This window comes from Anopheles gambiae, chromosome 2, assembly GCF_943734735.2.
Source record: "Anopheles gambiae chromosome 2, idAnoGambNW_F1_1, whole genome shotgun sequence".
In the NCBI taxonomy this organism is placed as follows: Eukaryota; Metazoa; Arthropoda; class Insecta; order Diptera; family Culicidae; genus Anopheles; species Anopheles gambiae.
In genome coordinates this window covers 77,267,123-77,401,727 of record NC_064601.1, presented here as the reverse complement: position 1 = coordinate 77,401,727, position 134,605 = coordinate 77,267,123, and the positions used below count along the sequence as shown (strand labels likewise).

Sequence of the window (134,605 nt, the reverse complement as noted above, 5' to 3'; positions counted from 1 at the left end):
GAGCGGCCGCGAGGGACCCCGTCAATGTAGGGGCCCCGTGTATGGTAATTCCAGCATATAGAACAATGTGTACAGTAGTCTCAGCAAGAGCTTCTGTGCTAGTTAGGGGCCCCATGTATGAAGGGACTCATAAACTATAGGGGCCCAGTAGAGGGATTCTGAGCACCAACCCCCCCTCCCCCCCCCCCCCCCAGCAAACCATGGAAGTGTATTTGATTCAAATCCTAATGCAACAATTTGCACCCCCCCCCCTCCCGTTCGACACCAACCTGGGGGCCTCCACTCCTTTTAACGCTTAGGGCCCCCAACACCCTAAATCCGCCACTGTCTACTGGAAAATGAAATGATTCTTTTCCTAACATTTGGCAGGACATGTATTTGGCAGAAGATGCCTGTCGCCGACAGAAATGAACAAGGTCTAAAAATAGAAATGAACTAATTAGGATTAAGACTAGAACTAGGATGAATTCGGAAGTAGGATGAACTATAGCATAGGATTAGATAGGAAGGCCACGCCCACTTTATAGATTAGGACAGCTAGTGCGATTAGTAGTTTAAGTAGTGTTAGTAATTAGGATGCGCGCGTAAAGTGCGTGGGCATAGAAGCCACATTAAAATAAGGGTGGGGGTATTCATGATAAGGACATAGGGCATAAGGAAACTAGGATTAGGAAAATTAGGATTAGGCATCGCTAGAGTAAGATAGCGGCGTAGAACGGCTACGCTGATATGAATGAATAAAGTCAGTTCCGTTCTTCCCTAAGAACAGTGTAGCGTTTACTTACTCCGCTTGCATACGGGGTTGCGATTCCGTCACTGCAGACCTTCTATTGGGATTATTGCCCGGTTAAGGATATGGTGGCTCCAGAGAGGAAGTAAACCTACACAGGAACTCAGAGTAGAGGATCCAGGAAGGACGATTCACTCGAAAACCCGGTCGGGGTACAGCCAGGAAGGACGATTCCCCCGAAAGCCCAAGCCAGGGCAGGCCAGGACGGACGGACTGTCCCCTCGAAAGCCCAAGCCAGGGCAGGCCAGGAAGGACGATTCCCTCGAAAACCCGGACGGGGTACAGCCAGGAAGGACGATTCCCCCGAAAGCCCAAGCCAGGGCAGGCCAGGACGGACGGACTGTCCCCGCGAAAGCCGAAAGCTGACGGAGAGTGATTAAAAAAAACTGAAGCCGCAGTGTAGCAGTGAAGCAGTGAAGCAGTGCAGCAGCTCGGACCGAGCTAGGACGATAAAAGAAGCAGCAGCAGAAGTGTGTAAAAGTGAAGTGAATAAAGAAAACGCTTTGTATCGAAGATACGGAAAGTGCTAGTGGCGTGCGAGCAGAGGAGGAAAATTGGTGAAAAGTTTGACGGAGCAGTGTGTGTCCATCGATTTGGACAGAACCAGGAACCAGTGTAGCAGTGAAGCAGTGACGGAGAGTGATTAAAAAAAAAAAAAAAAAAAAAAAAAAAAAACGCAGTGTAGCAGTGAAGCAGTGCAGCAGTGCAGCAGTGAGCAGTGTAGCAGTGTAGCAGCGAAGCAGTGACGGAGAGTGATTAAAAAAAAAAAAAAAAAAAAAAAAAAAAAAAAAAAAAAAAACTGAAGCCGCAGTGTAGCAGTGAAGCAGTGAAGCAGTGAAGCAGTGCAGCAGTAAGCAGTGTAGCAGTGTAGCAGCGAAGCAGTGACGGAGAGTGATTAAAAAAAAAAAAAAAAAAAAAAAAAAAAAAAAAAAAAAAAAAAAAAAAAAAAAAAAAAAAAAAAAAGTGAAGCAGTGAACAGCAAGGCGAGACAGCATGCCTCAACAGCAGTCGCAGCCGCAGCCGCAGCCCCAGCCGCCGCTGCCCCCGCAGCTGCCACAACAGCAACAGCAGAGCGACGAGATGCAAACCAGCAAAACGGCGAAAAAGGTTGTGAGTACTACAAACGTTTTAACTAGATCTAAGTCTACTAAGGGGTCCGACGTAGACCCGTCAGAATTATATAATGTTATTGCGGAACTTAAAAGGGAGAACGAAGAATTAGTGCGGGTTAAAAGGGAGAAAGAAGAACTAGAGAAAAAACGGGCGTACGAAAGGGAAGAAGTTGAACGGTTAAAAAAAGAAAACGCGGAATTATTGCGTCAAGCCCAAGAGATGGAAGATTTCAGCTTAGGTGAAGAGGAGGAGGAAAATGTCACAACAAATCCTATCGCAAATATACCGAAAGCCGAACCGAGCCCGGATTTAATGGAGTTTATCAGGAGCATGGTGCAAGTTTTAAAGGAACGAACCGCAAGTCCTCCTAGGCCCCAGACAATGGACTTGCCAGAATTTGATGGCAACTTCAGAACCTGGACGCGATTTAAAACTGTGTTTGATAAATTTAAACGCGAGGAAGATTTTTCAGCCTTAGAAATTCTAAGAGCCTTACAGAAAAGTTTGAAAGGGGAGGCAGCTGAAAGTGTCAGCGGAATGCTTTTCGATGAAGCTAACATAGAAGCCATCATGGAGCGCCTTGAAAATGAATATGGCAACCCAAATATAATTTACCAAACGCTCGTTAAAGACCTCATGAGCATAGATAACCCAAACATGGATAACCCTAAAACTTTTCTTACCTTTATGCATGCAATCGACAATATGATAGGAAGTATGACCACGTTGGGTCGAGCAGATTATTTGCAAGACACTATGCTCATAGAAAACTTAGTGGGAAAACTACCGGTCGAACTAATGCGAAAATGGTATCAATACACTTTAAGTGAAAAAAGGGTTAGAACTTTAGGCGACCTTGCGGCATGGCTCAGACCCCAGGAGCAATTGGCAATCTTATTAAAGGCGAAGGGAGCAAAGGAAGCAGACCAACCGTCTTGCTCATATGCACAGCCCCAACAACGCGTAATTCAAGAGCCTGTCCAAAGGCAAAGAGCAAAATGTTTCATTTGTGGCCTTGGTCATAAATTAATTGATTGTCGTAGATTTCAATACATGCATGTTAATGAGCGTTGGAATGTCATAAAGCAAGGTAGAATATGTGCAAATTGCTGTAACCAAACAAATCATGAATCGCGAACTTGCTACCTTCCACCACAGTGCAGAGAAAATAATTGCCACAAAAAACATCATACTCTTCTTCATAATTTTCGGCCAAATACGCATACCGTTGAAAGATTAAATGTCCATAATCACAAACAATGTCTATTTCAAATATTGCCCATAACACTTAAACATAACGCGAAACAATTGAATACATTTGCATTCATCGATACGGGTTCATCGGCTAGCTTGATTCTCAAGCAAACGAAGGAAGCGTTAAAGGCCACGGGTCCTAAGCTACCTTTATCATTGTCGTGGACAAACGGGGTACGTCAAGAGGAGCCCGAAAGTGAAGTGATAAGTGTTAAAATTAAAAATGTCGAAGGAAAATTCCTAGATCTAAACGGGTTACGAACAGTGCAAGAAATGCGTCTGCCAGCTCAATCAGTCAACGCAGAACAAATTAAAACACGATACAAACATCTCGAAGATATAACGTTAGCGAGTTTTGAAAATGGTAGGCCAACAGTATTACTTGGGCTACCTCACGCACATTTGATATATGCACGACAAAGTCGCGCAGGCAAACCAGGAGAACCGATAGCTAATGAGACAAATTTGGGGTGGGTGCTATTTGGTGAAAACAATGAAATTCAAACACAATACACAGAAAAAAACATGGCTGAAAAACATGAGCTCTTTACCGTCATAGACAACAACGAGCAAAAAATGTCCTTGCATAAACTTATGAGAGACTATTTCTCAACAGAAGAATTTGGGGTCAAACCGGGATCGGATAAATTGATCTCAAAATCAGAAGAAAGAGCTAATACGCTTATGAAAAGTACAATGAAAAAGGTAAATCTTGGTTACGAAATAGGTTTGCTTTGGAAGGATGATAAAGTTGTTTTACCAGAAAGCTATGAACAAGCCTTGAGACGCTTACAAGGTCTTGAACGAAAATTAGAAAAGGATAGTGCGCTGAAGGAATGGTATCATGCAGAAATTGCATCATATTGTGAAAAGGGTTATGCTGAAGTTGTGAAGGATAATCATCATCAATTGCTCGGTAACAAAATAAATTATATTCCCCATTTCGCAGTGATAAATTATAATAAGCCCAAACCAAAACCAAGATTAGTTTTCGATGCTGCCGCGAAAAACGCAGGAATTTCATTAAATTCGCAGTTACTAACAGGTCCCGATGCAGTTGCATCTCTTTTCGGAATTCTTGTTCGTTTTCGCGAAGGAAGTGTAGGGGTTTCAGGGGACATAAAAGAAATGTTCCACCAGGTTAAAATAAGACAGCAAGATCAATCCGCACAGCTTTTCTTGTATAGAGAAAGTCCTACTAGTATTCCAAAAACATTAAAAATGAATGTAATGATATTTGGAGCTACCTGCTCACCAGCGTGCGCTCAATACGTAAAAAATGAAAATGCTAAGCAATTTATAAATATTCACCCCGAAGCTGTCACAGCAATTATTCAAAATCACTACGTCGATGATTACCTTGACAGTTTTGATACAGAAGAAGCAGCTCTAGAAAGAGTAAGCGAAGTAATTACCATTCACGACGAAGCAAACTTTTTTATTAGAAATTTTATATCAAATTCAAAGGGCTTATTAAATAACTTGGCAGCAGAGCGTGTAAGTGAAAGCAGTTTATTAAAAATCACTGAAAAGGATCAAACTTACCCAAAAATATTAGGCCAATGGTGGGATACAGAAGGCGATTGTTTCAAATATATACTTAAATTTCTTAATATGGCCAACGAATTTACAACAAAGCGTGAAGTTTTGTCAGTAATAATGAAAATATACGATCCATTAGGATTATTAGCAAACCACCTTATAGAAGCCAAATTAATAATGCAGGAAATGTGGAGATTAGGGCATAATTGGGATGACAAGCTTCCAATTGTTATAATTAATCAATGGAACGCTTGGGTTAAGAGCATGAAAATAGTTGAAAAAATCAATATTAAAAGATGTTATTCCCAAACAAATCACAGCATAACTCGGCGGGAAATTCACGTTTTTGTCGATGCGTCCGACAAAGCTTTTGCAGCCATCGTTTATATGAGAACAATTAGTTCAAATGGCATTGAAGTCTCTCCTATAGCAGCGAAATCTCGCGTTGCGCCGATAAAGCCTTTATCAATTCCCTGTTTGGAGCTGCAAGGTGCAGTTCTCGGAGTAAGATTAGCCGATACAATTTTAAAAGAGCTCAGGGTACACATTAACGACACGTTCTACTGGACTGATTCTAAAACAGTAATGGCATGGATAGCTGCTGCAGAACCAAAAAGGTACACACAATTCGTAGCTGCAAGAGTAGGAGAAATATTAAGTAAAACTTCAGCCGCACAATGGAACTGGGTTTGTTCAAAAGATAATCCGGCCGATGAAGCCACCAAACAATCATCGCGGCAATCCATTTGGCTAACAGGACCGAAGTTTTTGCAAGATCAGGAAATTCCAAAACTCGATCTCGAGTCAGAAACTGTAGAAGAAATGCAATCGATTTACCTTAACGCAATTAGCACAACGGAAAAAATAGACTGGGAAGTCATAAATGTCAATTGGTGCTCCAGCTGGAAAAGATTGATGAAAGCATTGGCAATAGGGCTAACATATTTAAAACGACTTAAATCAAAAAATAAAGAAAGTCCAAAAATAATAGATAAGCCCATTTTAGACATGGCTGAAAATCTATTAATTAGGAAAGCACAATGGGAAGGATTTGAAGAGGAGGTAACAGCCCTTAGCATGAAATTGCCAATATCGAAAAATAGCAACATAAAAAATCTCTGCCCTATCATAGATGAAAACAACATTATGAGAGCAAATGGAAGGCTAGATAAAGTCGAAATTTTAAGTTCAGATACAAAATATCCAATTTTATTACCTAAATCTCACTATATAACCATGCTCATCGTACGATTTTACCATGAAAAATATCAACATAAAAAAACCGAAACAGTAATTGCCGCCATACGCCAGAGATTCTGGGTAGTCGATCTTAGAGCCGTATTGAAAAGGGTATCAGCTATCTGCCAAAAATGTAAAAATGATAAGGCCAAGCCACAAGCGCCTCAAATGGCAGCGTTGCCACTTTGTAGAACAGCCGCATATTTTAAACCATTCACGCATACAGGAGTGGATTATTTTGGGCCACTTACTGTTACGATTGGTCGACGATCTGAAAAAAGATGGGGAGCATTGTTTACATGCCTAACAACCCGAGCTGTACATTTAGAGCTTGCCAACGATCTTAGTTCTAACACATTTATAATGATTCTAAAAAATATGCAGCATCGAAGGGGAAAAATTGCCCATATATATTGCGACAATGGTACTAATTTTGTTGGTGCTTGTAGAGAAATGGCACAAATTCAGCAAAGGTGTGCAACGGAAGGAATTTACTGGCATTTTAATCCACCGGCAGCACCACATTTTGGAGGGGCTTGGGAAAGAATGGTGCAAGAGGTAAAAAGTCTTTTCCCGTTAACAAAAGATTCCTTGCCCGAAGTAGCGTTGAGATCTTTGTTGATAGAGATAGAATTTATCATTAACAATAGACCGCTAACGCACATCCCTATTGAACACGAGGATGATGAACCTCTAACACCAAGCCACTTCCTAATTGGTTATTCCGGAGAGGCCGCACCTTCTCTTTTAGACATTGTTGAAGCCGAGGCATCGAGGTCTATTTGGAAAAAATCCAGACTAGCGGCTCAAAATTATTGGTTGAGATGGGTGAAGGAATACCTACCTCAATTGATATCGCGCGGGAAATGGTTAAATAAAGCAGAACCACTAAAAATAGGAGATATTGTGACATTTCCGAACGAACAGGTTAGCGGTAGGTGGATAAAGGGAAGAGTAGTAGACGTTGATACGGCAAAGGATGGGCAAGTGAGAGCGGTAGTAATGCGTGTAGGAACCACGATGGTAAAAAGACCTGCCGCAAAAGTTGCTAAGCTAGACGTACGTAACGAAAAAGAAGAAAAGTAAGTTCAGTCGGCTCCTTTTTGTTGTAACCCTCTACGAGCGCTTACGGGGGGGAGGATGTCGCCGACAGAAATGAACAAGGTCTAAAAATAGAAATGAACTAATTAGGATTAAGACTAGAACTAGGATGAATTCGGAAGTAGGATGAACTATAGCATAGGATTAGATAGGAAGGCCACGCCCACTTTATAGATTAGGACAGCTAGTGCGATTAGTAGTTTAAGTAGTGTTAGTAATTAGGATGCGCGCGTAAAGTGCGTGGGCATAGAAGCCACATTAAAATAAGGGTGGGGGTATTCATGATAAGGACATAGGGCATAAGGAAACTAGGATTAGGAAAATTAGGATTAGGCATCGCTAGAGTAAGATAGCGGCGTAGAACGGCTACGCTGATATGAATGAATAAAGTCAGTTCCGTTCTTCCCTAAGAACAGTGTAGCGTTTACTTACTCCGCTTGCATACGGGGTTGCGATTCCGTCACTGCAGACCTTCTATTGGGATTATTGCCCGGTTAAGGATAATGCCATTAGGTTGAAGCTGTGGCTAATTGAGAAAGTGACTTGTACGAAATAATGGAATTTATCATTTTCAACAAATTATAGACTTTAACATAAAAACCTAAAACTATAGAACATTATACCATTTTGCAAGAAAGTGTTCAATAATCATGCCAACGAAACAGTGAACTTTAGAACTTTTGGGGTATTTGAACCAATTATTACACTTTTCATACAATCTACAATATTTACATAAAACGCTTACCGTAACTATATGGACAGTCAGGTTATAGTTACATGCCATAACTATGTCTGTAACAATTATTTTGGTTCTGTTAAAACATCGTTGTTGAGATTTTTGTTTCGGTTTTGTCTGTGCGAATCAGTTTTGAACTGTTATTCACTTAATGGGTTATGGCAATTTAAGCATTTTTTATAAATCGTTTTAACTTATTAAGGTTTATATTTTCAGCACAATCTGAACTTTTTTTTTAATGAAAACAAATATTTATAAAATGAAAGTACAGGTCGAAAATAATTATAAAAACTTACGTTGGGTTAAAAATCTTTTCGAAATGTATTTCTGAACAACCCTCCTACGATATGTTTATGTAAATGTATTTAAAATTTTTCATTCAATCAGATGTAACAAAAGTACTTCTTACATTTAACTAGCTTAATCTAACCTAACGTGAACATTTCAGCCAAACCAATTGAAAGCGAACACGAATGTTAATACGGTTGGAGAACGGAATAAAAAATCATAGAAGGAAAATATTTCCAGTGTACTGGAATTGCGGAGGAGGTTGCAAAACTGTACAGCTGAATTATTATAGTCAACCCTAGCGGTCGGCAAAGTCCGGCCCGCGGGTCAAACTTGGCCCGCCGCAACATTAAATTCGTCTCGCGAAAACATTTGCCTTCGTATAGAAACTCGCATTACTGACCATCTTTGAAGATGTTATTTCATAACGTCGAGCATTTCCAAATTGGATTATAGTAACATGAAATGACTAACATTGTAACACTAATATTGATTCTACATGTCAATGCCTATCACCATTTCAAAACAGGAAATAATATTCAAACAAAATCCCCTGATTGTTGTTTTACCGAGTACGGTGATTACACACTGTTGCTTTTGAAGAGTAGTATTGCCAAGGAGCTTTTCTAAAATAAGGAATCAGTTATCAATTTGGCATTATATTGGCATTATTTGCAGCATGAGAGGTTCATCAAGAATCGATATTGGTGTTGCTTTGTTGTTTTGCCTTTTTGCACTTTTGCGCACTATATTTCCGATCCTTAACTGAAGAATCTCTACAATTAACTTTAATTATTGTTAATTATTGAATAATAGAAATTTGAACCTTGCTTGGATGATTATATAATCGCAGAAAATCTGCAATTGCACCAGAAAACCGCATTGCACCATATCATTAACAATTATCTCTGTTCAAGCCACAAGTTATTACAAATTTTATACGATTTTAAATTTGTTATCAAATCTAAAAAAATCGTAGTGTCTTTGTAGTTATTTAAAAAATATAAAGGTGTGAAATAGCATTTCACACAAATTATATATCTTCAGGAGCTAGAGATCAGAAATCTGTTGAGTGACAAACAGCGCGCTTACAGAATCGGCCGTGGTACAGAGGCTTATTTTGCTTGTTTAGAAAACGTTCTCACTGAGGCCAAAAATAAAAATTATCACACTGATAGTGCAGTAGTTGACCTATAAATGGCCTTCGATCGTACCTGGCGTCCGACAATCCTTGAGCAATTGAAGAATTCGGGATTTGGAGGAAGTCTAACGCGCTTTGTAAAAAGATTCCTAACAGACCGGACCTATAAAGTACTGATTGGATCATATACCTCTAACATCAAGGTTTTAGAGAACGATGTCCCTCATGGTGCTATATTATCACATACGCTTTTTCTAATAAGCATAGAGTCTTTATTACGAACGATACCTACTAATATAGACACATTCATTTATGCTGATGACACAATACTAATTGCTTCAGACAAATCAGAAACAAAAAATAGAACCAAACTACAAAAAGCACTCAATAAACTTCACCATTGGTGTTGCTTGACAGGTCATGATCTATCAACAACAAAAAGTAAAATTCTACATGTATGCAATAACTCACAAAAAATGACACTTAAACCTATAAAAATTAAATCAGATATAATTCCAAACGCAAGAGCAGTCAACATTTTAGGAGTTATCATTGGCTCAAGGTTAAAATTTCGACAACACTTTCTCTACGTTAAAAAAATGATCAAAAGCAGTTAAATATTCTTCCTATGTTAGGTTGTGGAAATAAGAGATCGGCAAGACACACAATTCTCACTATTTTTAACAGTTTACATTACCATGGGCTATGCCAACTTTGGCTGCAAGCTAGCCCCAATGTACCACTCTGCTCTGAAAAAAAATATAGGAGCTTTTATCACTAGCCCAATCACCGCAGTACTTTGTGAAAGTGGACAATTACCTCTCGATCATGTTGTAGTCCTTAAATTAGAAAACCTAGCTGGCAGACTCATTGAAAAAGGAATCGAAGCAAATTATTTTGTAGATAGAGCCAACAAGGTGTTAAGACAACTAACAGGTCACAGCATGCCCAACATAGCTAAACTCACAAGCTGTTCGACTAGACCTTGGTACGACAAAATCCCCACAATCTACTGAACATTGCAAAAACTAAGCAAACACGAACAACAAATAGTACAAAACTATCAAATGCGTATCGCCAACAAATATAAATATATAATAAAATTTATAGCGATGGCTCGGTCTACAATAGTTCTGCTGGCTGTGGCATAACATCGCCAAATGCTCGCTGTAGTATTAAGCTTTCGGAGAACACATCAATATTCTCAGCAGAGGCTATTGCTATTATGATAGCAACTGAAGAAGCGACCGTAAATGACAGACCTAACGTTATTTTCACAGATAGCGCTAGTGTAGAGCACTAGAGAAAGGGCCCATACGAAACCCTTACACAGAAACTATTGAATCATTATTAAAGGTTAATCGAATTCTGTTGGATACCAGGGCATAAAGGAATCGCAGGAAACGAAGTAGCTGACCGTCTTGCGAATGAAAGTAGGATGATCAAAGATCATGTAGATGGAACTATCTCTAGAAGTGATGCATCCTTGTGGTGGAAAGTATTGATAAATCAAAGCTGGCAAAACATTTGGAACAAATCGCCCATTACCAACTTAAAAAAAAAAAATAAAACAAACTACGGCACCTTGGAACGATCCACTAGATCACAGCGATCAAAGAGTATTAACAAGGTTGAGAATTAGACACACCCGACTTACGCACACGTAAAAAATTTAAAAAGGAATCACCGTTAATCTGCCCATTTTGTGGATGTGATACAACGGTGGAACACATTTTAAGGAATTGTTTTGGATATTCCGCAGAAAGGAAGAGACACAGACTTTGAGAGCACTTGGATATTGTACTTTCCAACAATTACAATGAAATTGAAAAACTTTTGAATTTTCTAAAGGACACTAATCTCTACAAACAAGTGTAGGAAGAAATATAAAGATAAATATAAAGATAAAAATATAAAAAAAAAACATAATTTAAATGAAAAAAGCGTTAGAATTAACAAACATTTTCACCTTTCACCATTACCAAAAGAACTCTTGTAATTTTTTTCTTGTTTAACTTTAAATTCATTTTTTTAAATCTCAAATAGTATTAGTAGTTTCTGAATTGTAAATTACGAGAGGCGAATGCTAAAAAGCCTCGTAAAAAAATAAAACAACCACAACAACAAATTATATGTCAACTGTTTTTAAATATTTCTCCCGTGTTTTCCGAAAATCGCGAAAAACGACTGTTTACGTACATTTACGGTAGGCGCTATTTGTACAAAAATCTTTTTACATACAGTATAGCTTCAAATTGGGGATTCTTAAGGCATTTTTGGCATTTCATATTTTCTTACTAATTCAACTTTAATCGGTCAAACCGCTGTATGTCTAACCGCATTTATTTAAGTGAGTCTGTCAAATTCACTTTACTAAAGCAAAATTTCTACATTAAAGGAAAAAAATAATTATTTTCAATAATTTTATTATAAACATTGCAAAAATATTTCGCAACGATTGTTTTGAGTTCATGTTTCAAATTACCGTCGATTTGATTCGTATTCCGGAAAGTCTTAAAATTTCGTCTATAATCTTCACATTCACTCTCACACTGAATGCAGGAGTTCTCCTAGACTAGGGCTCTCTAAACTACGGCCCGCGGCCCCTCATGCGGCCCGCGATGACATTGTAAAGATTAAAATAAAGAGCTTATTTTTTTACTCATTGATCAAAATTTAATTTTTTACTTTTGAAAGACGGGAATAAAAATTTAATAAAAGAAAGATGTAGGAATTAGATAAATTCAATTTATATTTTATAGTTAAAACGATGTTTCATATTTTACCTATGGTGATGGTAGCGTAAAAATTGCCCTTTACAACGTTAATTGTGAAACAATGCGGCCCGCGAACTGAAAAGTTTGGAGTTTTTTTCAATTCAACGAATGAATCACTATAAAGAATTAAACTCGTTGTACGATTATTCAATTCACTGTACACTTATATATCTCAATCCTTGTCAATTGAGTTCTGTCTCAACCAGAAATAGGCCATAAATTGACGATAGTCCAAATTAAAAAATAGTACAAAACAAACAAAAAAATATATAAATTTCAAAACTAAGACCATTTGTAAATTAAAACCAACATCGCGGGTATTTTTTTAAAGTATATATTTTTATTTCATAGATTTAGTTAAATAATTGTTTTAATAAGTATATAATCCATTCCGTACAGATTTGCCACCAAAGAATTATTATTAATTTAAAATCATACAGTGCACGATTAATTAATGGTGAGACGGTATCAATAATTCGATTGAAGAATTGACACACCTCCTAACAGAGAGTCTATGTTCATGAGTTCGTTTATACAGATGCAATAATGTAGCTACGTTACTTTTTCAGACTTTAAATAGAGTGACAACTATGCTTTAAATCTCCCAACTGCAAATACGCATCAATCGTTGACACTCTCAACCCCCGAAATCGTGTTACGTGGAATGCTCGGTATCCAGGACGTTTAGGATGAAATCAGTTGTATCTTGCGCCAGCTCATCGACATTGTTCAGGGTCGGTGTTACATTTGGCTCTACAACGGTGTTAGTTACAGTGTTCAAAGTTTGCTCAGACTGCTTTTGCCCTTCGGCTGGTGTGGTGGTACGGACCGGTTGTTCAATATCCGCCCGTTCAAAGGAATGCACCTCTCCGGTGGCCAGTGTTGGCGGAGCGACACGTTTGGGAAGCGGAGCATCGGTCGGCACGGTAACGCTCGCTGCACTGGGCTGGCTTACCAACAGCTGAGGATTGGTCGCTTCGGGAACGTACTGAAAGCTTTCCACCTCTGTACGCATGGCGAATGGGTTCGAGTCCTGAAGTTGTGGCACAACTGATGGGTAATGGACGGCGTAAGGGAACGGCAATGCCGATGCATATTTCAACTCGGTGGGAGAAGAGTGCCGGGGCAATGTACGCACCGGTATCAAGTAATGCGCAACGGGGACAGGTGCAGCGGATCCGCGCACATCGCGTACCTCGAAGCCAGGATACTCGTTCGGTGTAAAGGGTGCCTCGCTGAGAACTTCAGGCGTAACGTCTTCTACCGGCGCCTCTGCTGGCGTTTCATTGTTACTATCAAAGTAGCCAAATGTAAGCAACGATTTCAGTCGGCGCAGTTGAGCTAAAAACCCGCTTCCCAGTGACGAGCCCACGCCGTCAGTTGGCTTGGCAGAATCCGATGCTTCTGGTGCGACCTCGTTTCCCTCGTACGGTTCCTTGCCGAGGCTGATGCGTTTGGCTGGCTGGTAGCTCATCACATAGTCCTTGATAAGTTCCAGCCCGTCCGGCGTGGAGGCGTACTCTTTGATTGCTTTGATGGTTTCGGCTGACGTGGATGTGCCAAGGAGCGCTTTGACATCTTCGAACGGTGGCAGATGCTCGAAATCGGTCACTCCGAGCAACTTGGCTAATCGCTTCAATTCGCGCTCGTCCGCCGGTGATAGGTTCAATTTCATCAGATAGGCTGACTTGGCCAAACTTTGATCGACTGGTGTGGTTTGCTGCTGCTTTGGATCCTCTGTTACTGGGGCAGCGATAATCGGAGCTTCCGTGGAAGGTGCCAGTGGTGGAAATGCTGTCGGTTCGGGCCAACCAACGAGCGTTGCAAGATGATTAGTGTCTCCGGTTACAGGTTGCAGTGGGGCAGAAGCAACACCACCGTAGGCCAGCATAGGAAGGTACGGGTTATGCTCACCGACGGCCGCTGGAGGCCCTGGCAGGAACATCACCGGATAAGGTGGGTAAGCAGGTCCACCATGCAGCCCCGTTGAATGTCCGTACAGCATATGGAGCGGAGGCTTTGCTGGATCGCCATAGATGGGCAGCACTTCCGCTGGCTGTACCGTGGTCTGATCCGTTCCAGCGCCAAAGAGTGCGGATAGCAGACCACGCTTGTTTCTCAGCAATTGCTCCGATTGAACGGCAGGCTGGGACTGAAGCTTATTAGTTTCGTTTGCCAGCGTGACGCCCAGCAGGACACCGCCAGCGAGAAGGAGACTGAATAGCTGCAATAATGAGACGGTAACATATTAGAACAATTCATATCTTCACATCGATAACAATGCCGAGCCCTATCCAGCTGAGTGTGCCTGCTGTTTGGGAGGCATAATTTTGCTCATAATTACACCGCGCAGGGCACGGATTTTTGTGACATGGAAAACCAGCTTTCCCCGTAACGAATGTCAACCTAATTTGCTCTTTTGCCTGGCTTGGTAACATTATTGGTAACTGCTTAGTGACATTGAGCTAATGGAAATCGACGCGTTATTGTTAATGTTTGTCTGACATGTTTATCGTTATTGTGTTATGGCATCGTTAATTGGCATTGGTGGTGTGTTGGCATAACCATATTGTTTGTTGAAAGGTTGAAAGGTGTGAAAGAAACATAAAAGTCATAATTGGAGGAAATGGCTCAACCAATTACTAACAATTTGGCTTTTTGTAGCTCTATAAATACTAAAATCTATTCTCTGATAAAATGTTTGAGTAAAATGCGTAAAATGCGTTATAGAGTCTCCTAAAGGAGATTTTGAATTTTGTAATCAACACAGATGTTGAATGAAATTGAATTCCTAGTTTTTGTTCGTATAACTCAACAATAAAACACACCGTTGTGTCTTTAATGGAACGAAAACCATTAAATAATAAATCTGGTCCAATATTCTGTTGTTTTGTATAGCAAAATGCATTTTCAACCTTTATCGGGTGAATGTAATGCAATTCAGTTCCCGAGTGGAATAACCCCGTATCCGTTACGTTAAAGTCCCGTCGGAATTCAAGTTGTAGCAATGCAATTCGCCAAAACATTCGCTCTACAACATCCTAGCAAGCTGCGTCGAAATCGTTCACCGATGGGGTTGGGTTTGGAAAAGTTCTCCCCCTGCGTGCACCTACCCGTGTTAGCCCTACTAGAAAGTGCACAAAAAGGAAATCCCAGCTCGCTGCCAACTCTCAACACTCGGAAGCTTCAAAAAGATTGCCCCGATCGCGCCCCGTTCGAGCTGCTGAGAGGGTGCTCTTTCCGCGGTCGGCCATTGCTTCACGTGCATTCATTGTCCGTGGCATCCAAGGTGGCGCTGGAAAATAGGTCGCATTCCTTCGGTCTCCTGATGAAGCAGCTTTTCGCACGTGCTGCACCGATCTGCAGCACCGTAGAAGTGTTTATCCCGCGCTACCACTCCTTGCTGGTGCCCGGTCCCGGATGCACTCCTGTCACTCGGTGGTGGCTCAAACTGGCAAAAATATTTTTCTGATCCCTCCACCCGATGGCCTCGACCACCGGCAGCCTGTTGCCGTTCCCATGTTTTATGGTTTGCAAAGCTCAGACCGGTCTTTTCCTTCGGGAGAAGGCGGAGAGACCGAGACAAAAAAGCAGATTACCCACGGATATGCGCCCTCCATTCGTCCATTTGCAAGACGATCCCGACGATTTGCCCGCGTACGAAACTTTTGCAAAAGTTTATTTTTTACTCCTGAGCGGCGCGCCCACATTCGTTCGGTTTGAACTCATCACAAACAAATGAATAATAAAGTGGGAGAAAGGGGGCCGGCTGCGGATTCTTGCAAACAGAAATGAATGCAGCGAGAGAAAGGCATCTTTAGCGGTGTGCAAGAAAAAAAGTGCTCTAAAAGCACACCTACAGGCTAGATGAAGCGCGCACACATACGGGCACAGATACACACGTGTCGACACACACACAGATCCAAACACGTAGCGAACAGCGCAGTGGGAAGGGAAATTGATTAATTCATGCTCTAAGAAGCCTGATAAACTTTGCTTGATGAAAACACTTGAAAGGGTGAAGAAAAGCTAAAGCCATACCCGACCGACGGCGAGATGAAGATATCTAACCACGCACTAACACACGAACACACAGGGTAACCTCAGACTCAGACACAGTTGTACGTATTATGGGAGAAAATAAGTTCTAATAAAGAAAGAAAAAAGCACTCACTTTTACCATTGTGTTTCTCATTGTTTGGGGGTCCTTGTTTTTTCCTCGCGTCCAGCGTCCCGACGAACTCCCTGGAGAGTGATTTTCACTGTGTGTCTTCCTTCCTTCCACTCCGGACACACTACTTGAGCAGAGTGTGTACTTAACCGCAGGCAGACAACTTCACACGGCGAACAGTCACAGATTAATTCGCACTGCCAACACCGTCTGGCACGTACATTATGCACATCCACAGCCCGGCAAGATTAAGCCAAACTAACCGAACTGAACCTAATCAAATGAATCGTGTTCGGCTATTGGTGGTGGTGGTGATGTTTTTCGATGTTCGAAGTACAGGGTTTTTTGTTTTGTTTTTGGGTTGTTCTTCGATCCGTGTGCACTTGTAATAGAAAAACTTTGCTCCAACCGGCCAATGTCAATAAATTTTGCAGCTGCTCTCGACTGACTGCCAACCTCCTGCCACGGTGACTCTGGACGAACTAATAACCCCGAATGTCTGAGCCAAGGGCCAACTGGTCACCCGGAAACACTTGCCAGCAGGCGGACACTGTAGGACACGGCTTCAAACAGAGCTCGTTTGCTTAAGTGCTGCCAACCATATTGCAATCGTCTCTTTGTGTGTTGGTGTCATGGCAACCTGCTGCTGCTGCTTCTGCTGCACAGGTTGTTTCGCATTACTGCACTGCTTGTTGCGTCCTTGTTTTCCTCCCCCTAACAATAGTGCGGTAAGAGCCGGACAGAAAGCCAAATACCGTACCCACAGTTGATGGGTGCTATAAATTTCTCTCGCAAAGGCAAGGCCAGGTAAGAACGTCACAACACACACATACACACTCACACAACCTGCAAGGGTGCTTCCTTTCTTTCCGCTCCTCCGCTTCCTGTGCAAGGCGTGAAAAAAGGGAAAGGGAATCCCATTATGCAGGCAGGGTCGCAGCACCGAGCTGCGAGTGCACATTTCGAACGGAACGGCAAAGTGCACGCCGCACGGTAGGGGCAAAACAAGGGGAAAGAAAGAAAGCGTAGACAAATGCTGATAATTTCGGGTCCGGACACGGAGATAGAGAAAGAGAGAGCTGTGTGCTTAATTGCCGGGAAATATTTGAATTTAATTTAAATCCCTTAGTTCTCGGGTTTCCGGGCACATGGACACACACAGACACATTAAGGTGCATACCGAGCGCTTACCTATCAGCCATTCAGTCTGTATGCGTATGTATGTGCAAGTGTATGTCTATGAATGGATAGGAAAGGAACAAAAAATAGCATGAATTGGTTCGACTGTGCGCTGTGCACATAATTTCAGGTTTCCCTGTAATACCTGCAACGTTATTACTTCCCACTGCTGACACAGTGGAAATTCCGGTACAAGAAATGCTCTTTCCCCTCTTGCGTTCTATGACCCTCTCTCTCTCTCTCTCTTCGCCCTATCATTCGCCCGATCGGTAGCATTCTTTCTGTACAGCTTAATTTGTCGTTTAAAGTGGAATTAAAAGAAAGCAAGCGGAGCGCAGAGTGGCAGCGGGGAATGAGCGGAAGCGTACGGGCAACGGGGCAAATGCTGACCAAGTCCCATGAAAGGAATTTGCAGCAATGAAAGCGGTCGCTCAGGAAGTCGGTCGCCAAACGTCCTACGATGGTGGTGCTGCGGTATCGACTTCGAGTAGCCCTTAATTACGGCCATTTGTACGTTTAAAGGCGTTTTCAAAATTAGACGCTTTATGGTTTCTTTCATTAGGCGGTAGACAGGCGAATTGCGAAGACAGAAAGACGGTAGTTTCGCATTCGATGCATTTTAGCGGTTTTAGTTTTGCCCCCTCTCCAAACTACGTGCTGCTATATAACCTGCTATGCACATAATCAAATGATAATTGCGAATGTTTTTTTCTGTATGAAAAGTTCCACCCAATGAAGCTGCCGGAATAGATTTATAAAACAGCTTAACAGAACGTTGCTGTTTCAATATGTTGTCCAACATTGCTTCCAATTACTTTTGAGCCTTTCTCTCGGCACTTGCATCCATCCTGAATGTTCAACAGAACGTTTACTAAGCAGAGGTGATCTCGAGCGATTGCCAAACTGATGTACATCAGTACCTCTACCTCTGTTCATGCGCTCAGTTCGTGCGCTACAGCTTCCCCGAAAAAAAAGCTTTACCAAAGCCATTGGTTGCGAAAATCAACAGCAAAAATAAACAAAACACCTTTTCGTTCGCGTTTACCAACCAGCCACTCGTCCCGTACGTGCGTCAAAAAGGCAACCACCATCCTTGCGAAAGGATAAAACCCAATGGCCCCAGACTCGACGATCCCATACGGTTCCGTAGAGTACCGCTGGTTTTTGCAATTTCCTTCCAACGGCGTCCATCTGGTAGCCGAGCTATCTCATTCTCACCGTCATTACCGCCGGACTGGAGAGATTCTTCTGCCAGTTTTTCCCCCTTCTATATTCTATTCACTCACCTCTTTTCCTGCCTCGCACACACACAGAAAAAAAGCTTGGACCCATGGCTTACCCGAACCGTTCGGATCGCCAGTGTACCGAGCGAAACGAGTGCGCCACAGGATGTTTAGCTTTTCTTGCTTTTGCCGCTTACTTTTTCCACTTCATTTCCTTCTGATAAAATCTGCAAATAAGAAAAACAGACCAATACATGGTCTGCAACAGCAGCCGTCGGACAGATCGAATTGACCTGATAACGTTCAGACGAAGAAAAGCGTCGAGTGACTGGGCTGGGTGAAAGAAGGGTGGTTTGATTGCTGGGATCTTTAGCTTTTGCTGCAATTTCTTTTTTGCACTCTGTCTCTCTCTCCTGCCCACTCACTTTCCACAAAGCGAGGAAAATGTTTACTAGCTTTTTTTGCACTCATTCATTCATTTTGCCTTCCACTCTAGCCTTCCATGTTCAAGGGTTCCGTGCAGAGTTTAAATAGTACTTGCTCGGTCTGTGAAGCACTACTTCATTCAAAACAAAACATTCGTTGTCGATGAGAAAAGGAAAACGAGAAGAGAGTTTGGGGGAAAAAAAGCTCAACTAAGACCCTCAAACGAGCCAACTGAATGGCTTCGTAGGGGTTTGAATTAAATTTGTACCGGAAATGCTTTCAGCGTGATGAGTGCCGCACATTCAACATTCAGTTCATTACCAACCAGAACCGTTTAAATAAAGCAGTGCACGAGAAGGGTATTAAAAAACAAAAAAGCATGGCGCCCTGTGCCCAGTATTCAAAAAGGGCCCACCAGCGTGATGTATAGAATAGAGCTTGTGGTATTTTCATGTGAGTTGTAAATGTACACTTATTATGAAGAATCGTCGTTTTGCTTTTCAAGCTTTGATGTAACAAACTGAGACTGAGCATGAAAATAGTTAAAAAATTTGCAAAACTATTCATTTTTGCAGGTTTTTTTTTCACTTTTCTCTAATAATGAAAGAACCAACAAAAAACAATTTTTGTGTGTTAAGAATAAAAATATTAATGGTTGTATAAGTGCCAAAAACACATCTTTCACTCATATCGCTATCTCTAAGTTAAGATATGTCAAACTAATTTAGCTGAATATCGTTTCGCAAGACGCAATATCGAATCTCAATACGACATCTGAACCCTTTCAGACAATTCTAAGTTGATGATGAACTTATCTATTTTAGACATAAAAAACTATTACACAATTGATTAATAAATCAAAAATTCTTGATGTACAAACCCTCGTAAGCATCCTCATATTTGAATGAAATATCAGTTATTTTAGTCTCAAGAACAAGCTAAAAGTTAGTTGTTGAGACGTTATCAGCATGACTATTTCCTTCCCCGAAATAAATTATTCAACAATAAAACAAGCCTTTTTAAGCGTCGTTGTTGATTGCAGCGAAGCTAAAAAAACCCGTAGCCTGTCTCGGGCTTAGGAGAAAGAGTGGTGTATTGTCATTCCCTTCGTTGCGATCGGGACAGTTGGACAATTCTCGGCACGATCAATGTTAACCGCTCTCTCCTCCGCTCTCCTCTGTTGACTTTAATAGAATACCAGGTGTATGATCGAATCGACTTGGTATACAACGAACTCCAAGATACGAAACTTCGTAACAGTCGAGTGGATATTAAAAAGAAGATAGAAATAATCTGTTCATCGAAAACAATGCAGATAATGGTCGATTGGCAGGACCGGCGATCGGAAAGCGTTCATTAGATAAGAAACGAAACAACTAAGAACAGGAGGAAGAAAAAAACAAGATCTATGATTGCTGCAATAATGCAAAATGCTGCATAAAAGTTCGTATTAACTTGCGTGAAAGTGTATGTTACGGGTACTGAAGGAGTATTTATTTTATTTTAGAATTGCAAACTATCATAAACCTAATACACGTATTTTGATGGATATTTGTAATACATTCTCTCCTATTGGAAAGACTGAATCTTTTGCTGCGTGGTACGTACAATATTATTCGTTGACTACACAGCTTACAGGAAGATTATTTAATTTTATGGAACAAAACCCACACGTTTCCATTGTTCATGACATGATCCAGCATTGATTCCAGATCCAGAGATCCAGTACCAATAAAAAAAAAATCGCAATCAATATGCTATTGTTATATATCTTACCGATTTATTACACTTCATCGGAATCCTGCATTACATCCAATTGCAGGTATGATGTTTCTTCCTTGAAATTCACCAACATGTATTATCATTACATCTGCCGGCCGATTCCGCGTCACGTAATCATAAATAATGAGTGCAAACTATGGCCCTCGAAGCCGTCACACCTTTCTTCCGTTCCGATGCGCCACAAATGAAATACTTGCAGCCACTAAAGTGACAGGCAGGCCGGTAGATTTTACGTGCATTTCGTTCGCCGTTCAGGGCTTCGAACAGGAAAACTCTCCTCCATGAGCGAAGAACAGGCGATGATAGGCGAATGCAATGCCCTGGATCGGTTATTTATTCACCGTTCAGCATAGCTCTGGCAGGTCGGCTAACATATTTCCAGATGCATGTTAAATTAATTAAATAATCCTTTGTTCGCTTTTCGGTTTGCGTACACTTGGGCGATACGCGAGCGAGGTTGCAACCCATCGCCTCGTACGCACCATCGCACCCGACGAGGCACCGTTTATGTTGATATTGGTTGCGTTCTTGAAAATGAATTATTAAGCAAAACCACCCTGCACTTCACAGCGTACAACGCTGCGCAACGTATGCCATTGGTTTGTTAATTGGTTATTTTTGAATCATCACTGCATTTGGCTAGCAGCAAAACCAACATGCAACTGTAGCCGAATTTCCAAAAGTCCAGTACGGCCGAAGTTGTCACGGTTAACCGTACTGGGAGGATATGACGATTGATATTTGCAAATGCCACCATCAGACAATTTTGGCACAAGTACTAAGGAACAGCAAACTTTGGACACCAACCGATATGCCTCGCTGATGCTGTGAATAGTATCACAAGACTGACAGACAACGGACAACGTACTGCAATTACTTCATGTTTAACGTTTGATTTTGTTGTTATGCGTCAAATTATGAAGCAATTTAATGAGCACAGCGGATGTACCTGTTGTATAAAGCGGAAATTTTGATAGGTAATGGATTTATAATGAGTTACAATCGGTACGGAATGTACTCTGGTTGAGTGAAATAATCATACTTGAATGTTTGACAAATTGTTGGAATTAATGCGTATCAAATGTATGCGTGTCGAATATGATTATCCCCAGAAATATAAAATTCTCCTGGAGCGAACAGAGTCAACAACTGCGCAGTGAACGTTTCCAAACAGGCTTCCTCTAACCGTATCTAACGTCGCGAGATGCCGGTTAGGGGATGACCGCTTATGCACAAGACAGAAAAGTAAAAGAGGAAGTAAAAAAACTAGAACGATCACAATAAAAAAAACATCAGTAACTGGCTATGGGATGAATGAGTACTGAGTGAAGATCATTCAGCCACTTTCTTCAAACTCGATCGAAGAGTAACGATAGTTGCATTTGCCTAGATACAACGGTTGCTTCGGTGAGTATTCAGCTTCTTCTTCTTTGGCACAACAACCGCTGTCGGTTAAGGCCTGCCTGTACCCACTTAGTGAAGTGAGCTTGGCTTTCAGAGACTTATTGTTACCATAGCAGGATAGTCAGTCCTACACGTATGGGGGCACGGTCTATTCGGGACTTGAACCCATAACGGACATGTTGTTACGTCGTACGAGTTGACCTGTACCACCAGTCAGGCCCTCCAGTATACAGCTTACTGTAAGATTATTTATTTCATAGCACAAAAACCCACACGTTTCCATTGTTCATGATATGATCCAGCATTGATTCCAGATCCAGAGATTCAGTACCATCGTTGGTAACAACGATGATGCAATTAATTTACATTAACTTCAATATCAATTGGACTGTTATCATGTATTTAAATGTAAAATAGTTCAACGCTAATCCAAATTTATATTAATAAACAAAAAACCATCAAATTCACAAGGTTCACGAATTCATCGTATTGTTTAAGTAGATAAGATTGGCCGTTTACAAGGACAGAGGAGGCGTGGTAGGCCCAAATTGAGGTGACAAGATGGCGTGGAGGCGTCCGCCATTAAGGCCGGGATAACGGACTGGCAGACGAAGGCGCGAGACCGTGAGCGGTTTCGGACACTCCTGAGGCAGGCCAAGACCGCAAAGCGGTTGTAGCGCCGGATAAGTAAGTAAGTAAGTAGATAAGAATTTTAACTGTCAAACAGATGTTATTTTACAATACATGAAACTGTGCACTAAACCTATCAATTTTTAGTTTATTCGTAACAAGTATGCATTTTTAGGCTAAGGCCAACTTGTGAAATACTTTAACAGTTACACCTAGTCTTGAATTATTTGTGTGTTTCCCTACGCCTCCCTCCAGTACATTGTATTACCAGGCTTTACCTTGGTATGATGTTAAACAAATTAATTGTGTTTTATAAAATAAACTATTACACGTGTTCAATGAAATGCTAATAAATTTTTGGGTTTAAGAAATTTGCTGAATTAAGTTTAATTGATCAGCATCAGAAATTTAAATTTTGAGAACAAGTTTAAATAACATTAGAATGCATTCTCTGGGAACTAGTGTCTAGTATAGTAATTTTTATCATAGATGGTCTTGGAGTATGTTCGTTTTTGGATACTGTCGCCATGTAATGTGATGGTCGTACATACGTCACAACTGGACGTTGAATACCATCGCGGTAGGTCAGTTTCAAATGACATGAGCCGAGGTGGAACGATTCTTAGCGTTCTTAGCGGACTGATTGAACCCGGCAGTTAATCGTCCAGGCGATCATGGAAACCCGGAAGGGGGCTCCCTTACTGGAAACGTTGGAGTTTAGAATTCTTATCTTGGGTAGGGGTACATAATTAAACTCTTAATTAAGTTGGATGGTGAAGTTTTAGGAAGCGTTACGTCCTATCTTGGCAGTCCGAACGAATCTGACTATGTATTCAATTCGATTACAGATTGCTTGAAAAAGATTAAGAAAATGATTTTTTTCCATGAAAGGAAGAGAAATATCATGTCATATGTGAAGCATTAGTTGATTATTTCTTAACAAAACAAAATATCCCTAAATGCAACAAAATTCAAATATAAGTATTTTATCAAGTATGTTGCAAAAATCTGGTTGTCCATGATTAAATACTACTTCCAACTCTGCCATAAACATCTCGTGCGTGAAATGGATTCAACGAACTTATGTTGTGAGAAACAATTTCTGCATGAATTACTCCATTGCAATGTAAATAACAATATGCAAATAAGTGCATTCAAGTGCACCAACAAATAAATGTTTGTAAGTTTGAAAATAATGTGAAACACGTACAAGGTACGTTTTCATCGATAAGACTAGCAGATTGTGCGCTCCAAACTCGAGCTGATGGCACAAACTATTCCACCTAAAGTTTGGCAACAATCTGCAGATAAACTTGAATAATGATACAACAGTGAAGCCAGCAGTGTAGAACTCTGTGTGCTCGTAGTCGGTGCATATTGTTCCAACCGGCACACCAATCAGGTCAAGTTCAACGAAAAGCACAATTAAAATGCACACCCTAAAATACACCACGTAATCATAATTCCGGCTACCCTTCTACCTCCCGGTTCACAGTGCGAGTTCACATACCAATTTATATTTCCTGCCATGTTTTGCAACGGCTACGATCTACGGAAAACCTCAACTCTACTTATCATGAGCAACTGCAAGTTGCTGTGCACCGAAAAAAAGGGAAAAAATAAGTAAAAAAGTGAAGGCCGCAAAAGTTGGCCACAGTTTTAATAAGAACATCGTTCAAATTATGTTCGCTTCTATCGCCCACTGCGCTCGTGGTTAGAAGCTCGAAAGCATATAGCGCCAGTTCGGTTGCTATGCGGTAGCGAAACACACACTCACAATAGAAGGACACTAAGGATTTCCGTCTTGCCTGGTACGTACTTCACACAGTTCCGGTTTTCCGGCCCATCCATGTCGTCAGTCATACCGTATTCAATCAATCATAGAGCCGCAACTAAATCAAAAGCATTTCATTTTTTCATGTTCCCACCGGCTGACACACACTCTCACAGACATTCCTACACGCCCATACGAACTGTGTTGTCTTCACATGTGCCTGAACTGTGTGCCCTAAATGAGATTTGGGTCTAGTTAGTTGGTTTATCCTTTTCCACGTCATTCTATGGAGCTACTCGGTTGTGATGGCGAGACACACACACGCACACTTTCTGACACCAAAAGGCCAGGGAATCCGGAGATCCTTAAGGTTACGATAGGTAAACCAGAGCCAAGCAAAACATACCCCCAGTGGGAGGAAGGTTTCACCCTAATGACGAAAGGTGCTGAAGGTGTTGCAAGGAAATGATGATAACGAAAGGAAAAAAAGGAAAAGAAACCCAAAACGTCACATTCGATTCCCGTGACTCCAAGATGGCTCGTCGCTTCGGCAAGACGAAAAGATATGAAGTCTACCTTTTTCTTCGTTTCATTCTTTTATTTTTGGTTCCGGAACCGGTCACAACCGTTGGATGAATGAATCAAGTACCAGAAGCCGTCCCACAGGATCTCTACTTCGCACCATCACATCGGGCAGCAGCAGCAGCAGTAGCGCCATACAAAAAAACGGAGCCTGCACAATGTAGAAGCAAAAACAGTTAGGAACCAAAGACGATGCACACAATGAGAAAAGGCGATGACGATTCACAAAGTGTAAAACGTGCAAATAAATTAAAAAAAACCGAACCGTACCAGCAAAACAGGATAGTTCTAGGAAAGCTTTAAGAGAGGGCGAGTTCCCACGATTTCACGAGCGCAAATGCAAAGCCGCGCACAGCGAGGGAGCTTCAGTGTGCGAGATGTGAGGTAATGAAAATGGTACAGCCTCCCCCTCTCTTCTACCCACATCTCACCCCTCCGTAACCACCATTACCGGAATGGGTTGCAATGAAGAAGCACACTTACCAGGGTGAGAAAAGCAACAAAGCATGAATCGCACTCGTGCTCGTGAATCTTCATTCTACCCATAAACTGAAAGCTCCTCCAAGATCCGGGGCAGTAGTAGTACGCGCTCCTTAGCGATTCGCTTCGGTCGACCTGCTTTCTTCCAGGAACACTCACACCCTAGCTCCCCCCCAACGCTAGTGTATAGAACGGTAGCGCGCACGTCAAAGGTGCGAAAGGCTTGAGGATGTGCGATTCAAGAGTCATTACTTTTCGTTCTCGGCAATCACGTAAGAAAGCTTTCTACGGTATCTGCACCATTTAAAGGCCGCAAGGATGTCGCTGGGTCGCGTTCTGTTGATGTGTCGGGTGTCCTCGTTTTTAACGCGGGCAGTTTTTTTACTTCTCTCACCTGAAATATCACCGTTACACCGTTTGTTTTTGTTTCACCGTGCAGCTCCGTATGAATCGCATCCCCCCCCAGCGGGACTGTTGACAATTTTCTTTAAAGGTTCTTTCCTCCCTTGCCCTTTGACTCTGCTTCTCGTGATGCTGTGCTGTGTGGGAATAAAGTTCAAAGGCAGAGTTGACACTAGAGAGTACTATTATTTTTACCGGGTGGTAGCACTGGTGGAGTAGAAGATGCATCATTAAATTGTGTTTTTTTTTTCTCCTATTTTTCCTTACTTTATTTTTTCCTTTTGCTTCGCAATTAATAACGCAAGCAAATTGCGCCGATTGATGTTCGTGTGAAGTTTTGTTTTCCGACGAAAACGTTAATCACGCGAAATGTTTACGTTTGATGTGCGCCGTTACTTTGGAGATGGAATTTTAAATCAATTTGTTTTAAATCATTGCACCAAAACTACACGCGGGTACACAACCACTTGTAGTCATGAATCATATCCAAGTTTTTTTTAAACTTAGGTCGAAATTTAACTGGTTTTTCGAAACCGAATAATCGGAATTTCGTTGAACTTGCTGGGCTTGTGCTTTGGACACGAGAGAAAATTAATTGAAAATAATTTTGTACTTTATTAAGATATTTAAATTTATTTACAGTTTACCTGAACGCCAAATCAAATTTAGTCTAATAGTCGGCCTTAGCATAATTTTTTTTAACGATTTGGCTGTCATGTTGGTGTCATTTGACGCTCATTTTGCTGCTAATGTGTTCATTTTACTAGGTTTTTTTAACTGGTATACCATGACACTCACGAGCAAACTGAACTATCGTACAAAAATTCGATCGTTTGCCAACACTTAATACTGATCTCAATGGGAATCGACTTCGTGTAGAGATATGAATGAAATGGTTGTACTGTTAGTTGAACGTGAGCGCCTATCGATTTTTTTTAGATAAAAAAATGATGCTGAGGCCGAGTATCTAAGTGATTCAACTATGGTCTAATAGTTAGTACCGTGGTTATATTCTCATGCGGATCACACTCCTGGGTCTGGAAATGTCCTTCCGGCCCAATTAAGTGTAGTATCCTTGGAAAGGGTCGCCATGGCTTCGTGTTTAGATCGAATGCGTACGCTATCGAAGAAGAAGAATAAGTACTCCCCTTCGTTGAATTGCATCCTAATATCCTAAAGTTGCCGGTCTAGAGATCTACCTTTACCACTAATGGGCTATGGCTTTTTGATTACCCGTAGTAGGATAGTAAGTTCATTGCTACGATGGTTCAAACGAGGCTTGAGTACACGACGGGCATATTATTAAGTCCCGCGAGTTGACGACTGTACCACGGAACCGCTCGTACTGAGTATTCTTAGATTAATTATCGTAACAACATGGCTAGTTAATCCATTCTAAACGACGATTTTAAAATGTTCCATATTTTGTCCAAAGTTTGAATGTTGTATCTATCTAGCTTGGTAATACAGTGAAATCCTTCATAACGAGTACCACGTACTCCCCGAATACTTCATTTAACGAACAAAACCTCGCATAACGAGCAACATCATTCGTGTTTAGGATACATTTTTAGGGATCAGATCGGAAATCTAATAGGGGAAGGTAGATAAAGACGAACACTGCGTGTAAGATGGACACTTCTGCATGCATGAAAATGCATGCATAAATGCATGAAAAAGGAAATTTTCGAATATTCGTCAATGCGTCATCCAAACTTAAAGTAAAACTACACATTTGAGAACATTTTTGGCATAATATATGCTAAATTGGTTAAATCTACGAACATACCAAATTTTCTTTCGTGCGCACCCTGGTGGATCTAATTTGACTACTGTGGATCTTAAGCTCTGTAACTTGTATTGTTTATATTTTCGGATGTTTTATTACATGAGTGAATTGTTATGATCATAAAGCAAAAAAAAAAAGGCAAAAGTACGAGGATGAAAGCAATTTTTTTTTTCGGGTGGTTTAAACCTGACATCAAAGCGGGAAAGACGAGCAATCTGTCGTAGGGAAAGATGGACACCGAATTTGTTGATTTATTTTAATTCTTACCAATTCAATCAATTGGTGATGAATCAAACACCTTAAATAGGGGTATTTCGAAGCTATAAACCAATCAGCAACTAGAGAAAGTATTGAAATAAGCGAGAAATGAAACATCGGCCGAAATAGTAGCCATTTGATATGTTATTACTCGCTCGACGCTGATGAGTCGCTTCACGAAATCCGATATCTTGCCACGACTTGGACAACTTAGAGTAATAAAAAGGAGAGCCATTGATACGATATCCTTCAGGAATACATGAGAGATTCTATGCGATTACAAATATCAAAAAGTTGAATTTTGACATGGTGGAAAAATGGCTATAACTATTAACAAGTCCATCCAAAATGCTGGTGCCGTGGACTTTCCGCGGTGTAATTTCCAAAAGGGAAGTTCTAGACTGTTGTTCTGTAAGCTGGTGCAGCTCAGCAAGCTCGTGGTTCATCCTTCTCCTCCACGCTCCATGCTCGAACACACCGCCAAAGATGCTCCGGAGGATGCATCGTTCTTTCCCATATCTCTGCTAAATAAGAAGTGCTGAATAATTGTCCACAAATCTGTGTTATATTGACGAGTGTTATTTGCGAAAAACAAAGATTTGATGAACGAATGATCTACCAATTGCTAGTACATTGAGATGTTTTTTAGTTTTTTAACTGTTCCCTTTCTAGTAGCACATTTTTGGTTCTAGCACTAATTATTACGCATTTCATTCCCACATAACCCATTTTTTGCATAACGAGTGAGTCACTGGAAAGAATTAAATTTGTTATGCGGGGTTCCATTATATTTCACAGGTGGTTTTAAACGGTTTATTAATATGTACATCAAGTTATGGCTCGTTGTTTCTGGTGTTAGTCTTGAATCGCTAAAAGGCATCATTTTTCTTGCTCCTAACACATTTCATCTACACATACCTTTACGATAATTATACCCTTAAATTGTCAGACTGGTGTTAAATAAAATAGATAAATAGTTAAATAAAAATTGATAAAGCGTGAAATTGCGATAAATATTTTTATCAGTACATGCAAAACTGATAACACGACACAAAAACGTATTTTTCAAGCCTTTGAAACATTGAATTAACAGTTGACCCAACAACTAGTCGAGTTTGACACCTCCCACATTAAAGTTCGTTAAGTTTTTATATAGTTTTTATATGGATGAGCAGGGCTATCGTTAATTTAGCGTGAATGACTGCAAAAGAGCATGTTACTCATATAGGAAAAAAATCCCTTTCTACGGAGTACAATGTTATCGGAAATTGATTAAATTTAGCTTTGAATGACCGATTCTGACCAATTATCACATCAAAAAGGAAAAAAAAGTCAAACAATATTCATCAATAAGTCGATTGTAATTATTTTCATAGTCAGTGTGCGCCTATAGGTGTGTATGGGGCAAAGAAGTAAAATGGTTATCTGCAATATTAGCATAATTAAATGTTCAACCAATTGGCAATGCTTGGATTGTGTTAAATGCAATGTTTTGTGAGCTTTAGCCTAAAATTAATGAACAAATCAAAAAATAAAATAATTGCTCAACATAACGTGAAAAAAAATGATTCCCGAAAACGTATCAAGTTTGAGTAAAAAGGGATGCCCCACCACATCTCAAGTGTTCAATATTCATATATAAGAAATGTGAAGCTTAATCTGTATTCAACTAATATTTAAACTTGCTAAAACTAATATTTTGCCGTCCATACTATACAAATATAGCCGAACAGATTATTGCGCCATGATTATACCGTGTCCATTTTGCTCCCTGCTCCCGGTCTGTGTAATGCAGTCCGATGCAATCTCGATTAAAAGCAATCATCCAAATTAGCACATCCGATGACAATCTCTACAAAGTGACGCTTGTTTTATTCACCGTTGTTGCCATCCTTATTGTACATTTTTTCCCTCATCCTCAACACACACATGTCACATCTCCAACGAGCGACTCTCAAAAGGCCAATTAACTTGCAGTATTAATCAAACGAAACGAACCGGCTCTCACATGCACGCGTGAAGACCGTTTTTGGTATCATGCAGGAAGGGCAGGCGGTAGAGGATGGAGAAGAAATAATCAGCCTGATAATTAGCGAATCCAAAAGAGTACAACCCGAAAACCCGACTGCACTTGCCAAACACGACCGGTCACGTTTGGCGGTGGCGAACATTGCCCCTTCCGGAGACGAGCTGCTTAATTTGATTTTAAGTGCTCTCAATCACTCGAACTGTCGCCGGCAACAACGCCGGCTCCAAGATATACCCACCACCGCCGCCGGGCGGGATGAGCGATGGCGAAAGTTAATAATTAAGTTGGTCGAGTCGGTTCGATTCAATTAAGGGGGAAATTTTCGGCATAATATAATCGCTTTATTTCCATTTCGCAGCGCATTTCCCGGCGCATTTAGGGCCGTGGCACCAAACCGGTGTGATTTTCATGGCTCGCTCCCGTACACGGCGGGAGGCGTCGGTGTGGCGAAAGGGCACCAAAACCGAACCCAAACCCACAAAACCAGGAACTATTGCCGAGCGTAAACTAACCAACAACACCGACAACTCCACAACAGCAGCTTACTTCTCCCCGGGGGGAATAACGTCCGCAGTCGGAACGGAACGGCACCCGGAATTGCCCGTTTCGTCCGGATGTCAAAATCGTTGCCTACATTTAGGAAATGAATTATTCACTGCCTCATGCCCCGCTCCGTATGGTTTCCTGTCGCATGGGCGCATGGTTAGACGACAGCTGGACGTAACTTTCACTTCCACTGACTGATTGGCTAAACTGGCCTGAAAATGGTAAGAACCAGTTGTATTCCAACCAACTGCACAACAGCAACCTCTGTCGGTACAACTCTGCCTTCATCACCACCAACTTGTGACCAGACACGATGAGTGGTCTCTTACCAAGGGTGGCTTCTGCCTCCTCCCTTACCCCTCAGAATGTAACCACATTCTTTGCGGAAACGGTGACAGTGGTGTAGAGTGGCAGCGTAATGTCCACCAACCGGAATGGCCACTTTCCACCACAGACCACGTGTCTGATGACAAGAAACTGAAGTGGATGATTAAACAAAATTCTTCCCCCGCAACTGTGTGGCTCGTCGGTGGAGGTGAGAAGCACTCTACACCATTCAGGGTAGGGGGAAGGAGGGGTATGTTTGTCTAGGGTGGGTAGCAGTTAATTTACATCCCGGTAATTCGATCGCAAATGAACGCCACAGCGCCACGGCGCGCACGCAAACATCGCACGTACAAATTGGAGGAAAGCTCCGGAAATGGCACCATATTGGATCGGTAATTCGTTCGGTAAGCGACACTGTTTGCACTTTCCGATTGAGCAGACCAATAAAAGAGGGCGGGGTAGGGGAGGGGAGTGGTGATGTGGTTAGAGCAGCAAGTAGGCAGCAATGATTGTTGACCCAGTAGAATCGACTCTCGCAACCCCGTGCCAGGGATTCCCATCCCGTTGAGTCATTTGCGTCGCGGTACGCCAACTGTCATTCGCATCCGCAGTGCCACGGGACGGCCTGGCATGCGGTCGACCGGAGTGTACAGCGACTGTTGGGCGCATAATAGTGCTCAATAAATAAAATTCTTTATCATTCTCGCACTTTATCGACGCTTCATATGATTGCCAATGCCAATTGGTACCCGTTTGCCCGCACGAACCACGTCACATTCGCATGCTTGTGCCAGTCTGCGCTACGGTACTCCACCAGCTAGAGTGGGCCATGGAAACCCACGCACCTATTATGATTGGACAGACTGAATTTGAAAAGCCCTTTCAGTTTTGCTGAGCAGTGTGATGATCGATCCAGCACCGCATTTGTCAAGCTTGTGCAATCAACCTTCCAAAGAGACCCCATTTAAAGTTTACTCTAGCGGGCTGATTGATCTGACAAAACTTGTATTAATTTTTCCATTTCTATACGACAAACTGAGGTTAAGCTATATGATAGCATCGTACTTTTTGCAGGGCGTGTTGAGGCTAGCGTAAATCTGGCATGAACGAAATTGCTTTAACATCCGCAATATCTTGCCGCATGCCCAGCACCATTCAGGCTGGCTGGCCTTAATTGAGCTGCATGCAAAGTAAGACATCCGCATCAATGACACCGCATACTTCCTGGCACTGCAGGAATAGCAACATCTGGACTATATCCATTGTATCAAGCGGACTCTGTACAGAACTACCCCGAAAAGTGTAGTGTCGGTATAGAGGTTGGGGAAATATTTTCCAATATTGCAACAACAAACAAGCAGAAGAGCTCATCTGCTGCCACGACGGATCGGGCGTGCTCCCAACACGCCATATGGAAACGGAAAGGGTTTGTGGCAATGAAGATCGATGGAACACCCTCTCCATGCCTCCATTCTTGTCCATTTCACTGGAGTCCAGTCTGCTCGTCTAGCAGCTTTCTTTGGCCAACAGTCAATATTTCCTTTACAGCTAACTTTCCTACGCACCCGGTCCCGGTATCACAAAACCCTTGCTGAATTTGCTTGTTCGTATTTTTGAAGGCAACCTGCTCTCACATCAACGTGATTGTAATTTCAAACATCAGTCTGATGGAATAAATTGACAAACGAATATGCCGTACATATGTTACTGCTGTGCCTTGCCGGAGCCCTGTAGGGATTGCCGGAGACGACGAATCGGTACAAGTGTACAAGTGTTCAACACAACATACGCAAACAATGGTACGGATCAATCTCCATCAAATGATAGAGTGGGAAAAGTAGCAAAGGATATCGGGCGACTCGGATATCGTCGGTTTTCCCATGCAAGAAGAGGCAAGGGAGACACACGCGGCTATCATATGGAAAACGTATTAACTGCTTAGCAGAAATCACATAAACCGTTTCCCATCCGGCTTCGGTCTCAACGCCATCCATTGTAGGCTATTGCTCCCTCCGCAGGGATTTGGGATTTCTACTGTAGCGATTTCAAAGGCAAGCAAATGGAGACGTCGTAAATCTATCCATTGTCCATGGGGGGAAACTTATCACAATTTCATGTGCCATTTTGAAGTGACATTCAATTAGTTATTATCATAGATCGCTGTTTGCTGATGCAGTGAACCATGAGGACAAGAAATGAACAGCGTAATATTACATTAAGAGCAAAGTTTCTGAGTAACATTATACATACCTTGCATTTTTTTTTGTATACAGAATGAACGGTCCAGATAGGCCGTATATCTTAAACCCCTTTCAATATTAAACTTTTGTGTATTAAAATCAAAAACTGTTTCAAATTTCACTTTAAAAGTATTATAGTAATTTGTTCTTTAGATTTTTATACAAGCTGTGGTTTTTGCGATCATTTTTACTCTCTCCCTCTATTGACGGGAAACCTCGGCAGTTACCCCTCGGTAATCGTCTGTAAAATGGATCTTTTGCATTTCTTTCTCAAATTAAATTATAGCATGAAATACCTCAATTTACCAACCACAATATTCCCTAAATCTCAATTAAAATTGTAAATATTCTATGCACTTAACATTTTCACTTAACAGTTATTTTGCACTTTCTTCAAACCACAGTTACAGCTGAAGAGCAAAAACATAAATACACATAAAAAGTAGTGTAACCCGAAATTAGACTTCTATTTAGTTTTGTGATAGCAGTGTACCATATATTTCAACGGCGAATAATTATGCCATTTGATTATTTTCAAATGTAAACTAATGTTCAATCCTTTTCCTAAATGATTTGGGTTTAAACTGTTAATGAACTGTTAATGAACAAATATATATTAATAAAGTATATATTTGTTGACTCATTTTTCTTCGTTCAGTTTCTCATCTGTTTATCTCAATCTGTTTAGCTCATTACTACACTTGCTTCTCTGATTAAGCGTGTTTCGCTATGCATGCGTTCATGAATTTTTCGAAAGGTTCAATAAAATCAATTTCATTTTGATAGATTTTGTAGTTTCTCCAATCAAAATTTCATACGAAAGGGAGGCTTCGGTTTTCTCCACATATTTAGTACTTCGAAGATTAGCTGTTAAGGCAGGTCTACGCCGAGTATGATTGTTGCACCAAATACGAAGAGAAAACGATGATCTTGTACAAAAATTTGACTACAGCTTTCAATTATTATTATGACATATTTCTGGAAAATGCTGGCCCACAGGCCCCACGTTGCTCATGCCTGACTTAGAAGATAAAACTTGTGCGCGTTGTGCAATATATCTTTATGATGAACATAATGTTTGCAGTTAATTAAAATTCTTTTTAGAATTACTGAATCTACATCATCGACACATCTTGATTATGACATTCCACCTGTGATGGAAGTAAAATGAGAGTGCGCCAGGGGCTCTATCGGTCAGAACACTGGTATTTTTGAAGTTGGTTGAAAGATTCATTCCAGGTAGACAAAGATCCATTTCTTTGTTCGTGAGAAACTTTACTTGCTTTACTGCTTTTTTAAAACATTTTGTGTTTTAGGGTTATGAATGAGCAGAACCAAAAACATAATAAAATCAGAATATTGCTTTATGGAAAAAAATATATCCAAAATTGGACAAAATCACTCTAACAAAATGAAGTGTCCACTTGCATTAGAGATTTTTTTTCACAATCACCAATGCAACAATTCATTTTCATCTCTCAGACGTTCCAAACTTGATAGAGGATTTTTGCATATTTTTTTAGGTTCATCTAGTTCTGCATCCAGTTTTTCATCTAGTTCTTCTGAGGCATTATCCAGGCCTTTTAAAAATTTTAATTTATTTGATACGTCCGTTGTATCAATTCTTGCATCGAGAGTCGTTCTCAAAATCACGATTAAACTCGATTTACTGTAATAAGCTATTCCATACCAAATTAAATTCCTTGGCGGACCACGTCTGTTACCACCACGGACCACCAATGGAAAAATGTTTCCGTTGAAAATAGAGAATTAAAACATACAAACCTAGCATTTTAATCCAAAAGCACAAGCAATCAGCTTGATTGTTCTATAGTCGACAATGATTCACCGTAATAAGGCTTTGCGCTATCAATCAAATCGAAAACCTTGCTATTCATTAGTTCTATTGTACGATGGATTAAACCGGCTTTAAGCTTCAGCATGACTTTTAGGGCCTTCAAGAAAGCGATAAGTTTAAAAATAACCACACTAATCCAGATGATAACGATCAAAACCTGAAGCGAACTGATTAGCTGATGATTCATTCGCTATTGACTTTTAGCCACCGTATCTGAGATTCTTTTTTTTATTAACGATCCATTTGTTTTGATCATATGAAACTAGCTTGTTACCATTACCATCGTTTACCGTTATCGCGATTTGTTTGTATGAGTTTTTGAAGTAAGATTCCACGCCAACGCCCACCATCATCTTCCGGGAACGTTCAGCTCGTTACATCAAACGCTTTTGAGTGAAAAACGAATCCGCCGAATGTAAATCCCTTACCGATTTGAAATAAGAACTGCTCAGGCATACAAACTAACGACGTGTAACGGACCACACACCCGACCCATCCAATGCGTCGCTACTCAATCCACTTTCGGTTACCGTTTAATGAACCACAACAACAGCTTCTCGATGCTTAACGTTTGGGGCTTTCACGCACACAGCCATAGTGTCTTAATTTCATTGTCAATTTTAGGAAATTTTCAAAAGCCCCACACCACAGCCTCCTTAAAATTAATTCCTTTTGCCGAAGCGATCACACATAGCGTCTTGTCATTTCAGCATTTTGGTGTTGGTGGAGCAAGGGCAGGAAGCATGGTACGGTTTGGGGCGCACTTTAGTATCCTCTCGCACGGCGCCCGGTATGTGTGCTAACCTGAAAGGAACAACTAGTTTGTGCCGCACCCACCAGCAGTCAGCATTCGGGAAGAGTGAAGGAGTTGTTAATAATTTACGACAAGCCTGACAATCATAATGAACGATAATAAACATTTGCATACATAACTGAGCATCCACTTTGCTCCACCCGGGCCCCGAGGCGGTTTCACACCACACTCTGGTCTCGCATTGACAAGTTTATACACAGGCAGGAAACGCACACACAACCGTACTAACAATCGATGAAACACATAAACCTTTGCAGTGAAACAAATCGAAAGAACAGCTCGCGAATCGATTGTATCCGTTTGTTGTTGCAGCCTACAATACAATACACCCTGTTTTTTTGTATTTCAAGCGCCTCTTCGACTTGAAGCGAAGCCACTTGAGCCAGCGTGTTGATTCAGCACCGGTCATGTGTTAAATTAGTTAAAGAGGTTAATTGTTCGATACATTAGGGTGCTCGATGTTACGGAACCGATACACACCCTTATCCCAACGCGGCCACTTACTAGTCTTACCCGTATCACCCTTCTCCACTGCATGATTATCGTAATCGATACCATTATTCGCTGAATATGGGAGAAAACTCCCTCTCAAAAGGGATAATTCGTGCTTCACCGTGCTGAAGACGTGATTCCGGAGGAATTTTCCCAAGCGCTAACTTCGCACTCAAAGTAGCCATAATTAATTGCAGTTGATTTTAGAACACCGCTCCAGCCCGACAACCAACCTCCAAAGTGGCCCAGCCAGCGCCCACGTTCGTGCAGTACAGCCCTCGGGAGCTTTCCAGCGAATTGAACTATAATCCACCAGCACGAATAACGTCCCATTACCGTGTCCGTGTCACAGTGGATGCCCGATGGGCAGTTTGTTTATTTACTCCCGAGGGTGGGGGGATGCGATGGTGGACGGTTGACTAGGTCAATATTCATCGACCATATCGATAAACATTGGGAGATTATCATCTCTAAACAGCAAAGTTAAACCCACATACCAAGCGAGCTTGGCGTTCAATCCTGCGATCCTTCCTGCAGCAGTGGGCATAGAGATTTATACCCCTTGCCACCCCTTTGTGCAAGAGATTGCGGGCGACTTTCGAAGTAATTGTGCTGCTGTAAAAGTAAGCGCGCCCCTGCTCTTTATGAATGGACAAGCGAAAACAACTTTCTCGCAACGAAAGTGATTTATTTCATCCTACTCATTAGCACAGCCTCAACCGTCGCCAGCACTGGCCGCCTGCGACCACCAGGCTCCTGTTCGCCCTCGCTAGGCGCTAAGTGCAGCAGTGTCTCACTCCTTTCCCCGTTAATCCCTCCTTGCGTCATTGCTTTTGCAATGGGAAGAACAATTTCTTAATGGGAGCTTAAGATCAGCCTTTCGCCGCGCGGAATCCTGTGCGCTTGCGCCCTAGCCCGCGGCGTTAGCCATCATCAGCTGTGATCGAAGGGAGGCGTTGGGTTGCTTTTACCTTCGCTTATCTGTTGCTACAAACAAAAGAAAGAAGGGGGAAAAAAGATATCAACCGAACCCCGCACTGATAAGCATGCTTTTCGCGGTAATTTTTATGTATTTCTAGTAGACACACTCCTAAGCACTATAAAAGCTAGCACCATCGGCAACGACCGGGCCAGTGATTTAGTTCGTTTTGTGGTGGCTCAACATCCACCCAGCGGTCGCTTGGTATCGTCTAAACAGGCTGGCAGCCAGCTCCAGTCAGCGAAGACGTTTGAAGTGCACGCTTTAGTGCCTCAGTGTGTTAGATTAGTGCATGCGACGGTGCAACACGATCGATGTGTCGTTTTGTTTCATTATTTATCAAATAACTTCCGAAGCCGTTTAACTGCATCATACAGCATCAAACAGCGGATCCGCGTGTTTGTGCTTGTGCGATTTTTTGTTCATTTTATCGTTCGCTTTTGCTGTGCGTGAGTGTGTGTGTGTAGTTTGGTGTGACGTTACGCCACAGCGTGATCCTGTCCCGACATCTTTAGCTTCAAAATGGATAAAATAGCAATGCTAGTAAGTGTGGTAAAAGTTTCATTTTTTGTTGTTTTTCCCGTTTTTACCAACCGTCTGTTGGAATCTGTAAAACAATCCATCATCCGGCTGATCGGTGGGAAAGCGAAAATCAGTTTCAATGAAACGAAATAACCAACAGGAAGGAAGAAAAATAACATACACACACAAACATACAAGCCCTTTAGTCGCTCTTTGGTCACAAGCAATTGTGACTGCCGATGGGGCAAACTTCGGAGAATGATGAAATTTTAATTTCATTTTAGCACAACATCGCTTCCCACCGACGCCAATGTTCATCAAAGCGCTGGGAAAGGTGGGAACAGTAACGATGTGTCACGGGAGAAAGGTTTCAATTTGCAATCATACAGTGCTACAGTGAGGCTGCTTTTGCTGCGTAAAAGTAACATAACATACCGCTAGAAACAGCCATCAGGCTTGGAGCATGTTAAGTGCACGGTGCAAACTGTGGCAAGCAAATTGCAATAACGGTTCTACATTGTACTGCTTCTGCATGAGCCTTATGGGTTGGCCGAGCCTTATGAAATTATACTCATTGCCTACACTCAGTATAATTGTTCGTGGAGCTCACCTTCGTGCAGCACAAGTGCCCGTTGCGTCAGTCAGTCCGTGGCCTGTCTGGACGGGATGAGCCAGAGCCGCGGAAGTGCAGTGGAAAACAAATAACAATTAGCAAAGCGTCGTTTATTGATCAATTTATTCAAACGTTTCTATCCCGCGCACTCCATTTCGTTATCGACACCGGTGTGAAACCGTTCTGGATGCAGTTTGTTTTGTTGCTGTAGCTGCTGTCTGTAGTTGTTTTGCTTGCTGCACACATTGTTCAATATGTTGGAAACTAATTCAAATGCCGTTTGAAATTGCAAGCCCAATCCCCGGCGAAAGCAGGGCTGGCAGCAGGGGGCAGAACGTTTATGCAAAACCGATGGTGATATGAAACAGGTCACGTTACTCGACAACTGGAACGGTGTGGCATTGGTTGCAGTTTGTGATTGATTTTTAAACGCGCCAAAGAAACACATTTAATCGATTGTCACTTGTGTAACCGTGGCACAATCAGGGCACGGTATGGTTTGATTTGCGAACTGCGGTACCCGCGATGCATGACTAATGGCAATCAGGAACAGTGGCAATTGTCAGAATAGGCGTATTGTACAATGGTTTTGTTAGGGTTTAATATGTTTAAATTTGATTGATATAAAGTATGTATCATAGGTTTAAAAAATGGTTTGTAAGGATTCACTTAATTTTGAATATTTCACCTCTTAAACACATATCACCCAAACTAGTAATCAATTTTGTTCTATTTCACCTCAAGGAAATCGAATATTAAAATATCCGTAAAAGACAGTTGAGTTTCTCATTTTTGATGGATGATATTTCACTTCTTAATTTACATCTAGCAAATTCTGATTATTTCCGATTATTTCTATCGTATTCTCGTAATTGGTTTACACAATCAGGTAGTTCTTCATTTTATTTGATGTTTTTTTATCACTTGACTCTGATGCTCGTAACGTGACGCAAAAACTGTATACTGAGTTAAACTCGTTCCAGTGGGTTACTCGTTGCATAGGAAGGTTTTTTTAAAATAAATTTTGTATCAAAATTAAACTACAAGTAGTAAACGGAAAACAAAAAATGTTGTACTAAAAATGGAAAAAAATTCTATCCATTAACTATTGATACATTGATGTTTTGCTGACAGTTCATAATAGTTTTTCATGTCTCGTGTTTTATATTGTTTGGTTTTGTTTCATTATTTTGCATCGTTTTTGTTGTATTGGCTTTATACAATGTTCCATGTTTCCAATCTAAAATACATTATTTAGCCTATGTACCCAAAAATTTCAACCAGTTCGAAACAGTCAACCACTACATATATGTTTTCATCGATTTTTGTAGCGAAATTTAACTCCATGAGCGACTGCATGGGTAAAGCAATGTTAATTTTTTACCAAACATGTTGTTGGTACATGTCAACAATGACATAAGGAAGCATAAATGTAATACTGTAAACGCAAATGATCTTGCTCGTTTTGTAACAATTTACTTGTTTAAAAGGGTATTTGTAATCAATTCATTTGTGCTCATTGTGGGGAGAAATATTAAAAAGATGTGAGTGTGTCTGATGAGTTTGTTTACTGTACTTAAATGTCATACTTTTTGTCTGTAAAATATTCCACAGTTGCTCAGTTTCAAAACCTTTCCACGAAAAGGAACTGTCAGGATCTCTATCATATTAAACATATTTGCTAGAATTGTTAATACCTGTAGTCAGATAACTAAATTCTATTCCAAGGATTATTTATTATAGAATAATTCCAAATTGCCATGTTGGCCTCAATTGCATCTCAAGTTTAATAAATCATAAATCAAAAGCGTAGAACGTATGCAGGATCTTTCAATTAAAAACAAATTGTTATATTCTCCAAATTGTGTAAGGGAAGTGTTTGGGTGAAAGCACTTTACGGACATTATTAGAAGGATGTAACACTTGCACAATCTATTGGGTAAAAGTTTTTCCCGCATTCCCAGGTCTCACACGATCGTCTGTAGAAAAAAGCCTCATTCATATGCAACTGTAAGGATTAGGGCAGATACTTTAAACAGATCGTATCAAGTATTGATTAAAAGTTTTATTACGCACTCTCACTCCCCACACACACAGACATCAAACGCCATTATTCTTTGAAGGTGCGCAAAATATGCGACCTGACATTTTAATTTCAAGCCAAGCGTACATGCATAAATAGCGTTATGCTCATGGTACCAGCTGATGTGAAGTTAAATGCAACCGCAGAGAATGCACCACCACCACCAACACTCTTGTTCGATGCTGGAGAGGGCTTTAGCATTGGTAAAGATTAAAATTCGCCCGTACATTCGAATGTCCTCCGGCACAAATCCCTTCGATTTGAGCATGTGCATGTGACATTCGTGTATGTGTGAGTACGTTTGCAACAGAGCCTTATAAATATGTATTGCAAGTAATGGATTTATTATACCACTTTTATTCACTCCAGCTGAGGCTAAGTAAATTGAAAGTGGCTTCACGAGCTCGGATGCAACACCAAGCCCGAGATGGTGCCCCCTGATAACCGAACGGAGATGAGCTTTCCGCTCGCTCCTTTTCCAATTGATATATTAACAAACTGATTGCTGAATCATCACAAGCTCGTGTTGGCAGATGATTGTCCTCATCATTCCGATGCATTACCAATAAGTCGATGTATTAGCCATCCACCCCATTCGGGTTGCACTTTGTAGTAGTCGTCTATTTGCGTTGAATAATACACCGCATCACCGCTACTTGCCACGAAAGCTTTCTGCCCCTACCAAAGCCATCATCATCATAGAATGGATAAATCATTCAGTGAAAACGTGCGTACAATCATCCGCCGCACAACGGTTGGTGAACGGTTTGTTTGCAAATAATTCTGTGACAGTGTAGCAGTAGCACTACGTCGAACCGAACGCTTTTTCACGCTCAATCGCAATAATCATATCCGCTTTGGGGAGGCGGTATAGAAATTGGAATGCAATTTTGTGCCCATTTGTCGGTATAGATCTTGCGATAGGCACCAGGAGTGGTGTTCGATTGGCAAATTTGGTTTTTCGGCACCAAATTTAACGATCAGCAATACGGCCGATATCGGCAGAGTGCAAATTATCTATCAGCCTCATTACAGCACCATTAATGCTCTGTGCGCCCGTGCCACGGCAAGTCGGCAGCGATCTTATCGCTCCGGTCAAGTGGAAATGGGTCCGAGCAACGAGCGTTCCAAATTGCTCTCTTAATGAACTGCAAAGAATGTTTCCCTCCCCGAAAAAAAACGATCTGTTCAAACGGTGATAGTGGAAATACATAAAATACTCCCCTCCCCCCTGGCAACGGGGATTGGGGAGGTTTGGGGTCAAAATTGGTTGGTGCACCAATTACGACGCGCACGGTAGTTGCGATCCATAGACGACACCTCGCTGCTGGATGCGAGAAAATTGTAAGCGGTTTCGCTTTCCGCTTCCTCTATCTGTCATTCTATTGACAGACCAAATAAAGTGCCATTTCACCAGGTTCACTGCTATCGTCCACCACCGCTCCCCGCTAGCGTGCCCGTGTGCCTTAATGGGTGGAAGCGCCGGATCGAAGCGCGTTAGGTCAACATAATTAAAAGGTAACACACACTCAGCGCCCAGCGATAACGACCGCAAAACCAGAAATGGGAATGGTCCGGACTGGTCCTAAGGGAGGGGGGAAATGGGCAGCGTAAGAGGGTGCAGGTGGAACAGATGTGATTGAGGAGAACCGGGAAGCGCAACACGCGGTATGTAGCGGTATGCTCCATGAGAACACATGCTTCCTGGAATTGGCACGCCGTGTCCTTCGCGATGACGTGGCTGCATGTTGACGGAACAGGAACAGCGCACCAGCTGGTCACAGTTTGCACGGCCGCGCAAACGCCACGCAGGAATGGTGTTGCACACTAAATCGTAACAATTATTGCACAACTACTCATCCGCCTGTGTAGTGCTACGGCTGCCGTAATGCTACCAAACGTACTTGAGCGTTGTCTATCTTATCGAGGCACCGGTTAGCCGGGCGAATCGGCATGTACTACGTCATACCAGCAGTAGGGTTAGTAGACCTGTGTGCGTGTGTGTGTGCCCTACTGCAATCGGGTCATCGAAGGGAAACATCTGGTGGTTCCGGTCATCAAAGCTGAAGCATCATCAGCTACGTCAACCCCGGCCGGGGGTTTGTAAAGAGCAAAAACTAACATACCGACAAATCCGATAAGCACGACTTCCATTGAAACGGCGCCGAATGAATCATTGCTTTCACACTCTTCAGATGATGCCTGATAGGGCTTCCGATTCTAATTCACATTCTTTCCGGTTCTGTTCTCTTTTTTTCTCTCTCTCCTCTCTACCCTCTCTATCCCCATCGAACCTGATGCATCCCCGATGACGCATTGGACCTGTATCGACCTGTGTCTAGATTTTTCTATTTTCGGTCGCTGTCACAATGGCCCTGGTGATGGGCAACAAGGACGACGACCCGCTGCGCAATCTCTTCGGCGGTCCGAACGTGTGGGCCCCGCTGATGAAGTGGAACCGGGCGCCGCCGAACGACGGAGGCCCGGAGTATGGCGAGTACGGCGACCAGCAGGACGTGGATGCGGAAGCCGGACAACCGATCGTGGTCAAACGGTCCCACTCTCGCCAGCCCGTCTGCGAGGTGCTGCTGAACATCGTGTACGTCGGCAACGGTACCGATGGGTACGAGTATCGCCCTAATCACTATGTCACCGAGTCATGCCTTAGCTCGTACAACACCTACCAGAATAAGGTAATTAGCTGGCGATGCTGCCCGAAATTGGGATTTCAGGCCCACCCGCCCGAACTGCTCGCCCCTGCATGTGCGTGTATGATTGATTTCGAACATTCCCATGCTTGCAGTGCACCGAGACCGGCCTTTCCTGCACCCAGATACGTCAAAAGATCTACATCACACGCCGCAAGGTGACAGGGCCGGACACCAAAGCCGTCAATTGCTGGGAGCATGTCGCTCTCAAGGAGGTAAGCGTGCTTGGGAGTGGACCGACGCACCAACGGACAGCAAAAACGGTCACCGTAGGAGGCGGTTTAATTAGCTTATCTCACTTCTAATCCCATATCCCACTGACATTGCCTTTGCCTTCCCTTCTCTCTGTCTCGCTTCAAGATCGATGCTGGGTGTGAGTGTATGTGGCCAAAGGAGCAGATCGGTGACAAGCATTCCTACCGCCTGGGCAAATAACAGCACGGCACCGGACTGTTCTGGCGAGCGACGAGAACAATTCTGCAACGGCCCCGCACTGGTGGATCCGGTCCCCGGCCGCCGGCCTGACCCCCGACCGCCCGACCGACCGACCAACGACTCCCGGAGGAGCAGCAGAGCAACCCGAACTCCTCCCCTCCCCCGCCCGCCCGATCGAGCACTGATTAATGTGTAAAATGAGCCCTTTTACGTGTTTATCGCCCGTGCGACGACTATTTGTACTGTACATACCCACAATATCCGTATCACAAGGCGCTACGTCCTCTGCTGCCTCGCACAGGACTATATTGTCACCCCGTTGTCCCCCCGCCCAATATTGCAAGCCCAATCGGATCGAGGTGAGATGTGCACGTGAGATACATGTTTCGATGTTTCACCACGCACGCATGTTTTCGGTACCATTTGCTTCGAACGCAACCTTATGCTAATGCGGCTACAGCTATAGTACACGCGATTGAGTTCTGCTTACTTCGGCTAGAGCCGCCGTAACTGCTGTGTGACGTATTATCAACAACACTGTATTATCGTACCTATTTATTGTAAGAAGCAGCAGCACAACACAAGAATCTAAATAAACACATCAGTATGGCAATGTGCTGCGGTTTTTACTCCCAATGGCACAGTGCCGTGCTAAAAACAGCCTTATTACTCGTGTATTACCCTCGGTCGAGCGAGTGGTGCATTCCAAACCCTCCTGCCCAACAGACAGCCTTGATGCCGTAATCGCACATAATCGACTGCAGCAGTTCAGTTTATCCTGCATGCGAGAGTATTGCATATTTTATCCCAGCTTTATCGAATCGCTGCATATGACTCCGGCCCTGTGTGTGCGTGTGCGGTTGTGTGCGTTCGCCATTTGCAGCACCGTTGTTAATACAGCGGGTAATTCAATTCAACCTAGCGCACCACAACACCGTACATCAATTAGAGCCGGTTCGATTTACATCCCTCTTTCGTGGTATCATTTATGGTATATTTCGGTTGGTAGTATACGGATTGTGCGAAAATGTAGCATATGAAAATTGGCAATAATTATCACGGAGAAAAATGATATTTTGCAAATCGACTGCAAATTTAAAAAAAAACGTAAAAAACCAACGATTAAATGAGAAATTTATCAGTATGCTTCATTTTCACAACCTTGAACTAAAGCTCCAATTTCAGGTAATATAATTGAAAGAACTTAACTTACAACGTAGTGTCGAATTGATTGTTTGTACACGTAGGGGAAGGTAGGTAAAGATGGACACGTTAAGGTAAATGGTAAAAATCTAGGGATGTACATAACATCGGGCCCAAACAGTTGACGTCGCTCCAGCTTATAGAACAACAGTCTATGCCTTCCCTTTAGAAAATTACACCTCGGAAAGTCCACGGCCCCAGCATTTTGGAGGGTCTTGTTAATAGGTATAGCCATGTTTTCCACTATATCAACATTCAACATTTAATATTTGTAATCCCATTAAATTTTTCATCTATTTTTCGACGATGTCATATCAACGGATTTCGTGAAGTGCCTCGCCAGCGTCGAGCGGGTAATAGCATAACGAATGGTTGCTATTTTGACTGGTGTGCCGTTTCTCGCATATTTTAATGGTTTCTCTAGTTGCTGGATGTTTCATATCTTCCAAATACCCTTATATAAGGCATTTGAAGAAATCTATTCATCACCAATTGATACAAGAATTAAAATAAATCAACAAATTCGGTGTTAATCTTTCCCTTCGACAGATTGTCCGTTTTTCCCGATTTTATGTCAGGATGTTTAAACCAGAAAAAAAAGAATTTTTATTGCTTTCATCCTCGTTCTTTCGCCAGTTTTTTTTTCTTTATAATCACGATAATTTACTCAAGTAATAAAACTTCCGAAAACATAAACAATACAAGCTACAGAGCTTAAGATCCGTAATCAAATTAGATCCTCAAGGGCGTGCACGATTGAAAATTTGTTTTGTTCGTGAATTTAACCAATTTAGCATATTTTATGCCAAAATTGTTCTCAAATGTGTTTTTTTACTTTAAGTTCGGATACTGCATTGTTGATTTTTTTTTCGAAAATTACCTTTTTCATTCATTCATGAGAAGTGTTCATCTTACCCGCAGTGTTCGTCCTTATCTACTTTCCCCTACACCGGAAAATGAAACCGTAGTTTGAAGTGTTAAAAATGTTTTCTGAATAAGAAATATGTGAGAATTGTCATTGAGTATGGGAGTGATCTTGATGGTTTGGAATATTGAGGTGATGAGGTGTTAGTCTTGTCAGATGACTCCGGTATCACTGTGAAATCACGCCGAAGAAATACGATCTGATATCGCACCCTGGTGGCATTGAAATTTACTAGTACCTTTAGCATTGATATGTTAAGAATTGGGACACTTTCAAATAGCATGTATCGTGTAACCTGGTGTTTCATTTTGAATGATTTTTTTCCATGATGTAGATACACAGACTTAAAAATAAGTGCGAAATGATTTTTGTTCTTGTTGTGGCATACAATTGTGTGCCAATTAATCAAGTAATGGTCATGGTTTGAATGAATGAATTCCACTGTAGGGCATATTACAAAACAGGAATAATTTTGAAATCTATTTGTAGTTAACCTTAATTTAACAGCGTGTAATAACATGCTTGGAATAATGGAACGGAATTTTATATAAAACATATTTTTCTGTTTAAAGTAATAATTTTATATCGAAGAAGCTGTTCTACGACAACACTTCCAAATCTGTTTCATGTGTTTGTTTTCCTCAATGTGATAAGGACTTTATTCATCTGGACAATTATGATTAGGATGAATCTTTTCATCATCAATTTTTAGGCCACTGCTGCAGTTTTTCTGTGAACGATTTAAAATCATGCGTGAGGTCAACATCATAACTGATGGGTACAGCAGGTACAGACAAATATCACTCAAGGGAAAATATATTTTACAATAAGGGTTGGTATTGCGACTAGAAATTATCTACCACATGTAATTTATATGCTCAAATATCACATGTGAAAAATATATCCTGCTAAATTTCTTCAGAGTCTACAATACCGGCCGAAACTATTTCAAATATCGCATTATATTTAACGGCGCGTTTGAACTAGTATCCAGCCTAACCGCTCTTGCAAATCCATACGCATAAATTTTTCATCGGGCATAAGTAAGCGAGCATGACTTTTTGCACTGGGAATCTTTCTTGTGGGCTGTCAAACCGAATTGTTGATTTGTTTACTTCTTTTCTCGTAGCTATTTTGTGATAAGTTTTGCATCGAAAATGTGTGATTCAGAAATAGAATTTCTAAAAGCACAGCTGGCAACTGCTAGAAGTGAAATCAAAAACTTAAGGTACAGACCCACTGGTAAAAATAAAACAGAACATACAGATAATAATTTTTGTCTCGCTTCAGGCAGCAACTTTCCAACCTGCAGCACATGCACACGAAAGAGATTCAGAATGTTATGAAAATTTTGAATGATTATCGGTGCGATGGGTGCCGGGAAAAACAGCAACAAAATGGACAGCGCCAAGAAATGGTAACTATGTCGCGATGGAATAAAAGGCATCCTTCTAACGCTTGTTTTCTCTCTGCAGGAAGGCGCAACTAATGAGGACGATGCCGATGTGTGCACATTCAAGCCAATAGGTGTAATTAAAACGGTGTTCAATGAAAAGCGGGCTGTACCACGGCAGGCCAGTCTGGCAACGGCTTTGCTGAGCAGGATAGATATATCACCCAAAACATTTAACAATCCCGGCCACTCGCTTGACGGGCTGGAGAACTTTTCGCACCTGTGGATCATTTACTACTTTCACCGCAATCCTAACCATGCGAAAGCGAAAGTAGCTCCCCCACGACTAGGTGGCGAACGTGTTGGAGTGTTTAGTACGAGATCGCCCCATCGTCCATGTCCGATTGGATTATCGCTGGTGCAACTGGATCGGGTTGAAGATTCCAAAGTGTACTTTCTCGGTACAGACATGGTAAGATAGACATTCTAGATCTCCTTTTAGAATCCATACCAATGATATTCCATTTGCTACGCAGGTTGATGGTACTCCCGTTCTAGACATCAAACCGTACATCCCACAGTATGATGTTCCGGTGAACCTAAAAGAGGCCGAGTTTTTAAACTCACGCGAAGCACCGGATGGTGAGGAAACAACCCTGTTAGACAGGAATTCGGCCACCTCAAATGGGCAACCGTTGCCTAACGTATCCGTACCTAATTGGGTTCTGAACAGTTCGAGCTTAAACGTAATGTTCAATGCAAATGCAGAATCCCAACTTCAAGAGCTTCAAATAGAAAAGGTAAGTACAGCGGTGAAACAATTGATCTATACAGGCGTCCCCCGAGATACGACTGTATTTGAGACCGAAAAAATTTCACAAAACAAAGCGTAAGTCGAAAAAGTTGTAAGTCGAATATCTGTTAACATAAAGTTCATAACCGATGTCAAAGAGTCAAAATCTAGGATAACGTTTTTTTTTAATTTAAAACGATGTTCGATAATGTATTGTACTCCAAAGGTTGTTTACGCGATATAAATATTCAAGATTCGGCAAATGAAAAATATTTTTAAATGTGTATATAAGGGTTATCAATAAGAAATTAAAAAAAAAAAAACTTCTAAATGATAGTTTTTAACAGTCAAAAATCAAAATCGTCATATCTGCAAATCTTCGTAACTCGGGGGACGCCTGTACCATGCTATACTTGAATTAATTGTTTATTATTTCATTTCATTGCAGAATTCCATTGTAGATGTACTAAAGGCCGATCCACGTTCTGTTTATTTACGCACGAAGTATGGATCGCAAATATACACGTTTCAATTGGGAGATCATACCGTCACGTGCAAATTTGACGATCAAAACACCACCGTAACCGTCCTACAAGTAAGAGATGTTGTAAACTTCCAGGAAATGGATGGGGAATGCTCTTCATCTAATGAATAAAAAGTGAAATAACTAAGACAAATACATTGTCTAGTGGTGTAACGTATGCTTCATAAGTAGACGTAACTAGGTCATGCAATTTCCGAAATTGATTTATGCTAGATAGCGAAGGCGAGACAATTTATGCGGTGAAAACTAATATATAAAAAATAATTTTTCATATTTTTTTCCTCTCCTCACAAATATTAAAACCCAAATGCCACAGATTAAGCTTAAACGACTGGAAAATCGAATATCCATAGAAAAAACCGAAATCTCCCTAGCTTCATTGGTTTGCTCAATAGATGGCGTATTACAACTCATCATTGTATTGCTGTCCTTTTCTTTCAATGTGTTTCGACAAGTTTCATCTTATCATGACCTATAAAGCCTTCTAACTTTCTGAGCAAAAATCAGTTAAATTGATCGTGTGGTCAGTCAGATGGCATGGGTATCAACACCGACGACCATTACTCAAATCTCACTTACTTCAGCGCTGGTGGTTTCATTGGGAGTTAAATATTTAAATCATCGTATCGCCGTTCTAGTTCTAGCGATGCATAACTTCAATGCGAAACCATACAACAGTACAGAGGAAATGAGAAAGCTCTCCTCCAAGCGATGAAGCTCAACTGGTTGGGGTATCCCACCAACAGAGCGCCACCAGCTTTTTTTTTGCTATTTTTAGAATGCATGAGTCGTTTGCCGTCTGCTAAACGAAGTCTTTCTATATTCCGTTTAGGCAGAAAGCTTGAGTCGTTTAGAAGCCGTTTAGTGGTCGTTTAGTGGATTTGTGGCACTTAGGATAACCATTTTATGTATTCCCCGAGATACGCTATACCTGTTATCCGTGCGTTCGGGATATGCGGTTTTCTAAACTTAAAAGCTCGATTGGGCAAAGTATACATATTTAACAAATATAAGCATCACCAGTTTAATCTGTGACGCTTGGGTATTTATGATTGTGGAATGGGATCAGCATTGAAAAAGAATACGATATGTTAATCAATTCAATGATAAAAACAGTGATATCCTCAATTATACCATAATTGCATGGTAAGAGTGAACGCCGATCAGGCATGCGCATTAACAGAAAGCAAATCTATAAAAGATTTTTTTTAGGCTTTGAACTAAATTACGTTGAATAGGATATTTTTCGTTTGCGTAAATTATAGAATTGTAGTATCTAAACAACAAGGATTAGCTACACTCAACTGCAGTTACATTTTGTAATTGCACTAAAAGAGCAGAACATTCTACATTGCCCTCCGAAACAAGATCCGAATAATCTCTTAAAAGCATCCAACTGAACCATTCGAGCAACTTTGCAATCCAAGTTCGAGTTGAAATCCATTATTTGACTTTAGCTCACACAACTGCTCGAATGTTCGCTGGGAATGGTTCGTTGGGAAGGTGGTCGTGACGTTTCATACCCACTCGCTGACAAAACTGTGTGTTGTTGTGTGTGCCTGCCTTCAAACAAAACAGTAGAAGGCGGACGACGAAAGAGACGACTACAGCAGTGCAAGCGCCATCAGTTCGCGAGAAAACGGTACCGTTTTTTTCTTCTTGCGTTCCACTGCAGTGATAATGCTCCGTGCGAGATAATGCGGTTGCGGGTGTGAAACGATTAATAAGAATTCTTACGACTCATCACGCAAACCAAGTGATAATGTGCCCGACATAACTCATCCATCTCGTCAGCTGTAAGAAGAAATTGCAGTGATTTTGCACAACCGGTTTCACATTCGCCTCGTGCCTGTGTGTTATCTCGCGCGAATTCCCGGAGCAATCATCTGCATAGCTCTGTGCGGTAGCTACCTGTGCCGTGGTACGCGATACATTCCTTCCGGAGGGCGGAATGTTACCCGTCCTATGACCTTGCGTGTTTTTGAACGCTCGTCAAGAAAAAACGGGTTCCCGTTGGGACCCCGAATCGATACGCGGAATCAAGGCGAAGGTAACATTTTCAAGGACATCTCGCGCCCGGGCGGATGCGCACGAGTGCTATGCTGCAGTAAAGCGAAAGAAGGGAAGTGAAGTGGATTACAAAATATTCAAGCACGCGCCATATATCACTGTAATCCCTCGCTGTGGTACACCACCTGCTTCTCCACCAGCCTTGTGCGCGATAAACAATGGTCGCACTAATGTATTGCTGAAGTTTTCCCACGACAACGCGACGACGAACAGCGCTTTGCCTCGTCGGTGTGCATTGAGATTGTTTATCTGCGAAAACGTAAACAACAGAACAGGTACAGGTGTATAACCACCTCGGCATCTACCGTTACATCGATCCACCACAGAGTGGCGAGAGTGTGCGTATAGTGGAGGCCTTTGTGTGACTTATTGTTTTATCTACGGGTTGGAGTGTGAGTGTGTGTTCGGGGGAGAGAGAGAGAGAGAAAGAGAGGTACTTACGAGGTCGTTTTCAGCAATAAATGTACCACATTACGGACGGAGCTGCTATCAGTGAAGAAACGCCGCTGAACCACGACGAAAGACACCTTCCGCGACAGCAGCAGCACCAGAAGCGCAAAACATCCTACCGACATCTTGACCCTTCAGTGATAGTACATTCCGCGGGTGGTTCGAGTGATAATTCCAGCTCCAACGACAGCAACTGCAGCAACTGCACAACCGAGTTCGGTAGCGAACAGCAGCCCATCGTAGTAGCTGAGCGGGGGACCAACAGCAGCAGCACCAGCCGCTCCCTCACCACCATGGACGACACGAAGAAGGTGCTACTGAAAGTTGGGCTCGACTTTCTCATCCTTTGCTGCGGTAAGCATCGATTTTTCTATCTAATTGCTATCAGTTCCCGCCTCCCACGGGTAGCTTATCACTCGAAACTGGCACTGATAAAGTAGTGTGGCAGTGGAGTTTTGTCACACAGAGCGAAATACTCTGCGTGCGTGCGAGGCGCCGTGTACTACGATTGATGCAAGTTCAAGGTGTGACTCGTGTCGTGACTTTGTTTAAAAAGAATAAAACATTTCAAGTCTCCTTCGATCATTGCCCGTTTGGGAATGTGGATAACCTTCGTTCGACACGCGAAGCAGGCAGCATCCACACCGTTACTACGAGCACATGTGGTTGCAGGTCAGGCATGATGATGTCGATCTGTATGCAATTTCCAATGACATCAATCCAGTCCGCGGGGGAATGATTGTCTACCGGAGGCAAACAACAATTTGTCCCGCATCACGTGTGTCGGAAATGGATGCCAAATTAATTCAGCGTTGTTTGTGTGTGTGTGTTTGTGGCAGCATTCGTTCGAAGGTGTTCGCTGATGTCATACGAGCACGATTGTTGTGACGTTCGTTGTATTTTCACAGCTTTAATGATGACTAATTTGTCTTCACCGTTGCTTCTACTACTATCATTCCAAGGGTAAACCCCCTTACACATTCTTATCGGTTACGTTTTGATAAATGACACGGCACGCACCGTGATTAGTTGTGTGTTGATCGTACTTTGCGAAGAATGTGCCCCAAGAATGTGTAAATACATTAGAAATTAAAAATAGAAAATTCAAACGCTACCAAATGTCCAACCAACCAATTTGCTGTAGCAATTAACTATCACACCTCATCACACAAACACGCTCACACAGATAACCGTCTCTAGAGATACAGGACTTGGTGCTAGCAGTAGATTGTTTCCATTTTATTTTTATCAAAAACCTTCCTTGACCGTGGGCTCCTCCGGCTCGCTTATCTAACCCTTCGAAATGAGTCACAGCGGCTCGAAAATCGGTTCTCAAGTGTGTCCGCTCGCCCCGGTATAGGTGGGACCGGTTTGGCTCTGGGACACGTTTAAAATGAAATATTTAAACAACCTGTGCAAACGCCGCAAACGGTTACGAAATACCACGCTGTTTGTAGCCGGTTCGGTAGTTCTGAATCGTAAAGTACCGTTTTGCAGTAGCGCCATGTGGCGGGAGGAATCGAGGAAAATAGTTGCCTTGACACGGTATAATATGTTTTATACACATATTATTATTATTGTTGGAGTCCGAATTGTTTGTTACACGGATTTGTTTGGTGAACGGAATATTAAAAAGCATTAATATTTCAATTAATTACGTATGTTTCGCCTATAGTAATCGATAGTGCCAATATCATTCAATAGCAGTACAATATATTAGTTCAGGCGTACACATTGTAGTTATGGGTGAACTTTGTTGATTGATTATCGATTTTCAATCACATTTCGTTACGGCTGAATAATTAGCAGGGTCTTATTAAACTGTTAATTGAAATGCATTAAGTGCTTTCGATGTTATTTTTACAATATATGACTCAATTTTCAATTGAAGGGTATTGAACTCATGTAAACAATTAGGCGAATAGAATCGGAACGTTAAGTGTTTTGAAACGCCTCTTAATGTTAAGCACACGCCATGCCTATTGAATAATTTCTCCGTGTTAATTAAAAACCATGCTTTTATAAAATATAACAAATATATCAACAAGTTGCCTTGAGCAATGTAAATCTAAAGGTTGAAATTAGATTTGAATCTACGATCTATTATGTGTTACAGCATAGGCGAATTTTGTCACATAAAACCCCGGTTTTACTTTATTATATACAAATACGCTTCTTCTTCTTTTACGGAGTAGAATGTAATTCTCGAAAAAGGATGCAGCCTTTGCTTAATAAAGACGTATTGAAAGATGTACTGCTCCTTTTATGTGTCCGATCACCTTTTGTTGTGATACAGTGAGCTACTAAATTGATGGTACATTCAACTTTTGCGCGTTTTTTTGCAAAAAATGTGGCCAGTTCTCAAGATATGCTCAACATTTTGATGTTGTTCGATAGATTATCTTTCTGAGCATGGATTAAGTGAATGAATTGGAAGAATATTATAGTCTGCCCGAGCTATTATGGACAAGCTGTTCAAAAACATCATGATTAGAAGCCAAATAATTGTTGGTATATAAATGAATTAGGTGGAAAATAGTACCACACTCGAGGTCATAATTTAGTTTTCATGCGCAATAAGTGCCACTTTCATTGTCAGGCAGAATGTAAATAACGAATAAAGTATGTTTTGGCCAGAATGAGTTCCAAAAACTCAAAAGAATATCAATCAAAAGGAATGATTGGTAAATTATCCATAGATTCAACAATTTAAATCAAAACAGCAAGTTGTGTGATCTGGACATATTTTGATGTGCGATCAATTTGATGATATTACTAGCTTGTAGACAAGATGGATAATGAAATAAATTTCCTTAAAGCTAATTGAATCTAGCATTTCAAGCATATCATTCTTAATTACCATGGCTTATTATATTTGATATATCCTTACAAATGGTCAAATTCACACTTCAACATCTATCTTTAAGATAATTGAGTGAGGCTTTAGAGATAAATGAACAAAAGCAACGAAATCCTAATTGTCTGAGAAAGATAGGATTATTTGAATAAATATAGCTTTACTGGCTGTATGTAAACATAGCTTTATTTGTTATAATAGTCTTGTTTTTTGTGAGATCATTAGGATTTCCTTACTTTTGTTCACTATTCTCAAACCTCACTCGATTATGTTAAAGATGGATGTTGATGTGTAAATTTGACCATTTGTTACTGAAATCGATACAATGAACCATGCTAATGTACAATGATATGTTTAATATGGTAGATTGGAATAGTGTTAGAAAATTGATTTCATTTTACATCCTGTCTAGAAGCTGGTAATGTCTTCAAATTGGTCGCACATCAAAATACGTCCAAAACGTACAACTTCCTGTTTTGATTTAAATTGTTGAAACTATGGATAATTCACCAATCATTCCTTTTGATTGATGTTCTTTTGAGTTTACGGAACTCATACTGGCCAAAACATACTTTATTCGTTAATTACATTCAGCCTGACCATGAAAGTGGCACTTATTGCTCATGGAAACTAAATTATGACCTCGAGTGTGGTACTATTTTCCACCTAATTTATTTATATACCAACAATTATTTGGCTTCTAATTATGATGTTTTTGAACATCTTATCCATAATAGCTCGGGCAGACTATAATATTCTTCCAATTCATTCACTTAATCCATGCTCAGAAAGGTTATCTATCGAATGACATCAAAATGTTGAGCCTATCTTGAGAACTGGCCACAATATTTACAAACAACGCGCAAAAGTTGAATGTACCATTAACATAGTGAGAGACTGTTGTGTTGTTTTAAATCTTATTTGTTGTTTTATCTCCCGTCGTATGGCGGTCCTATGGTACAGTCGTCTGCGCGAACTACTTAACAATACGCCCGTCGTGGGTTCAAGCCTGTTCGCCTGTAGCAAAGGACTGACTATATCCCCAGCTGCGTGGTACTGAATTAGTCTCGAAAGCCGGTATTGGCGGAGATTTTAGCGTAATTCTCGCTTTTAACCGCCATTTTGATGATTTTTCTTCTAAGATGGCATTAAGCCTCAACCCTTTGGGTAACCGATGCCAAATTAGCATAATTTACAGCGCTAGCAACAAACTCCATGAAAAAAAAGAAATCCAGGAAACAAAAATAAACTTCAAAAAAGTGCCCTCGGAAGAGTCACGCTACCGACCTTGTGCAGATGAATGTAGATAAATATTTTCTAAATAGGACAAGGAAAGCTCGAATAATTTACAAAAGAAACCTCAGATGGCGTTAGTTTAAAAGTAAGGATAACACGATATCTCCAAAGGCGAGCCAACAATCTGTCCAAATATATGTCCAAATCTGTCCAAAGGATCAATTTGGTCTGATGAAGATTAGGCGCCATTTAAGAAAAAATAATTCGAGAGAAACAACACTAATTGTTGAACTTTGCAACGAAAACTAATATAAGCGAACGGTAGTTAGAAGAAAGTTGACAAAGTTACCAAAATAAAACGATTATTACACACGTAGCAACAAGGGAGAATCTGACATATTGCTTCTTGCTTTTAACTCCGACTCCGGACAATTCCAGATTACTCCAGATCACTCTGACTCAGACTCCGAATGTCTCCGATTCCGGGCGGAACTAGTAGTTCCGTTTTTGCCAGAGCCGGATCGGAGAGAGAGAGCCCATGTGTAAGCTCAGTGAGTACACCACTAGTCAACAGCAATGAGTCGTAAGAAGCGATATTACCCATCTCGTACATTTAAATTCATTCATTTTTTTGAGTCAACTATTTTCTGTCTTGAACGCCAAATTCGAATCCACAAATATTGATGGTTGAGTACTCTGCTTATCTATTATGTCACTCAATGTGATAATAGGTTTCAACTATCGTCCATGTATTGATCATTTCGTTTTTTTTTTGATGACTCAGTTGATTTTTTCGTAACGCTTTCCGTCTCCATCAAATTTTCATGTTCTGTTCTCTGTAGTAATATGAATGTTCACGGACCCCGTTTGTTTCTTTGAATTTATCTGCTATTTCTAGCTTCAGGCACTTAATTTGTTACGTTACCTATTCTTTATTTAAAGGGGTTATTATTTTGTTTTAAGATAGATTCTAGAGTCTTCTTTTTCTAATTGATCTTGTAGCCATATTCTCTCGCCTCCATTTAGTAGCATAATTGCCAACAGCTTAAACAATTTTTACTCAAGTTCTACTAGATTTTTAGTATTCTAAGCATGTCATCTCAAGATGCATATTATACTGATGACATAGTTGCACGTTCTTTGTTTTACGTTCTATTGTATATGGATTTTTTCTCCTTTTACAACGATGAACGACGGTGTCAAATCAGTAATTAATATTTTAACTTCTCGATTTCCATCTTTTATACCTTCTAGGAGTGATGGAGCTTCCCTTAATCTCTTTTATCTTTTCAACGTCTGATTAATACATTTTTTCATTACTTCGTTGGTTATTTTTGGACTTTTAGAAGCTTTCTCTGGTGAATAGACGGTATATTAACGGTGAAGAATTGGGTAATTTTTATTGAGTTGCTAGCTAGGCTTAAAAAAAGGAAACAGACACCAGCATAGTTTTTCTTTTATTTGTTATATATAGATTAATACTATGACTTCGGCAGATTTTGTTCTTTTGAATTTGCTTACTCTATATTTTGCCTTATCCTGAATATACTCGGTTAAAGACTCCATCATAAATAGGTTTATTTGCTTTCAAAATATGCAAATTCAAATAGCAACAATCGTAAAAAATATATTTACAAAAGTCCAATCATCTGTTTTTATTGGGTATGTTCCTGAAGATTGTGTATCGAATAATCGAGTGATGTAACAACAGCTATTTGCATTATGTTTGCAAGATTGACTCGGTGAAACTGTAAATGCACAAATGGTATAAATTAGTTTTCAAGCATAATAATGACTAGAAAATAATTTAAAAAAAAGCTACAAAAAATGATAATTCATAATGAATTACTCTCATAACAGCAGGTTAAAAGGCAATTATTAACAACAGAGTACGGCAATACCCCCGGCCCATGAAGTTTTCCGTAAGCTAGTACACAGCGTCACTACATCTTATAAGTGTAGCGCCCCATAAGGCGAATCTTCCTCACGTAGGACAGAAATTGATGGAAACATAACACTCGTTGACGTGACGCACTACTTCCCGAAACCTAATATTGCCCTAGCAACGAAGCGTGCGCACGTCAGGCCATGCTGGCGGAACTGGCCCTGGTTGTTCTTGCTCCGCACATGGTCATATAAGACGTCGATCACTCGAGCATGTGCTTCTCCGTACTTGGACGAATTGGACTTTCGCAAGGGAAGTCCGACGCCGTGGACCAGCTGAAAAAATAATCAAAACGCCACGAGCTCAACCGCAACGCGGTCGCGTTTTTTTTTTATTTTGTATTACCAAATGGCAAACAACTCCATTCCACGAGGCCGAAACCATGCGGCTTAATCGAAGCACAACAACAACACCAACAACTTGCCACGGTTGACGCTTTCGGATGCGTTTCTCTTCCTCTTGCGCTGCTTGGTGCTGTTGCCGTTGGTGTAGGAAAGTATCAATCAATCATCACGCAACGGCAGCTACAACGACCGACGCACTCTGCCACACATGGTCACCAAACGGAACGACTAGTTCGACCCGGCCGGCTGGGCCGGTTGGCCGGCAGGAGGGCATGGGCTAGTAAAAGACTCTGTACAGAAGAGGACGGAGGATGGGCATCACATCGCTACAGCACATGTATGGAAATAGCTACCCCAGCATGGGGTTCTGCTCCCCTGTCCATACATTGCGCTCTAGTGCCGGATTCACTTTCACCACCCTTAGCCATAGTAGACGCACACGCTTCTCTCGCCACGTTGAATCCGCGCAATTCGATGGCGTTAATGTGCCGAGCGCAATCAAATGGATCATTTCCGTCGAATCAATTGCACTCCAAAAATGCATTCCTAGTGGCCACTTTTTTTCTCATTCTGTCGCGCTACGGGGAGGAAAAAAAAGGGAAAGCGGTTAAAGCACAGCAATGAAAAATTGCTCCTAACGAAGTGTCGAAGTGTTTCCTAACCAAACTTGCCTAATTCGTGTTGAGATGTTCTTGGGTTTTTGGGGATTACGAACACTTGCTAGCTGCAAAGTGGTTGAATGGTGGAGGGTTTTTTTTTAACATTTGTTGCTAGAAACAATCTGGCGTGATCAATCCAACAAGTTTGGTTCACATTTTGTCAACTGGCATTTTAATAGTGGTGGAGACAAATTGAAGGTCTGTTTATTGATGAAGTGAAAACACGACGACGAGTCAGTCACTATCGAGCCGAAACATGGTACCAACCACTTTTAACTCTGATTCGAGTGTTATTTATGTCACAGCTACTTCTAGACTGTAGTCGGAGTACATGCGATCTGGGTAGGGTGAACCAACCGCGACCAGCTTAGAAACTCTAACAATTTACAGATAAAGGCAAATCTCAAACAGATGAAAGCTGCATTTCGGGGTGATGCACATATGGCCAATTAATTGTGTTTGGAGAAAATGTTTTTCTTTTTCAGTGACTCACATATGGCTAATTATGTTGACTAAAATAGCAAAGAAAACTATCGATATGAAAAAAGCTTATGTTATTGTGGCTTTATTTCTCCTGTAAAGCATAGTCCAAATTGTTTCTTTATTTCTTTATTTAAGTATAAGTCTCTGCCTTTGTAATTTAACACTATGAAAACCCCTAAGATAATACTAATCGTTCATATAAGCTTAAAAACTAACGTAATAGATCGTATCACCGATTGAGAGAACAACACAAACTGTAAAATTGTTTTAGTATAGAACAGGGGTCTCCAAACTACGGACCTCGAGATCCTATAATGCGGCCCGTGATAACTTTATAAAGACTTAAACACACATTTTATTAGTTTGATTATTTTAATCACAATTACAATGTTAACTTTTTATGTTTAAAATAAAGCTTCAATAATAGAATGCTGTCAACATTGATACATTCAGTTGATATTTTCTCATTCGAAATGTTAAATGTTCGAATATTAGCTAAAGGTGACACCAAAATGGCCCTCAAAACCGATATTTGTAAAGCTATGCGGCCCGCGAAGTGAAAAGTTTGGAGACCCCTGGTATAGACGGATGTGTGACAGTCAATGCAGCAAGACGAGCACGAATGGTAGAAAGAGACATATTAATATCGAAGTGAGGAAAATACGAATTATAGTGATGCATACTGACAAAAAAAGATTGTTTTGACCATAACGAGTACATAGAGCGGGAATGAAAAAAGGATCTCAGGGGCGTAGTGACCGCGAAGGCGCTTAGAGAAGTATCTTAGCCAACAAGATGGGACAATCAATTTCGCGTAGAAGCAGGCCAGCAATGAAAATAGCTTGGGCTTTATTTCGTCGTCATTCTGATGTGTCAAATATTTGAAAACAAATCTTCTAATTTGCATTTTTTGCATTAAGAATTTTCTGCATGCTTTCTATTCTATCTATAATGATATTGCTTGTAGGGTGCCCAACCACACTGGCGCGCTATTCGAGCGTACAGTGCACTAAACTGCAGTAGATCGTCTTTAGGCATACGAGATCCCAAAAGTCTGCTGTCATTTTAAGGAGAATATCTAAGGCCTCATGACAACATTATTCTAACAAGCAACTTAATTCACATGTTCATTTAGTTAATGCTTTAAAAAGCCAACTAAAATTAAGGTTTCTATTACAAAACATTTTTTTTAATTTTCCATAATACTAAGCCGGGTTTAGTGAAAATTTAGTGAAAAAAATTATTAAAATTATGGTTTCAAATATGTTTTGACAATATTTGTTTTATATCGTGCATTCACTGTTTTTGTTTGATACATCGTTTGCGAGGTTTAGTATTCTCTTGAGAGTTTTTTCTATTGTTTAGTGCCACACTTAAGTAAAAATTAAAAGTTAACGTTAAAATGATTGATGCTAATTATTTTTATTGTATTTTTTTTACAGGATTTCGAATCATATAAGGGAATAGTTCAATCACTTAGGGGAATGTTGCAAATCGGTACGCTTGCAAAATTCCGCTAATCAATTGCAACACTCCTCTATATGATTGCATACTTCCACAGCTTGCTTGCAACATTCCCCTACCGATTTGCAACATTCCCCTAAGTGATTGAACTATTCCCTTATCTGATTCGAAACCCTGTATAAACAAACCAAAGTATGAAGCTTTTCGGATGAAGTGAAGCGTAATTCAAAATAAACAAATATGATTGCCAACTTAAACTTCTTTAATTTGTTACTCTCTATTCTCTCGTACTCTCTCGTATTCTCTGGTACTCTCTATTATTTTCCATAAATGGAGAATGGCTGTATATGTCATGAACAGGGTTAAATTCAATACGACGAAAAGATAAACTATTCAGAAATTAGGAAATTGGGTACATCTTTTTGGTTTAGCATTGTTATGAAATTCATGTGTAAAAACCCAAAATTAAATTTTTAATTTATTGTTAGTAGTATTGAAAGTGACGGAAGCTTCGTCCTGAAATGTTGAAACTAAAACAAATAAACGAAAATATATGTTAATTTCTTGGACACATTTAGACGTCGTCGCGGGTTCCCATGATATTTATTGATCGACGAAGCGGTTTATCTAAAGCTGGGATATATTTCAATTCCCATCCATACCTCTCGTCTGTACCAAAGAATTATGGACAGATCGTCTTCACACCTTAAATAAATTGATGCTAGAAGAATAAAAGTTTTGTTACAAGTTTATCTAATGTTCGTATTACATAATGATAATATAACATTTATACAGAATATAACAAAGAAAAAGATGATTTTTGATTTTTGAATTCTTTTGAAGAACATGAAATCAATCATATACATAACCACGCTAAAAATAACGTTTCTTTTTATGATTGCAATACATTTTCTTGATCCCATTTTTAAATTGTATAAGCTAGCAACAGTAGTGTCCATTAGTGATAATCATTAATCGAACAGATCCAACCTAACCCCAAAAGAATCCTATAACCAATCCTACACGATGACTAAAGCAAAGTGTTGTTTTAATAGCATGTACAATAAATATCATTTATACCTTCTTATCTCCTCCCTCAAATACCTTCGTGAGTGATACGGCCTAGCGGAATAAAAAACATTTTCCATGCTTTCGATTATCCCTCTTTTTAAGCTTACGATGTTCAATTGCTCTTTAATGACGCACAGTACACAGCTCTCATTGCTCTTCAATTGTAATCCGCATACTTTTTTTTATCATTCGAATCGATGTCATTCGTTAATCCACTCGTTATCAAGTGCCGACTAGCGAATGTTAAATACAATTTTTATTCAGGCACGACTTAACGCATATATCCTCACTGCTTTGGTCATAAACACTGTACTCAAAAACCAATACCGCAATATCTCGATAATTTAACATACTCATCAGGTTGTCGAAGTATTTGCATTGCTGGTAGAAGTAAGATCAGAAACACACACTCGTACTGAACAATTGTTCTGTGATGTAAAATGATGGCATAATTTACGAAACATAACATCATTCAGCGCCTGATTGCATTGCATCGCTGCTGCTTGATTGCAAAGAAGCGCAGCAATAAGCCCACCAGGAGGGTGACTCGTTTACATATAAATTGCAACAAGTTTCCCAACAAGGATTCAAATTAACCCACCATCACATCGTATCAACGCACAATTACTTATCCTTCTGTCGTTGTCTACCTTCGGCAACAATCGATCCAGTATTACACCGTTGTTAACAAGCGGGTCAGAACATGCAATTTCTACATCGTTGCGCCGGGAATGTCGGATTTTTTTTTACACACACGACACTATACGGTCGCCTCGTGCGCATCGCTGCCTTCTTGCTTCCGTGCGGGCGCGAATGCGCCCGTCAGTCCCCCGTGCCAGTGCCACTCGCACGTTGTGGGCAAATTATTGAAACCGAATTCAATTGACCCCCAAGTAAACCCCCCCGAGCGGCGTACAAATCTTATCCGGAATGCCATTGCATCGAGTGCACGAAAGCCCCAAAGCGATCCGCTCAGTAACGGTGTTCGGAGTAGCTTATTTATGCAGATTTTATGCAAATATTTGGCTTTCCTTTGGCGTGTCCCAGTGCTGCTGCAGCTTCGGTGAAATACAAATAAGGCGTTTTAAAACATCTCGTTTGGCGCAAGTACTACACGCCCCGCCCTGTGCAGCAGAGAAGGGCTTGAAAACATAATCGAAGATTGTCACGTTTTTATCGGCATCCAATTTTCATTCGGGTTGAATTTTCATTTTCTGCCATAGCGGTCGTCAACCGTAAAGGGGCAAACCTTGGTGGCGTTGAGTACACACGACGTACGTGTGGTCGCCACTGTTGGGAGCAGCTCGTCGATCGATCCGTTCGATCGATCGATTATTTTCGATCGATCCTCTTTGGTGTGTAATCAGAGCGTTCAATCTGAAACCATGATGATCGTGGTTACATTAAATCGAAAAAGATCGCCACACTTGATCACGTTTGTTAACCGTTGAATATTGCAATACTGTAGGATGTAGGGTACAGTACGAACAGTAATAACAAGATACGAAGGAAAATAAATGAAATTCTAAATATTGTTTTTTTTTCGATACTCGTCAAATCGACACGTTCGGCAAACCGGCACAAAATGCAATTTACATGCAACATATTTTCAAAACAATATCACATTAATTTAGTAGTTTTTTTTCTTATTGACGTGTTTATTTTTATAAATGTTTATATTTTTGTTCTTTTTTTATATGCTACTATTTTGATACAACACAAACAGCACAGCTTAACTTCCACACATAAGCATGCCGTATAAATAACGATCTATATTGATTTAATATCAACAATCCATGCCGGAGCTGAAATCCGGGAATCAAATATGTAAAGAGGTCGCATTCATAAAATAAACAATAAGCCAGAAACCTTGTTCTGAAATCTTTAAATTGACGCCATGAATCACGCCCATTGTTGTCCGTGGTAGCGACCCACAACAGACACGTTGACATTGTTGTAAAACTGATGTCGCGCGATAATAAAGCCCTTATCGCTTCTGTCACGCGTGTGTGATAGCTCCATTAAGATATCAACGTTGCTTTAATTTTTGCCCTTTTTTCTCTCTTTCTCTCTGTTCGGTTTCTTCCTTGCAGTTGGGTTTCCTATTCTAATCTTCTTCCTGGTCGGGGATCCATTTAAGCGAGGATTTTTCTGCGATGATGAGTCACTGATGCATCCATTCCATGATTCAACCGTGACGGTAAGTTACCAAAATCCCATATAATCCCGCCTATGGCAACGCGCGCTACGAATCGCGTGTGAAGTGCCGACCGTCAGGAAAGAAAGTACGCATTGTTTTTTTTTAATTCATCTCTGTTTTCCCACCTTCCAGAACTGGATGCTGTATATCATCGGAATCGCTCTCCCGGTAATTGTGGTAAGTGTTAACTGGCGCTGTTACAATACCGTCGTCTCCCGCAGGGTATTTTTTCTACTGTTTTCCCAACCGACGTCAGCACATTGTTTTCCATTCACAATTTTTCGACGATAATTTGAAACCTCTCGAACCCTCGGCTCATAATTTATGACCCGTCCCGGTCGTCGGTCGTTAATTACTTTAACCGGTCGTAAAAAAATACGACTCACCCAAACGCATACGCAGACACAAATTCAATCGCCCCAGACCCGGAGCATATCGATATTTATTTGTTCGTGGTTGCTGATCGTGTTAGCGGCAGTAAGTCTTTCTCATCATAGAGTTCAACGGTCCAGCAGCTCTGGCCGTACCGGGGTCATATACGAAGGGCACGTATCTCCTGTGGCCGGAACGTACACCAAACCGGATCGGGCAAACAAATGCTTGCAGCTAAAGAAGCTAAAACGAATGGAGAGAAGAAGAAAAGAAAAGTCAAACAAACGTTCTAATCTAAAGGGTCGCGGGGAACGGGAGGTTTTGGTGAGGCAAAAGCATCATGGAGAAATTTGTAAAACGTGCATTCAGACACGTTGTTTTGCCGTTAAGTGCATCGTGAGGGTGGTGAAAGCAGGACCACAAAAGAACGACGTATTAGAAGAAAAAAAAAACGCCGAAACTCCAAACAATCCCTCCCAGCAGCGTGTAAGTCGTCTGGCGTTACAATGAACTTTGGTGTGTCAGGTTGTTTTCTTGAGACGAATTTGGTTGCGTGACAAGAGAAAGATGCCCTTTGATGTGTTCCGCTGTGGCACATCCGCACACGGGGCAAAATTCGTGGTAATGTTATGTGCATTCGTTTCTCCTGGACAGAACCCTTCTTTCAGCGAGGGTGGAAGAAGGTAGTTTGCTTGTTATAAACTTCCGTAAAATCGAAATTAGGCAAACATCCTGTGGTGCAGCCTAAACGACGACGGATTGTTGGAACAGTGTCGCTTGTTTCATTTGCATTTGACTTCACGCAGGGCGTGCTGAAGTCGACAGAATCTGAAAATATCTACATTTTGGGTCGGCTTCGTAAACAGCCGCGTGTGAAAGAAGAAGTGCTGCAACAATAAATTGATTATTAAGAAGGGGTTTTTTTCGTACAATACACAAAGATCGTACCATCGCATATTCTGTATGCGATCGAATCATATCACGCTGCAAATTTGCCAAAACAAACCCCGTTTGATGGTCTTTTAGAAGTATGCTATGAGAATGATTACCAAGCGTCGAAGTCAAATGCAGGAATCAGCCCTCTTTTTTACTCATCCGTTCAGTCACGGTCATGTTGGGCGTAAAGTATAATCGAGCGAATTTAGGAATTCGTCACGGCAGCAGTTCTGCGAAATGGGTTTTACGCCTACCCCGGCCTACATGCGCATATATGCTGCCGGCTCCGGTATGATGGACCGCGTCGCCTTTTTTGCGATTATGCAGTTTTGGGATGAAACGACGATAGTGCCGGATTCAGTGTGTGCCATCAGCATCATCATCTTCGTTGCTGCATACGACGGGGCTCAAGGTCTTCCGGTGGCGAAGGTCTCGCCTCTCGAGTGCCATGTAGAAGTTGGGTAGAGTGAGCATACCCCATGTAGGCCCGTTTTTCACGTCTCTTTGTTTTAACTTTATGATGACGTTCATATATCGTCGTTGTCGTCGACGTGGTTGAATGCATTGAAACATTCTTCGTCTGCACCGATACACGCGGCTTTGATTTCCATAAAGATATAGCGCCCTAAGCCAACGCAATACGGAGGCGGCCTGTTCAGAGGGACAGCGTGGTCGCCGAGTTTTCCGTTGCTCCGTTACGTCGCTTTCACAGCACCGCCGTGTTTAGCGTGGAAGGAAAACTGGTTCCCGATAAGTTGGATGGTTTCTGTGTGTGGTTTTCCTCGCATCCCGCTTACTACCCCCGTTTTTTTAAGGCTTTGCGTCATTAACAACCTATGAAGCCCTTTCATCGTCTCAGCTTGAAACGTGCTTATGTGTGTGTATGTATGTGGTGCTTACGATCGGTTTTTATAACATCTTTAACAGCTGTGGTCATCCCACGAAGCTCTGGACTATGACCGATAAAAACACTGCACCAGCCTACAGAGTAAGAGTGAGAGCTACTCCCGGTCGTTCTAGACCTTCCCAAGCCCGGCTGTAAGCTACACGGGACGGTGAGGAATCTTTCAGTCATTTATATTGATTCTAACACAATGGCTAATTATTATTCGAACCTTGAACGCTGTTTAAAGAAAGAATAGTTCCCTTCGGTGCACGGTGTCTGAAATATAATCGTTCTCAGGTGGTTTCTGGTGGCAAAGGAAGGTTGCCGCATCTGGAATGGAACGTTCTACATTATACTGCTATTCTATACGCTAAGGCAATTATATGACGGGTCTTATGTAATCTTTCTAGCTTTCAATCTAATCATTTTTTATTCAGATTGGTATAAGTTTTCATTTGAAATGATAAACAACCGGTTGGTTATGAGTGAATTGATGTGCATATCATCTTTAAAGTGTTTGGCTCGCATAGAATAATATATTTATTTTCAAATACTGATAAGATATTTACTTTCAATCAGCAATTTTGAAAGATTTTTTGTTTATGAAATATATTTTTTTTTGGTAAAAGTAAGGATCAGCCCTCTACGTTACGTTTGCGTTACGCGTAACCCAATCAGCATTTTTGTTACGTTTATCTCAAACCCAATCAGCATTTTTGTTGAATGCTTGTTTAAATCGTCGTGGATGAGCAAATTGATGGATAATTATGTCTTAATATTAATAATTTGTATGCCAAAGTAAAGCTTTTGAATAATAATAATAAAAAGTTCATGAAACGATATTAAAGATTTGATTAATAGATAATTCATAACCCATATTGGTCGTTGCCCGTAATTTGTTTGGCTCGTCTCACGATTTATTCATCGTTTCCCATAGATGTTTGGTTTGTTCCCATAATTTATTGGTATCGTCTGATATGATATTAATATAATTGAACCAAAAAATTCTGGGAACCGATTAATACATCGTGGGAACACACCAAAAAATATGGGAAGCAACCAAAAAATTATGGGAACCCACCAATAAATCGTGGGAAACCCTGTAAAAAATATATATATCTAAAATATGTTATTTTTTCTATTTGTTGATAAATTTCAACATGCTCTTTCTTTCACCCATATTTGATTATTATTTAAATAAAAACAAATGTGGTTTAAGCAATCAATATATTTTGCTTTATTTGGAGACTCGCTTGTCTCCGGGTTTAGCGAAAGAGTGACAAAGGGTCAAAGCGGGTTATTGGTAATTCAGTCGAATTTTTGCGAACGCATCCTTTCTGAGGCGCCCTCTGCCGATAAACACTCGGCCTCAGCACAATTTTCCGATCGAAAAAAATCGATCGATTCGGCTGTCATTTTGGTGTCATTTTTGACACTCATTTCACCGTCAAGGTGTTCTTTTACTGGTCTTTTTGAAAACTGGTAAAATTTAAGTTTGCAGGGAGTTTTTAGACATTTCAATGGCTATTTCTCGTGTGAATCACAGTGTAATGATGAACACAAAAACAAATTTTTGATACTTGTAATGTAAGACTTTAGTTTCATGGATATCGATTTATCGTGAAACAATAATAAGCTTATATTTTCATCGCAGTTTAAAATATTGTTCTTATTTAAATAGTCTACGCTGGTCGGTCGCGTGGATGACAAAAGAATTCTAAAACTAGTACAAATTGTTTATCAAACAAGTTTATGTAATACTTTTTCATAAAAATGCGTTTGTGTCGTCTACCGGATGGCCACGCGCCGGCTCCAACCATGTCCGACGTGCTTCCATTCCCATTCCACTATGTTGCTCTATAGCAAGGGTTGGCTTATCCGGTTGCGTGGTGCAAACAACTCGGGAAGAAACTATCAATTACACCACACATAGAGTTTTTTCGAAAGAGTTTTCTAACCTCGCTTGGAGTATCATTTTGGAGTCTTTGCAAAGGAAAAATAAAAAAGCCTCTGGTTGCGTATAAAACAGTATCTCAATAAATTGTGCATTTCATCGATTTGCACTCTCAACTGACACGAACTGGCGGCAACATTTGCACGCTAATGAAATTGATGTTGGCTACCAACACTTTAAAGTAAACATTTGTCTATCTCTCTCAAAATACCGAAATTCCTTCGAACTTTAAATGCAAATTTGTTCGTTAAAATTCCCGACAAGTAGCATTTCGTTAGACTGATCCTATAATAAAGTCGTAAACAAGCGGCTTAACCAAGCGGCCCCCCTGCGCCGGGATTGAAAACTTGAATGAGCTTATCAATACAACCCTAGCCGCGGGCAGCAGAAAGAGCAGACAGCGAAAGACCGACAGCAGTTGCAAAAACCAACCCAAGATAACTAAAACGAGACTTTCAATTAACAGTCGGTATAATTAAGTATGATTGAAGGTGCCTTTAGTGTTTGCAAAGCAAGATGAATTTATTTGTGTAAAACTAATGCCCCGCCATAACTTTACAGATAAGTGCTCAGACTTTATAGGAGAATAAATGCTTCTCTAATTAATCTTCTTTACATTGACAAACATTCCCCAACCGTGATCATATTGTGACATAAGTATGAAAAAGCACTGCTCGTTGAAAGTGTCCCCGCTCAATGGTAATAAAACATTTCCCACCACCATTGTTGCCGTCCCCTCGACCGTCACCACCGTAGCAAATCGATAATCTATCCCGGAGCACACGGCACCATTTATCATTGATTTAAGCTCGCCGATGCTTTTCAGTTCATTTCCGCGTGTCGCACGATAACATCGGAGGAAAGCACAAACTCTCCGTCCAACCTACAAACCCAACCGTTGGCTCCAGAGCATTTTAAAATCTACGAGCCTCGTATTTGCCTCTTTCTCGATCATCATAAAGCACAGCTATACAAGCTTCTCGCTTTCTCAGCACGTCTATCGCTCGGGCAAAGATCATCCGCGAAGGCACGCGTGAGTCGCGTCTCTGTCCTTTAGCGCCTGTGGAACGTGAAAAATTTATGACCCGCACAAATTTTGCTCCATTTGCTCGACGCGCGCTACGTTTTGTGCTGCGGATTGTAATTCATAGATAAACGCGTGCGCGCCGTACGGGCCCGGAGGGATTGACCCGGTGCCCCACGGTGTGTACGGTGTTTTGTTGCTCGTTATGTTTTGCTTGGCGCGACTCCGTTTACTTCGCTAAAAAAGTGGTGCAGCACTCTCGAATAAAGGTCTAAAAATGCAAATCATAATGCAGCACATTTCGCGTTGAGTTTGAGGTGGTATGCTTACGTTTGCCATTTGCCACCAACCGTACCGACCGACCACTCCTACTCGGGCCACATGGTCCGGCTTCTCTTTAAGGATAGAGCGATTCTATACGATGATGTGTACGACCAAGCTGTACCAGTTGCCCAGTAAACGAATCACCACTCGTTGTCATTGCGCTCGCGATGGAAAAGGGGTTGATAGAAACATTAATCTAATTTACGGAACATGCGGTTAAACGATCCTGCTTTCGGATCACTCCCACCCCAACTGTCCACCCAGTGCAGCGGGCATGTTGGCTTGAGTTGTGGACGAACTAAACCAAACGAAACAAAACAAAAAAATCCAGAGGGAATTGAATCACGTAAAATCATGGATCTAGCAAACGAGGGAGTAGAGAGAAACCATCTAGTTGCAACAGTTGATTGACCCCAATTCCATGTCCTCCCACCACACCAGTTAGAACTCTTTCGCCGTGTGCTTTGTACGTTTATGGGTATTTCCAATGGTTGTAATGCTGTAAATGCTGCAGTCCATCAAAAAGTTACACCATCATTCGTGCGATTTTATTATCTCAAATTTTGTTTGTTCTCTCTTTCCCTCCTTTCTCAACAGATTATAATCACGGAACTATGCCGGGCGCGTGTGAAGAACTCGTCAGAAACGCATCCGCTCAAGGTGTGGAACACGGACATTCCGTTCTGGGTCGTGCAGGCCTACAAATCGATCGGCATGTTTGGATTCGGAGCCGCCGTCAGTCAGCTGTTGACGGACGTCGGTAAATACACGATAGGACGCCTACGGCCGCATTTCTTTGACGTAAGTAGCCGCGCGGTAGGAGGATGCACGGTTCGGTAAACCATTTTTATTGACCCATTTCGTTTAATTGGAAATGAGCAGATATAGGAAGAAAGGGGGGAGTGTGTATGATGTAAGCGAGCAAACGATCGAATTTTGGTACAAAGAAGTGAACGGGCGATGAAAAACTGAAACGTGTCCAATCCAATCAGAACACGACCGTTCAGCAGCAGCGAGTGTTTTTTTTTTGTTCTGTTTTCAAGCGCATCCATTAGCAGCGTAGTAAAAGGCAAAGACAAACAAACGTCTTCCGCCATTCGCATAGAGCACAATTAGACGCGATCGATCGTTAAAGGAAGTGCATCGCAAACATCCTCTTTTTGCTCTGTCAATACGCTCAACCAACACTTTTTCCGGTGTGGAAGACCCGTGCCGCCGTGTCATTTCATGTAGAGGGCTGGCCGGAACGAAACAACAACGCCGGTCGATTGGTAGTCTGTTCTTATCAACTCGAGTGTGGTGAACCCCCGGTCCACCACCCACACGTAACATGGATTGTGTATCGAACTATTGCCGACAAGGCACAATTCAATTGTTACTAACGATCTTCAATGCCTCTAGAAAGTGAACTACAAGAAGTGCACTACAAGCACAGGCGTACGTTGATGTTTTGTTGTTTTTCCCTCCTCCTCCTTGTTGCGGATCGTCCCAGCTTAAGAACGCCACTCAAGAAGACAGCGTAACACACAGAAAGCGTGGGCATCTTTGCTGCTATCAATTGTTCATTGCTGCATGCCCCCGTTGTACGGGATTTGATGGGGGAGGAAATGGCGCTAATGAATGAGTGGCCCCTTGCCCACTTGATTGCCACTTTGAGAAAGAAAGAATGTAGAATGGGGATGCAGCAGCTCACATCGTAAAACCGTGTTAAAAAGCAATAACCTAAAACGGGCTTTGTTAATGTAGTTAATTTTTGAAAGCTGTTAATGCATTGTTTGAGACAGGAAGTAGATCATTCGCTGTGAGGATCGAGCGGATAAATTCTTCTATCGATAAGGCATCGTACTATGTGCTTTTTTTCTGTTTTATTAACTCAACATAGTTAAGCAATGATTGTCCAGTTGTGAAAACCGAAATGTAAGTTCGAGTCTTTAAGTACATAACTAATTCTGGAAGTTGTCTTTTCAATAAGGAAACATCAATGGATGCGTCCCGATTTTTAGGTATTAAATTCACATGCGGAGACTAGTGTTTTTACAAAATGTCCATGAAATGTCTACTGAACCTTCAATGCCAATAGTTAAGCAATGATTGTCCAGTTGTGAAAACTGAAATGTAAATTCGAGTCTTTAAGTACATAACTATTTCTGGAAGTTGTCTATTCGATGAGGAAACATCAATGGATGCGTCCCGATTTTTAGGTATTAAATTCACATGCGGAGACTAGTGTTTTTACAAAATGTCCATGAAATGTCTAGTGAACCCGTACACTTATTTGCATTCACTGTGTTGGTGCATGGGTTTGGCATTTTATTTGTTTTAAATGTTCTTCTTTTCTATTGTCCACCGTTTTTATACCTGCATTTGATGTTGAACAGGTTCATGTAGTAGCATCATTGGCCAGCATACGAATTGTTACCACCGGCTATGGATATACTGGTTATACTGTGAGCATGTCATCCCAAAATGTATGTTCAACCCCATAGTATTTGTTCTTTTCTGACCGCATTATGGTGTATATGAGTTGTTTCGCCTCTTACCGTGATGCAAGATCGTATTGCTTTGGTTATGGTGATATTAATTTCTCTATTTCTATTTTGTGACTTAGTTTCTTACATTATTTTCGGTACAATTTTCAATCTGTACCCCTGAGTTATCCCCCCTTTTTGTGTATATAGCAGCGATCGGCAAAGTACGGCTCGCGAGCTCTTTGACATCGATATGGCGGCTTTTAATCGTTCATATATTTCAGAGGGTTTTCATACATTTTTCATCTATTGGTTTTACAATTTGGCTCTTCACGTGAAACACTATACGTTTGTTTTGAGAATATGGCTCTTTCCGTCGCAAAGTTTGTCAGCCGCAGGAATATAGTACTAGACTTCCTTCATTTTCACTTAGTATTTTGCTAGCTGCGAACCTTGTGAGAGACCTCTGCACTCTGTCTTATACGGTCGATATGGATCCTAGTCGATGGCGACCAAATCACCGAACAGTATTCAAGTTGGGATCGCGGATCAGAGAGCAGAATAACGTCTTGAGGCGTAAGGAGTTTGATAACTATGGATGTAATTAATAGTTCTTAATATTTTCTTTGTTTAGCTTCAATTTGAAACTAGGCATGGTTTTAAGGGAAGTTCATTGAAATCATCCTTGAAGATATTCTCCGTGGACACCATTTTGCACTTGCTATGCACTTGCTATAATTGAACTCTTGAAAAGTAAAGTTTTGTATTTTATAAAAAAAAAAGTTATTATAGGCGTAAATTGGAATTGAACAATTAACATCATTAAACCTAGATCTAGATCTGCTATTATGAACAGAGTTGTAGTATCACAACTGAGCTATAAGTGATTGTAACTGTTGTCGCTGGTGAAATTAAACATGATTGATGGTTAGCTAGGGTCGTTTGCTCGTTGTGTGTCCCCATCCCCTCCTTTCTTTTCTAATGAGCATGAGAAACATTAAACATTATGATCGTCAGCATCGCGAAACATAGCAATTAGCTGATTGAGATGTTGCACGAATACCGAACAGTGTAAGTAGTTATTACCACTTTATGAATGCGTCTTTATTGGCTCTCGCCGCAGGTCTGCAAACCCCGGATGCCCGACGGTACCACTTGTGCCGACGCTATCAATCAAGGACGATACGTAACGGACTTTGTGTGCACCAGCGAGAAATCGTCTGCCCGCATGCTGAAGGAAATGCGCCTGTCATTCCCGAGTGGACATTCCAGTTTCTCGATGTACACACTTATTTTCTGTGCTGTAAGTGCTGTTGTGACCCCCCTCCTCCTCCCCCTTTGTAAGACTTGCTTTTCCTCGGTGCGATCGTTTTTCATGATGTTTTGTGCTCCCGTTACAGATCTTTCTGCATGCCCGCATGAACTGGCGCGGCTCGAAGCTGCTGAAGCACTTTTTCCAGTTTCTGCTGATCCTGCTGGCCTGGTACACCTGTCTGAGCCGCATTTCCGACTACAAGCACCACTGGTCGGACGTGCTGGCTGGGGGCGTACTGGGCGCAACGGTAGCGATCGTCGTCTCCAACTGCTGCACCGACCTGTTCAGTGTCGCACGCAAACGCACGATGATGGCAGCGTCTTTACCACAGACGCGCTACGAGCTTAGCCCAAACCATACGCACGGGAATGGCAACTAAACGGAGGGGAAACGTGTTGCACCTCCAATCCACTGGACCATCGTAGAGAGAGTGCGAGTGTGTTTGTATGTGTAGGGTGTGTGTAGAGCGTATCGTGTCGAACTCGATCGTCAAGTTCCTTGCCAAATTGTGAAGGGTGGAGGAAAGTGAGCATACAATGCACTCTCGCTACACCTAGAGGCACCTACGCATATGGGAGTGCCAAATGCGTCGTTTAATAGTCGCATCAATTACTGCTGCTACCCAAAAACCCACGGTAATAGCAGCATTGCTAGACGTAACCGACAAAACGTAGCAACTGTAGTGAGAAGTAATTTATTACGTTTATTCGTTAAGCTTTCTAAACGTATATCGTGTAGGAGGAAATTATGTTAATATATATACATGATAGAGAATAGCAGTAGCTCAGTCATACTGACTGATAAGACTAATAGCCAACATAGGAAAGACATAATACTTCATCGTTGCTACTACTCGGGTTGGTGTCGCTGAGTTTGGTTTCCGATTTGTCACTACTCAGCCCACTTTCCTCTACTAAGGCTGCTCTCAGTAAGATACAACGATCGCAGTAGAGTTTTCTATTAGAGTAACACACAATGGTTGTATATTTATCAAATTAACTAGATGCAATCACTTTTATCTGCAACTATCTTTGAAATAAACGAACGAAACTAGAAGATTTACATTACCATTCAAAGTGGTACAAAATTGTGCGTTTTGTATGACTATCATTTAATTTTATTTTCATTATGATTATATTATTGCTGAGAATGCTTAATGTTTATTGTTTATTCCGTCAACCGAAAACTGTTTATCAAACTTCAATTTTTGATTTAGAAAAACAACACAATTTACAATTACAATTTTTACTACTACAAAATTTCAAAGAACGTCTAAAATTATGTTGTATACGCTGACATACTTTATATTAGGTTATGGACATAGTGAAACCTAATATTGTTGTGGGTTAGTGCGCGGATGTAGTCCGACAAAATGAACCCCATGGTCGGTTTATCAGACGTTCCTAATGATAAACCTGCTATAAAGCATTTCCGAGTCTTATAGTGCTCAATTTATAGCGATGTTTGACCTAGAAGCAGACATATTTGCGTGTACACTGCTAGCATGAATGAACCTATCCAACCGAAATTTGGGTAGCGTACCATGTGAATCATCTCAAGTCTATAGATAATGCTGTATGCGGGCATGTTATGATTTAGCAGTATTGTTAAAGCAATCGGATAAACCAATGATACATAGTTTTCAAAAATGTGGGCAATATGGTGGGTGCAGATTCTGTTTAAAACGAGGTTTAAATATTCTTAAATTAACCTTCAAAAAAAAGTTACGTATTTATAATCACAACATAAGCTAAGGGCTCTACAGGCTGTACGCAATACAGAGTTTCTCATTGTATTTTTTCGGTTCCCACATATTTTCCACGATTTATTGGCATCGTCCAAGCAGTTTTTAAATAATTTTTTTTTAAATCGGCTATTTCAGAAATACAGTAGAACGTCGATTATCCGGGCAGCTCTGGACTGGACTGTTGCCGGTTAATCGATTTGCACGGATAATCGCCCAAGAAATGTCAAATCCATGTAAAATTTATAAAATTCACTAGTTTTATGATAAATTCGCCTTGAACCAATGGATTAATCGTTAGGAGAATGTTATTTTAATCAATAACTATAGGTTTAACAGCTGTTCATGAACAAAAATGAATTTCGAAAATACCACTAGACACTACAGAGATGCACAAAGAACTGGGTTTCCTCTTGACTATCGCTGCAAATGTTCGCCGTACGTTTGAACAGCTGTCACATTTTATAAGCACGGTTAAGCCGCCCGCCGGTTAATCCGCCCTCGGATAATCGACGTTCTACTGTAATTCAAAAATACAAAAATCTTAACCCATCTGGAAATTCTTGAGAAGTTACCAACCAATCCATTGCAAACCTTGAGTACAGCTAAACCCGCAAGAGAACAACATGTTATGAATGAGATTTGTGATGAGTAGGGTAAATGTACTTATAGAGGTGGTAGTACCAATAGTAGTGCTATTGCTCTAAAATGCGGTTCATATGGCAAGTTAAAAGTAATTAAGTTATTTACGTTAGTGTGAAATGTTCTTTAGCCTTTTACAAAGGGTTTAAAAGTTAAATGGGGCCATTCCGTTACATAGTGACCGAAATATCCATTATTTTGTGAAATGTGTCAACATTTTTCCAAAATCCTTAGGATTTCATAACGAAACTCATTTTTCTGTTAACGTTCTAAATGACCACATAACCACGCAATTACTAGTTTTTCAACATAACTGTTATGAAATGTTATTGTTTTACTAAAATTATTTGCCTTTTGACCATATTTATGCATTTTTGAGTGTTTTTTACCATAGTGCCATTATAGGTACACAAAACAGGCATGTTCCTATAGTGGTTATAGTTATAAAATCAATGAAAACAGGTCGTTTTAGATTTTATCGAGGATATTTTTGACATGTCGTACTGTTTTCACTAAAATAAGCAACAGAAATAAGTTTTATGTAGGTAATTTACTAAAAACAGGCCAAAATTCGCTTATATGGCTGAATGAAAAATTGACTTTGAAGTTAAGCACACTCTTCCGAGTGTAGGTTGACGACAGGTGTGATGTAGTACTTTTGTCAATAGTTTCATTGATCAAATTTATACATTTTTTTACGATCAAATTACGCAAGAACCCTATATTATGGCAGTAATCTTTACTATTCATACGAAAACAGCTTCGAAACTAAGTTTCATTGATATTATACACCGTTTTTGATGCATCTTTGTTTACCACCACTATAGGAACACAATACAACGACTATAGGAACCATACCACCATTATAGGTACAACGAAGCAGTCACAAAAATATGTATTTTTTCGTAAAGTTGATGTATTTCATGATAAATATGGTTGTGATTGCGTAGATAAAACATATTCCAATTGCTATGTGTTAAAATATTCAGAAATTATCCTTCCTCACACTTTAAATCCATTAAAACACATCGGTACCACTACAAATTGCACCACTATTGGTACATTTACCCTAATCCCTTTTCGGCAAACAGATTCAAAAAGCCAAGCTCACCACGCGCGTCACTGGAGTTTATCCGATCGGGAGCCTGTCTGTTATGCAAACCTCTGTGCTCATCACAGAAGTTGCTTCAAACTGTAAAAAAAGCACAGAAATCATAATTGAAACAATCATCGCAGTAAATATTGATAACGTTAAGGCCTTATATATTTATATTTAACTAGTATTTTATGGAAATATGATTGCTGAGTGAGATCTCCCAGACTCCGACTCTTGAAAAACTGAATTCTATGCTGAATCAAAGCTGGATTTAACTATTTCGCTATTTCGAACGAGTTCTGAATATATCCAGAAGAATCCGAATGACTTCAGACGGGCTTGTACGAGTCCAGACGACTCCGATTAGGTCTGGATGAGTTCAAATGACTCCCGTATAAGACATCCAAACGAATCTAGATGAATTTCTATCAATGCAAACGAGATTCAATTAAAGGGAGGAACTGAAATACTGATGACAAGCGAAGCAATTGCGGATCCTCAGAATTATGTTGTTGAACATTTGGATAAAACTGAACGAGAGCGGAGGCTTTTTAGCGACACGAAGTTTGTGTGCGATTGATTTTTTTTTAATTTCTTATTCTTGCAGTAATATAATGTATGTTCGATCGGCACAGATAAGATTTCTGATAGCTACTAAATACAGGTTATGTATAATTGAATGGAAACGTATACTTGAAGCACCAAGAAAGAAATCTTCTTTGTGGTGATCGAACATACATTATATTACTGCAAGAATGAGATATTAATAAAAAGTATTGAATCGCACACAAACCTCGTGTCGTTAAAAAGCCTCCGCTCACGTTCAGTTTTGTCCAAATGTTCAACAACATAATTCTGAGGATCCGCAATTGCTTCGCTTGTCATCAGTATTTCAGTTCCTCCCTTTAATTGAATCTCGTTTGCATTGATAGAAATTCATCCAGATTCGTTTGGATGTCTTATACGAGAGTCATTTGAACTCATCCAGACCTAATCGGAGTCGTCTGGACTCGTACAAGCCCGTCTGAAGTCATTCGGATTCTTCTGGATATATTCAGAACTCGTTCGAAATAGCGGAGTCAAATCCAGCTTTGATTCAGCATAGAATTCAGTTTTTCAAGAGTCGGAGTCTGGGTAGGTCTACGACTCTACTACACATTACTGTCCGTCTGATCCTGTTGTTAGCTGGGGGCACTGTTTTTTTACCCACTACTCGGACACGCCAGTTTGGAAATCGCACTCAGCAATCAAAGTTAAATAAAACACTTGTTAAAAATATTTACATATTAAGCCTTAACGCTATCAATATTTACAGCGATGATTGTTCCAACTATGATTTCTGTGTTTTTTTTTCAGTTTGAAGCAACTTCTGTGATGAGCACAGGGGTTTGCGTACATGGTATCTGGAAACTTTCTCAATTGGTAGAAAGAAGAACGTCCGTACACTTTAAACACTTGCGTTAGACTCTATCTTTATTCCTTTTTTCGTTCATTCGTCCCATCAGTACAATTCCCAAGCAACAAATTCAAGTGACATAAGGTCATACGTTTATACAGTACAAATTCAAGATCTTGGTCATGGCTCTTCTGTAAATTCCATCCTTCGTTATCACGTCAAATGTGACGAAAGAGTCCATAAGGACCAAAGTCACTATAATCTCTTAGACTAGCTATCACGTCAACCACCCGAACCAAGCCGTCATCACCAGTTTAAATCTTCAGCACTCGGCCGAAGCGCCATTTGAGAGGAGGAAGGTTGTCCTCTATCAGCAGGGCCATAGTGCCTTACCGAACGTTGTCTCGCCTTGAAGTCCACCTGGTACGCGTATGCAAATCAGACAAGTAGTCTCGATTCCATCACTTCCAAATTCGCTGAACACCTGCAATTGTTGATAGCGGTCCAGGTGGTTGCCTGAAATCTCAGCATAAGATGGCTCAGGGATCGATGTTAGCGCCCGTTGAATCAAAAAATGACCCGGCGTCAACATTTCCAGGTCCTTTGGTTCGTTGGACAATGCAGTTAACGGTCGCGAGTTCAAGCAAGCCTCCACTTGAACTAAGATAGTTTCCAGGTCGTCCCGTCGTAAGATACTGGATCCTATCGTCGCTTTTAGCTACCGTTTCTGCGACTTCACTGTGGCCTCCCAGATGCCACCGAAATGGGGTGACAGCGGAGGGAATTGAATTGAAGGTGTATGTAGAAATGTAGAATGAATGTAGAGTGAATGTAGAAATGAAGGCTGGAGTAGACAAATCGGCAATAAGCTCCACATGTACTGCTTTGGTCACAAGGCAGACGAAAACAGCAACATAGCATTTGATTGGAGCAGCCTTCTTGTTGGTCTGTCTATAGAATAATGGACCACACAGATCCACAGCGGTGTTGTAGAATGGGAGAACTGGGTTTACGCGTTCGCTGGGCAAATCTCCCATGATTTGCTCTGTCGTTGTTGGCTTGGATCGGAAACAACTTACACATTCATATACAACCTTTCGTGCCAGGTTGCGTATGCGAAGGGGCCAGAATCTCTCGCGCAGGCTAGATATAAGCTCTTGTTGTCCCGCATGCAGATATTGCCGATGATAAGTTTTGTGTTGTAACGGGGGTTTTGTGATATTTGGAATAGCTAGCTACATATACTGCAGACGTATTTAAAAATTTATCAATTAATATAAATGTATTGCTAAAACTTGCGACTGCTTACACCGAGGACATTCATGTAAGTGCCTGTTACATCAAACGTGTTCGGTACCATCGCTCCCGTTCGTTGGCCTGGCGAGCGATCATTGCCCTGTCCTGCCGAACCGCTCTCACTAACACATCGACACGCTGGCAGGACGTGGTGAGTGACTGCAGTAACGGCGAATGCAAGTTCGGCAGGTCGGGCCACAACTATAAGAACGCGCAATCAGTAGGGTCAATTGATGAGAAAACGCTAAAATTATCGGATGTGTTTGCGTTCATACGAAACAGGCGCGTTTCGCAAACGACCACCCACACGTAGGATATCCTCTTTCAGAATAGGTGTTAGCGTTTTCAGTTTGGAGTTCGGCTTAATCGCTCCAGCTTGTCGAACGTCCCGAAGCTCCTCAGCAAAGGTTTCTTGTTGGGCCAGACGAACGAGCGTTAGAGACGCTGACACTAATTCATCTATTTTTAGAAACCCCTTTCGTAAATGCCCGCGGTGTGTCGGTTGACAATTGTAAATGAATCGCTGCAAATATGCCGTAAGTCGCACAAATGTTTCGTAAGATGAAGAAAGCTCGAACAGAAAATTTGGCGGTACCTGTCGAGATGTGGCTACTATCGATCGCTCTTCCAAGTCTTCCAAGGAAATTTCAGTATTGGGTTTGTTCGTAGGCCAAGCTTGACTTGCCACCAAAGTTGGGAATCTATGAGCTGCGAAGGCATCATTCCCCTGGAAATAATGTCAGCTGGATTGTGCTCGCTGGCCACGTAACTTCACGTAACTCCTCTTGTAGGTTTCAACTCAGTTCGCGACGAATTGCTTCCAACGGGAAGGACTGCTTGCAATCCAATGAAGAACTATCGTCGAATCAACCCAGAAGTTGATTTTAAGCTCCAATTTCACACCTTGCTTCACCTTCTGCCATAAGTGTAACAAGAAGTGTGCCATAAGTAACAGTGCTCCCGACAACTCGAGCCTTGGAAGGGACACGTTTCTCTTCCCTTTGGTATTAGGCATCGGTGCCACCTTTGACTAAGCACATAACAACCGTACGGAGACCTTGCCATCTGACGATTCTGCTCGTATATAGATGCAGGCGTCATAAGCCCGTAGTGAAGCATCACTAAATCCGTGGGCTTTAATTCCCACTGTTCCACCAATTGCTGTTCGTGGAATTGTCAAGCTTCTCTGAAGCGTAACCAGAATTGTTGCCGTTCAGACTCCAAAGGTTCATCCCAGGTCTTTTCGTTCTTCCAGAGCTCCTGTATGAAACACTTTGCTACTACAATGGCTGGTCCCAACAGTCCGAGAGGATCGAACAACTTCGCTGCATCTGATAACGCAATGCGTTTGATGATGATTTCTGCTTCCTTCCAACCAGGCACACTAAATCACCAAGCAGATGATGCTCGTTCCTCTTCTGGACTCTCAATAGATGTACCAACCGTTCCGTAACAATGTTGATCTGTGAACCTCCATTCAGCAAAGCTCGAGCCCAGATACGTGTTCCGTCAACATTCACTACTTGTACCATTGCCGTTGGTAACAGGATTGTTGGTCTCCGTCTAAACTTTTGTAGATTATAAGTTTTATTGTAATAGATATAAGTTTTATCACCTGAGACTGTATATGGTTTGTTTACCGTCAAGTTGAGAACGTAGACATAACATTTCCACAGATGCATTTCGAAACACTTCGCACAGGGCCGCCGCATGTGAAGCCCTTTTGCAGAATGAACAAACCTTTGTGGCCGGCTTAACTACGCTGTACACTTCGTTACGGGCTTTCAGTCTGCCTCCAGCTGTTGTTGCTTCACTGGTTCGATTCCTGTCTGGAGCCATAGCTTACAAAACAGTTGCTTGGCTGCGAAGGAATTTCATGACCTCGAATATCCGTCCGTCATATGTGAGAATATCCGTTGAACTATGATGTATTTTCCATTGAATAAGTGTGGCCACGTCTAATTTAGAGCAGACCATGTGGGCTAAGAGCACGCTGCATCTTTCGGTGGCTACTCCCATTATAGTCGTCATTTTAATTCATTCGATTCGATTCGATCATTTAAAACTGTCAATTAAAAAAAAGCAGTGATTCGTATGATTCCTTTTTCATGTGTGGTATCGCAAATAATCCGTCAATATATTGTTTCACCATTAGCTTTTTGTTTTCGAATCGCGATTTCAATACTTCCCATGCAACAGAGTAATTTGCGTCGGTGATTTCGATGTCTCCTACGACGTTAAGAGCATCTTTTTGAAGAGAGCCTTTTAAGTATCGTAGCTTGTCTACGTCGGCTAAATTCGAATTGCGATCTATAAGACTGAGAAAGGCAATTCCAAACGATAACCAATCTTCCATTTTTCCATCAAAAGTTGGCAAGCGCATTTCAGGGAATTTTGTGGGTGGCATGGTATCGCGTGTTGGTGACGAAACTACACTTGATGACAAGTTTCTTTCAATTGCTAACGAAAGCTCAAAATGGCGGTTCTCGAACGACGCGTACTCTTCTTCTTGTTCATACTGTGCAGTGGAAGAAGAAACCAAATTGTTGGTGTGCCATGTTTCATATTCCGTGGATAGCATCGACAAACGTGACGCACATCCTTTCAAAAAAGCGGCATCCGCCCTTGTTGCATGCGGTAGTGCTTGATCAATGCGGTCCAACCTTTGAGCGAAATGCTGACGCATTCGCTTCCTTTTCTCAGCCAGCATTTCTGCTGTTGGGAAAGTATGATTCGAATTTACCGATTCAAAACCTTCAAAATCACTCTCCGAAGCTTCCCTTGCCACGGCTGCCATCAGTATTGGGTTGGCTAGGACATGATCGCTGTCTGATGCAGCTTGCACTTGTGATGCACGATGTGACGCGTCTTGTTCCTCAAACGCTGCCGACGTCGTTGGAACTTGTGGACTCGGTATTTTCACTTGTCACAAACCACAGTTTTCACAGCACTGAATATTCGTAAATTGTACAATTTGTCCCGTACACTACCCTTAGAATGAGTTCAAACCACGCGGTTTTATTGTTCACACACTCACGCACACATTTGGATTACTACTCGCGGATAGTATTCTTCGCATACACTCACACATGCTCACACTCTGATTAACATACGCGGAATTTTTGCATTACCCGAAAAGAGAGAATTGTTCACTCGTGCACACGCTCACTCCGTTTGATTAACGCGTACGAATTGTATTGTTCACAATACGTTTGTTAGCACCGACCACGTTTCCATGAATTAAAACGTTCGATAAGAATTGTGCAGGGAACATGCCCGCTTGCACTGAAAACACTTCCCACCATGCAATTGACAGCGATTTGCGAGGGCGTACGAGGGCTCGCACGCCATACAAGTTCACAGCCCCAGAGCCCTCGCATTACAGGGTTTCGAATCATATAAGGGAATAGTTCAATCTAGGCATGGGACAATTGTGCGAGACCTATGCCGCACACTCAGTTCATTATAGTGTGCGGTTGATCGCCGCACGCGAAAAAGTGAACGGGTAGGTCTTCCGCACGCATACAGAACCAACTAAAATGTGGTCTGAAAGAGATGCAAGATAACTGTCGGTGTCATAGACTGAACGAAAAAAAACATTCGTTTTGGGTCGGCAGAATTTGTCACACACAACGACACAAGAAGATCGATCGCACTTTGCGCGAGAAAGAATGTACATATTGCTAGCGTGGTCAGATTGATCAATCGCACACAGCCGCACAAAAAGAACTCCTGCCGCACACTGACCCGATACTGAGTGAGAAAGAACACTCATAGCCAATGGGTCATTCGCACACAGCCGCACGCGTGTTCAGTTGGGTCAGTCGCACACTACCGCACGCGCGTTCTGTTAGTTCGGTCGCTCACTGCTGCACGCGTATTCAGTGGGGTCAGTCGCACACTACCGCACAAAAAGAACTCTTGTCGCACACTGCCGCACGCGCGTTCAGTTAGTTCAGTCGCACACAGCCGCACGCGTGTTCAGTTGGGTCAGTCGCACACTACCGCACAAAAAGAACTCTTGTCGCACACTGCCGCACGCGCGTTCAGTTAGTTCAGTCGCACACTGCCGCACTCGTATTCAGTGGGGTCAGTCGCACACTACCGCACAAAAAGAACTCTTGTCGCACACTGCCGCACGCGCGTTCCGTTAGTTCAGTCGCACACTGCCGCACTCGTATTCAGTGGGGTCAGTCGCACACTACCGAACAAAAAGAACTCTTGTCGCTCGCTGTCGCACGCGCGTTCAGTTAGTTCAGTCGCACAAAAAGAACTCTTGCCGCACACTGCCGCACGCGCGTTCAGTTAGTTCAGTCGCACAAAAAGAACTCGTTAAGCGCACAGCAACATAAAAGATAAAGCTTGTAGATTTTACTCGTTTAGATTAGCTTTCGTTACAAATCAACTTAAGTATATAAAGTTTGTTCTCGAGCTACGTTTTCTAAGTTCTTGTGTGCAATTAGTATAATTGGCTCAAAGGATTCTCAAATGCAAGATAAATTACTGTTTTACCAAAAATTTGAGAGCCTCTTAAAAACCAGAAATTTTCAAATTTTCTGCATGAATTGTGATACATAAATGGTTTAATGTAAAAACCTAGTTACCTAGTTATGTATGAACCTCGTATCTCGGACTGACGGTATTTATAATTGAAAATGCTGCCTTAAAAGCAATAACTTTTAGTTCTTGCATTAAAATCTCAATAAAATTAAACATGATTTTTTTTTTAAATGGTACTTAGCTCCAATTGAGCGACTGACCTACCGCACGCGTTCAGTTCATCATACTGAACGAACTACATCGCACGCGTTCACTGAAAAGAATCAAATTGCCCAAGCCTAGTTCAATCACTTAGGGGAATGTTGCAAATCGGTAGGGAAATGTTGCAAGCAAGCTGTGGAAGTTTGCAATCATATAGGGGAGTGTTGCAATCGATTAGGGCAATTTTTGAAGCGTACTGTGAAGTTGTCATCAGACCGTGGGTGCCGCTGTAAATACCTCAAAATATTTTCATCAATCTTACTAACTGATCATGTTTAATTATGGCTCCGTAGCAGGATTTTTTAGTTTATCATGTGTACAGCAGAATCCCACACGAAAACAACTCCCAATGATGTTTAAAAAAAACATCATCGGTATCAATTCGTAGCTTTTTACACCGGCACCCACAGTCTGATGACAGCTCCACAGTACGCTTGTAAAATTCCCCTAATCGATTGCCCCTAATCCTATTCAACCTGGCGCTAGAGAGGGCCATCCGCGACTCGAGGGTGGAGACTACGGGAACCATCTTCTATAAGTCAACCCAGATCCTGGCATACGCTGATGATATAGACATCATTGGTCTGCGGCTCTCCTATGTAGCAGAAGCCTACCAAGGGATCGAGCAGGCGGCAGAGAGCCTTGGATTGCAGATAAACGAGTCAAAGACCAAACTGATGGTGGCAACATCAGCGGGCCTACCAATAAATAATCAGAATCTACGTAGGCGTGACGTACAAATAGGTGAACGCACATTTGAAGTCGTCCCACAATTCACCTATCTTGGTGAAAAAAAGGTACCTTCTCCGACATCCCCGAAAATTTTGGCGCTTCATTGACAGCAGACGACGCTCAAACGTAATTCCAAGCACAATCAAATATAATGATTCCGTGGGCACGTCACCCGAAGATATTTGCAACATTTTCGCTGAACGATTTTCCGATGCCTTCTCCACCCCAATTGTAGATCAAACGGTGATCTCAAGGGCCACATCTTACACACCTCTAAACATGATTGATTACACCATTCCTACGTTTGATATACGCACAGTAGAAAAGTGCCTCAAAAGCCTTAAACCCTCTACAGCTTCTGGTCCCGATGGCATTCCGAGTTACATCATCAGTAAATGCTATCAGTCCCTAGCACCTGTATTAACAAACATATACAACACGTCACTGAGTTCCGGTATTTTCCCACGCTTATGGAAGACCTCGTGGATGGTACACACTTAAAAATATTTCACGACCTCGGTTAAAAATACTGCCGAAATTTGTCGGCTCTTTCGATTCTTGCTGATATGTCAGTTGAAAAATCCCAGTAGTCGAAAATCAGTACCATTTAAAACTGAAATATCAGTTAAATAAATATTTCAACCGAAACTCGGCAACCCAACTTGCCGAGAACATACGTTAACACTGCTGTCACCGAGCTCGTCCGTCAAAATAACCGAGATTTCAGCTTTACTGTTTGGATTAGCCGAGGCTCGGTATTTTATCTGTCATTCGCCATTCTGTTAATCTCGTGCTAATGAAACGAAAACTTTTCGGAGTGATGTTGTGATGTAAAAGTAAAAGTGTAAAAATACAAGTGAAAATGAGTGTCTCAGCGTGATAAAAAACCGAGTATCAGTAGCGTGCGATCGAGCACGGGTATGGAACGGGGTTGGGGTTAGGAAACTCCATCAGCGCACGCAATCGGTGCTCTTCAGAGCGTCACTCGGAGCAGTCCCTATTGAAGGATCATATATGGAAGCTAATCCGATTGGTTCAACCTTAGCCAGGCCGTTCAGACTTCCAGGATTCATTTCCGGTCACCTACACGAGTAAGTAAGTATCAACACTCGACCACGTAAAATCTAAACAGGGTTCACTCAGAGTTGTTTCACTCTGCCCGCTCTACAGAACCGTGCCTGTACCAGTGCCCGCTCCTTGCCCGGCTCATTTTCCTGTAAATATACCACATCCAAACGCTGTGCCCCATCCGGCGGATGAACCAATGCCTGTCCCTACGCTTCACACCAGAAATCTCATAAGAATAGGGTGACTTTCTGCCGTCCTGCTACAGTAAGGGGCACGATAGTGACATCATGCTGCAGAAGGTTTACACCGGCCATCATCATAGGCTCAGACTGCTATGACTATTTCTCCCAGTAAATAATATTGTTTATTTATTTTACCTAAATAAACCCACTTCATACGCAAATAAAACCACTAAAATAAAGATAAAATGTTTTTATATTTAGCCGAAATCTCGATTTGCTCTAACCGAAAATCTCGGTTAAACGTAAACGTCAAAACAAAATGTCATTAACCGAGATGTCGGCAACAGAAATTTAACCGAGATCCTTGCCGAGATCTCAGTTGTGCAGATCTCGGCAAAAATTAACCGAGATTCGGCAAAAATTTTTAAGAGTGTACCAATATTTAAAAAAGGGGATCGCTCATGTGCTTCAAACTATCGCAGTATCACATCACTTTGTGCGGTATCAAAAACTTTTGAGCTTCTGCTTTACGGCCCTATGCTCTCCGCTACATCGAATTACATTATGGATAACCAACACGGGTTCGTACCCAAACGTTCAACATTAACGAACCTCACTGAATTCGTTAGTTTCTGCAAACGTAATCTCGACTCCGGAGGTCAAGTGGATGCTATTTACACCGATCTCAAAGCTGCTTTCGACCTCATCTCACACGACATTTTAATCGCCAAATTGCAGAAGTTAGGGTTTTCGGAACAAATAGTTAAGTGGTTGCATTCCTACCTTACAGAACGCTCATACAAGATCAAGGTAAACGATCATACATCTAGAGAGGTGCTTGGCACCTCAGGAGTGCCTCAAGGCAGAAATTTGGGCCCGCTGCTCTTCATTCTTTATATAAATGATGTAGGGCAATTGCTAGCGGAACACCGTTTTCTTCTGTTTGCCGATGACGTTAAGCTTCGCTCCTATCAACGTTCGCTCCTATCAACGATACCAATGACTGCATCAATCTTCAACACGCCATCAACCTATTTAGCACATGGTGCCGTGATAATGCAATGGTGCTATGTATCGAAAAATGTCGTGTTTTGTCTTTTTACCGTTCTCGGTCTTGCACACGATTCAACTACCATATCGATAACATATCCGTTGAACGCACCGATACATTCCGCGACCTTGGGATCATTCTCGACACACGTGAAACGACTAAACTACTTTTTCGGAAACGCACAGCACTACTTCTATTAATTAAATAAATTAAATATTCCTACTGCAACACTTTATTTAACATCCACTTAAATCCACCACCAGAATGAGAATGAGTCCACGAAAAATGTTCGCGTCTTTTCAACCGCCATCGCTCCGCCGAACCTCCGATCCACGAACCCCGCACAGTAGCCGTCGATTTTGATGAGGCCGCCTTAAGACGCATCTACACGTATCTTACCGATATCTACATCTAAACGAAGCTTAACTGATCGATATTTCCTTATCGTAGCGGCCGAGGTCGCTACACACGTTTAACATTTAACGATCACCTAGAGAATATAGTATCCAGAGGGAACCAACTACTGGGTTGGATTATTCGATCAACGCAAGGTTTCCGTAATCCCATGACCATAAAAACCATCTACTGTGCCTACGTCCGATCAGTGTTAGAATATGGCAGTATTGTTAGCGACCCCTGTACCGAACAATGGAGTAATCGAATCGAGGCCATCCAAAGAAAAGCGACTAGATATGCTGTAAGACTCTTACCATGGCGACAGGGTGATGTGTTACCGTCATACCATTCCCGGTGTCTGCTTTTAGGGATTCAGTCGTTGAAAAAGCGCCGTGAGATAGCTAAATGCCTTTTTATATCAGGACTACTTAACCACCATATTGATGCTCCTATTCTATTAGCTACGATAGAATTTAACGCGCCATCTAGGAATCTACGTACACGTCAATTCATATCCGTCCCTGGTTATAGAACTCGTTTTGCCCAGTCTGATCCTATGTCAGCTATGTGTCGAAGTTTCATAAATAACTTTGATTTATTTGATTTCAACATGCCACAGAATGTTTTTAGAGATAGACTCAGGACACACCTTACGTAATAATTTTATTTTCAAAATACATTTTCTATTCTTGTGCACCTGTTCTCCCCTATCGATTTATGTACCTTACATAGTCTATAAGCACTAATTTACATTCATGTAGGATCTTCAAGATCCCGATGGATTAATCAATAAACATATTAAACATATTAATCATATCTTGGGTCAAAGGTCAGCAACGACAATAGCATGGAAGTTGAGTTGCGCGCAAGGATGCTGGCTGGCAACCGGTCATTCTACAGCCTGAAAAATCAGTTCACCTCAAAGAACCTGTCGCGACGGACGAAGCTGGGACTATATAGTACCTATAGTACCCTCTTAGCCGCGTTCGAGAGGAAGATGCTCAGAAGGATATTTGGCCCCGTATGTGTGGCTCCTCCGCTATAATGACGAGATATACGAGATGTACGGCGACCTCACTGTCGTGCAGCGTATAAAGCTCGCCAGGCTCCGGTGGGCTGGCCATGTTATACGCATGGAAACGGACGACCCAGCCCGTAAAGTCTTTTTAGGCCGTCCGCAAGGACAGAGGAGGCGTGGTAGGCCCAAACTGAGATGGCAAGACGGCTTGGAGGCGTCCGCCATTAAGGGCGGGATAACGGACTGGCAGACGAAGGCGAGATACCGTGAGCGGTTTCGGACACTCCTGAGGCAGGCCAAGACCGCAAAGCGGTTGTAGCGCCGGATAAGTAAGTAAGTAAGTAAAACTAGGGGTGAAAAAACTACCAAGGCTTGCAAGCTCTTTAATGCGAGGGCTCTGGAGCGGTGAACTTGTATGGCGTGCGAGCCCTCGCACGCTCTCGCAAATCGCTGTCAATTGCATGGCGGGGAGGGGAGGTTGAAAGCTTGGCTAGCTATTACTGTTCTACGCGGAAGCGAGACAACTACAGAATTAGAGCGATAGATTCTCAAAAAAACCCTTGCATTGCTTCGCGGGAAGGTCTTAAACTTTTTTCAATATATCAAGTTTCAACACAATTTAGTGCCATCAAAAATAATTTATATAATTTTTGACAGTGTTTTTTATTATTCTTCTTAAAACATATTTATAAACCTAAATACTTTTCTCTACTCACGTTTCTTTACCAACAACTAAATATATTGCCTATCTTTTGGCCCCTTGGTGTTGGAAAGTTAAAAATTATCGCACGCTACAGCAAAACAACGGATAAAGCAAAACAAGCGATAAACAAGACTCACTCGCAGAAAGTTGTCTGGACGTGGAGTTGACACGCCCATGGCCCTGGTTTTTCTTAAAATTTGTGAGACTTCGTGAGATTTGGACTGGCTGTAGAAGTTAGTGTGTCACCTGCCTACATAACCATAACCTTCATCATAAGCGCCCTAAGAGCCACCACCTTCGTAACCGATATTTTATGGAGCGAAGTTAGGTGGACGGTTATCACCGTGCGAGTTATCTCGATGTGGTCCATGAACTGTATTGTAGTAAGAATATCCAAGCAGACGACCCTTATAAATTCCAGGAGTGTCGTCACCCACCTTGATCTCCTCGATGATCTCTTCTGGCACCATATCTTCCTTGTCCTCGGTCGTTTCGGCACTAGCTAGCGCCAGCGCCAGTGTCAAAATTAGGAAAAACTTTATCATGCTTATTTGCGCCTGTACCAAACAAGACTCCAAACGGAACTGATACAGTCAGACTACTAGCCAATCAATTTATATCAAATTTTGAGAATTCTACGTCCGTTTCGGTAATTAGCTGGTAAGGGTTACTAGCGAAACATCTTACATACCTCCACGTACCTACCGTAACACATGCAGCTTCTATTTTCCGCAACACTATGGTTCATCTATTCGCATCTTCCTATGTCCCCATGATTTGTCCCCAACACTAGCGTCTATTGTATTCATTGCCCCACCGCTGCATGACCGAATGTTGCCGATGTATCATATCTGCTATACAGAATTTATTGTAATACACACTATCAGAGTTAACAACACATTTATCGTAACACACTCAGCAAACTAATCTACACCATAACAACCCAGCTGAAAGAGTTCAGGACATACCATTCATACAAAAACATTTGAGACACACTTATAGAAAAGTAGGTGAATCGAGAACGTATAGGAACTTATTATCTAAGCGTAGCGTTTGAAAAAATAGACAAACACTGAACAATTGAACCATTTATACATCGCAAACATAGCAAGCAATATGGCTGAAGCCGTTCTTTCTGAATAATAAATACATCGCAAACATAAGCAGGTGCAGAAACAGAGTTAACATGATGAACACAATAGGTCCTGATCTCTTACTCGATCGATGATAGGCGATAGTTTTGCATGAACTCGTTGAACAAAAGTGAACTTTAGATATATGTATAACATAATTTTTAACTCGATATTTCATAACAATCTCACTGAAACCATAAATCTAACCTCACAATTAAAAAAACCCCGCCATGCAATTCACAGTGATTTGCGAGGGCGCGCGAATGCTCGCACGCCATACAAGTTAAGAGCCCCAGCGCATTCGCATTTAATAGCTTGCAAAAACAAGTATGCATAAAAGATAAAGATTATTAAAAATACCTTAAGATTTCGAGTAGATATTACTACTCGCAACCCTCGCAATGATATTCGGGTTTCTACAATGTTTATATGATACAGAAGTCGTTGCATAGCGTGATTTTAGTCCAACATTAAAAAAAGAGCATTTCATAGTTCGGTAAAGGTAATGATGATACTATTCCAGAACATTGTTCCGTTTGGGATGGCGTTGAACCAAGGAAATGTTTATGTTTGCATTCGGTATATGTAGCGACACTTTACTGCTACATCTATGAAGGATTAAAAGGAATATACACCGAGAAACGAAAATTTTAAAGTTTACCTTAATAGAAACAACGACAGATAAAAAGAACTGAACATCAATTTACACAAGTTCAAATTTTGCCATATATTGCTCCATTCAAATGATGTTGTTTTTTATTTGATTTGGAGGGAGCGGCAGAAAGTTTAACATTGACTTATGAATTTGCTTTTGCTGTGGGTTTTTGCGTTATTGAATATGTTCAATAAGTACATTCTTTTGTGATTACTTCCAAACATAGATGGAATGTGGGCACTAATTGAATGATTGGAGGGTTTTCAATTTTTGACATTAATTTTGAAGTGAAGGGCACATTAGACCTCTATTGATAGGGATGTGAAATATTTCAGCAATCTGCGAAAATGAGATTTTCTTTGTGTGCAATCAAAGTGAGTGTATATATCAGGTGAGTTTATGGTGTTCTTCCTCACCAATACATCGACACACAGTTTGACAGTTTGTTCCATAACAAAAACTAATACCCAATTGACATTTTCGAGCACGAATCAGTGGCGGATTAAGGGTATCGGGGGCCCTAGGCGGTAAGACGAGTTGAGGCCCTCTGTAAATGGTAATGGTGTTCGGGGGGTGGTAGCGGCATTAAACTGGCTGTTGGGAGATTGAACAGTAAACTTGAAATGCGGTCGGGGGCTCTACGATCATCATTCACAGGCTCTAAAATTTTTAACGCTTTAAATTTTTTGGTGACGGGGGGAGGGGGGGGGGGGGGGTGCAATTGTTGCGCTAGCCGAAAGTCCATCCTTCCGGGTGCCTTGTCGCTAATACTCTGTCCATACGGCATACTATAAAATGGCGATCTACGAGGCCCCTAAATCGGCGGGGCCCCAGGCGACCGCCTAGTCCGCCTACCGTTAGATCCGCCACTGGCACGAATTATCGGAAATTCGAGCAAATTCCCTTAAACTGCAGCCTTAAACTTCACTTAAACTGCACCAGTTTAAGGGAATTCAGAAAAAGTCCTTTAAAATCAACTGTGATGCTTCTTTTTCGTTACTTTCTTCTAGACTCCCCCGGAAATGATGTTTCCTATCGTTATAGTTGGCCATGTTCCCATTTTATTCTTAAATAATATTCATTTTTGTTGGGTGCGTACGTGCAGGGTACTCACGCGCCCTCTCTGCGAGATGTTTTCTCTCGTCGGTTGATGGGCACGAGTGTCCTAGCGAGAGACTCGTCCCGATCCGCGATCCCGATTCTTACTCGTTACACGATCGGGATGCGAGCGGGAGTCGGGATACAGCTAGCAACGAATGTGGTGTGGTGTCAGTAACAAGGCGGAAATAAATTAAGTTTATTTATCTAATCTAATTTACGTTGTGTCGTAAACACTTATTCGGCCACATATCACACGGCAACGTAAAAATTTTCATATTCAATATTCAGTCTAGTGGTACAGTCGTCAACTCGTACAACTTAACAACATGCCCGTCATGGGTTCAAGCCATGACCGAATAGACCGTGCCCCCATACGTAGAACTGACTACCCTGCTATGGTAACAATAAGTCACTGAAAGCCAAGCTCACTTCACTAGTGGGTACTGGCAGGCCTTGACCGACAGCGGATGTTGTGCCAAAGTAGAAGAATATCCATTTTTTATAAAATAACGTCACACAAAATTATCTTTTGTTTTTCATGAGAAAAACATAGCTATTAATGAAAAATGAGCTCGCCAGCATCATCCATCGATAGAGTTACGTCCAATTTACGAGCAATGGGTATGCATTGAAGTTTGGACGGTATCTCGCAAAAATGGTATGTGGCTTTACTCAGGCGTAGTACGACGAAAGAAGCCAAAAGAATTTACGTGACGGCCAGTTCTTGGATTAAAATGATGATCTGAAGATTACTGGATAACAAGAACACAGTTCCTTAAAAAAATCTGATATATAGGAAACAATTATTTAATCCGTTCAGCCAGCAAGTTAGGAGCAATGTACCAACCGAACCAAATACGGTATCCATACTTAAAGTGAGGAACTTATCAGAGTGCCTGCACATATATTCATTTGTTTCATTCAACAGACCTCCAATTGTTCTCAAAGGTCGTATAAAATTGTGAACATTTAGGATAGACTTAGAAAAAAGAACATAAAACAAACATCAAAGCACCCAGTTTGTTATGGATCTAACTGTCAAACCAGGGTTTCTTCCTATTTTTGTTTTTAGACGTCAGACCGCAAACAAACCACGGGCGTTTCCGCGCGTTTGTTTTGATTTTCGATTGTTTAAGATTGTTCTGTTTCTTTTTGTTCAATTTCGTTATTAATATTTGTTTCCTGAATATCTCCGTGGGAGTTTTTAGTACTCCCATCTTCTTCGATTGTCATTTCTAAAATTCTTTTATGTGTTACGTTTGTGTTTCCTGTTACTATTGTTGCATATTTTTCGTTTGTATATTTTCGTGATACTAATGGGACTATTTCGAGTCTAATTTGTCTTGCTTCCCTCATGGTAATACGTTTCTCTGTTTGGATTTTTTAATTTCCACTTCATCCTTCCATATAGGGCATTCTTTGTCTAAAGCCGAATGGTTTTCTCCGCATTCACTACATTTAAGTTTGTTGTTGCGAAATTGCGTGATAATTTTCTCCACATTTTACGCATATTTTCTCCCTAGAGCAATTATTCTTTGTGTGGCCAAAACGCATACATGTCATACATCTCATCGGTTGAGGTACAAAAAGTTCTAACCTTTCCGTTAAATATCCTATCTCTATATTTCTGGGCTGCAATGTAGTTTTAAACGTGCTGATGGCGGTACGTGTGTTATATGTTTCCCCATTTTATCCCTTTCGCTTCATGATGTAAACATCGGTGACTTTTTGAGGTCGAAAACCTTCTAAAAGTTCTTCTTTCGATAATAACTTGCAGGCGTCACATCTGATGATGCCTTTAGTGCTGTTAAGGGTTTTGTGTTCGTATATGTTAACTTTGATAGTATCGGTACCGTGGTTGAGATTAAGCTGTTTTTAATTTATTTGCCTCGGTTTGATTTTTTAGGCGCATAAGTATTTTACGATCCCGTAGCATTGTTGTTTGCAATGGCTTCCCTCCCAACACCATCTCGGTTGCTTTCGCAAACAGAAAAGGAATATATTTTGCCAGGTTTTTACCCTTAGTATCACTCTCAATCACCATAAATACCTCTTCAGTCCTGGACGATTCGTCGAAGTTGAGGTTGATTCACTCCGCTCTTATTTTCATTTTTTTCCTCGAGTTGCTATCCGGCGGTTCTCCCAATATACTGGAGTAATCCTGCTTCCTCCCGGGTCCACGACCCCCATCTTCTTCTTTGCACTTAACCACTTATTCTTTTTTTTCTTGTACTGAGTAAAAAAAAAGTTAACACTTTGTATTATTTTTCGTAGTTTTTATTTTATTGCTCCGATTGAAAAAAAAAAACGGTTTGGAAAGGCTTTAAGTCGTATGCGCTGCTTGATGGTTTGACTTGGAGTGATTAAATTGCACTGGATAAGCCCACTTGATATATCAACTTACTTTGCCTTAGATAATTTCGGCTACCAAATCGCATATGCAGCTTAAAAAAATGCACTGTCATCTTGGAGAGACAGAAAATATATGGAAAATGACTGGACCGTCAAAATGTAAAGAAAAAAATCACCTTGAACAGACTACATCTCAGAAAGATTTCACTTTATCTCAGAAGCAAGATTCAGCAATTGCGAGGGGATGTTAATCGTGTAATTGGCGAAATGTAAATGTAAATCATAGTTGTCTCTAACCGCATTATGTAATTGTTAGTATTAATAAAACCTTCTGTAAGAACCGACGTATTTATCATTTGATATACTTTTTACTCCCAAGTAACTGAAGTAACCGTAAGCGGAAGTTATTATTATTATTTATTTTAATCTTCAACGGGCCATATGGACTAATTAAGGTGTAACAGTTCATTAGAAAAAAATACATTCCAAAAACAAGATTTGCATCGCAATTCACTGCGGCCACGGCAGAAGCCGGAGACGTTCCTTAAAGCACTGAGTTGAGATGTCGAAGTCGAAGCAATCCGAAACAGTGTTGAAGACAGCCGACATGCGGAACATAGGGTCAGTCTGACCAGCGCTGGAACGGGGTTGAGCGAGCCGTAGAGTCTCTCTTGACCTAAGTGTTCGGGATGGTGCATAGATGGCGACTCGATGCAACAAAGGCGATGAGTCGATAGAGCCATTTAGCAATCCAGCGATGAAAGAGCACTGTGCATTGCGTCTTCTAACCGAAAGAGGTTCAAGGCCTAGAAGACGGCACCGCGCAGCATACGGAGGAAGATTATTGCGATCCTGCCAGGGAAGTAGGCGTAGGGCATATCGCATGAGTTTACGTTGAATCGCCTCAAGTCGAGCAATTGAAGAAGCAGTAGTTGGGCTCCAGAATACGCACGAATATTCCAGAACCGAACAAACAATACAGTTGTAGACAGCTTTGATGCACATGGGGTTGCGGAATTCATTAGTTGTCCGAATAACCACGCCAAGTAATTGATTTTCTCTGGCTACAACGTCATCGATATGCTGTTTAAAGTTCAAACTAGAGTCAAGCAGAACGCCCAGGTCTTTGGCATGATTTTGTCGATTAACTGCAGTGCCGTTCATGAAGTAGGTACCAGTGACTGGGCTCCTGCATCGACTAAAAGACACACAGTAGCATTTCTCGATGCAGATAGTCAGTCCATTACGCTTGATGATGATGATGATGATGATGATGATGATCACAAGTGACAAGTGCTTATCAATTTTCACGATGTATGTGCGATTAATTAGGTAAGACTTAAGCCACTGTACGAGCGAGCAGGGGAATCCTAGCTTATCGAGTTTAGCGAGAAGAATTGCGTGCGGAAGAGAGTCGAATGCTGCTTTCAGATCTGTATAAATTGCATCGACTTGAGCTCCGGCATCAATTTGGCTAGTGCAATAGGTTACAAATTCAACCAGGTTCGTGGTAGTCGACTTTTTTGGCACGAATCCATGTTGATACGGGCTTAGGTAGCTGCGGCATGCATATAGCAGATGTTTGTATATCACTAGCTCAAACACCTTGGCAATGGCACACAAAGATGTAATACCCCGGTAGTTGATGGCAACTATCCTGTCGCCTTTTTTATAAATAGGAACCATCCAAAATTTCCTCCATGTTTTGGGAAAGTAGCCATTGGCTAGCGATGCATTGAACATTTTTGCAAGGATAGGTGCTACTGTCGTTTGACAGCGTTTCAGCACTGTAGAAGGAATTCCGTCGGGTCCAGGAGCGAAGGAAGGCTTTAGTTGCAAATAATATTATATTATCATCGTCGTATATTATCATTTTATCAAATTATCGCAAGATACCTCGAACATCTCAATCCTTTGTAGGGGTCATAGGTCTGTTCATGATCATGTTGTCTGAAGCATAACCAGAATTGTTGTCGTTCAGACTCCAAAGGTTCATCCCAGGTCTTTTCGCTCTTCCAGAGCTCTTGCATGAAACACTTTGTGTTGTGTTCGGATGTCCGTTCACTTATTCTAATAACGCACTGAACCACGCACAACTAAAATATTATAAACAAAACAAGCGCACTTTATTAACTAACACATTAAAATTGGTCGAACAGTAAAAAACCCCGGCGCAACCGCGTAACGGTAACCGCACTCGTTGATCACCCGAGAACCGAATGAATCGGGTGAACGGCCGTCGTGCCTTAGCCGCGATGGCGCGGCCCTTTCGCTCAGTCACTCGGTCGCCCTCGACTGACAGCGCGGGTGACATCCAGGGCTGTCGCACCCTGCGAGCAACCCAGAGCCACAATGTTGCGCAACGTCGTCCTGTATCCCATTGTCCATTTGTTATACCAGATTTTAAGTTGTTTTAAATGAACAATATTATAACAAACTTTTAAAGTCGTCCCAGAATTCACCTTTTATGGTTTGCAACTTATTACTTATTTATTTTACAAATTAAATATTATATAAAATAGACGCGTTTACAAGACACGCACTGTACAAGATAAAACGGGACGAGCACGCGCTACGTCCGTCCGGGTCGACGGATAAAAGATGAAGAGACCGATCCCGAGCCCTTCATTCCCGAACTTAGTCGAGCAGCGCCGAGCTTAGCCGAACGCGTACGTCAAGCCCTTGTGACGTGGCGACAGGGTTGAGTAGCGGTGCTGCGCTCAGTTTTCCCAACACACCTATCTTGGGTCAAAGGCCAGCAACGACGATAGCATGGAAGCTGAGATGTGCGCAAGGATGCTGGCTGCCAACCAGTCATGTTTCTTCTTTTTGGCCTAACAACCGTTGTCGGTCAAGGCCTGCCTGTACCACTTGTGGGGTTGGCTTTCAATGACCACCCCCCCCCCCCATAGCAGGATAGTCAGTCCTTCGTATGGCGGCTAGGTCTATTTGAGGCTTGAACCCATGACGGGCATGTTACGAGTCGTACGAGTTGATGACTGTACCATAATACCAGCTAACCGGTTATTCTTCTTCTTTGGCACAACAACCGCTGTCCGTCAAGGCCTGCCTGTACCCACTAGTGAAGTGAGCTTGGCTTTCAGCGACTTATTGATTTCCCCCATAGTAGTGTAGCGACCTTGGCCGCTACGATATAGACCGTCGATGACAGCTGATAACGGCGGCCGTATCCGTACAGGCGGCTAAAGAACACGAACCGAGAAATAGGAGAGGAGGTGAGAGAAAGATCATCGTGAGAATGGAGAGAGGACAAGGTTGACGATCGAAGGAGCAAACGGGCGATGGCGGTAAAAAGATGAAGGAGATTCTGGTGTCGGTGCTTGGCTAGATCGGAAGTGTAGTTAATTTAAATAAAAGTTCTGGTGTTGGGGAGCATAAAATTTAGCATTTTATTTATAATAAATAGTTCTAACCGTTTCATCTGGTGACAGCGGTAAAGCGCAAAATTTAGCGCATATAAAGTCATTTCTGGCTGGTGTTCTTAACCCGGGTAATTTGGTAACGGTAAATATTTTAGTGATAAGTGGTGCAGGGAAAACGCAGCGTCATAGTGGTAATTATAGCTAGTGAATTAATTTTAATATACATATATTTAGTGACCTAATAGTAAAGTGCATAGTTATTAACATATTTTGAAAAAGTTACAGTGTCCGAAAAAAAAACAAAAAAACCCCTTTATTTAGTGATTTTTTTTATTAATCATAGTCACATATTTTTTCGTACATATAACATATAAGGTAATGAACAACAAAGTTCTGGCTCTTAGGAACAGAACTGTTCAAATTAATACCGAAAATATAACAAATATTCGTATCACCCAGACTCATTCGCAAATCATTTAAATTCAACAACAATTAGTGAAGCGTGTTTAACTAAAATTATAGCTTCAAAGAACGCCTTCAAATACTTAAAGCAGAGCTTCTTAATCAAAGTGCGGAACTTGATAGAGCAATAAACTCCTAACGTATCGGAGCACTGTCTATTCGGTACTTGAACCCATGACGGGCATGTTGTTACGTCGTACGAATTGACAACTGTACCACTAGACCAGCCCTAGTCATTCTACAGCCTGAAAAATCAGTTCACCTCAAAGAACCTGTCGCGACGGACGAAGCTGGGACTATATAGTATTATATAGTACCGGTACTCACATACGCCTCTAAGACATGAACACTGTCCAAATCTGACGTTACAACGACGAGCTTTAAGGGATGTACGTCGACCTAACTGTCGTACAGCGTATCAAGCCTGCAGGCTCCGGTGGGATGGCCATGCTGTACGCATGGAAATGGACGACCCAGCCCGTAAATTCTTTTTAAGCCGGCCACAAGGACAGAGGAGGTGTAGTAGGCCCAAATTATGGTTGCAGGATGGCGTCGAGGCGTCCGTCATTAAGGCCGGGATAACGGACTGGCAGAAGAAGGCGCGAGACCGTGATTGGTTTCGGACACTCTTGAGACAGGTCAAGGCAGTTTTAGCGTCAGATAAATAAGTAACTAATTACCATGATGTACTAGAATAAATTAAAAATGTGTCTGACCCCTAGTAAGCCCTGATGCGACAGTAAATAAATATTTTCTGTCGGTCAGTTCACCACCAGAGGCATCCTTAGCCGTTGTCCTTCAAACCGACGCAAGTGTTAGAAGTTGTTCTTGTAAGGTGTTAGGTGTTCTCCGATAATTCTATTATTCGCGTTCATGTGCATTGAAATACATCGAAATCCATTGAATAAGTAGTTACCAACGTGAAAACATCAGTGTATTTTCAAATTGGGGTCTGAATTTCAATAAAACCCGTGTGTTTTGAATTTAAACATTAAAACTTAGACTTGGACTGCTGTGACAATTCATTTATTTTGACCGATCGCGTCGAGTGCTAAAGATGGACTGATTTTCGATTTCATACGCTCGTGATACGAAATTTCTCTGGTTTGTCGCTTAACCTACGAAATTCTAAGAAAGGCCGATCGGCCACCAAAAGCGCGCACGTGCCTTAGCGCAGACAATTGTCTTTTGTTTCACTTTTCATCCCACTTGCGAGCAGGCTTCACACTGTTCATATTGTGTCATTGTTTTACAAAGCAAATACAGAGTTCTTAGTATTGTTTTCGCTTCGCTCACACCATATGGCGCCCCTAGTTCCTAGCATCGTATTCTTTTGCTTCGACACTGTGTTTAATTATGTTCAAAATCCGAAGCTTTTTTATCTTGGTTTTAATTCCGGACAGATATTGTAGCAAATTGCATTTTCCGAAAGTAAATTGTGATTAATTGTATATGTTTTCGACATGTTTTGTAGTTTCATGAGTTTGTGCAATTTTTCGAGAAACATTTATTTATTCGAAATCTTTTTTTCTCAAATAAACAACGATTAAATTTAAATTAGTAAGAACTTATTACATACCAAAACTGCCTTAAGTGTCTCTAATTCGAAGCAATACGGTACATGTAAGATAAAATTAACAACAGTACGTTTATTTCATTAGCTTATGTGCCGTGTTAATTACTCTTTTCAACACTTTTTCAAAATATGCGAGCTCTGTAAGTTTACCATCCAATTCGACCAATTATTCAACGCTGTTTGAAGTTGAAATCCTTGTCATCTGTTGTCCTCGTAAGTCCTCGCAAGCTGTTTTTAACGTCATCCAACGTCACCTTAAGCAGTGCGATATCTTTGCCTTGTCGAGTTAACCGCTTTTCCAGCTTGTTTACGGATGACTGTAGCCGATCGACCTTCTGGATCAGCAATTTGACGAGATTTGGTGTCAAAGCCATTGGTTCCGAAAATTCTTCCGGAACACTATTTGATAGTAGTTCTAGGAATGGCGCTGGCTCCGGATTAGGTACTGTTTCCACGATAAATCCCGAAGTAATGGAAGGTGCGGCCCGATACGTGGTTGAAGCTGATGATGATGATGATTTTGACGGTGCGGCCAATAATGGGGGCCTTCACGATTCTAGTTAGTTTTTTGTATGGAGTTTGACAGTTGGAGGCTGAAATCATGTAAACAATCCATACAAAACCACACAAAAAACTAGCCTGCGATTTTCAGTCTAGAAAATTTTAGCCTAAAAGCTAGAATTAGATTCGAGTACCTGCTCGAAAACACAGGTTTGTTTACATTTATCCCAAGGTGCATTAAAGAGATCAGGTGGTGGAATCTGGAATCAAAGTGTATGTAGTCCAGGTGGTCTCATAGCATTTTTTCATAACCAATTTTGAAGATCACTTTATGACAGAACGGGTGAAAACTTTTGCTCCAACGAGCTTTCTGGAGGCTTGACGAATACTCAAAACACTCTTACAATCTTCATTCAGAAGCAGAAGCGATAAAAATCCGCCTTCTAAATTTATACATCTTGGGATAAGCCCACTTGTATATTATACTCACTTAGATAGCTGCTCGAAAACTGCTATACAATGCAAACAGCTGACAGGCTGAAATTTCAGCCTACGAGCTTCAAACAGAAAGGGCCCCAATGATGGTTTTGACGAGGAGGATTTGTTGGATTGAATATTCCGTACTTTTGCAAATTTTGGCTGGTTCGACTTGGCAAGCCTCCATTTTCCGGGCAATGCCACATTCTTCGACGACATCATTGTAGCTGATGGTGATGGATGGTATTGTACCCATAATGGATTTGCTGGCATCACTAATTCGAACTCAGTTGCTGACTAAGTTGTCGAATTAGTACCATGATCACTCCCGGTATCCGCAGTTTGCGCCTTGAACGCGGTATTTGACGACATGTTAGCTTCAAATGAGCAACTGGATCTTCTAATACCTGAACTGCACTACGTACTGTTTGGTTTGAGAACGATTGAGGATACGAACTAAACCACTATTTATATGGTTTAGTTTGAATGAATACAATATGAATACCCAGCAATAGAAATGTACCCATTATACCCCACAGTACAGTGTCGATACCCCTGAACTGACCGAAAATGTACCATGACTTTGTTTGCCCGGCGTCTTCTATTCATAATTTAATTAGCGCACAATTGTACCTGATTGTTTGCTTGAACACCACAACATTTTATTACCTTTACCGGTAGTAAATTACCAACAACATTACTATGTTAAAAAGGGAGATAGGAAAATATTCATACCAAAATTTCTCACATGCACCCATTATTTTCTACTGAACTGAATTGCAAGAGTATCCTGTTTCAGAAGTTAACCGTAGTCATTTTCTATTTAGAACCTTACCCTCAACGACATTTGCAACGACAACGACATATTGCTCTAATTCGGTTATGCACATCACAACCACATCGCTATGATACAGTAATTTAAAAGAGTATTCAACAGTATTCATGTAGCTGAATATTTTACATAAAAAGGCGAATTATGGTTGCAATACACATGTGACGGTAAAAGTATACTTATACTCATATGGTTAGGAATCCATTGTAACGTTGCTTGGGTTACTTCGCTATTGTGAAGGAGTCTGCCTATTAGCTCATCTACTGTTACTTCTTATTTTGCTGTTTCTAATATCATGCATCCCGCTAAACTGTCAGTGTATACGGCGATGTTTTTCCACTTCTTTTTTGAAGCTATTTTTAATGCAGTATCAATGTATCATTGTGTTTTAGTTCAGAGATAATTTTATTTTTTCATGAGTGTTGATTGAAAATTATATCTCAATACCACGACTATCCTCTTTCTTTCGGGTATCCACGCCCTCAGTATCCCACAATGGTACTTAGGTTGCTGCGTGGAATGACAGCTCAAATGCATTTAGCTGTATGTTTTCTCAGATGCAAGTGAACAGGCATATGGATGCGCAGCTTATTTCAGTTTTGACACTGGAAGCGAAATACACTGCTTACTGGTGATGGTGCGCAGTAAAGTAGAACCTTTGAAGCAGTCGAACTGTTTGCGAAAACCTCGATATCCCTCCAGAGAAAACCTAGCCGACCGTCTTTTAAGCGTGACACTACCATAGAAGCCCATGGTAGATGGCGTAACGGGTGGAGCTTTATCTATCTACCCATAAAAGATTGGCCAGCACAGAGCGCTGCAGTGAATACCCTCGAGGAGCGACGGGAATACCATCTGACACACCACAACGTGTCATGCGATGAACCGGCTGTGGTGGATTGCTTATAGCAATATCTTAGTTGTAATCAAGTAGCCATTGGTTACAGCAACCGTGGTTACACTGAATATCGAATAAATGTATTTAGTCTTAGTTCACTCTTAGAACGGTGTACATCGTCTTTCAATCACTCCCACATTGGTGATCCCGACGTGATCTCCGGATTGTTATTAGTTCTCCTAATTTGAAAATTCGTGGACGAACATGTCTACCGAAAACGTTTCTAACGAAGAAACTTCGGTTAAACTTCCGGAATTCTGGAAGAACGATCCATCGTTGTGGTTTTCGCAAGCTGAAATTCAGTTTTTGTTGGCCGGCGTTCATAAGGATGAAATTTTTTTTTATCATATTGTCGCCATCTGATAAACAGTTAACGTAACCAACAAAGGCAAAGGAGAATGCTCACTCCACTATATGCAGCAGCATCTATACTAGAGGAACAGAGTGTTCTGGTATTAGATGGTAGGACCACCAAGGCGAATTACGCATCATACGACGCACGATTTCCCATAATCTTCCAGAATCAGTTTTCAATAACAAAATTACTGATTCACGATTACCACTCTAGATATGGTCATGCAAATCGTGAGACAGTGGTGAACGAGATCAGACTTAGGTTCCACATTCCCCATCTGCGCACAGCTGTTGATGAGTCAACTAGAAATTGTCAGCGCTGCAAAATAAAGAAAATTTAGTCCAACAATCCACCGCTTCCGGCTGAGAGACTTATCGCATGCGTCAGAGCTTTCAGCAGCACAGGGATCGACTACTTGAAACCGTTAGACGTTGTTAACGGGAGGCGCAAGGAAAAAAGGTATGTTGCCGTCTCTCCAAAAAAGGTATGGCACATAGCCTCTCCACCACGACATGCATTACAGCTATAATTTCGGTTTATTGGCAGGAGAGGGCCACCCGCAGAGATCTGGTCCGACAAATACCAGATCTCTGCACCTAACGGTCCAACTTTATCGGTGCCAGTAACGAGTTAAAAATGCTGTTAGCCCACCTTTAACTTTAACCCACCCTTGATCCATCTTTTCCTCGTCAACATGTTTGGAAAAGATGGGCCAAGCGCGTGCAAGGTCAATACATATGATCGGAACTGACAGCTCCAATTGTTCTAAAATTTGGTGGGTTAACGACTGAATCGACCACCACTAATCCACGTGGGTTTGAAGTGGCTTTACAGTGGGTTAAGTCCGATTTGGTTATTTGGAAAGCAGCTACCAAAGGTCCATGGTTTTTGCATTATTTCTTCCTTTATCCATGTGTCATGTATTATCTTCATCTGGGTTTAGTTCGTGTATGAATGCGTAAATTGTTGTTATTTGGTTTGTTGTGCTAGTGCTGTTCTTTTCTGTGATTTTCTTCTATGCATACAGAGTCTCCCGAACCGATGGAATCGTTCGAGGGGGTGTCTATATCGTAGTTTATTTTGATATTTGTTTTATTTTGTGTGATCGCATTGGTAGTCTTGTTATTTTGTTCATTTATGCTCTCTGTGGTTGTGATAGATAGTTCTGTGTTTGTAGTATGGTTGTATGCAATGGTTGGTTACCGGGGCATTTGTGTTGTTTTTTGTTTTTTGTTTTTTTTTTTTGTGCGCACGAGTGTTCGTTGGTGTAGATTTTTGGGACGACAGAGCATTGACGTCGACGAATCCATCTAGCCTCTCGGTATGTTATTTGGTTTTCTGTTTTTATTTTATTTATTTCCATTTCGTCAAAGAAAACAAGACAGCGTGTTGTATGGTCCGAAATCCACAAAACACACGAACTGCCATCATTACGTTGGACTTTTCTTATGATAACGAACAAAGAGTCGTAGAGGTCAATGTTATGTATTTCCAAAATTTCAGCCTCCGTCAGAAATTGTATATCCTGGTAACGGATTACTCCTTTCCTGGTGTTGAGGGTTAGTAGTTATTTTTTGTTTTGTACGTTTACCTCTCCTCGACTGTCCATTAGTTTTTTTCCCTTCAATTTGCCTGCTTGTTATTTACAGGGTTTACCAGCATAATAAACAACTGTCCACTTGTTTATAACAATAGTCGTTTTGAACAGACACCGCTGTCTACCACTTGCTCACACGTCAGATGGTGTAAGCTACTCTGTCCAATTCAATAACACAATTTTCGCCTTCGAGTAGCAACTGTCCGATCCGGCATTGTTTGTTTTGTTTTGACAAATTTTGCAAAAACAAAACTTTTTCAAACACGTTTCTTTTATTCAAGAAATATGCAGTATAAACCATACATTTCAATAAATCAAAACATTAATTTTGTTAATTATACAACAACCACAAGAAACCGTGCCGAATCCGACCGTTGTGCAATCGAAGGCGAAAATTGTGTTATTGAATTGGACAGAGTAGCTTACATCATCTGACGTGTGAGCAAGTGGTAGACAGCGGTGTCTATTCAAAACGACTATTGTTATAAACAAGTGGACAGTTGTTTATTGGACTGGTAAACTCTGTATTGGCTACCTTTATCAGTAATTTTTCATCTCTAAGTCAAGGTATTTGCAAGGCTCTAGGAGCCAATTGCGTTTTCAATTTTCTTTCAGACTAGGAATGGGTTGACTCTGTTCAGATCTTTATTCGAATGTATCATTCCCATTAACAGGAATACCTTTTCTTCTGAACATTCGTTGCCAATAGCTAGCCTTCCGCATTTTTCTGTTGGGCTCGGTCCATTATTTCTTAATAATTCCCGGCGGGAATGTTCCCTTCTTGGCCCTGCACCCCCATACCTACCTTGTGCCCACCTCCTTTGGTTTTTTAGTTGTTTTCATCTTATGTGGTTTTGTTATTCAGTTCAAGAATGGCACTTTTCTTCCAGCTTTTGCACACTCTTTATAACCGCCACCTTCAACTATACCTAAAGAGGGGTTCGACAAATCTCAAAACAATATGCCACAAAATTAAGGGGTTTTATACATTTGTATGAGATTGAAGCTAAAATACGAGGTGTTTCTTTAACAAAATATTCATCAACTTTTTGTTGTTTACAAATTTATTCATCGGAAAGAGTATACCAAAATTTGCTTTTTTTAACAAATTTACTATAAAATTGTCTAAAATCATTTTTATCAAAATAAATGTTGAACGAAAAGAGAAACGCAAAGTGGAAAACCGAGTAGACTGTTGCACCAAAAGAAAAGACGCGTGATCGCGTCTACGCTTAATGCAGGAATGAATCTTTATTAACAATGTGAGTTCAATTGTGTGTGTGTAATGTACAAAATGTAGCCCGATTGGCACTCATTCTGTGTTGCCTGATCCATATCCTTCACGAAATTAAATTTCGTATCGATGTGCTTTGCTTTGCGTTCGGCACGATCTCCTTTAGTCAGCGCAATGTAACTTTGATTATCTTCATTGACCAGAACTGGACCATCCAGTTGCTCGCCAACATCCGCCATCAGTTTTAGGATCCACTTTACCTCCTGTAGACACTCGGCAAGCGAAACATATTCGGCGTTGGTGCTAGATAGTGCCACACACTTCTGCTTATGACAGCCCCATCCGATGAGTCCACCGCCGAACTTAAACACGAACCCCGAGATGGATTTTCCGTCGTTCTTGTCGCCTGTCCAATCGGCATCCACAAAACACTCCAGCTTTTGTTCGCCGATTGCAAGGTACAATACGTTATCCAGTGTACTCTTGAGGTAACATAATATCCGTTTGGCCTCGTTCCAATCTGATTCTGATGGATCATGCACTCTCCTGCTCAGAGTGGCCGTAGCGATGGCAATATCGGGTCTGCTGGACTGCAGCGTACAACAGAGCCCCTATGAGACTTTGGTACGCTTTTGGCGAATCCAACTGCTTGCTATTCTCCTCTTTTTGTTTTTAGAAGTCGGGATCTATCAGGTATTTGGACGGTTTAGCATCCAGCATGCCGAACCGCTCAAGAACTCGTTCCTAGTAAGCTTGTTGATCGAAACAGTAAAGCCCATCGTCACGCCAAACACGTATGCCAAGAAAAAAATCTCAGGTTACTCATGACGCTGATCGTGAAATGCAGTGTCAGGACGTGAACCACCTCAGAAAATTCTTCCTCCGTGTTACATATGACGATCACATCGTGAACGTAAATGAGAACAAAGATGGACTTACCCGCTTTTTTGCGTATGTATAAACACGGGTCCGCCATTGATTGGATGAAACCAATAGTTTTCAGTACGTCGTCGATCTTCATATTCCAGACACGGGCTGCCTGCTTGTGCCCGTAAATGCTGCGATGCAGCGTTCGGGTTACCGCTCATGAATCCCTGTGACTGGCGCATAAAAATCTCCTCCTTGAGAAGACCATGTAGGTACGCCTATGTTTATGTCAACGTGCTTCATCAACATCTTCCTTTTACTCGCTGTACGACGGGGGCAAACACCAGGTCGTAATCCGTCCCGAATTTCTGGGAGAAGCCCTGCGCCACCAGCCGTGCTTTATACCGGATGAGATGGCCGTCTTCATCCGCCTTACAATTGATCCATTTCGACTCGATAGTCCGCTAGCTCCCACGTTCTATTTTTGCGATGGGACAGCATTTCTTCTGCCATCGCTGATTTCCATTCGGTAGTCTGAGGACCGGACACAGCTTCCTTAAACTTTTAGGTTTAGCTACACTTTCCTTTGTTGGTTTCTTGGTCGCACACCAACTTTATTTAAAAACAATTGAATCCACGCACAAATAACGGAAGAGACCTGACAAGTGTTCACATCGGCGGTCGGAATGATAAGAGAACGATCGCCTGTTGCTATCATTTATCCCTGGTTCACTATTATTTGGTAATGCTAATCTTTATCGCTCGGTGCGATCTTCGGTTCGTGGTCGTTCGGGGTCCCTTCGCTGTCGATCCCTTCGGCTTTTATAGTGCTTTGAGCGTTACTCACTTTTCTCTATCTTTCTGGTGTTATCTAGCGGACGGAACCGACGGAATCAGTACGTATCCAACACTTCCAAACGTCGTAGGTAGGTCAAATCTGGCTTTCTGTCGAACCAGGTTTCGAATGGCGTACGATCTACTGCAGCAGATGGTTATCGACTTTGCAAGTAGCAAGCGGTTTTGATTGCTTTTGCCCAAAATCGCTTATGCATACCCGCATCCCGAAGCATACACCGACCCATCCCTGTGAGCGATCGTTCTTCCACTCTGCGACTCCATTCTTTTGGGGAGAATATGCCGCAGTAAACTCCATCTTTATCACTTCGTCCGCACAGAATTTTCGAGGCGCCTTATTTAAGTATTCTTCTCCCTGATCGGAGCGAATGATCAGCGGTTTCCGGCCGAACTGGTTTTGAACCAATTTCACATACTCGCGAATTTTATCTTCGACCTCCGATTTCTTGTTAAGAAAATAGACGAAAGTATACCGAATAGATGGATATATCAGGGTCATACAGTAACGGCATCCCCCTAAGGTCGTCTCCTCGATTGGGCCGCACACATCACTATGGATTATATCCAACACTTCTGTCGAGGTTTTTTTTCTTGAACTGGTGGAAATGGCGAGTGTGGCATTTTGCGTTCGATGCAGCATTCGTAGGTCTACCGGATACCGCAGTCGACGACTGCACGATGAGAATTTGCCGGGATAAAATTAAAAAAAATCAACTTTGTAATTGTGCAATTCCAAATAATACGTTTTAATACTAAGGGTTACACTAAGAAAAATACCAAACATAAGCTCTTTATCTTTTCTGGTTCCCTAGAAAAGATCTCTCAAAATCAAGACTTGTTAAAAAAAACGCAGAAAAATCTCCACTTTTTTGGAAAACTTTGAATCTTTGTAAAATTTTCAAATATGAACCGATTTTCATAAGTTTAGATATTTTAAAAAGGATGTTTAGTTAGAACCGAACTGTAACTTATCGTAAGGATTCATTATTGTTGGCCTAAATAAACAAGCGGACTGGCAGACGAAGGCGCGTTTCGGTTTCGGTTTCGGACACTCCTGAGCTAGGAAAGGCCGCAAAGCGGTTGTAGCGCTGGATAAGTAAGTAAGTAAATAAACAACCATTTTTTGGAACGGCCTGGTACTTGACTTCATCGGTAAGCCTAGGGCAATAAAATGTCTCAGCGTAGGTGCGTACAGCGTAAGAAGAAAATAGGAAACAGCATGTATGATGCAACATGCATATGCGTAGCAATAATTAAATCCTGTAAGATAACAACGCAAGACTCATAGGTCATAAAATCTCAAGTGTGCGTAGGAACGTTCTAGAAACGTGAAGGATTTGAAGACGAACACAAAAAGGCGAAACATAATGATAAATAGAGAACCATAAATAACCCGTAAAGAGACTAATGGAAAGAAATACAAAATAGGCATAGCATAATCATATAAACCTACATATCGGCACAAGATGTACATACGCAACCAACACACACACAAAATTCGTGAATTAAATTAAAGATTAAATTAGACATAACATGAGACTACACGTTTTTATTCGTTAACTGTGAGTGTCCCAGTACCCAACTGCAAACCAAATTTTTATATTACAAAAGATTTCTATGACCGCCTGAGCAATCTAGTGTCGAAAAGTTCGCTTCGAAACAGTATCTACATTAGGTATTCTTATTTCGGCAAACGATGACCTTCCTTAACGATGTTTGAACCGTAGCCACCCAGGCCAACGCGAGTTCAAAGTTACTACATGGCGAACGCCCCAAAGACAAACATATTACAGGTGTATTGTTCGCCAATATGAAGGATAAATAGTTAACTTTTAATTAACGCCTCGTCGGCGGTTAAATCATATTTCAAAAACATCTGTCAACTAAGTTGACTTAATTCACAATTTTCGCGTTTTCAACATTATGCGTTCTTGATTCACCTTCACTTTTCTATAAGTGTGTTTCAAATATTTTTGTATGAATGATGCGGCTTGAAATCTTACGGGTGCGTTGTTATGGTGTAGATTGGTTTTCTGAGTGTGTTACGATAAATGTGTTACTGTGTGTCTAACTCTGACAGTGTGTTTGTTAGTCACAAAAAAATCTGTAGAGTAGATATGATACATCTCCAACATTAGGTTGTGTAGCAGCGCGCTAATGAATACAATGGATGCTGGTGTTGGGGATTCATCATGGGACATAGGAAGATGCGAATAAATGAACCACAAGGTTGCGGAAAGTTTGAGTTACACTTGTTACAGTATGTAAGTGGTGGTATGTTAGGAAGATGTTTCGTAAGTAACGGTACCAGCTGTTCACTGAAAGCATCATTGAACTGCAATAATTTGGTATAAATTGAACTGGCTGGTGGTTTGACTGTATCAGTTACGTGTGGAGTCTTGTTTGATAGAAACGCGGAGAAGAATGAGAAGATTTTTCCTAATTTTGACGCTAGCGCTGGCGCTAGCTAGTGCCCAAACGACCGAGGAAATGGGAGATACGGTCCCGGAAAAGGTCATCGCGCAGGTCCAGACTAGCAACGATGTACCCGTTGAGCATCAGGATATTGGCATTGTTGGCAGGTACGTACAACGCGAACAGGTAACATTTTTTATGCTTACACATTTTCCCCCCTTTACAGAAACCTCAACGGTCTGTACCTGAACGGACCTACGCTAGAGAAGACCGGTATCTACTGGAATTCGTACCGCGGATACGCCTACAGTCTGAAGAAGACCCGAATGATGCTCCGACAAGTGAACGCTCCGACAGCGGGCTACTGAACACAGCAAACTTTTTTTAACTATATAAACAACAAGCAAACTCAAATCACTCACCTGTTAAACATTGCGAGGGTTGCGAGTAGCACTTTTTGGCATGTAATATTTTCTTACTTATTAAAAATAATAGCCTACACCTATGTTTAGAGTTAAACCTTCTGCATTCGAGAAAACAAATTGTTGCGATGCAACCGATTCTTTCTACCTAGAGATCAATTAAAACGTTTTTTAGCCGAAATTAGAATGGTATAATTTATTACTATTTCGCAAGATGGCGCTAAAAAATCACGTGCGTATGCTCGGGTGCGCGAAGGAATCTGCTCGTCATCCTGCTGCGCCGGTCATTCCCCCTAAGGGCTTCGGTTCGTGCCGTCGCTGGTCGGGTTTCGATAAACCGATTAATTTCGAAGCGACCGGCAGCGCCCTCTATCGCGTGACCCGTGCAAGGAGGCTTTTGCATCTGAATTGACGGTTGACGGCGTCAACACAAATATTTCAAATAATTTTACTCGAAATATTACAAAACAACATAAAATTGCAACGATATTTCGATTCAAATACCGAACTGTTTGGATTTCTTGTTTCAAATTATGTTCGTTTTGTTTCGAATTTCGGACAGACGCTAAATAGCTGGGGGCCTTTTGGTTAAAAACGAAAAAAATAATTGAGTGTTTTCAATACATTGATGAACACAAAGGTTATACGTGTAAACAAATATTCGACCGCATGTCCTCGGCGCGGAACAGTTTGTTCGAGAAATGTGCCACAGATCTGATGAATTCAGGTATCATCAACGTTTTCAAGCATCATACCGCAGTCTTGGCATTGGCTAAAACAGATTCGGGAAGGGGTTCCACGGTCTTGAGATAAAGTGTGAAGCCCTGTATGATATTATATGCCACAAAAACAGATTTTGAGCAGTTCTTTCCATTTCATTTTGGGATAACAACGTTGCACTAATTAAAACTTTCATGTAAAATAAAGTAACAAAATGTATCAGATTATTTTCAAATATCCACAGACTTCTGACATTTAATACATTTCCAAAGTTTTGTGCACAAGTTTTGTGCAACAAGAAAAGTACGCAAAGTTAATGACAAAAAAATATTGCACTCCGAGAGCAGGTATAACAGTGCGATTTATAGCATACTAAACACCTGAATTTTGACATTTTATTTTGCAAAAATCCACAAACATTGATGTACAGATCTTTTCGAACACCACAAAAAAACATAATTTATGAATAAAAATGAAGATTATAAAAAAACCATAAGATTTCGAGCAGATGATATTACTCGCAACCCTCGAAATGTTTAACGGGTAGTTATAACTGTTCTGGAAGTAACAAGATTAACACATTTATGGTGTACTGCATTAGAAAAAATAGGTGTTTGAGTTATGGTTGCTGCTACTGAACATGTAGAATTTGAAAACAAGTCCAAATTTGAGGATATCCGGTGGATTTTACTGGGCCTTATCTAGTTGCAAATCAAATAGAAGACTCTTTATAGCAGATTGCAGCTTTGAAAAACTACACTACAAGTAGAACTGAGCGATGGAGATGGACAAAAGCTAAAATAAGTAAGGTGTTTACACTCAGGCACTCAGGAAGGACAATGGAGGAGCCGCTATAATGACGAGCTATTCGAGATGTACGACGACCTCACTGTCGTGCAGCGTATCAAGCTCGCCAGGCTCCGGTGGGCTGGCCATGTTGTACCCATGGAAACGGACGACCCAGTCCGTAAAGTTTTTTTAGGCCATCCTCAAGAACAGATGGCGTGCTAGGCATAAACTGAGGTGGCAATATAGCGTGGAGGCTTCCGCCATTAAGGCCGGGATAACGGACTGGCAGACGAAGGCGCAAGACCGTGAGCGGTTTCGGACACTCCTTAGGCAGCCCAAGACCTCAATGCGGTTGCAGCGCCGGATAAGTTAGTAAGTATTGATTGTGAACAGCATTTATTATTCAGAAAGAAAGAACGGCTTCGGCCGTATTGCTAACAGCATTTACGTATGCTAAAAACAGGTTAAAACTACAGATTGATACGTCAAGTCCAGTCCAGGTTTGGACAAATCTTCATTTGACAGTCGGGGAGTACAAGGTGTCTTACAAGCAGTGCTACAAAATGTCATTATCAATGTCATAAAAAATCTGACTGATACAAAATCCATATCAGCGTCACGTACTCAATTGTGATAATCAGAGGTGATACTCAGAACGATTGGTGTGACTAATACATGCTCATGACATGTTTGCGACCATCGCTTGGTCAGTCACTATATCACGACTTGTTTTGCTGTGATCAATTTTGCAAAATGTCACTGACATACAGGCCTATTATTTTACTCGAATGACATTCGATTCCGTCGGAAGCACTCGAGTCGAACGGGAGAAAAATTGGTATCGTTTTCGCCATTCTAATCGATGAAGGTTTCGTCGACATTTTTGTTCTAGCATCTGTGTGTTTGAGAGAGTGTAAACAAACGGATTCAGCACTTCTTTAAAATAATTTTTTTTTTCATAATTTTGTTTGAAATGGGGTAAATATGAGTGATGAGATTGTTGATAAACTTTTGTTAAACTTAATTACACACGTAGACAGTAGCTTAAATTCTTTGTGAGGTTAAATTTGTGCGTTTCCGACAGCTTGAGCTGTCGGCAGAAAATCTCTCGAATGCACCTTCCTGTTCGAGCAATACGGTACCGATTTTTACTTCGTCGACTCGAATCTGCCGATGAGTTACTCGAAGCGGAACGTCGCTAGCAAAACGATACGAAACTTCTCGAATGCCGAACGCAATATAATAGGCCTGTTAGTCAGCTTAGTAGTGTAAGTAATTTCAGACAGGTTGCCCTAAAAATCAGTCTAATGCAACGTCTACATGTACATACGTCTCGCAAGCTCCAGTTCCCATCCTACAGATAGACCCTCACCACCCCCGCTGAAACTGTCTCTTAGAATCACAGGTTCAATTACCCCCAGTAATCGTTCTCAGCATAGCTCTTCTCGTTTAATTACTACCCCCTCGCTCGATTTTAGAAAAACGGATTTTAACCTATTAAATACTTCTCTTTCTAATATAGATTGGTCACAACTTTACTCTTCTAAAGATGTAAATGTGGCCGTTTCTACTTTCACATCCCTCTTTTTATCCACACTCCCGCAATGTTGTCCCAAGCGCAATCCCCCTCGTTCCCCTCCCTGGTCTGATGCTACCTTAAAGTCCCTGAAGCGTGACAAATCCCGCTACCAACGTGCAAACTGGAGTACCCGTTCTGTTAACGCTTTTAGAACTTACAAATATGCTGCTTCCGCATTTCGTCTGTATAACCGCATCTTTATAACGCTACAATGATTATATTCTTATCCTTCAGTACCCCCGTGCCTTCTGGAAATTTATGAATTGCTCGACGCAAAGGCAGCTCTCTCCCGAGCACTATGCATTTAGAATCCGCCGGAGGATATTTGCTCGCTTTTTGCAACCATTTCTCCAATATTTTTAGCCCTCCGTCGCAAATACCCAATACCGCATCTCAATGTCTTTCGTATACCCCCCAAGATGTGATTGATGTGTCCTGCTTTGGCTTCGATGAACATTCTGTTTCAGAAGCTCTTTCAAAACTAAAACCTTCTTTCTCTGCAGGCCCTGACGGAATTCCTCCCTCTCTACTGAAAAAAACGGCTGAGGTGATAGCCCCTCTTTTGTCATTCATTTTCAATCTATCCCTGCGCCTCTGCTGCTTCCCTTCCTCAAGGAAATCGGGCTGGCTTTGTCCCATCTTCAAGAAAGGTAATTCCGCTGACGTGTCAAACTACCGAGGCATTGTTCTGCTACCAGCTTGTAACTGTCCAACTCTTCTTTGGTCCTTCGAACCGGATCGTGAAAGGAAGCACTACGTGCAGTGAAAATTTGTGTACGGACACTACGTGGCCTTAATTTTGGGAAAACGGCACTCCGTGACCGTTGGTGTGAACCAAAGTGTGGACTTATTCGTTTGCTATCCGTTGTGTTGCGCAAATCACAACGTGGGTTGCCCCGCTATCACGGGCAAATCTGACTTTAGTGTGCTGTGATTCTTGTTTCGTTTTTTCCGTGTTGATAAAAACATTTCGTGCGTGCGTATTCTAGTTCGTGAGAAAGGTGACGCCGGCCGTTGGAACCATTGCGAAAACCGCCATCCTTGTAAGCAACCATTAGCGCATCAAGCTCGCGCCAATCGTGATCGTCGTTGCGTACAACTTTCGTGCAAGCTGTGCGAAGTCAGTGAACTTTCGCGCCAATTTTTAAAATAAAAATGGAGAAGAAGTTGAAATCGGTGCAACTGAAAAGGCATCAAGCGGTCGAATTTTTGAAAAGTATAGAACAGTTTACGATCGGCTACGTTGAGGAAAATGCCAGTGAAATACCAGTGTGTTTGGAACAACTAGAAAGGTATTATGAGGACTTCCTACATGCAAATGCGAAAGTGATGGAACTCGATGAGGAGGCCACAGATGCGAGTGTAACTGAGCGGTGTGATATGGATATACGGTATCGTCGCGTTAAGGGCTTTCTTCTACGAAAGCAACCACCTCCTACGGCCGCGCAAAATATGTCGAATGAGTCGATGCTATTAGCGAGCTCGACACTCAATAGTTCGGGACGATCAGGTGCAGTAAATTTGCGGCTTCCAAAAATCGAATTGCCTACGTTCGATGGCGATTCCACCAAGTGGTTAACGTTCCGCTACCGATTTGTGGCGATGATCGACAGTGCCAGTGAGATACCGAATATAATGAAGCTGCAGTATCTGCTGTCCTCCTTGAAGGGCGAGGTTGGTTTGCTTTTCGAGCACACCACATTGACAGCAGACAATTACGAGGTGACGTGGGCTGCCTTGCTGAAGCGGTACGATAATCCACGTACGCTGATCCGAGAGTACTATCGGAAAATTCATCACCTGCCGGCAGTGAGCTGAGACAACGTGGACGATTTGGCGATGCTCGTCGATGAATTCACGCGGCATGTGAACGGGCTGAAGAAGCTCGACGAACCGGTGGACACCTGGGACACGCCGCTCGCCAACCTGCTTCTGATGAAGCTGGATTCGTCGACCATTCTGGCATGGGAGAACCACTCAGCGCAACATAAAAAAGATAAGTACAAGGAATTAGTAGACTTTTTGCAAGATCGTGTACGAATATTAAAATCATCGCGCGAGTTTTCCAATAACGGTGACGGCAGTTTGAGAATGGTGGCCGGCAACAGAAGGGTCTCCGACCATAGGCCGAGAATTGTGGGCAATGCTGCAACTGCAAGGAGAACTTCGCCGAATGTTTCAGCTCAATAGTGTGTTTTGGGTTGTGCAGAGCTTCACAATCTGCGCAATTGTCCTACATTCTTGCGAAAGGACGTACAGCAACGCCGTGAAGTAGCCACCCGTGAGCGACTGTGTTGGAACTGCCTCAATCGCAGTCATCATGTGAGGGATTGTCGTTCCGCGTTTAAATGCACTACGTGCAACGCACGCCATCACTCCTTGCTGCACGTAACGCCAATTGTCACAATGGTTGCGCAGTCGGATGATGAAGTGGTTCTGCTGGAAACAGTCCAACTACAACTGGTAGATGATCATGGCAATAAACATACAGCACGAGCACTGTTAGATTCCGGATCGATGTGCAACTTTATCTCCGAATCTATGGCCCATCGACTGTTGACACCGCTGTCCAAAGTAAGCATTGCTGTATCGGGTATAGGGCAAATCAAACAGCACGTGAAGGGTTCCATCACAGCGACCGTTCGATCGCTAGGAGAAGACTTCCATTCGTCAATGGAATTTCTAGTGCTCAAGACTCCGTCAGCTGAAATTCCAACCATTCCCTTAAACATTGCGAAATGGAACATCCCAAACGTACAGTTGGCAGACTCGTCTTTCCACGTTCCGGGAAAGGTCGATGTTGTAATTGGTGGAAACACGTTCTGGGAGATACATACTGGAAGGAAACAGTCATTGGGTAACGGAAGGCCATGGCTGATAGAAACTGCGTTTGGATGGGCGGTCTCGGGGAATACTTCCCAACTTGCTGGCCCCAATCTACGATTGTGTCACACGGCCGCCAACGAAGGTGCCATCGAACGCTTGCTCCAGCGGTTTTGGGAGGCTGAGAGTATTATGGAAGGTCCTGCCTTGTCAATTGAGGAGTACATGTGCGAAAAACATTACGTAGCTACCACGAGCCGTAATGCACAAGGTCGCTACATTGTGTCTTTGCCGCGAAGCCCCAAACCTGAAAGAACGCTGGGTTTGTCAAAAGAGATAGCAGATCATCGTTTACTGGGTGTAGAACGTCGACTGAAGGCCAATCCTGAAATGGAAAGGGAATATATTAAATTTATGAGAGAGTATGAGTCGTTGGGACACATGATCAAACTCACGGAACCCGTTGATGACAACAAACCACATTGCTACATTCCTCATCACGCGGTAGTCAAAGAGACCAGTACAACAACCAAGGTGCGTGTTGTTTTTGATGCATCCTGCAAAACAACATATGGCTACTCGCTAAACGATACTCTGCTGATTGGTCCAACAGTGCAGGATGATCTGCTTACAATCATCCTACGCTTTCGAAAACACGCTGTCGCAGTAGTGGCAGACGTAGAGAAAATGTACCGGCAGATTCGTCATTGTGAAAACGATCGAAATCTATTGCGCATACGTTACCGTGAATGTCCCTCCGATCCCATTTCCACGTATGAGTTGCAAACGGTGACCTACGGTACCGCAACAGCACCATTTCTAGCTACTCGAACGCTACAACAAATTGCGCACGACCACAAACAACAATACCTTTTGGCAGTCTGCCAGCTCTCACGGTAGAAAGGTCTGAAGTTACCTTTAACAACTTCACAGGACCGTTGCAGCTGTGTTTAGATTGTGTCCTTCCCAAACCAATCTTAAACTGGTTGTAACAAAGTATATGTAAGACGTGCACTTGTGTGTGTACGCAATGGTATCGAGAAGGGGATGATGAATCCGGTTCGAAGGACCAAATGTAGAAAATTACACCGTGTGTGAAATTGGAGGAAAACTTGTGATATTTTAGGAATAAGAAAAATAACGTGTAGGCGGTTGAACTTTCACTTTGCTAATGTGTATTCACTTGCCCGTTTGAGTTCATTTGTACATGCTATAATTCATTACATAGTTCATTTCATCCTCATCTATTTCCCTGTTTATATTGTAGCCTTCAAATGTTGTCTGTTTCTAATCCCGTTACCATAATCCCATAATTCATGCCATAATATAATTCAAATAAATATATACATTGAAATTCAAACACAAAGTTTTCGAAATTGCAGTTCACTCCGTAATTTCTTTCCAGGTAAAAAGCTGGATCAGCATGAACCAACATGAATTCATGCCAAACCGCTCGACGGTCACGAATTTAATGCAATTCGCGTCTCACGTCTTATCCTCGCTTGATTCTGGTTTGCAGTAGACACGATCTACACGGATTTCAAGGTCGCCTTTGATACCGTTCCCCACCACCTTCTGCTGTTAAAACTAAAAAAACTTGGTTTTACTACTACACCCAAGCGACAAAATCGACATGCTTTCTCGCTCTCTCAGGTTTACTGATCTATTGGCTAGAATGAGAAAGCATGTCGATTTTGTTACTTGGGCAGTGAACTCTCTCTTATTTGAAAAACCTCTCTTATTTGAACATTTTGCACAGTCCTTTCCAGTACATTTTTGTTCCTCTAATTTGGAAAACCTCTGAAATCTGTGACCCTCTTATTTGTGTATGGTGTTGCCATGGTTATTGAATGATGTATGGAATGATGGACCTTTCATTCACTTTCAACCTCTCTAATTTGAAAACCCCTCTTATTCGACAGTCCCATCGCCTCTCAAATAAGAGAGGGTTCACTGTATGTTAATTGACTGGCTTTATTCTTTTTTAAATAGCAGGTCCATTCGTGTAAAAACCGATACTACTTTTTCTTCGTCCTTTTGTCCCTCCTCTGGAGTGCCACAAGGTTGCGTCTTGAGCCCTCTCTTATTTGTACTTTTTGTGAGTGATGTTCATGAAACTCTCCCGTCTGAAGGTCATTTACTGTATGCTGATGATTTAAAAATATGTTTAACTATCAGAACGCACAGCGACTGCCTTCGGCTCCAGGAGTTTCTTAACTCATTCTCTTTATGGTGTTCCTACAACCAGCTAAGTCTTTGCCCTGAAAAATGCTCTGTAATATCCTTCTGTCATAACCGCAACCCTATCCATTACGAATATTCGCTCTCCAATTCTGTGCTGTCTCGAACCTCCCTTATACGTGATCTTGGCGTCCTTTGGGATGATAAATTATCACTGAACGAACATTTAGAGTCGGTTGTCGCAAGTGCTTCTAGAACGCTGGGTCTTATATGTAGACTTACCAGAGATTTTCATGATCCACTTTGCCTCAAGTCACTTTATTGTTCTTTAGTTAGATCAACATTGGAATACGCTTCAGTGGTCGTTGGTCCAGTCCGTTCTGGACGGATGTTATAATTTGAAAAGGTCCAAAAGCGTTTCACAAGGTTCGCTTTTCGACGAATGGCTGACCCCAATGCCGCTATGCCCAGCTACGAATCTCACTGCAATTTGCTAGGTCTGGAATCCCAAGCGCGCGTCCTATTCATCGGACGCATGCTCAAAGGGCATATCGATGCTCCCACTCTCCTTGAGCAGTTTGGCTTGTACGCAACCTCCAGAAATTTAAGGGCACGTAGCGCACTAAACATGATTTCTCATCACACCACATTTGGTTCAAACAAGGATCTTCTCCTGTGTGTTCGCGCTTTTAATACTAGCACAGATCCTCCCCACCCCCGTTTATAATCCTTTATAATCCTTTTCCCTGATACTCTCCCTATCCTCTTCATTTTCTCATCCTCTTTTTTCCGACTATCATATCTAATCTTATTTACTCTTCTTTTCTTATGTTTGTATTTTAATCTAATATCTGTTTTCATGTGCTCAAAAGTTCACTTTAGTATTAGGAATTAAGATAGGTTAAGTTAGGCTCATTTGAATCAGGCTGACAATTTCAATAAACTTGAAATGAAAACTGAAATTAATGAAAAATATGAACTGTACCAGTTGAAAAGCAGTATGGAACGAAGCATGAAGGTTGTTCATCACACAAAAGATTGCATTCATTCATGGTATCGCAAGCTAGGGCACCGGGACCCTAACGCAATTCAGCGAATTGCGCGTGAAGGCTTGGCGAAGGGAATTTCTATCAAGAAATGCGACATTGTCCAGACCTGCGAGTGTTGTGTGGAAGGGAAGTTTGCTCGAAAACCTTTCCCACCGAATACGGAACGACAATCAACGAGAGTTTTGGACCTGGCACACACGGACATCTGGATACAACGGTGCATTTTTTTAAACGAAAATCTGAAGCAGCTGAAGTGATTGAAGAGTATGTCACTATGGTCCATAATCGTTTTAGAAGGAGTCCAATTGTCATCCGCTCAGACCAAGGCGGTGAGTATAAAAGTAAACGTTTGGGTCAATTCTATCGGGCCAAAGGAATCGTTCCGCAGTTTACAGTAGGTTACTCCCCGCAACAAAACGGATTTGCTGAACGAAAAAATTGGACGTTGGTAGAAATGGCTGCACCAACGGGTTGGAGTGCCTTAATGGTATCTTTTGAGTCGACCCGAACGACTCCAGGTCGCTTAGGAATTGTATGCTATATTGCACCGGCTGACCATTCTTATCGACACGTACTCGTTGCACCCGCAGCTCAAACTTGATTCCGACTCCGACCTTGCGATCCCGCTGCACCCCTGGACTAACCAATCGATTCCGATAGACTCGCATTCGACTCCGGATTTTGTTATGGAATGAATTTATGATCCAGTACTAGTTCGCAGTACACGCTAAAAAAGATGTTTAAAGCTGGGATAGCGGAGGTCCTCGTTTCTATGGTTGACGTAATTTATCAACAAAACATAAAGCGATAAATGCTAAAGGATTCTCAACCGAAAATCGTGATCGTAATGATTGTAATCTTTTTGTGAGCAAAGCGAGGGTAGTTTTCCATTCGCTGGGTTAAATATCGATAACTATCGTAATTTAGAAGAGGCGTGGTAGACCCTAACTGTGGTGACAAGAACGCGGGGGGCGTCTGCCATTAAGGCCGAGATAATGCATTGGCAAACAAAGGTGCGAAACCGTAAGCGGTTTCGAATACTCATGAGGAAGGCCAAGACCGCAAAGCGGATGTAGCGCCGGATAAGTAAGTAAGCCTAATTCTGTATAAAATAAACCAAACATTGAAAACAAATAATTGATAATTGCTCTTAAACCACCATGTCGCAACGCTGCCACAGACTTTTTCACGGAGCGATAAAAAAGACGTATCTCCGCTGTTGGCCTTTGAATAGTTTCTCCCTTTCTCCTTAGGCCAAATAACAAAAGAACATTGAATGATTTGCTGAAATTCGTATCATACGAAATAGATTTTGCTATGATGGCTGATCCTCACCCGATCTGTCTAATTCTGATAATAGATCAATTGACCGTTTGATTAATATCAACTTACATGTTTAAGTGAAACATTTTCTTATTACACACATTTTCTATTGGACCTTAAACTTTTATACATAACCTTTAACCTAGTAGATTTTGCGCTTTGGAAACTCTAAAAAAAGGTAAACAAAGATATTATGCTTCTTATTCTTGGCACAACAACCGTTTGCGATAGTTAAACTAAAATAACATCATTTTCATGACAAAGAATTAGAATTGTAAGGATATGTGCAGTTTTTGGTGATACAATAACCCTATACTTAAGTAGTGTATGAATTGTATTTTTATAAGTTATTTCTGATTTCAGTCAGATCGTTATAAAAACATACATATTAAATTTTTATAACAAAACTTATAATATATTTGTACAAACTAGCCGAGACATTAAACAAACAACCGCGTTAAGATTGTAAAAATCATTATTTTTATTGCTTTCAATTAAACTTAAAGTCAATCATAATCCCACCAGAATGTTCACTCATCACTAGAAACGGCGCATAGGCGGATCAGTGGATGAAACCGAGGTCTCCATTGTTGTCTCTGGGGGCATGGTAGTTCCTTCAGTCGTTGTCGTGGTTGACGTAGAACCCTCGGTCGTGGTTACCATTTCCATTTCCGCCTCAACATCATACGACTCTTCTTAAGACTCTAGTTAACTTTGCGGAAAGTCTGCCAGTCTGCCGTGTGGTACCACCAGTCAGACTCTTCAGGTAGAGACCGTTCAAGTTGCTAAAATCACAGAAAATGTTTAAATTTAAATGATCAGTATTAGTTAAAAACACGCCGGTGCTAACTTACCTGTTTCCGCAATTTGTGTACCACCAGGCACCGCGGTTAGAGACGGCACAGTTGCTTTCGCTGTTGTCCAAATCAAGGTCATACGTACTAAAACTCTGAGAAGCTCCGATGTTGCTCGCCTTGACCTTCTTGGTGACCTCTTCCAGAACCGTATCTCCCATTTCCTCGGTTGTTTCGGCACTAGCTAGCGCCAGCGCTAGCGTCAAAATTAGAAAAAACGTTCTCATTCTTCTCTGCATTTCTATCAAACAAGACTCCACACGTAACTGATGTAGTCACACCACCAGCCAGTACATTTTATATAAAATTTTAGTAGTTCAACGTCCCTTTCGGTGATCAGCTGGTACAGTCCATTCCCGAGATAAGCAGTTTATGCGTTCCCGAAGAATCCGCGTAACTCGAATTTCCGCGTAAGTCTACTTTATGGTTCATCCATTCGCATCTTTCTATGTGCCATGATTCGCAACAATAGCGTCCATTGTATTCATTAGCGCGGTGCTTCACGGCCTGATGTTGCAAGTGTATCATACCTACTATACAGAATTTATTGTAATACACACTATAAAATATATACACACAACAACACACTTATCATAACACACTAACCAAACTAATCTACACCATAACAACGCACCAATCCACACCATTCATACAAAAACATTTGAGAAAATTTTGAGCAACTGATCGTCAAATGCGTAGCGTTATAGCAAACACTGAACAATTGGAACAATTTATACATTGCAAACATAAGTAGCAGAAACGGAGTTAACTTGATGAAAACAATGGGTCCTGTTCTTACTGACTCGATCAATTATGAGGGATAGTTAGGCATGACCTTGATGAACAAAAATAAACTTCAGTTACACATATAACATAATTTTATTGAGTGTACAACTTAAAACCGGAATATTTTAGCGAAATTTTATGCGTTATTTTGTAAAAATCTTACAATAAATTTCATTCAAAGTATTGCCCGTCAGAAGCTATAACATTTTCCCATCTTTCAGGCAATTTAAGAATTCCATTACAAAAAAAATGCACCGGCTTGCCGGCCAAAAACAAATCTATACAATTAATTTAATTAATTGTTAATTTGATTATTAATTTGTACACCCAATAAGTTTTGTTATAAAAATTTAATATGTATGTTTTTATAAAAATCTGACTAAAATCAGAAATATTGACTTATAAAAGTAAAATTCATACACTGAAGTATAGGGTTATTGTATCACCAAAAACTGCACATATCCTTACAATTCTAATTCTTTGTCATGAAAATGATGTTATTTTAGTTTAACTATCGCAAACGGTTGTTGTGCCAAGAATAAGAAGCATAATATCTTTGTTTACCTTTTTTTAGAGTTTCCAAAGCGCAAAATCTACTAGGTTAAAGGTTACGTATAAAAGTTTAAGGTCCAATAGAAAATGTGTGTAATAAGAAAATGTTTCACTTAAACATGTAAGTTGATATTAATCAAACGGTCAATTGATCTCCGCCCCCCGCGTTCTTGTCACCTCAGTTAGGGTCTACCACGCCTCTTCTAAATTACAATAGCTATCGATAATTAATCTAGCGAATGAAAAATGACCCTCGCTTTGCTCACAAAAAGATTACAATCATTACGATCACGATTTTCGGTTGAGAATCCTTTAGCATTTATCGCTTTATGTTTTGTTGATAAATTACGTCAACCATAGAAACGAGGACCTCCGCTATCCTAGCTTTAAACATCTTTTTTTAGCGTGTACTGCGAACTAGTACTGGATCATAAATTCATTCCATGACAAAATCCGGAGTCGAATGCGAGTCTATCGGAATCGATTGGTTAGTCCAGGGGTGCAGCGGGATCGCAAGGCCGGAGTCGGAATCAAGTTTGAACTGCGGGTGCAACGAGTACGTGTCGATAAGAATGGTCAGTCGGTGCAATATAGCATACAATTCGTAAGCGATCTGGAGTCGTTTGGGTCGACTCGAAAGATACCATTAAGGCACTCCAACCCGTTGGTGCAGCCATTTCTACCAACGTCCATTTTTTTCGTTCAGCAAATCCGTTTTGTTGCGGGGAGTAACCTACTGTAAACTGCGGAACGATTCCTTTGGCCCGATAGAATTGACCCAAACGTTTACTTTTATACTCACCACCTTGGTCTGAGCGGATGACAATTGGACTCCTTCTAAAACGATTATGGACCACAGTGTCATACTCTTCGATCACTTCAGCTGCTTCAGATTTTCGTTTAAAAAATACACCGTTGTATAGCGACTAAAATCATCAATCATTGTTAAGAAGTAGCGTGATCCACTTGACGTCACTGTATTTATAGGACCACAGATGTCCGTGTGTGCCAGGTCCAAAACTCTCGTTGATTGTCGTTCCGTATTCGGCGGGAGAGGTTTTCGAGCAATCTTCCCTTCAACACAACACTCGCAGGTCTGGACAATGTCGCATTTCTTGATAGAAATTCTCTTCGCCAAGCCTTCACGCGCAATTCGCTGAATTACGTTAGGGTCCCGGTGCCCTAGCTTGCGATGCCATGAATGAATGCAATCTTTTGTGTGATGAACAACCTTCATGCTTCGTTCCATACTGCTTTTCAACTGGTACAGTCCATATTTTTCTTCAGAAACTGTTTCTAGGATACCGTCGCTGTTAAATATTAAAATAAATATTAACGGTCAATTCGATGGTACAGTGGTGTTTTCCGTCAATCCCGATAGAGGACACTATCGAAGTGGAGTCGTGCTGATAACGATCGGGCCGAGCAGTCCCGATAGCACGAAAATTCCCGAACGTGGCAAAGGTTACGATCTTTAGCCATTCTTTCACTGATCCCCGAACCAAGCGACTGATTTTTTAGCTACAATAAACTAATTACGTTGCTTAAAAAACGCTTGTGTATTTCATATTTATCGTACATTCGGGTGAACGAAAGAATTCTGTTGATAACGTTTCAACAGTCGCATTCCACTACACAGCCTCGGATTTTATCAAACGTTACCTTCGCTCCTTTATTGACGAGTTTCCCAACAGAAATCAAATTCGACTCTAATTCCTGGACATAATACACGTCGTTCTGGGTAATCTTCCGTCGATCTCCATTTTCGTCATAGTAGTGCAAATGACCGGAACCAACACCCTTGACAACCGTCTCATTGCCATCGGTTAGAGTGATGCTCACACCTGTGCTTTGTATGAGCTCATTGAAGAATGCTCGATCGCAACACATATGTGAGGTAGCTCCAGAGTCAATTATCCAAGACTTCAGTTGCTCTCGTTTCTTGGATACCACACCTACTATAAACGAGAATTCAGAAGATTTTGCTACTTTACCCTTAGGCTTGGGCTTCATAGACTCTCTATGTCCACCGGAAGAAGAAAAATTTCAATTTTTCCTCAAATAATCACGCATAGTACTAGATGTAGGCGTGTTATTCGATCCCATCGGACAATCACGTTTCATATGACCGGGTTTTCGACATCGATGATACATAATCTTCTTCTCAGGACCAACGCGTAAAATGGATTCACTTCGATGGGTTTTCTCCATCCTCTTCTGCGCTTCATCTAACAATTTATTTTTCACAAATTCCATGGTCTGGTCGTCGTCCGAACGAGTTTCCATCGTCGTTGTGAGATGATCGTAGGATTTTGGCATACTTTTCAGAACCATGGCCACTTTCAAGCTCGAATCCAAAATCCGCGTTCATCAGACTTGAGAAAAGTTCATCCATTCGAAACAAATGCGCCTCCATGTCACCGCTTTCGTCGAACTCCGCCTTGCAGAGTTTCTTCAGGAGCGATACCTTAGTAGACATCGTCGTTTTTTGATGATGTTTCTGGAGTGCAGCTCGCATTCCTTTGGCCATCTTGCAGTCACGGATCAAAAGATGCTGGCAGTCAGGATTCGGTCAATGGTTCAGGGGCGACCGTTGACACGAACTTCCACAGGTTTTCCCGGACTAGCAACATTTCGACTTTGAATCGCCATGTTTCATATCCACCGGTACGCAGCTTCTCGATACAAAACTTTCCGCCATCCATTTCTAATGTTTCTTGCTTCTAAAATAGTTCGCCTGGGCCCATAACCTGTTGTAACGCAGTAAATGTGGACTATTCTCTTCTAGTGATGAAAGCAAACTAACACTTTTATTGAACATTAATATGACTACTTTGATTAAAATCAATCATGCAAGCTTGGATTCCTTCACCATTACGATCGAATCGTGTGTCGCTACCATTGGATTTCTGAAATCCCGGACATAGCATGACATGGTTTACGTTTGAAAGCTGCTTCCTTTTTCGTCGGTTGCATTTCGTTTCTAAAGTTATAATGAAATTTCATTATTCACTGATTGTAATTATAATTCTTGTGTTCAAATAATATTCGTGCTTTTTACATGCAGCTTGGGGAAGTGGAACGTGGGGCCATTAAAAAAATAACATCTATCGCAGCCTTCGAACGCATTGTTCGAGCCTACGATCAAGGCAAGATTATGAAAAAAATTGCCGAAATGCTGCACTTGAAGCATTCTACGGTACACGGCATCGTATAGGGGTACCGAGAAAGCGGTGTTATTGAGGCGACAAAACGAACAACGCCATATACGAAAAAGCTCAGAATGTGAGATTGCTAGTATCCGAGAATTGATTGACTAGGATTGCTCACAATCATTGAACACGTTGGTGGCAAAGTTACGGGAACATCACCAAGTCGTAGTATCTACTACGACTGTAGCTCGAGCTATAAAAGGCTTGCACTACTCCTTTAAAAGAGTTCATAAAGTTGCTGAGCGAGCACAAAGGTTATCCGTGTAAACAAATATTCGACCGCATGTCCTCGGCGCGGACCAGTGTGTTTCGAGAAATGTGCCGCAGATTCAGCATTGCATCCGATGAATTCAGCTATCATCAACGTTTTCAGGTATCATCAACGTTTTCAAGCATCATACCGCAATCTTGGCTTTGGCTAAGTCAGATTCGGGAAGGGATCCCGCGGTCTTGAGATAAAGTGTGAAACCCTGTAGCATAAAGTTAAGTTACCGTCTGAAATTACAAGAAAGGTAAGAAGCATGCGCCACCATAACTTTTCAAGAGGTGCAGAGTACCTAATTTTTCTTCATGATCCAAGTATAATAGCTCTTTGGCATGTGTTACCAAAACAGGCATACGACCATTTTAAGCTACTTTGCTGTGCGGTTACAATTTTTTTCATCCCCGGCGCATGAAGCATTTTATGAATTAGCAGATGAATTGCTCCAACGATTCGTGCGCGAAGTGAAACATTTGTTACGCACGGGGAGTAATATTATACCACAAATTGTAAACAGGCTGAAAGAGCTCTCACAAATCACCTTTGCTGGTAAGAACGACGGAAAAACATATCTGATGATCTGACGAAAAAAAAAATAAGACCTGACTTCACGTCAGAAAAAAATTCTTACTCAGAAATTGATAGCGAGATGAGTGGTTCCTTTTGAAAAATAATGTAATTATAAAATTTTGCACTTATTAAACGCAGTACAATCTGTTTCAAAAATACATTGAACAACAACGCAATATTTTTACGATACCATGCAGCTCGTCTATTGTATGCAAAACAGGTGCAAGTTCATGTAGAAGACGATGCAAATTGGTTACAATCAGTGTTAAGGACGGTAAAAAGCTCATAGTAATTTCGCTACTGCATACATTGGTGAATTATAATTAGGATATTCAGTAAGAAATATAACCATTTTAAGAAATGAATGTATGTTGTTGAAAATAAAATCAAAACGATCGCCTTCTACACAATTTTTCAAAGTATTGCATTTTCCTAAACGACCCGAACGGTATAGAATCAATATTGGTCGGACGTGTCCCAAACCACGTTGAGTCTCCGGCATACATCTCGCACTGCTCGTCTTTGTATCGGCTCCTTCACATTCATTCCATCACGCACAACTTTACAAGAAGGAGTCAATATAGTTCAGAAATAGTCACGTTGGACAGGTTACACAAATTCACACTTTACATCCAAAATACTTCACATCTGCAATAGCAAATATCATTGCAATATCAATGCAGTTGCATATCAGAATGTTTGATACTGGCCAACATCGCGCCTCCCGACAAACACAACTTCAAATCATCAACAGCTGGCTTCTACCAAAACTTTTCTCCATTGAAAGCATTGAAATAGTTTACCGGCATCGGGAAAATTTCTAAAAACAAATCCCACCACTCGAAATGGAAATATGAGAATGCCGATTGGACATCATTCCAAATTAATATATTAAAACATTTACATTCAGACCCCCAGCCTACAGAAGAAAACCACATCAAAAATATCAACGATTCAGCAGCGAAATCGATCCCTAAATCCAAAGGCAAACCAGGCAAGCGAAGCGTTCACTGGTGGAACGACACTGTCGCAAATACCATCAAAAAGAGACGAAAAGCACTTCGAAAGCTACAGAATGCTCGAAAAAATCAAGACCACAATCATATCCCTATCCTCTCCGAGGAATTTCAAATTGCCCATCGCATTGCAAGAGAAGAAATTAAAAAGGCAAAACAAGAAACATGGAATAGATTCAAAGACGGCATTAATCCCGAAATGTAAGGAAAACCCATATGGAGAAATGTAAAATGCCTTACATAACGAAAGCAAGACATCGCTCAAATCATTATCAGAACCGATGATGACACAATAGTCCCAGCTGAATCAACAGCAGAGGTACTTGCCACTCACCATATCCGCCACAAATAGCTATTCGCCATATTTTAAGACATACAGTGCAAAAACCGAGTCCATTCCATTACATTTTCATTTTTCCAAGAACATAGGCAACACAGCCGGACCAGTCGACATTGGCTATCCACTATTAAAAAACCTTCCTTCTGAAGGAAAATATTTGCTCTTACCTACACAACCACATCTGGAAGAGTGTCAAAATTCCTCCTCACTGGAAAAATTGCCTTACAATCCCCATATTAAAGCCTGACAAACCGAAACACAGTCCCAATAGCTACCGACCAATCAGCTTGCTGAACTGCATCGGAAAAGTGTTCTAGAGAATGGTAAACCGACGCCTTACCTAAGAACTGGAAGACTCCTGCATTAGCCAGATGAAATTTCGGAGGTAACATGATCGCATTCCTCGATGATTACCTCTCAGACCATGCCTTCGAGATTCTGATTGGAACGAACAAATCCAGCACAAAAACACTCGAAAACTGAGTTCCTCAGGGAGCTATCCTTTCTGCAACATTATTTTTGATCAATTTTGAAAGTCTTTCCCGCTCACTGCCACCATCTATCATTCCATTGGTATACGCTGATAATATCGTTCTGATCTCGAGCAATACAGATAAAGGAGTCACGCTATACAATCTGCAACAGGGACTCAACATCTTATGGCAAAGGTCTAAAAACATTGGATATGACATCGTTGCTGACAAAAGCAATATATTACATATCTGCAACAAATCTCATCCAACAGTACCGCTTTCCTTGATCCGTCGATGGAACAGCGGCAGGGTTCAGGATTTACTCACCGATCGACAAAACAGCGTCCAAACTGCTGGATCACACTTCTATCTTCACAGCAGAAACAATGGCACTAATTCAAGCAGTAGAAGATTCCCTGCGCTATGATCTTGAAACTGTCATCCTCACCGACGCGAGTATCCTCACCGGCGCGAGTATCCTCTCAGCACCTTGTAAAGACCCGAACATATAAAAACTCTACCAGCTCACTAGCCCGCACATCAACCAAGACCTGCAACTTACCATCTGCTGGATACCTGGCCACACCGGAATCAAAGGTAACAATATCGTCGACTGCCTCGCCAACAAAGACAGAAGAAAAACATCTACCTTCAATACCTCACTGCTTAAGAGAGATACAATCATTTTTATTAACAGAATAATAAAAGAAGCATGGGAAAAGGAATGGTTTAAAACCAAGAACAACTTCCTTTGTCTAGTGAAAACAACAACTTCACCATGGCCATCAGTAGTAAAACATCGGTACCAGAAGATCCTTACTCGAGTAAGAATAGGCCACACAAGACTTACCCACAGTCATCTCATGGAACAATTCAGCCATCCTCTCTGCCAATCCTGCTGTTTTGTGGGTTTACAGGGGTTACAAGTACTTTTTATTATCACCACTTAAGATAACAGGATGGGTGTGTGTGTCGACCCGATCGCTTCGGTGTCGAGCAAAAGAGAGAGCCTCGTTACCACATTGCCACTACTTATAAAGCCTAACTGAGTGCCTCTCGCGGGCACTCCCTAGCTTCGGGTTTGCTATAAACTAAAGCATGCGTTACACTGCGCTAACCTTAGCATGCAGATCCCATAACACGCCCATTTTTTTTTTTTTTTTTTTTTTTTTTAGTTATGCCATTTCTTGAGCCTATTCTTGTGTATTACTTCGCTTTTATCATGATCTTCGAGCCTAACGTTTTCTCCTTCATCTTTGATTACGGTGTACGGACCAGTGTATGGAGGTTCTAATTTTTTTTTGTTTTCTTCCCTGATTACTTGATTGCCTGGTTGGAACATTTTCGTTTTTGTTTTTTCATCGTAGTGGATTTTGCTTTTTTGCTTATTTTTTATCAACCTTTCCCTGACTTCTGCATGGGCTATTCTCAATTTTATTTGTAATACATTCGCATAGTCGTCTAGATTGTATCGCACTTTCTTTGCGCTCTCATTTATTATGTTGGTTGGTACATTAGCCTGTCTTCCATGCATTAGGTAAAATGGTGTACATCCTGTAGCGGTATGCACGGTATTATTATAAGCAAACTCGTAAAAGTTTACCCATTGGAACCAATCTAGTGCTTTCTCTTCGCTATATATCCGTAAGAAATTTCCTAGCTGTTTATCTGAATTTTCCAGCGCTCCAACTGTTTCGTGATGGTAAGCGGTTGATTGTAATTTCTGAATTTGCAATACCTTACATATTTCGCTAAATAATCCTGATAAAAATTCAGTTCCCCTGTCAGTACAAATGATTCTTGGCACTCCATACTTTAGGATGCCTTTTTCTACGAAAGTTCGTGCTACTGTATCTGTTCGTTTATTTGTGATTGGCGTGGCTGTTATGAATTTAGTTAGATCGCATTGCGTAGTTAAGATATATTCAAATCCGTTAGAATTTACTAGGGGACCAACAAGGTCTATAAAAATCTTCTCCATTGCTTCATTGGCCATATCTGTTATTTTGAGAGGAATTTTAAATGGTTTATTTGATTTATAAAGCTGACAGTGCATACATTTTGCTATCATATCTCTAACGTCTTTATCGATTCCGGGCCAAGTGTATTTTTGCTTAATTGTATTAATCGTTCTTTGAATTCCTGCGTGCCCTGCGGTTGGTAGTGTATGATAATCATTCATAACAATCGATCTCTTTGCTTTTTCTCTTTCTCCAAGTACTTTTACGTCTTCGTTTAGTATGATTATTTTTGGCATCCCCTTCTCATTGAGGGTTTTTAAGTTTTCCATGAATTTGGTTGTATGTTCATCACGTTTTCTTATTACCAAATATATCTTACTTTTCAACGATTTATGTTTATGTTTATGTTTATGTTTATGTTTATTTGTCTATCGATGGACAATAATGCCCTCTCGAACCATTTTAGCAATGTTTTGCAATGAGTTCTTTACAATGGATTACAATAACATAGAACATAAAAATGTGCACTATGGAACCAAATTTTGATGTAAGATTTTATCCTTACTATCATTCCTCGTAAGCGAACGATAGTGGTGGATTGTGGTAATATTATTTTGTGTTTAGAAATAATAAGATCTTTAGTATTAGGATTTAACTGAAGCTCAACATGGGTTACTTTAGATATTGCTGACTCATTAATGTCTTCGCAAGTATCGTTGCTTTCAGTTTTGGATCTCGTAGATATTAGCACTTCATCTCGCACACTCATGGCTTTCAATTCAGAAATTGGCAATCGGGATAAGGCGTCCGCTATTACATTTTCTGCTCCTTTTTTGTAACAGACGGTGAAGTTGTATTCTTCTAACGCTAAACGAAATTTAGTTAGGCGGCTTGAAGGATCGTTCATGGTAAATAGATACGTTAAAGGTTTATGATCTGTGAAGATGTTAAAATGTCTTCCAAATAAGTAGGGACGGTAATGTTTAATTGACCATACTATTGCTAATAGTTCTTTTTCAATTGTTGCATAATTTAATTCGGCTTTGTTTAATGCTCTACTAGCAAATGATATTGGTTTTCCATTTTGATCACTAAGGACTGCTCCTATGGCACTGTTGGAGGCATCAGTGTGCAAATTGAAAGTATTTGTTGAATTATAATCTGGAAAATCTAAAATCGGTGGTTTAACAAATGATTCTTTCAATTTTTCAAACGCAAATTGACAATCAGGAGTCCATTCAAAGGGAACACCTTTTCTTGTCAAACGATTTAGTGGCATGCATATTGCAGCAAAGTTTTTAATATGTTTTCTGTAATAGTTTGCAAAAGCTACAAATCTCTTAGTTTCATCAGCAGATGTTGGGGCTTTCCAATTTTGGATGCATTCCAATTTGCTCGGATCTGGTTTTATACCTTCCGCGGAAATATAGTGACCTAGGTAGATTAACTCTTCTTTAAGGAAGTGGCATTTTTCCGGATTCAGCTTTAGGTTTACCTTTCTTAATCTTTCAAATATATTTATTAAATGTTTGTTATGTTCCTCTATTGTTTTTCCAAATACTATAATGTCATCTAGATATATCAGACATTGTTCTGTATTTAATCCTGACATAGCTACCGTCATCATCCTTGAAAACGTAGATGGGCTTATTTGTAATCCCATCGGTAGCTTAGTCATTTGGTATTGACCGGTAGGGGTTGTAAAAGCTGTAATAGGCCTGTCTTTTTTTCGTAATGGACATTGATAGTAACCCTAGGATAAGTCTAAATGCGAAAAATATTTGCATCCAGGCAACGTATCAATGACTTCATCGATGTTAGGTAGAGGAAATTTGTCGTTTTGCAATACCGTATTTACCTTTCGGTAGTCTATTACGAGTCTCCATTTCTTTGTATCATCAGCACTCTTTTTAGGGACCAATAAGATTGGACTATTCCACTCCGATTGTGTTTCTTCTATAGTTTTATTTTTCAACATTTTGTTAATTTGATTTTCTACTTCTGCCTTTTGGGAGTATGGTAGTCTGTAAGGTTTGGAATATATTGGCATAGTATTGTTGTTAACTTTCAAGGAAGCTTCGTAAATTGAAGTAGTGCTTAATTGATCGTTTTGTAGACAGAATACATCATTATATTTGATGCAAATTTTACCAATAATAGATCTGTCAGGTTCCGATAAATGAGTTAGTTTGAGTTCTTTTAATAGTTGATTTGCGTGATTACTATCGTGACGAGGAGTATTGAGTTCTAATATTTTATAATCTGTAGCAGGTTTTATGATTGGAAGTATCTTTGCTAAAGTTACGGTTTTGTTTTGGAAATTTGCTATCCGAATTGGAAGTTTACCATTTTTATGATGGGCTATAGAATTTGCTACATACACATTTGGTTGAAGCACTTGATTTAATACAACACAAGTATTGGTTTCTGCTGTTTCAAAAAATGTAACAATCTCTGTTCTAGGCGGAATTATTAGGTTTACTGCATTATTATTGGTAGTACAAATTAAATCCATATTTCCAAAGTTTAGGATAGCCTTATGTTTTTTAAGAAAATCAGCTCCTATTAATCCTACGATATGAGAAGGCAATGTATCCACAACATGAAACGCTATATGAAAACTATTTGAATCCGTAGAAATGATGGTGTTAATACATCCTAGTGATTTGGCTGGACCGTTAATTCCATACAGTTTTAACACAATTGTTTTATCGATAATTGCATTTTTAGGCAAGTAATTAAGATTTAATACACAACAGGTGGCTCCTGTATCAAGGACAAGATCATGATATTCACCAAATAAATAAAATTTTGCTTTAACACTGCTATTGAAATGTAACTTAGCGAAATAAATTAATTATTTCCTCATGTTCAATATCAAATTCTGGGATGTTACCGTTAACAGATTCTAATGGATTACTAGATGCCAATTGCACTCGAGTTGTTGTATTATTTCGTTTATTGGAATTATTGTTAGATGGTAACTGACTAAAGTGATTGTTGGAATAAGGTCTACCTCTATACGTTCCTCTGTTGTTATTATTGGTAAATCTTGATTGATTTTCACTTGAGGAATTGTTACCAAAACGTTGTGAATTGGATCCACGGTAAGGTTGATTATAAAATGATCTAGGATAATACGAGTGATGAGGGCGTCTGGTATATCGACGCATGTTCTGCGGATATGAACACCAAAGTGTCATTTCTCTATCCTCTCCAGCTGATTTAACTGGTTCGCACTCCAAAGCATCAGATATGGCTTTATTTAGAGTAGAGGGGTTGCGAGCTTGAAGGAAGAATTTTGTATTGGCTTTGTTTAAACCTTGTATGAATGCACGAATCACTATAGGGTTTACTATATTATGCGCGGCAAATTCGGTTTCAAACGTTCCAGTAGACACGTGAGCAGCAGCAAGTTTAGCAGCCATTTTCTCCAATTCTAGTCCAAATTCAGAAATCGATTTAGCACCTTGTCTTAGAGACAGGATTTCTTTTTCCACGGCTAATGGTGTTAGTTGCACACTAAAACGTGTTCGTAGAAGAACGAAAGCTTATTTTAGCGTCTCTGCTGTATCGATAACTCCATGGGCAATACCAACTAAAGTAGTTCTCACAAACTTGAGGATTTCCTTTTCATCTACTTCTTGTGCGTAATCTTGCAACAATTCGATACTTTCAATGTATGCATTTAGTAATGTGGGTGTACCATCAAATGAAGTTGATTAAACCAACTTCAGAGCCAATTGAATATCAAGTTTGGGAGCCATATTGTGCCTTACAATATTACCAACTGCAGTAATGATGCGCCGAGGTGTACGAGTAGCGCGAGTTGTTCTTTTCATGAAGGTTTAGGACGAGATCCTTTTGTTAAATGGTTAAGGTTTATTCAAATTGTTTTAAATTCAGGAATATGCCAATATTGTTAAAAAGGAAAATGATCAAAAGCAAGAAACCGGATTGAAACCAATGACGAACGATCACCTCACAAGCTTGTAGGACTTTATAGCATTCGTCGAACTTTCAACACAATCAAACACTTGGATAGCATAATTTACGTAGAATGGATTTAGTAATAAATGCACTTTCAGGTTGAGCTATAGGACGGATTTGAATGTATTGAATAACTATTTAAAATCAACAAAGCGATAACTAATTATGAGAAAATATAGGGATCATAGTTTTAGCTTTTTTTTTCACTTAGCACTGGTTTAACACTTTTTACTCGATTTGTTAGCGGTTTGAGTTTGCGCAGTTTAAAATAAATATTATAAA

At 41.1% G+C, this 134,605-nt stretch overlaps 4 protein-coding genes and 1 long non-coding RNA gene across 5 annotated transcripts; 4 read left to right on the top strand and 1 right to left on the bottom strand.

Annotated features, from left to right (window-relative positions):
• Positions 1-12,304: 12,304 nt before the first annotated feature.
• Positions 12,305-16,871, bottom strand: LOC133391682 (uncharacterized). Its single transcript, XM_061647351.1, has 2 exons — positions 16,156-16,871; positions 12,305-14,205 (listed from the first exon to the last, which is right to left on the bottom strand). The coding sequence occupies exons 1-2, from the start codon at positions 16,174-16,176 to the stop codon at positions 12,637-12,639; spliced, it is 1,590 nt and encodes a 529-aa protein (XP_061503335.1). The 5' UTR covers positions 16,177-16,871; the 3' UTR covers positions 12,305-12,636.
• Positions 16,872-37,514: 20,643 nt separating this feature from the next.
• Positions 37,515-44,340, top strand: LOC4578492 (uncharacterized). The gene is made up of 4 exons (XM_001230904.2): positions 37,515-37,909; positions 42,927-43,277; positions 43,388-43,507; positions 43,653-44,340. The coding sequence occupies exons 1-4, from the start codon at positions 37,889-37,891 to the stop codon at positions 43,725-43,727; spliced, it is 567 nt and encodes a 188-aa protein (XP_001230905.2). The 5' UTR covers positions 37,515-37,888; the 3' UTR covers positions 43,728-44,340.
• Positions 44,341-46,923: 2,583 nt separating this feature from the next.
• LOC1274146 (tRNA (adenine(37)-N6)-methyltransferase) lies at positions 46,924-48,718 on the top strand. The gene is made up of 5 exons (XM_061642163.1): positions 46,924-47,083; positions 47,146-47,272; positions 47,331-47,720; positions 47,785-48,048; positions 48,490-48,718. The coding sequence occupies exons 1-5, from the start codon at positions 47,013-47,015 to the stop codon at positions 48,694-48,696; spliced, it is 1,059 nt and encodes a 352-aa protein (XP_061498147.1). The 5' UTR covers positions 46,924-47,012; the 3' UTR covers positions 48,697-48,718.
• Positions 48,719-50,131: 1,413 nt separating this feature from the next.
• LOC1274134 (putative phosphatidate phosphatase) lies at positions 50,132-73,730 on the top strand. The gene is made up of 6 exons (XM_061642162.1): positions 50,132-51,459; positions 63,258-63,364; positions 63,497-63,541; positions 69,458-69,661; positions 72,452-72,631; positions 72,729-73,730. Exons 1-6 carry the CDS (start codon positions 51,117-51,119, stop codon positions 73,020-73,022), a joined length of 1,173 nt encoding a protein of 390 aa, XP_061498146.1. The 5' UTR covers positions 50,132-51,116; the 3' UTR covers positions 73,023-73,730.
• An 11,065-nt stretch (positions 73,731-84,795) lies between these two features.
• LOC133391858 (uncharacterized) lies at positions 84,796-85,806 on the top strand. Its single transcript, XR_009765312.1, has 2 exons — positions 84,796-85,405; positions 85,481-85,806. It is a non-coding gene; the product is annotated as an uncharacterized LOC133391858 (long non-coding RNA).
• The last annotated feature ends 48,799 nt before the right edge of the window (positions 85,807-134,605 follow it).

Bases quoted from the DNA above. Each gene is read 5' to 3' on its own strand.
- LOC133391682 (XM_061647351.1), bottom strand. From the start codon at position 16,176: ATGAGAAACACAATGGTAAAA. The intron at 14,206-16,155 runs GTGAGTGCTTTT...TCATTATTGCAG, and splicing joins TGAGAAACACAATGGTAAAA to CTATTCAGTCTCCTTCTCGC.
- LOC4578492 (XM_001230904.2), top strand. From the start codon at position 37,889: ATGGATAAAATAGCAATGCTA. The intron at 43,278-43,387 runs GTAATTAGCTGG...CCATGCTTGCAG, and splicing joins ACAACACCTACCAGAATAAG to TGCACCGAGACCGGCCTTTC. The intron at 43,508-43,652 runs GTAAGCGTGCTT...TCTCGCTTCAAG, and splicing joins AGCATGTCGCTCTCAAGGAG to ATCGATGCTGGGTGTGAGTG.
- LOC1274146 (XM_061642163.1), top strand. From the start codon at position 47,013: ATGTGTGATTCAGAAATAGAATTTCTAAAAGCACAGCTGGCAACTGCT. The intron at 47,721-47,784 runs GTAAGATAGACA...TTTGCTACGCAG, and splicing joins ACTTTCTCGGTACAGACATG to GTTGATGGTACTCCCGTTCT. The intron at 48,049-48,489 runs GTAAGTACAGCG...ATTTCATTGCAG, and splicing joins AAGAGCTTCAAATAGAAAAG to AATTCCATTGTAGATGTACT.
- LOC1274134 (XM_061642162.1), top strand. From the start codon at position 51,117: ATGTACCACATTACGGACGGAGCTGCTATCAGTGAAGAAACGCCGCTG. The intron at 51,460-63,257 runs GTAAGCATCGAT...TCTTCCTTGCAG, and splicing joins CTTTCTCATCCTTTGCTGCG to TTGGGTTTCCTATTCTAATC. The intron at 72,632-72,728 runs GTAAGTGCTGTT...CTCCCGTTACAG, and splicing joins ACACACTTATTTTCTGTGCT to ATCTTTCTGCATGCCCGCAT.